Raw genomic sequence first — 128,155 nt, forward strand, 5'->3', positions numbered from 1 at the left:
AGGTTGTAACATTAGCTATCGCGTGCAGCAAGCGTTAGGTGACAGATCAAAAACCTTTCTGTCTACCTTCCGCTGCGCGTCGCATGCATCAGGGCATAAAATAGCCCAGGAGTGGGATTCTTCTAAGAGTGCTCCCTTCAGAGTTGCATAAAGGGTGAAGAATCATGAAAAAAATATATTAGCCAGAATCATGAAAAAAATATATTACTTTGACTACACCAATCACTTAAATAATCTGAATCCTTAATGGTAGCTTGGCACAAGCAGTCAGGCTTATCTCAGAGGCAATGGGTAAAATATTTGTACAAACACACACAGTGAAAACAAAGCACTCAACACCAGTTTAGAACAATAGCCAATATTTATCTGAGTAAAACAAGACCAAACTGACAAAAATCCAACACACATAAGCGAAGATACAATTTTTCAAAGATGAAACTTCAATATAGCACTTAGAAACACAATAGCTCCAACATGGGCTATTGCGACGGTGCTGACTGAGTCGTTCCCAACTATCTGATGCCACTCGCAAAGAGGGCGGTGCCGATCACAGAGTCCCATGGACTCCCAGGTACAGTACCTTTGGTAAAAGAGGAAACAAGCTGGTGCACAGAGTCAGGGAGGTGAGGTGTCGCTGGATCTGGTGCGGCATCGGTTCCTTACTGCGGAGCAGGGAAGGTGATGTGGCGTCAATGTGAGGTGTCGGTTCCTGACAATCCGTGAGGGTCAATGAATCCGCCGGGTCAAGACACGTTGGGCAACCTCACGGGGTCATGGTCATGCCACGGGCTACAGGCACCGCGGCAGAGTCGGGTGTCATGGACATCGGTCAGTCTAAGCCCTTGGAGAAACTTCACAAGCAGGATTTCAGAAAGCAAAGTCCAGTTCTTTCCATCTTAAGGCAGAATCACCAGCAGCAGGCCAGCACAGCAAAGCAACAGGCAGTGTGGCAGGTCCTCCTCATGAATCAAGCTCTTCTCCTTGGCAGAGGTTACTCTTGATCCAAAAGTAATCAGAAAATCTGGGGCTTTGGGTCCACTACTTATTCTCATTTCTGCCTTTGAAGTAAGCGAACTTCAAAGGAAAGTCTCTGTTGTTCACAAGATCTTGCCTTGCGCGGGCCTGATCCCAGACACAATCCAGGGTGTTGGAGTCTGCATTGTGTGAAGGCAGGCACAGCCATTTTTAGGTGAAAATGTGAACTCCACCCTCTGCCCCACTCTAGCTCAGGAGCCTCATCAGGACATGCAGGACACTCCTCTGCTCCCTTTGTGTCACTGTCTAGAGGGAATTCACAAACAGCCCAACTGTCAGTCTGACCCAGACATGGATTCCACAGACAGGAAGAGGCACAGAATGGTTAAGCAGGAAAATGCCCACTTTCTAAAAGTGGCATTTTCAAGCAGACAATCTAAAAACCAACTCCACCAAAGGATGTATTTTTAAATTGTGAGTTCAGAGACCCCAAACTCCACATCTCCATCTGCTCCCAACGGGAAACTGCACTTAAAAGATATTTAAAGGCCGTCCCTGTGTTAACCTATAGGAGAGATAGGCCTTGCAATAATGAAAAACACATTTAGCAGTATTTCACTATCAGGACATGTAAAACACATTAGTAAATGTCCTACCTTTTAAATACACTGCACCCTGCCAATGGGGCTACCTAGGGACCACTTTAGGGGTGACTTACATGTAGTAAAATGGAAGGTTTGGCCTGGCAAGTGGGTACACTTGCCAGGCCGAATTGGCAGGGCAATTCTGCACACGCACTGTGGCAGGTCTGAGACATGTTTATAGGGCTACTCATGTGGGTGGCACAATCAGTGATGCAGGGCCACTAGAATCATTTGATTTTCAGGCCCTGGGTACACACAGTGCACTTTGCTAGGTACTTATCAATAAATCAAATGTGCTCATTATGAAAACCCAATTACCAATATCTTTTAGGCAGAGAGCACTTGCACTTTAGCACTGGTTAGCAGCGGTAAAGTGCCCAGAGTATCAAAACCATCAAAAACAAATTACAGCACAGAATCCAAAATTAGGGGGTCAGAAGCAAAAAAGAATCCAGGGAAACCACGCCAAGAGCTGCCAGGTCTAACAATTCCATTATAACTTCACAGGTCATTTTGTGCAACAAGTCATCAGATTTTTTTGTTTGTTGGGGGAGAGGACTGTAAGTAGCATTACATTGTGAGTTTTCATCTCATTCTGATCTCTAAACTAAGCCCTTAGTCTCTAACATAAATATCATAAATATATCAGATATGTATGTATATGCAGTAGCCACCTGGATGAAGGACAGCTGCATCAAGCTTAACTCAGATGAGACCAAAGTCTGCATCCTAGGCTTCATCCCTCTGCCTGGGACGACTCCTAGTGACCTGCAGTGCTCAGAACCGCCAACCCCACACCCACAGACCAAGCATGAAACCTCTGCATCATCCTGGACTCCTCGCTCTCAATGAACCGGCAAATCAATGCCATTTCGTCCTTCTGCTTCCTCACGCTCTGCCTACTTTGTAACATCTTCAAGTGAATCCCGACCGAATCCAGGAAAATGGTCACCCATGCACTCGTCAGCAGCAGACTCGACTACAGCAACGCACCCTATGCCAGCACCACCCAGAAACTCCTGAAGAAACTGCAGAACAGTCAGAACGCCTCCGCTAGACTCATCCTGAAAATACCATGCCGCAGCCACATTACCGGCCACCTGAGAGACCTTCACTGGCTATCTGTCTACAAAAGAATTATCTTCAAGCTCCTCATGTACAGCTACAAAGCCCTCCACAACGCCGAACCTGCATACCTCAACCACTGCCTCTCCTTCTACACTCCCACCAGACATCTCTGCTTTGCCCTGGCCACCATCCCACAGATCTGCAAGACCACGGCTGGAGAAAGACCCTTCTCCTTCCTCGCCGCGAAGACCTGGAACTCCCTAGTTTCCCAACCTGGAGCCAGTGGAGAGTCCTCAGGTGTTGGGAGATATGTTCTTGGCGTGGGAGGTCCAGGATGAGTCTGGCAGTGGCGTTCTGGATGAATTGTAGTTTTTTGATGTTTCTAGTCGAGATGCCGGTGTAGAGGGAGATGCCATAGTCGAGCATGCTTGAGACTAAGGCGTGGGTGACTGTCATGCAACAGTGTGCTGGTATCCATCTGAAGATCTTCCGAAGTTTGCGGAGCGTGTGCCAGAAGGAGGAGGCAACTGCGTTTACCTGGGGGGTCATGGATGAGGAGGAGTCGAGGATGATGCCTAGGTTGAAGGTGTGCTCAGTCGGTGCGGGGGGGCACTGAGGGATGTGGGCCACCAGGAGTGGCATTTCCGAAGATGATGAGCACAATCTTGTTGGAGCTCAGCTTGAGGCAGCTTTCTCTCATCCAGGTGGCAATGGCTTCCATTCCTGAGTGGAAGTTCCTTTTGGCCGTGTCCGGGATTTTAGAGAGGGAAATGAGTTATGTGTCATCAGCATATGACACGATGTTCATACCGTGGCTTCTGATGATGGCTGTGAGAGGGGCCATGTATATGTTGAACAGTGTGGGACTCAGTGAGGATGTTTGGGGGACTCCGCACTTGACTCCTGTGGGTCTGGATGTGTAGGGCGGGAGTCTGACCCTCTGCGTCCTCTCAGAGAGGAAGGAGTGGATCCATTCCAGGGCTCTTCTGCGGATTCGTACGCCGTGGAGTCTGGTGAGTAGAGTGGGAAGTTTTGGGGAAAGTTCTTGGAAATTTACTGTCTGGAAATGACAGTGCGCTACCACACCATGCTCTAGTAATATACTTATTAAAAGTGAGTGTTTAAACATAAACTGACAAACACCCTTACCCTGGTGGCAAAGCTATTAGTAAACTTAGAGGCAAGTCATGGATCGTGTGTACCCTATATATGGGCTAGATTCTTATTATACATGGAGCAAACGTTTAGTCTATTTAATCAAATAAAATAGTTATTTACAGCAGAAATGCTGAACTCATATATTTGAAGGTGCACTCATGTGAGAATTAAGAAAAAGGAGATTCTAAAATAAAATATTTGCCTAGGATCACACAATTTGAGACCTGTTTACGGGTCAAGTACATTACAGTTAGGTCGAGTAGATTATTCAAGTTACTCGACCTGGGCTTGTGTGAGGTAGACTGAGTGGGGTAGACTATGGTAGGGTGAAGTGGGGTAGACTGGAGTGCAGTAGGGTGGGGTAGAGAGGGTTGGATTGGGGTGAGGTAGATAGTAGGGGAGTGGGGTAGATTGAGTGAGATATATTGGATTAGATTGGAGTGGGGTAGATTGGGGTGGAGTTGAGTGGGGAGATTAGGGTAGAGTGCAGTGGGGTAGAGTGGGGTTGATTGGGGTGAGGTAAATTGGGGTAGAGTGAAATGGGTTAGAGTGGGGTATATTGTGGGAGAGTGGGAGTTAGATTGAGGTAGAGTAGAGTGGGGACATTTGGGGTTGATTGTAGCTGAGTGGGGTACATTAGTGTGGGGTAGATTGGGATGGGGTAGATGGGTTAGAGTGGAGTGGGGTGGATTGGGGTGGGGTTGAGTGAGTTAGAGTGGGTTAGTTTGGGATAAGGTAGATAGAAGAGGAGTGGGGTATTTTAGAGTGGCATGGATTGGAGTCTGTAGATTGGGCTAGAGTTGTGTAGGGTAGAGTTGAGTGGGGCAGATTAGAGTAGAGTGGTGTGGGGTAGAATTGGGGTAGAATGGAATGGAGTGGGATTCACTGGGTATTTGTAGATTGGGTTACAGTGGAGTGATGTAGATTGGGGTGAGGTAGAGTGGTGTAGATTGGAGTGGGGTAGATTGTAGTAGGGTAGATAGGGGTAGCCTGAGATAGAGTGAAGTAGATTGAGGTAAAGTGGGATAGATTGGGGTGGGGTGGAATGGGGGTAGAGTGAGGTGTGGTAGTGTAGAGTGGGTGGGGTTGATTTGGGTAGAGTGAAGTGGGGTAGATTAGAGTGTGGTAAATTGGGGTACAGTGGAGTGAGGTGGACTGGTGTGGGCTGGAAAGGGGTACAGTGGGATAGATTGGGGTGGGGTGGAATGGCGTAGAGTGGGGTGCAGTGGGGTAAAGTGAGGTAGATTGTAGTGGAGTGGGGTAGATTGGAGTGGGTATATTTGGGCGGACTGGTATAGATTAGAACGGGATACATCAGGGTAGAGTATAATGGAGAGGATATGAGTGGTGTAGATTACAAAGCAGCAGCGGTCACCATGGAACATGCAAATGGGCCGCATTTGATAACACTTTTACTAAATTAAATAAGCAAGTCACTTAGATGCAGTTGGTGTGCCAACAGGGTTCCTTCCAGCGACCCTGTTGTTTTTCAGCCATTGCACTGCAATCTCAATGTTGGGATTTGTAATGGGAAAAATAAATAAACACAGGTAGAGTGTTTACTGTTGCTGAATGAAAACAGCACTGGCTGAAGCCCACCCACAGTGGTACATTAACGGCTCAACAAATGCAACAATGGGGGTCTGCAGCATTACTCAACATCCTGTGATTCTGGGAAAATCACTTAATGTCCCAGCATTAAAAAAAGAATGTGAACTTGTGAATGTAACTGGCAGTCATGCAAAGTGCCCAATACTTTCTGTTGAGGTCACGTTTGCGCTACATACAAATGCAAAACAAAGATATATATATATAATACTTCAATTTACAGCTTCAGCAGCGAACGGACACTAATTACATTAAATCAATCTATACTTCGTCGAGGCTCCACACAACAATGCCACGCAGTAAGTGATGCCTTAAAAGTGCTGCTAAACTAGAAGGCAGCAGACCGTGATAAGGATGTCAACAAATGGAAATTAGTGGGTGGGTTTAAAGCCCCTTTATAGAGTTTTTACCTGTTTAGAGAGGTTTTTTTTTTTTAGATACAATAGGTCGCTGCCAAGTGATACTGCATGTGTGCTGCCTGCAGTCTCAACCTAAAAATGTATCCTATAACCATACCTGCCAACCTTGAGAAAAAACTTCATGTGTAAGGAGGAGGGGCATGACCTTGGAGGGGGCGGGCCTTGTCCCCAGAATTACCTAGGAGACACTTCTGCACCTTCCCCCACTAAACCACTTCCTCCTAAAAAAAGCCTACTGACGCTGGTGCCGATCCCCTGGGGTGTTTTCAAACCCCATCAAGGGACATCAGCTTTTAAAAGCCTCAAAAACAAAAAAAAGCGGGAAATTCACTCCTTGCAGTGGTTTACAGCTCGCTTTTCCTGCCACCGTGTGTTATCAGCGCCTCACAAGGTGACCATGTGCATGGAGCTGATTTCGTGTGACATACGGTGTCACCGTGTGACCTGGCATGTCTGTTAACCATACTCCTGATCTCCAAAATTGGAGCAAAGTGGTACCCAACATGAAACTATAGTTGTTTTTTAGATCCTCATCCACTCTACTAGTAACATGCTTCTTCAGTGGGTTTCAACCTTGTTCTTAAACCACTGGCTCAACTATATTCTAGGGAGCACTTTTGGTTTAAAGTGACTAGAATGAGAACCGATGATACAGCCTGCCACTAATAGAATAACGTGCACATACCGCAGACATCCCTAAGGCCCACCTCTGCCTTCAGCCTGACCGGGAAAGACCAACTTTCCAATACTAAGGCTCACTAGGCTCTACCAACCCCTGAGCCTACCTCCATTTAAGCATGATAAGGAGATGCCCACTTTCAGTCCCCGACGGTGACACGCTCAGTCAGAGATCAGTGCAGGCCCGTCCTCCGCTACGCTGTACTAAGCTTTCTCATAGGTCTATGTCACGGACCATAGTGCGGATCCTAGCCAAAAGAGGCTACCCTGATAGCATGACACACTCATCGCAGACAGTGTTGCCAAATTTTTAGAGCATTCTGTAGACCAAAGCCAACGAAAAAGTAGCCCAAAGTAGCCCAATTTTGCTACTTTAACCCGTTCTGTGCCGGGGATGTAATGGTTACGTCCGCCAGCACAGTGCTCATGTGCTGAGGATGTAACAATTACGTCCTGGCACATCAGCTCGGAGGGAGGGGCTTCCCTCCCACCCCCCCAGAGCAGGGATGGAAGGGGAAGCCCTTCCCCTTCAACGCCGACCCACCCACACCCCTCTCTAATATCATCAGCACGCGATTGCGAGCTGACATCATTAGAGGGTGCCGGTCACTCTGGCAGCCATTTGCTTTCAGCGCGTCTTTGGAGAAACAGGTAAGTTTCTTCTCCGGCAGGGTGGGAAGAGGGCGGATTTCACACAAAGAGGCATCAGGGGAAAGGAAAGGGCTTTCCTTTCCCCCGATGTCTCTTTTAGCATTCCTGCTGCCCGATCGCATCACGATCGGGCAGCAGGAATGCCCACTAGACACCAGGGATTTTATTTGTTTGTTTTATATGTATTTTGTGTGTGTCAGGGAGCGGTCACTTAGGCAAGGGTCGCTCCCCTTTGGGGGGTATATATTTTATGGACATTTCTGCCCCCCTTGGGGGCAGATCGTCCTATTATTTTTAGGCTGATCTGCCCCCAGGGGGGCAGAAACCACTGGAACTCCAGTGATTTTTTTTATTTGTTTATGTCTGTGGGAGGGCGTCCCCTTGGGCAAGGATTGCCCCCCAAGGGGGGAAGAAGCCACTTAGGCACCAGGGATAGTGTATATGTTTGTGTTTATTGGATGGGGGGACGGCCCACTGGCCAAGGGTCGCTCCCCTTAGGGGGGTATATTATCTTTGACCATTTCTGCCCCCCTTAGGGGCAGATCTGCCTATTTATTTAGGCCCATTGCCCCCAAGGGGGGCAGAAGCCACTTAGGCACAAGGGATAGAGAGTGTGTGTGTGTTTAGTAGGCCCATCTGCCCCTATGAGGGGAAGAATCCACCAATTTCTAAATGCTTGATGGTGGGGTATTTGTCAACTGGCGAAGTATTCGCATTTGTGATTGTAACAGTTTTTTTCTCCTTTTTGTTCTAGTTCAAAGCTTTTACTTCCTTGTGGTTTTGGCAGTGGTTGACCTGCGGTTTGCATAGTTGCATGTTTTAGGTAAGTAAAAACAATGTACTCCAAAGGAGTATTGTTGCCACGCATGAATGACATGTTTGTAGGTGGTGTACTAAATGCAGGATTGTGTGTGAAATTGTATTTAGATTTGTGCACAATGATATCTGTGTTGTCTTATTTCTAATTTGCTTTTCTTTCTTTCTGTTTAGTGGGATATCATTGGTGATTGCTGTATCTGTGCAGAGTAGTTGCTGGTGAGTAGGTTTTTCCGGCAAGTGAGCGGTAGAGTTTTTCAGTACATAACTCTTTGTGATAAAGCCACACTTTGTTTATTACTTATCTTACACAGTGTTGGTTGTTGGTGGTGCATTTGTCCAGTTACTTTTCGTAGGAAGGATCATGGCTAGCCGCAGGATGACCGCTCAGCAGGTTGTTGGTATGCTTTTTGAGTCATTGTCTGATCATGATTATGAGACTGACTCTGCATCTGAGGCAGAGGAAGAAGTGAGAGATTCTGGCAGTGAAGTTTCTGTCGGAGAGGAATCTTCTGATGAGGAAGCCACTCTCAGTGCAGATGAAGGGCCTGTTTTAGAGGAGGACACTGATGTGCCAAAAGTGCAGCAACCTGGGGTGGAAAGGTTTCCCGTTGGAAGACCTCAACTCTGGGTTCCCCAAACATGGAGCAGCCAGAGTTGCCTGCCTTTAGTGGTCTCCCGGGGTGTAGAGTCAATACAGATAACTTTTTGCCTGTCAATTTCTTTGAGTTATTTATGGATGATGTGTTTTTAAGAAGAAATTGTTGAGCAGACTAATTTGTATGCGGAGCAGTATTTGAGGGAGAACGCTGCCAGACTTAGGCCACACTCTAGAGCTATGCGGTGGATTCCCACAAATTTGGAAGAGATGAGAAGGTTTTTGGGTTTGACTCTTTTGATGGGGTCGATAAGGAAGCCATCACTGGCGTCTTATTGGTCTATTAGTCCCTTGATGGCAACTGCTATATTTCCTGCAACCATGAGTCGTAATCAGTATTTGCTTCTTCTTAGGATGCTGCACTTTGTTGAGAATGCTTTAGCCTTGCCACGAGATCACCCTGATTCTGACTGTCTTTTTAAGATTAGGCCTGTCCTTGATCATTTTGTAGATTGTTTTTCAGAGGTCTATGTTCCAGGCAAAGAAATAGCTGTGGACGAGTCTTTGGTCCTCTTCAAGGGTCGTTTGTTTTTTAGGCAGTACATTTGTAGCAAGAGTGCACGATATGGAATTAAATTGTATATGCTGTCTGGAAGTAGTACAGGATATGTGTATACTTTCTGGGTCTATACTGGTAGGGATTCCAGTATTGACCCCGTCTGGTTGTTCTCCCACTTTTGGAGTTACTAAGAAAATCGTGTGGGAACTTGGTAGACGACTGTTTAACAGAGGTCACCATTTGTATGTAGATTACTTCTACACTGGAGTGCAGTTGTTCAAGGAATTGTTTAGAGTGGACACTGTTGCTTGTGGCACAATTCGTTGTACCCGGAAAGGCTATCCAAGGGAGCTTATCTGTAAAAGTACTTGAGAGGGGAGAGTGCAGTGCCTTGCGTAATGATGAGCTGCTAGCTCTGAAATTTACAGACAGGAGGGATGTCTACATGCTAAATACCATCCATGATGAGAGTACTTCCCCCATGACTGTTTGGGGCCAGGTTGCTGAAGTGCACAAACCTGTGTGTATTTTAGATTATAGTAAGCACATGGGAGGTATAGATAGAGTTGATCAGAGGTTGGAACCTTATACTTCTATTTGTAAGTCTTACGTTTGGATTACAAATTTAGCAATTCACCTGTTCCACTTGGCAACTTTTAATGCTTTTATTGTGTTCAAGGATAGGTCTCCAGAGTCAAAGATGACATTTGTGAAATATCAGGAGTCAGTGATAGAGAGCCTTATTGTGGTGGAACAGGCAAGAATTCATAGAGAAGCAGTGGTGGAGGATATGGCTAGATTGAAAGATCAACACTTTGCTGAGCACATTCCTCCCATGCCCAAAAAAGACTTTCCAGCTCTAAGAAATGTAGAGTCTTTGCTCGAAGAGGTATCCGGAGGGAGACTCGAATGTACTGCCTAGATTGTCCTTCAAAGCTTGGCCTGTGTGTGGGTGGCTGTTTCAGGAATTACCACACCCAGAAGAATTACTGTGAACTACCATGAGTGTAAACTGCTTGTTTTATATTTTCATGTGTTCAGTTTCATGGTTGGCATTTCTGTCATGTATTTAGTTAGAGCTTTTGTGTTTGTAGTTTTGTACTTATTTCTAATTAGTTAGTGGTTTCTTTGTTTGAAAAACAAAAAGGGATGGCATTGTGTGTGGAGTGGCGCTTAGCTGGTGGTGTAAATATTGACTTGCTGTTGGCTACTGCAACACACTGCCAGCCAAACGCCAGTCCACACACTCCCATCAGCTGGTGTGATTGCTGTATCAGGCATGTGGGCATATGTAAGTGATGGGCCCTTGAGTGGGGCTGTCTGTTGATGCGAGTGTTGTAATGTGCAGAGCCCGCGGCTGGCGGTGTGAATAGTCTTGTGCATGTCATGTATGAAAGGTGTGTAAATGTACTGTAAAGGGGTTGGTGCCTTGTCATGGCTTTACAGCTGTGAGTCATTGGTTCCATTTTTTGGCCTTTCAGTTATTAACAGTGCATTTCAGTTTTTTTAAATTTCTTGTTAATAAAATTTGATCTACTGAACCATCATTTACCCTTGTGCCAATTCCAACCAGTATGTGTAGTAAAAATGACAAAGCCTGCTCCGCTGTAATCAGGCATCGCAGCACACCCGTGACATGCTAGGTGTCTCGGGTGGGACCCCGATGATGAAGCATGCCACCAACTTGGTATGGTGGGTGAGGGGTCCTTCTAACATAACCTAAGTGTGTTTCTTTTCACACTTTTAGTGTTTGGAACATCACATAAGTACGTGGACACATCAAAATAATCTATTGCAAAACTACCTCTGTTTGGGGGGTGGAGGTGGGGAGGCACCTATGTTTTTGGTCCCGGGTACTGCCTTCATCAGGGGAAACCTACCAAACCTAGATATATTTTAAAAATAGGCACCCCAAGAAGTCCAAGGAGGTGTGGCTTGCCTGGATCCCCCAACATTTTCTTACCCAGACTCCTCTGCAAACCTCAAATTTTGCTTAAAAAAGCATATTTTCCTCACTTTTCATTGTACGATCACCGCTCTGGCACAAATTTCCTACCACCCAGCGTTCCCCTCAGTCTCCAAAGTAAAATGATACCTCACTTGTGTGGGTCCCCAAAGCTGAGTCAGCCTAAAAGATGTATAAAAGAAAAATATGTGCTTATCAACTCGCTGTGCTATCCCCACAATCTCTACAGATTTTTGCCATTTTTCTGTTGCAGGCACCTGGGTCACCCACACAAGTGAGGTATCATTTTTATCGGGAGACTTGGGGGAATGCTGGCTAAAAGGAAATGTGTGGCTCCTCTCAGATTCTAGAACTTTCTATCACCGAAATGTGAGGAAAAAGTGTTTTTTTAGCCAAATTTTGAGGTTTGCAAAGGATTCTGCTAGGAAAACACTGGGGGATCCACGCAAGTCACACCTCCCTGGACTCCCTTGGGTGTCTAGTTTTCCAAAATGTTTGGGTTTGGTAGGTTTGCCTATATGGCTGCTGAGCCCAGGACCAAAAATGAAGGTGCTTCCACTGTCGTAGTTTGGACTCTTGCTCTAGGCAAGACTGCTGGTTAAAGGATGACAGCACTTTTGTTTGTAGGCGACTATGCCTATCCTACAACAAGTCGCAACTGTTGTCCCAACCTTACCCGCTCACTAGCAGCACCTCACCAGAAACACAATAGTAAAAGTTTAGTTGTGGCAGCCTTTACGCGTGGACTCAAGAATAAGACATCTCAGGGAGTGTCGTGGTTAAACGGAGATTACCCCTTTCTCACAGATATATCATGTCTCATACAAACACAGGCAATGACAAAGATGTAGTAAAGTTTCAATAGTTTTTATTTAACATAACTGCAATTTGCGATAAGTTGCATGGGCTGCAATGATTAGGATAATGAATAATGCAAGGAACAGAATTGTGAAGACGAGAGTCATTATTACAAAGACTCCCACCATCTTGCAATGCATAAGAAAGACATACGAGATGTAATATGCCCTAATACCCTAATGTGAGAGGCCTAACCTCCTACCTAAAGGAGAGCTGGGTTTTCTAAACCTAATCTGCCAATGCCATGTCCATGAGAGGAGCCCCCAACCCTCGTTACCTTGGAAAGAGGTCTCTATCTCAGACTCAGCAGGGACACGAAGTCTGGGTCAGCGTCAAGACGACGTGCAGCATCGATATCAGTGATGGTGGCGATGCCCTCTGGTCGGAATCCCTCTGATGAGCTGTCTAAAGTGCGATGTATTTATACAGATCTACAAGGACAATAGATAACAGACATGCTTGGGACGTCAATTAATATAAACAATCCCTCGAAAGTATAGAGAGGGAAAAAATCCCTAAGTGTGAACACCTACTGTTTGTTTGTCTTTGTTGCTTGATCTTGACGCCTTAGCGCAGTGACACTGATAATGCAAAGCATAACAAGTGGCCTAACTATAAACAAGGCAGCCATCTTAGAAGAATTAAATAATTAAATGAGCTAAGACAGAGCAAACTAAGTAGGTTAAACGTCACTCAGTGACGGGGCACAAGTCTGCAAGCCAGAGGCTAAGCTAACTCCTGTTATCCCATTAAAATGAACTAGGATTCACTACACCCTCCCCATTGCCGTAACAGGTATGACGAAGGTACAGGAACCCAAACGCTAAAATTGCTCTGAACCAAAAGCTAAAAGCATAAAAAACAGCTAAAAAAAATCTTTAAAAATGTGTTAAAAGAGTAATAAAAACAGTTGCGCTAAAATGCATACAGAGATGTTAATGTCAACCATGACAAGCACAGCGTGCCAAAGCAAGTTAATCTAAATGCATAACTTTAATCGGGAATGGCAAGCCAATTCATCAAATCATTTGCTGTACGCATGATCTTGAAGAGTGTCATCGAAGTCACCAACCAAGGACCTCAAAAATGAGTCAACATCATCTGATGTTAAATTGAGTGCTGGGCAGACAAACGGATCCACAGAGCAGTAATGAGCAGTACTTTCTGGTGTAACGTCATTCGTTGTAGTGCCCTCGTCCATGGTAGATCTCAAAACAGAAGGCTCATAGGTGGCCTCGCGGAGCAACCTCAGTCTCAAGGGGCATGACCGTGTATGAACCCTCAGCGGGGACATCAGCAGTTCGTGGTCCACAGAAGATGTTGGTGCAACAGCAAGACAGACCAGAGGCAGATATTCAAAGAGACACCATATACAGCGGAAGACTGGTTGTACGCACCAGAGAAGGGGCTGAAATGACAATGACCAGTCATGCTCCAGTTCCACCAGCAAGGGTGCACCGAAGATCCGAACCATGCGTTCACGGCACAGTGGAGTTGGTGGTAGTGGCTCCATTGCTCTGTGTAGCTGGAAAAAAACAACCACTGTGAATCAGAAGAAATAGCAGTAGTAGTCCGCCAATCAAGGCCAAAATATTTGGAAAGCCACCAAACACACTTGAAGAGAGCGAATGGATGGCCGACGGGATGACTCTGAAGACAGCCTGGAAGATGGACACAAAACCAGACCCGACAGCCTTAAAGAATTGAACAATCCCAGTGGTGCTTGAAGCATTGAATATTCTGGATACCAGTTCTCCAAAGTGCTTGGGGAAGTTGGTATTTAATAGGGATTGTATCTCGGCTGATGATCTCGCAATCTGGAGAGCATACGTCTCTTTTGCGGATGCCAAGGTGACCTGTTTTTGAAACAATAGCGCCTTTAGCCTGCCCAGCTTGTCATAGTTCACATTAATAGTATCTATGTGGGGCCACATTTCAGATACTTTTATCTCTTGTGTGGTGGGGAACAAAACATGTCCACAACACGTAACGACCTTCGAGACCGAGATTGCGTAGGCAATTCCTGGTCGCATGCCGCAACAACTTTGATCGTTCAGTACCACATAACTTCCATTGGAAAGTTCATGAAATATCGAATCAAAGGGACGGGAGTACCCTTCAGAAAACAGGCCAAATTTGCAACTCCCGCATTGCAAAGACCGTGAAGGGACACCTGCTTGCATATCATCGAATGACTAACAGCAGTCTCACATTCACTACCGCTAAGAAAGACCTCTGTTTTGCCGTTCAGACATTTGTAATCAAAGGGCAACTCCCACTCTTCCTTAATATAGCTATCTCATAGTTGCTCGTACCTCCCTACTGCAAGATGTTTCAGGCAGCTTGAGAAACAAAAGGTCGAAATGGGTAAATTAATTATGCCATGTAAGAGCCAGATAGTTGAAGGACTCTCTGCTACCGTGAAGGGCAACTTATCTAATTTTTCTACGTGAAGCATGGTGAAACTAGCCTCCCTTTTAGCCACTGTCTGTTGTTCTCTGGAAAAATTAAAAGCAGTGAAGAACTCACTCCCTTTAATATACTCCCATGGAATGCGGCCATTTTTCAGTGTCTGTAAAGTCCAACCCAGCTGCATGATGGAACGTAGCTGTGTGTGCCCATGATATAACCGGGACAAGTCTGTCTGAGTGATATCAATAGCAGACAACACTATATTTGATAGTGAATAAATCCTGTAAAGCCTTTTCTAAATTTTCCTTATCTTATTGCCTTAAACGCGCAGCAGGCTCAATCTGTGAAAGTTTCCAAATTTAATTGTACATAGCATATAGAAACCTTTTCGAGCGCTGTTTTCTAGGACCCAGCAGAAAATCCTGCAAGTCTACATCTTCAGAAAGAGTGTTGAGATGTTTCTTAACTGTGGCTAACGTGTTGGTCTGTACCCATTGCTGGCACAGCTTACCCACACTATATGTCGTAACTATACCTGTATGTTGACCCGCTATAAAGCGAGGGTCTGGCCTGTTAATTGAAAAAACCCCTGAAGAGTTAAAAAAACGTGCTTGACACTCATTAGTGTCAGTGGGCCATATTACCCAACCGCCGGGACTGGAAAGTGAAGAATTATAGGTACCAGCCTTAACCATTACATCTAGCCTGTCCTCTGTGATATTAAGGAAGTATTGCCAATCTTTAAACCTTGCCGGAGTGGGGATACTGGGCATATTCAAGTCCTTAATTTTTGCTAACCCCAGACAGGATGTCTGCTGAATAGTGTCATTCAAGAAAATCAGTTGCACAGGAATCAGGCATGCTCGAAATAGAACCTCCCTACCCTGTATCTGCCAATCTTGTGTTCCCCATACACTTTTCAAGTCAATAGTGCTCTTCCAGTATTCGTAACCTTCAACTGCGAGCCGGGAAACAAAGGGATCTAAATAAATCATTTTTGTGTCAGTTAGCAATATTTTCCTAATTTGTCCTGGAGGTATTTTAAAATAATACGACTCTGCTTTTTTTTTGTCATGCCCAGAAAAGTATGTAAATTTATCACTATAGTATTTTGGGCTCCCCACCGGTGGTGTAGAACAGTGTTCCCACTGTGTGTAGTTTAATACTGTCCGGTATCTAGTGGCATGGTGTAGGTAGTAATGTCCCCAATTGTTATAGCAGAACATTTTCCCATAATTCATTGTATGTTCATATACATCATCACTTTCAAAAGCGGAATAGTCCTTCATTTCAGTTAGCATGGAATCAACTGTTTGGACATCCCAATCATCAGATACAACATCAGGTGTAATTACATCTGTCATAGAAATTTTGAACACGTATGGTATTTGAATAATTTCTGTAGGCCCGTATATATCAAATGGAACTTTGTCCCACACAATCCCATCAGAAATCGGTATTGCTGTAACATTTACAGGGGACAAGTCTCTTCGGACCTTATGTGAGGAATGATATTGAGTTAAAACTTTATCAACAGGCTCCACAGAGGAGCGATCATGAATATAGTGACCATTTATGAGCAAAAAGAAAACAGTCACAAAACCAATCCATAAAAATAATGCTAATAATGTCAAAAAGAACCATAAATAGTTCCATGGGTATATCAAATAGTTATTTTTAAGCCATTGATACAGCTTACTTCTTTTTGAAACATTGTCAATCACAGTAGTGGATGAGTCTGAAGAAAAATCATCAATGTCAATGAAATAGCCATAGGCAGTCTCTGCAAACACGGGAGCCGGTGCATTACTCGTAATTTGGTCCACTACGCGTGGAGGCTCTTGATAGACGGTGTCATTAGTCTGTGATGTGTTTGTGTAAAAAACAACCAAATCTTGGGACAGGAGTGGTCATCTAAGTGGTGACTGGAACTAGCAAAAGTTAATTTTCGGCCCTCCCCATGGTGGAGGATGTGTCTGGAACAGCATTGGACATTGTTGCATAGTACGTAGTAGTGTTGTACATCCTACTATGTAGAAGTGTGTACTGTAGGGTAGTGAGAGGGAATCGGGAACCACCCAAGGGACCTCTTGGTCTACTGTGAAGGATCGTCCCTATGGTGTAGTTTGATGTCATCAATGGAGATAAATCTGTTTGTTCTAGAGCTGGACAGCGGTGTAAGATGACAGTCCTGGTACCTTGGATTCCCAAGACCGGTACAGGAGCTCTGTATGATGGACCGAATTCCTTCTTCACAGCGATCTTCTCACGAACCAGATCCCCAATTTTAGGAATCCAGCCAGTCGAAGTTTTCGCTAAATCCCTTATTCCTAAAGTGGCAGCACTTGCAGATGATTTATCATCACAAAATTGCTGAAGCTCCTGTAAAACAGTGAGACGTTCATTTATGTTAAACGGTGTTTCTGCTGCCACCATACCAGGGCATCAAGATCTGGGACATACATAGGTATCCCAAAGAGAACCTCATATGGAGTGTGTCCCCCCAAGGACCGTCTTGGCAGATTATTAGGTGCTCTCTGGACCCGATCTAGGTGATGTAACCAGCTGCGGCCTGTACCTAATACTCGAGCTGTTTAGGACTGCTTTAGATCACAATTCCGCCTCTCCACGACCGAATTTGGCTCGGGGTGGTATGGGGAGAAGTAATGGAGTTCAACACCCATCATCCCCATGGTGTCCCTGAATGCCTTAGAAGCAAATGCAGGGCCCTGGTCCGAATGGAATGCTGCAACCGCATATGTACCGATAAAGATCAGCAAGTCTTTTATAACAGTCCGAGCGTCAGCCAACCGCTGTGGCCATACCCACAGGAATCTAGAACAGGAATCTACAGTGACTAGAATGTATTTGCATGCACCATCAGGCTGTAAGGGGCCACAATGGTCCAGGTACACACACTATAGTGGCCTGTTGGACACTAAGAGGGATGTCTGCGGTGGGCGTTTGATATTAGAGCCCTTTATCTGCTGGCAAATGTCACAGCAAAGGAAATACTTTTTTGTTCGTCTGCATAGACCAGGCCACCAGAAGCGGTTCTGTAAGAGTGTTATTGTGGCCGATATACCAGTATGTGCAGAAGCGACACCCTCATGTGCTGCTTTAATTAGATCTAATCTCTGAGCTTTGTTGGGGATCACTCGATCTCCAACCCCAGGAATTCTTGTGTAGGCAACGTTCTGCTCACTGATATGGTAAGTATAGTTTGTAGGGTATCCTTTCAGAAGGGTCTTGCCTGCAGCCGAATCTTTAACGGCAGTCAATATTTCACTATTCAATCTTGTCTGTGAATGAGTCACTGCAGCCACAGAAGCCGTAGCTACTGCTGCCTTGGCCGCTTCATCAGCCAATGTATTACCGGTAACGTGTACTCCTACACGTTGGTGGCCCAATGTATGTACTACATGGACACACAATAGCTTATCCTTAAGATCAGCCACCCTCCCCCACAATATTTTGTGTTTAATGGTGTTCCCTTTAGAATCTCTAAACCCGTTCAGCTTCCAATGATTAAGATAATCGTTGTATGACTGAACACAGTAGTATGAGGCACAGACTATTAAAGTCAGGCTTGCTGGCTCGGTATTTTCGAGCGCTAGTATTAGAGCTTTAAGTTCAGCCAACTGGGCTGTGCAGTCCCCTAAGGACTGCGTGTAGGTATTGTGTGGGTGGAAGATTCCATCTTCCATCACTCCGCTCACGGCTGCGCAAGCTGCGGTGTATTGATGTTTAGTACCTACAGCCGGTTGTGCTGAACCGTCAGTGTATATGACAGTATGGTATCTGTCCAGTGGCAAGATATTTAGAGGAGCGGGTTACTCTTGTTCGTACTGGAGAAACTCTTGTGTCTGAAGTTTTGGATCAAAAATATAATCGACATCAGTGGCAGTCAGAGACTTTGCCCATTGAATCCAACTTGGGTGTAATGCTTTAGCGTTAGGAACGCTTACTTTGGTGACAGCCTCTAAGGCCGGCACCGGGGAGACAACAATAATGTTTCCCCTGGGCAAATGGCCTCTCTTTTATGACACCCACCTGAACTGCCGTCAAAAACTTTTCTGTAGGTGCAAAACGCTGTTCTGCTTTGGAGTATAAATGTGATTTATATCCTATAAGTACTGTGTCACCCTCATTGAAGGTGACATAAGTAAATCCAATGGCACCAGCAATTATTCTGATGACCAAATTTGTTTTATTATCACGTGTGTGCAAGTTTTTAGCTTCTAGTATGTCCTGTTGCATTTCCCTAAGGATGCATGTGTGTTCAATTGTCCAGTGTCTGCTAGAAAAATTGGGCTGAGCCAAGTCATAAAGTGGCTTGATACGTTGTGCATAATCTGGAATGTATGTTCTGCCAAAGTTAAAGAAACCTAGTAGTGATTGTAATTTCTTAAGTGTGTTAGAAGGGTGCAGTTGAGCACATTTTTCTAGAAAGTGTGGGCCAGGCTCTTATCCTCGTTTGATAGTTCATATCCCAGGAATAACACGCTGAGAAAGGTGATCTTGCTTTTCTTAAAGTTGATTTTGCAACCGAGGGCTGCCAATCCCAAAATGATCCCATCGACCCTTGCAAGATGAATGTCGAGGTCATCGACTGTGAGATATATGTCATCTACGTAGGATAACGCCTCGGAATCAATATCATGTAATATTGATGTTACACGGGCTGAAAATAGCCTCGGGCTATTCTTATAGCCTTTAGGTAAAAGACAAAAGCGTTTCTGAGAGCCAAATAAGAATGCACTCAGGTCCCGACTTTCATGTGCTAAGTTCTGGCAGAAAAAGCCATTAGATATATCTAATGTTGTTTTATATTTTTTAAGCACTATGGACCTGATTACAACTTTGGAGGAGGTGTTAATCCGTCCCAAATGTGACGGATATACCACCAGCAGTATTACGAGTTCCATAGGATATAATGGACTCATAATACAGCTGGTGTTATATCCGTCACATTTGGGACAGATTAACACCTTCCTCCAAAGTTGTAATCAGGCCCAAAATTGTTTATTAGTGCTGTGCTATGTGAATTTTGTATAGCATATGTGCGTGTATGACTATTTAGATGACTATAATCATTGACTATTCTATATGAATGGTCTGGCTTTGCAACGGGGAATAACGGATTATTCATTGCAGATGTACAGGGCTCAATTATTCCCTGGTACTCAAGTTGGGTGAGGATCTCCCTCACTGGAGCTTTTGCTTCATGTTTGACAGGATATTGTGGCTGCGGTTGGAGTGTAGACCTAACGGGAATGACATGACAAGGAGACTCCTATCCCAACCTACATGATTGCGATTTAACACAGGTGCCTGTGCTAAAGCCCAATCAGCAGCATAGGCTTCTTTTTCTGCTTCCGGAACAAGTTCGGAGAAAGAAGGCAAAATGACATCTTCCCTATACGGGAGCTTACGGACCTGTTCAGGTGGCCAGTCTCTTTCGGCCAGTAGGATATCACTAGTAAGTTCATCCCAAAATATCACACTTATAATGCGCTTCACGTCTTCCTCTATGTGAATTTTTAAATCATAGACCCTGTCGGGGGGAGAATGCGGCCGTCCGCTGTTTCAACTGCGATAGAATCGCTAGTTGCTGTCGCATCCAGATGATCTTTCAGACTCTGGCGACATATCGTGACCTCTGCTGCGCTGTCTAACAGAGTCACTGCCCACGTCTTCTTCCTCAACAGTGTTCTCAAGTATACTGGCATTTTTAGCTGTCAGTGCTGCCACCTTTTTCTTTCTAAACTGTGGCTTTTGCAGAGGAGTCTTTTCTTCTTTTTTAATGGTAGACTGCGGCGAGTATTTCTTTTCTTTCACGTATTCAGGACATCGATCAGGACGGCCCCCTCTCTCACTACGTCTATCCAGTGCGTCCTGAAAGGAATGAGGGGGACGTGAATCAGTATATCTGTCTGGAGTTTTAATGTTCTCCCTATTTTTGAGATTGTATCTCCTTTCGGAGTTTTCCAGATGTGGAGAATCAGCTCTCTTATTTCTTCTATCTTTGAAATCCTTTTGTTTGTCCCAGCGCTTCTTAGGGCCCTCTTGTGTCTGCTTTATACCTTCCTTATGGGTGTTACCTTGTAACTCCAATTTCTTTTGTTTGGCTCCCAAACTATCCCGCCCTATACTAGTATAAGTATCGGAAATAATTTTCAGTAGCTGTCTCTTTTGTTCCTGGTGTGGAGTTTCCCGGAGATGCTGGCGTACTGCCAGTGCTACCGCTTCCTCTTTAATGTTACTGAGTATTATTGAGGAAACCATGTCAAAGTTACGCATTAATTTCATCCCCAAATCCAAGGCTGGTGCAGCCCCATGCTCATTTTGTATTTGTTTTAACACTTCTGGTAAATTGGCAAGTGTTGGGGTACCATGTGTGGTAGTATATATGGTAGCGAAGACTGTACCCCATGTGGCACAGTCATCCACCGAGGGAACCATCCCAAAGGGCAAGCACATAGTGAGCAGTTGATGTTTTTCCTGTGGTCCCGTATGGGGAAACACAGCTTCCAGGTGATTAGTTTTCTGGGCAATCCAGAACGGTATTTTTCCCCGTTCTGCGGGTACTTTACCCATAATAGTATGCACTATTAATGCACAGATTAATCCCAGTAGCCAATTGGTAACCACCAGGTGCTGGCGGTGCTAGACGCGCTGGTGTTGTGTTCAATGTTCGCATAACGAACTGAACTAATCGTCTATATAATGTCACCAATTCATTATGTAAATCTCGCAGATCTGCTATTGGCATATTTTGTATGCCTGGGTGAGGTGTATATGTGGCAAACATAGGCCATGTAGGTCCGTCATTACTTAAGGGACCTAGCCTCACTCTTTGTAATACATGTGGTAGGGCGCCTTCAAACCAGTTCTGGTGCTCTTGGTATGTGAGTGATATTTCATGATACTGGTATGCTCGGTACCGTAAAGGTACGTTTGCAATTTCATATGTGTGGAATGTATGTGTTCTTTGGTCTACCTCAGGAAAGGTAACCCAACAGTAAAATGTTTCTGTTTGGTATGCTTCATTAGCTTCTATTATAAGAGTAACATCCCCGCCCTCATCTGTAAGGCCATGCGTTAATAAATGTTGTGTTAGTGCATGTGCATGTCTAGCATTTTCAGTCTATGGCAGCAGCCATTTTTGTTTAGAAAAAACGGAACACCAAAATGGGCAGTATAAGTCCTTTTATCAGTTCGAGCTCGAACAACCAGCAGCTTAATCAGGTGTTACCTTTTCAGCTGAGGAGGATTTTCCCAAAGACCACGGACGTCTCTGTATAATGGTAGTTAGGGTACCTGCTGTCTGTGAGACAGTGATAGTCGGGTATCTGTAAATTAGTGCCTAAACACCATTGTTTGTGGCGCCATGTCGTAGTTTGGACTCTTGCTCTAGGCAAGACTGCTGGTTAAAGGATGACAGTACTTTTGTTTGTAGGCAACTATGCCTATCCTACAAGTCACAACTGTTGTCCCAACCTTACCGGCTCACTAGCAGCACCTCACCAGAAACACAATAGTAAAAGGTGATTTGTGGCAGCCTTTATCATCAAATCAAATCATTAATATTTATAAAGCGCGCTACTCACCCGTGCGGGTCTCAAGGCGCTAGGGGAAAAAAAAGGGGGGGGTTACTGCTGCTCGAAGAGCCAGGTTTTTAGGAGTCTCCGGAATGCGGAGTGGTCCTGGGTGGTCCTGAGGCTGGTGGGGAGGGAGTTCCAGGTCTTGGCTGCCAGGATGGAGAAGGACCTCCCACCCGCCGTGGAGCGGCGGATGCGAGGGACGGCAGCGAGCGCGAGGCCCGAGGAACGGAGGAGACGGGTGGGGGCGTAGAAGCTGAGGCGACGGTTGAGGTAATCCGGTCCCTTGTTGTGGAGGGCTTTGTGTGCGTGGGTGAGAAGTCGGAAGGTGATCCTTTTGCTGACTGGGAGCCAATGCAGGTGTCTCAGGTGTGCGGAGATGTGGCTGTTGCGGGGTATGGACTCAAGAATAAGACATCACAGGGAGTGTTGTGGTTAAACTGAGTTTACCCCTTTCTCACAGATATATCATGTCTCATACAAACACAGGCAATGACAAAGATGCAGTAAAGTTTCAATAGTTTTTATTTAACATAACTGCAATTTGCGATAAGTTGCATGGGCTGCAATGATTAGGATAAGGAATAATGCAAGAAACAGAATTGTGAAGACGAGAGTCATTATTACAAAGACCCCCACCATCTTGCAATGCATAAGAAAGACATACGAGATGTAATATGCCCTAATACCCTAATGTGAGAGGCCTAACCTCCTACCTAAAGGAGATCTGGGTTTTCTAAACCTAATCTGCCAATGCCATGTCCATGAGAGGAGCCCCCAATCCTCGTTACCTTGGAATGAGGTCTCTATCTCAGACACCGCAGGGATACGAAGACTGCATCGATATCAGCGATGGTGGCGATGCCCTCTGGTCGGAATCCCTCTGATTATCTGTCTAAAGTGCGATGTATTTATACAGATCTACAAGGACCCCTGACGTAGGTGTGTTCACAAACAATAGATAACAGACATGCTTGGGACGGCAATTAATATAAACAATCCCTCGAAAGTATAGAGAAGGAAAAAATCCCTAAGTGTGAACACTTACTGTTTGTTTGTCTTTGTTGCTTGATCTTGACGCCTTAGCGCAGTGACACTGATAATGCAAAGCATAACAAGTGGCCTAACTATAAACAAGGCAGTCGTCTTAGAAGAATTAAATGAGCTAAGACAGAGCAAGCTAAGTCGGTTAAAAGTCACTAGGTGATGGGGGCACGACTCTGCAAGCCAGAGGCTAAGCTAACTCCTGTTATCCCATTAAAACAAACTAGGATTCACCGCACCACCCCCCTGCTGCAAAAACAGTTAATTTTGTAATTCATAATTTTTATGTGTCCACATAGTGTTTTGGGGCATTTCCTTTCGCAGGCACTAGGCCTACCCACACAAGTGAGGTACCATTTTTATCAGGATACTTGGGGCAATGCTGGGTGGAAGGAAATTTGTGGCTCCTCTCAGATTCTAGACCTTTCTGTCACCAAAATGTGAGGAAAGTGTTTTTTTAGCCAAATGTTGAGGTTTGCAAAGAATTCTGGGTAACAGAACCTGGTCAGAGCCCCACACATTACCCCATGTTGGATTCCCCTAGGTGTCTAGTTTTCAAAAATGCGCAGGCCTGCTAGATTTCCCTAGGTGCTGACTGAGCTAGAGGCCAAAATCCACAGCTAGGCACTTTACAAAAAACAGCTCTGTTTTCTTTGGAAAAATGTGATGTGTCCACGTTGTGTTTTGGGGCATTTCCTGTTGCGGGCGCTAGGCCTACCGACACAAGTGAGGTAACCATTTTTATCAGGAGACCTGGGGGAATGCTGGGTGGCAGGAAATGTGTTGCTCCTCTCAGATTCCAGAACTTTCTGACAGCGAAATGAGAGGAAAAAGGTTTTTGGGCAAAATGTTGAGGTTTGCAAAGGATTCTGGGTAACAGAACCTGGTCAGAGCCCCACAAGTCACCCCATCTTGGATTCCCCTAGGTCTCTAGTTTTCAAAAATGTGCAGTTTTGCTACGTTTCCTAGGTGCTGGCTGAGCTAGAGGCCAAAATCCACAGCTAGGCACTTTGCAAAAAAAAGCTTTGTTTTCTTTGGGAAAATGTGATGTGTCCATTTTGTGTTTTGGGGCATCTCCTGTTGCGGGCGCTAGGTCTACCCACACAAGTGAGGTACCATTTTTATCGGGAGACTTGGGGGAACGCTGGGTGGAAGGAAATTTGTGGCTCCTCTCAGATTCCAGAACTTTCTGTCCCCGAAATGAGGAAAAAGTGTTTTTTGGCCAAATGTTGAGGTTTGCAAAGGATTCTGGGTAACAGAACCTGGTCAGAGCCCCACAAGTCACCCCATCTTGGATTCCCGTAGGTGTCTAGTTTTCAAAAATGCGCAGGTTTGCTAGGTTTCCCTAGGTGCCGGCTGAGCTAGAGGCCAAAAATCTACAGCTAAGCACTTTGCAAAAAACACGTCAGATTTCAATGTAAAAATGTGATGTGTCCATGTTGTTTTTCCTGTTGCGAACGTTAGGGCTACCCACACAAGTGCGGTACTATTTTTATTGGGAGACTAGGGGGAACACAGAATAGCAAAACAAGTGTTATTGCCCCTTGTCTTTCCCTAAATTTGTTCCTTCCAACTGTAAGACAGTGTGTAGAAAAAGATGTCTATTTGAGAAATGCCATGTAATTCATATGCTAGTATGGATACCCCAGGATTCAGAAATGTGCAAATTACCACTGCTTCTCAATACCTTATCTTGTACCTATTTTGGAAATACAAAGGTTTTCTGGATACCTATTTTTCACTTTTTATATTTCGGCAAATTAATTGCTGTATACCCAGAATAGAATAAAAACCCATTGCAAGGTGCAGCTCATTTATTGGCTCTGGGTAACTACGGTTCTTGATAAACCTATAAACCCTATATATCCCTGCAACCAGAAGAGTCCAGCAGACGTAACGGTATATTGCTTTAAAAAATCTGACATCGTAGGTAAACATAGAGTAAACATTGGAGAAAAATTACTGTTTTTTTTACCTCAATTTCAATGTTTCTTTTATTTCAGCTGTTATTGTCTGTAGGAAACACTTGTAGGATCTACACAGATTACCCCTTCCTAAATTCAGAATTTTGTCTACTTTGCAGAAATGTTTAGCTTTCTGGGATCCAGCATTTGTTTCACACCTATTTTTGTCACTAACTGGAAGAAGGCTGAAAGCACAAAAAAATAGTAAAAATGGGGTATGTCCCAGTAAAATGCCAAAATTGTGTTTAAAAATTGGGTTTTCTGATTAAAGTCTGCCTGTTCCTGAAAGCTGGGAAGATGGAGATTTTAGCACCGCAAACCCTTTGTTGATGCCATTTTCAGGGGAAAAAACACAAGCCTTCTTCTGCAGCCCTTTTGTTCCATTCTTTTTGAAAAAAAATGAAATTTTCGTTGAATTTTGTGTAATTTCTTGGTCTCCTTCAGGGGAACCCACAAAATCTGGGTACCTCTAGAACCCCTAGGATGTTGGGAAAAAGGACTCAAATTTGGCGTGGGTAGCTTACTTGGACAAAAAGTTGTGAGGGCCTAAGCGTAAAATAACCCAAATCGCCAAAAAAATGGCTCCGCACAGGAGGGGAAAAGGTCTGGCAGCGAAGGGATTACCGAAGATGGGACAGTGGCAGGCAGTAGATGGATATTTGTGGCTGGACAGTCTTACAGAAGTGGTAAACGCAGAATTTCTCCTGTTTCGAACTGTATACCTTCTCTCATTCTTGCACGGTGCAACCCAACCCACACAAACCTATTTTTCCCGCACAATTGGAAAAAAATATAGCCCAATTGTGCGTGAACTAGCCCAATCTGGCAACACTGATCGCAGAGAGCCTATGCTATCGGCTCGCGTGCGGCTGGGCCATAGCTTCCGGGGTAGCTTGGCCATCTCTTCCGGAGACGCGGGCGGTCTCATCCCAAGAAGAGGGCCTGCCTTTTCCACTGAAGCCGAGGACAGTTTCTTTGAGTTGATTTAGGAGGCGGGGTACTTTTTTTTCTAAAAGCATAAGGGGAAGTACAGCCTCCTAGTACCGCCCATAGGCTGTCAAACGGTTTAAAGAACAAGATCGCTGCCGTGCGATACTTTTAGTGTATTGTATTAAGCCGGAAGCGCAGGAAAAGCTCAGGATGTCTGACATCAACCGACAACCGGGAGGTAAGAATATCTTGCTTGATTGCGAACGGTTGAGGTGCACGGTGTGTCCTGGGACCGTGGGTCATGTCCTTGGTAAGGTTACCGGATAACTTAATACTTCAAAAGGTTGGAGATTGTACTCCTGGGCTTTAAGTAAAGGAATGTATGGTAGCTGTAGTTTTGATTTGAATAGAGAACGGGAATACATTTCTGAGAGGGAAGGTACACAGCTGAAACGGTGTGTGTGTTGTAGACATTAAAGAACACAGTGAAGCACATCATCTACTAATAAATATGAGATAAAAAAGAGCAGCATTCATTCACTTCTGAAAATTCCACCTCCTCTTTTGTCTCTGTTGATTGATGCGTGTGCAGTTACCCCTGCCCTTTTTCATGGCCTCCCTAAAGTATTCCGTAGTATTTATATACAAAACCTATTAAGATAGGAGTACAGTCCTTTGTATGACACGCCTCTGTTAACATGTCCAGAAATTAATTTTAATTTTTGGAAAGTTTGAGTTCTATTTTACTGTGGCTCTAACGTTCAGAAGGTTGGTTTTTATTGAAAAGGTTTAGTGAAGAATTCAGAGGAGCACGTGTGCATTACGCAGACTGTCAAACCGAGGGCCGAAGCAGCGCTAACCTGCGGAAGCGAGTTGCAGAGGTTACGGGCCTGCCAAGTCGAGTCAGAGGAGCTAGCTACGGTCGGGGGAGAGTGGGGGCGATGATGGAGCTCTGACGGGGTGTGCGGCTTCCCGTGTGTTCTGCCGGCCTCCCGCTGATCTTAAGCGCTACACACAGCGAGTGAGCGAGTTCGCTCTGCCCTCCGCTTGCTGTCCACTTGCGCTCCCATTTCCCCCAGCATCTGCTGGTGAAGGGGAATTGCGCAGGTGCCAGTGCACGTCTGTTCTCAACCTCTTATTTTTATGCTCAGGCACTCTTGGCAGCCCCAGCACGCAGCAACAGTCCTGGCCAGACAGCAGCCCTAGCAGTTAACCGTAAACACCGGTCAACATCGCCTAACAGCGTGGCAAGGCTCTTGAGCCGTGACCTTCATTGGGCAGGTGTAGAGACCGTCAGCTGGGCAATCTTAAGGAAGGAGGCGGCGCAGCAAAGGGCCAGGCACACAGCCAACTGACAAGATATGGCCTAAGGCCTCCCACGTCCCTGAAACCTTTATCGTAGTGCCACAGTCAGGATGGGGAGCGACGCAGCGAAGACACCAGGCCCAAAGATTAAGGCTTCCAACTGCGTGATCATGCCCCTCCACAGCAGGGCAATAACCGGGAGGAGAGGTGACACAGACCAGCATCTAGATTAAACTCTCCAATAGTAGATTAAGGTCCCAACTCGTGTCCCTCCACAGTACAGTAAAAAAAAAAAAAAATAGTAGATGTGGTGATGCTGACAAGTAACTGGGCCAAGCATGCAGCATCATACAGAACCGTACAGAAGGGCATCCAAGCAGAACAATGCAGAAACTGAAATACCCCACTAGCAGAAGTGGGCTGGTGGATAGTTTGACACCACAGCCCACTTATTGGGGGGTTGGCATGCTCTCCTCTAGCCCTGGAAGCCCTTGAGGCCATGGACCAGAAGGAGACATCCTGAAGACGCGGTCCCCCATCGCCTCAGGAATCTCCCCTAGCAAAAACCCAATAAGGCGGCTCCTTCAAAAAGCCACGAAATAGGTCACTGAAAGTTTGCAAGAAGGACCTCATGAAGTGGGGGGTCTCAGAAAGACGACCCATATGTCTGGTTAGTAGCTCTCAACAATATGCAGCTCTCAACACCTGAAGTTGAAATTACATGGGAATTTAGATCATCGTAGATTAACAGATAAGTCATTCAGCTGAGTAAACCAGAGAGTCAGTAACACTACCGTGCATGCCAATTCCAGTTTCCATTAACTGTCACAACAGCATAACCACAGATAAAACTAGCACGCACCCCTTACCATTCTCTGCTATCATGCCCACATTGGGGCCCGAACCAAACACAAATCTGCTGACAATCGCCACCCAAGTCTTCAGAGAACTAGAGTGATTCCCAGAGTGGGTATATTGGCACCTAAAATACAGCAAACAATCAATCAATCATAGTATTTGTAAAGCGCGGCTTATCACCCAGGGAGGTTTCCATGTGGTCAAGGTAGTCGCAGTGTTCCCGAGCTACTCCTTAAAGAGCCAAGTCTTGAATTGTTTTCTGAAGTCAAGGAGGATTTATGAGGTGGGGAGCGGGGGGGGGGGGGGTAAGGGTTGTTACAGTCGTTGGCCGCTAGATAGGAGAAGAAGCGCCCTCTGCAGCAGCTGCGTTGGATTTTTGGGACATGGGCAAGGGTTGTCGAGTGGAGCTCACTGGCTGTCTGGTGTAAGGAGTCTGCAGTTGATTGGGTCCGATGTTGTAGAGGGCTTTGTAGGCAATGGTGAGAAGTTTGAAGTTGCACCTCTTGTGTACCGGCAGCCAGTGTAGACCTCTGAGGTGGGGGTTGATGTGGATTCTTCTGGGAAGGTCTAGGATGAGTCTTTCTGCTATGGTCTGGAGGCAGTGGAGGACCTTTGTGGGGAGTCCGACGTAGAGGCCCTTTCCGTAGTCTAGTCTGCTGGTAATGATGGCTTGGGTGACTGTTTTTCTGGTTTCGATAGGGGTACGTACGGAGATCTTCCATAGCATGCAGAGGGTGTGGAAGCTGGAGGATGTCACTGGGTTTTATCTGTTGGTTGAAGGTATGTTTGATGTCGATGATAATGCTGAGGTTGGGGGCCTGGTCAGTTGGTGACTGGGGTTGTCCAAGTTTGGAGGGCCACCATGAGTCATCCCAAGGAGAGGGATTGCTTCCGAAGATGATCACTTCCTTCTTGTCTGTGTTCAGTTGGATTTCATCCAGCTGGTGACCTGTGTCATAGTGTTGCTGAAGTTGTCTCTGTGGGTGGCGTGAACTTTGACAAGGGAGAGTATAAGTTGGCCATCGTCTGCATAAGAGGTGATTTTGAGTCCATGGGAGAGAACAATCTCTGTCAGTGGCGTTACGTAGACGTTAGAGGGTGGGACTGAGAAAGGATGCCTGGGGGACGCCACATATGTTGCTCTTAAGTTCTGAGGTGAAAGGCGGGAGATGAACCCTCTGAGTGCAACCTGTGATGGAGTGGATCCATTTGAGGGCGTTGCCACGGATCCCAATGTGGTGGAGTCTGGTGGTGAGGATGAAGTGGGAAGATGGTGTCTAACATGGCGGGGAGGGCTAGAAGGATCAGGGCGTTTTCTGTCTGTGGTCGAGAAGGAACCTGATGTTGTCTGTTGCGGCGATAAGGGCAGTCAGGGTGCTGTGCAAAGCAAACTAATGGCTCTGCACCAGATTCAAATACTTTTTTTTTATCAATCCATGAAGGGTGAGTTTTATAGATCAGGAACTGGGGTTTCTGTCAGACCGTTTCCTTAACAGTATAGAAGCACAGATTGACTAAAACACAGAGTCAAATCCTTTCAGTGGGGAGAGAAACTGGAAGAAAAGGAGCTGGTCCAGCACCCAGGAGATCGCCTACATCTGACTCATAAGAGTTGGCGCCAATCAGAGCCTCTCAGGACACTATTGCAAGGGCTCTCCTCTGGCAGTCAAACATAATGGAGCTACAACTGGACCTGATAGTCACTGGCCACCCATTTAGTTGAACGTGGGTCTAAGCGAAACCTTCCGGAGGCCCAGTTAAAAGCAACTGAGAAGGTCAAACTGTGCCTGTGCTCCCCAGTCATTGAAAAGATAAGCTTCCTACCAGAGATGTTGGGAGCTCTAGTTGGAACAGTAAAGGCATCTAGAAAGAGAGCAGAGCCTCAGACAGTGATAGCCATCACCCCTTCCCTCGAGGCCCATAGCCCAGTCATCAGAGGCACGGATTATTCAGTAGACAGCCTTCCATCTAGACCCAGAGCCATATCGCACCAGGTATGGATTATTTAGCAGATGCCCTCCCCCAAGCAGCAACCACAGAACCATGCTATACAGGGTGATTGCAGTCAGTCAGTCAGTCATAACAGTGAGAGAAAGCAAGGGTGTCCTCACGGGAAGAAGGCCTCAATTACACTCTAAAGAACCACCAGAAATAGATGGAGCAAATGCGGACCCTGGCAGTATTTCACCTAAGCCTTCCCAAGTATCAACAACTAGCCTGTCAAGAAGGGCTAAAAAGAGGCTAAAGAAACAAACCAAGAAGCAGACAAACCCCAACAAAGAATAAAAGTACTAAACCTTCAGAAGAGCAGAAGGGCACCAACCCAGTCAAGCTATTTCCGATCTTCCTGCCTCTACAGATGCTCAGTACTCCGTCCCAAGACCTGAATGCCATATCATCTTCTGCTTTCTTGACAGGGACAGCAATTGGTCAAACCCCGTTACCTGGTATAATCACCGGGGAACTAACAACCACAATTGGGTGCCTCAGACCTCCGAGTACTTCTAGACCAAGGAACACAATGTGACTGGAATGCCCCTGGAAGTGAAGCTAGCTGACTGCCAGTCGAAACCGGCAAAAGTCCCTCCAAGTGGCAGGAGCACAATGGAACATTCAAGTCCATGTAGCAAGAGAGTAACACAGCCTACAGAGATTCCAGGGCTGCAACCTGCCACTAGCAGCAGAGAGATGCCTAACAGTCCTACAAAGTGGCTAGAGTGTAGTGGTCCATTGGGTCTGATGACCTAGCACACTTTGGGCTACTCAGCAGAGGTCCCCTTACCACACAACAGGTGGCCCTGCAACTCCTCAGGCAGTCACCAAGCGTGGAGGTCATGCAGACACGCACCAAACTAATCTTCATCCCCTGATACACACCAAAAGGCCCAATGGAAACTCTAAATAGTGCTGGGACATGACTCAAACGCTGCAGAAGATTCCCTCTAAGGCACATAACCTCACTGAATATGGACTAAGTAAGGGTTGAGTGGCCTCTCCTAAACTCAGCTGGGGAGGTTACTAAATCAATTTCGAAGAGAAAGGCACAGAGACGCAGTATGAGCAGAAAGAGCAGCCTTTTCAGAGTGGGGCATTACCTATATATACCTCCGCCAGTAAAATACCCATATGTCCTTTTAGCCTCAACCACCAGGGAAACCCCCATAAGTTTGTTGAAGGGAACAAGCGGGGGCAATAGAGGCTGGGCTTCAAGCCCAGAGGGTTTGTACGCTTTGACTGTTGTTTGCAAGCACAACCACAGAGAGGTGTACTCGGACATGCAAAAAGTTATACACAGCATGTGGGGGGAGCCGGTGTCGTTGCATCAGAAGAACAGAGGTATAGGTCCTAGCTTGGCGGGAGGCCCCACTCACCAGTCCTTGAGAGCAATCAAATCATTATCAATACTCTTGTGGAATGTGGCAGATCTCAGGAGTATTAGAATGTGTAGGTAAGCCCTGGCCTACTTAGACACAAATTACATTCTCTGCTTCCAGGAAACCTGGGAGCTTGCTCCCTCGCTGTTGCCAGGTTTATACAAGATTTTCACCCCAGCAGTATGTTAAATCGTTTTCTACTGTCAGTCCAAGGGTCTATCAATTTTTATCAAACATTCAGCTAACTTGGAGGCCTCCAGAGTTCCTATTGACAGCAGTGTGGCCCAAGCAGTTTCTATTAGAGACCTGAAACGTAATTCTAAAAAAAATGCATCTGATACTGGTTAACTGCTACGTAAATGCTGGAAAAAAAAAATCAAAGTTAGCTACGATCCAGGGCTTGCTGGACAGTCTAGAATCGCTCATTCTCGATCACACCAGCTATGAAATCATAATGGTGGGTGATTTTTAACATCAGTTGCCTAGGTGGACCACTGGATTTTGTCTCCCAGGAAATAGGGTGGCAAATCATTCAGGACTTCTTGACATCTTAAAAATTGGTATCAGCACAATGGGAGACGCTGGTAAAAGAGAAGGATTGTTTATTTTACCCCACCTTTAAAGGTGGCTCACCCATCGACTATGTGTTTCTTTCTGAGCGCCAGGCCAGATGGCTGGTGTACTTCGAAACCACAGAGAGGCTGGAAAGCGATCACAACCCCTTAAAATGCATCATGGATACTTCAACAGGTGTAGAGAAAGTACACTTAGCCACAAGAATAAAAATGGAGGCCATAATATTCAGCATGTGTAGCAGCTTGGCTAAATAATCAGGCCCTCGTAATAAACTCAAGGCTGCAGGACCCAATCCTCAAGCGTTGGGAGAAATTTGCCGAGGGCCTCACCTCCCTCTTAAAAGGAGGTGCTTCGAGGCCCTTCCCGACAAAACCTGGGGTATCAGAATGGCAATACCACAACATGACATAACCATCATCAGAGCAAGAAGGCCCCTTTGTAGAGCGCAGTGAACACATAAACAAAAACCTACAATCAACGCTGCTGCAGAGATGAAACATTAAAAAAAAATACTTTCAAGAAAATAACTTGGTAAAACAAGGTGGCAAGGGAACAAAAGGAATGTGAAATCCTATTTCAGTTGTTGAAAGAGCCAAAACACTAATTTCTGGGAGCATGTGAACACACTAAAGAGCCTCAATGAATCAAGGGAGAATGACATCTCAGAGGCAGCTTGGGTCAGCCATGTTACAAATTTATACACTGATAATCATGCATCACCAATGTTAAAAATGGGGTTGCTAGTTGGCAGTGGTTTGCATTCTGTCCAAGTAAGGACCCTCACACAATTCAGGGTAAGGGAGTCGCACAGCTAAGATAACCAGTGCTCACCCCCTCAGTAGCTTGGCATGAGCAGTCGGGCTTATGTCAGAGGCAATATGTAAAATATTTGTACACACAGTGACACATTGAAAACGCCACAAAAGTACTTCACACCAGTTTAGAAAAATAGCCGATATTTATCTGAGTAAACCAAGACCAAAACAACCAAAATCATACACAAGTAAATATACAAATTTTCAAAGATTAAATCTTATTATAGTGCTTAGAAACACAATAGCTCCAGTTCGGGTTATAACGATGTCTAGATGGAGTTGTTCCTAACAGTCCGACGCCACTCCCAACTGAGTGCAGGCCGGTCCCAGAGTTGCACGGACCCCAGGTACAGTACCTTGGAAAATGAGGACACAAAGACATTGCACGGAGTCAGGGAGGTGAAGTGAGGTGTCGCTGGAGCCAGTGCTGCGTTGGTTCCCTACTGCTACCGGAAGGTGAGGCGTCTGTTCCTTACTTCTAGTTAGGGGAGGTGAGGTGTCGGTGCTTTACGACTGCAGGGGAGGTGATGCAACGTCAGTGGTAAGGCATTGTTTCCTTATGGCAGGGAGAGGTAGATTAATCCAGCAGGTCAAGGCGTGAGGCATTGCTTTTACGGTGTCGCGTTCACACCATGGGGCCATTGGTTCTGCAGCGGAGTTGGAGTCTGGTATCACAGCACTTGGGACTCCTGCTGTGGCAGGACTTCGGAGGCGCTGCAGCAGCGTCTTGTCTGAGGCGTCGGTTCGTTGCACTCAGTGGGGACCATGGCTCCGGTGCAGGCAGCGGCACGGAGTTGGACAGCAGCGCTGGTTCCGAAGTTGCTCTGGAGTCAATATGCTTGTTTCTTCTTAGTTACATTAGAACTCACTCCCAATGGCCCAGCAGCTAGATTTGGCACCACTTGGCAAGTTAAGATTCTCAGCTAGAGAGCCCAGGTACTGGCAGATTAAGTCTTTGATGTCCTTGAGACTTCTTAACAGGAGGCAAGCTTAGTCCAAGTCCTTGGAGAACTTTTGGAAGCAGGATGTAGAAAGCAATGCCCAGTCCTTTCACTCTCAGGACAGAAGCAGCAGGCTACCACAGCAAAGCAGCAGGCAGGGTGGCAGTCTCTCCTATAGCATCCAGCTCTTCTTCCTGGCAGAATCTCCTCAGTCCAGAAGGATTCTAACTTTGTGGGGTTAAAGGTCCAGTACTTAGATCCATTTCCGTCTTTGAAGTAGGCAAACTTCAAAGAGAAATCTTTGTAGTGCATAAGACCCTGTGTTTCTTGCCCTGACCGCAGGCACACTCCAGGGGGTTGGAGACTTATTTGGGTAAGGACATGCACAACCCTATTCAGGCACAGGTATCGGCTTCTCTCGCCACTCTAGCTCCGAAAGATCCATCAGGATATGCAGAGAATACCTTAGCTCCCTTTGTGTGACTGTCTGGAGTGAATTCACAAACGGCCCAACTGTCATCCTGACCCAGACATGTATTCCACAGACAGGAAGAGGCACAGAATGGTTAACCAAGAAAATGGCAACTTTCTAAAAGTGGCATTTTCAAACTTAGTTTAAAATCCAACTTCACCAAAATATGTATTTTTAAATTGTGCGTTCAGAGATCCCAAACTCTATATCTCTATCTGCTCCCAATGGGAAATTACACCTAAAATATATTTCAAGGCAATCCCCACATTACCCAATACGAGAGAGAGGCTTTGAAGTAGTAAAAAAACAAAAACGAATTTAGCAGTATTTCACTACCAGGGCATGTAAAACACACCAGTACATGTCTTACCTATCAAATACAGTGCACTCTACCCGAGAGGCTGCCTTGGGTCTACCTTAGGGGTGACGTACATGTATTATAAGGGAAAGTGTGAGCCTGGCAAGTGGGTGTACTTGCCAAGTCGAAATGGCAGTTTAAAACTGTACACACACACCCACTCACACTCACACTCTCTGCAGTGGCAGGTCTGAGACATGTTTACAGGGCTAGTCGTGTAGGTGGCACAATCCGTTCTGCAGGCCCACTAGTAGTATTTGATTTACAGGCACTGACCACACATGGTGAACTATACTAGGGACTTACTAGTAAATCAAATATGCCAATCATGGATAAACTAGTCACTAATACAGTTTAGAGGGAGCACTTGAAAATTAGCTCTGGTCAGCAGTGGTAAAGTGCCCAGAGTCCTAAAGCCAGCAAAAACGAAATGCAGCACACAGTCAAAAATAGGTCAGAGGCAAAATGTATGGGGATAACCCTTCAAAAAGGACCATTTCCAACAACCGGCGATGACCAGTCAGTGGAGTGAGATGGCGGCTAACCATACTCTCCCCACTTAAGTGCCTGTTGAACAGTCAGGACGGACAAAGAACAGAGCAATTTCTGGGTTTGAGGTGCCTGAGGAAACGGGACATGTAGGCCCTGAACATATAAGCTTCAGGAAGGTAAACAAAATCATCAAACTCATAAGGAAGGATGGGGCTCCAGGCCTTAATGGACTGCCAGTGTCCTGGTTTAAATGAGCCCCGGCATTCTGGGCAGAGACGTTGACCCCACTTTATAATAGTGCATTTCAAACAGTGACAGTGCTGGACCTGTGGAGAGGCTCAATCCTCTGCCCCATTTACAAAAAGGGTAATCGATCAGTCCTCTCAAACTATTGTTTAATAGCACTTTTAGATGTTGAGGCCAAAATATATGCTGGCATCTTACTGGAGCTGTAGGAGGCATGGGTTCACGAGCAACATATCCTATTGTTCTTTCAATCCGGCTTTATAGCTGGGGCATCTACAGGAGACAACATCTTAGCACTGTCGTTTTTGAGGAAGCAAGCCACCAAACACAATAGTCTCCCGCTATTCTGTTGCTTTGTTGACTACAGTGCAGAATTCAACATGGTAAACAGAGCTGTCCTATGAAGGAACCTGGGTGCACGCTGCACACATGGAAAGCTCCTAAGTGTCATAATCTCACTGTATTCATAAACATAGGTCCTAGTGACAACAGGCCCTTGCTCGACTACCCGGAGAATTAAAACTAATCGGTGTGTTCTGGACCCTTTACTGTTCACCTTTATACAGCCGACTTAGGGGAAACGCCTGGAGTTCAGTGGTCTGGCCTTGGTTCTTCCAAGTTTTGAATAATTCAATACGCTGAGGAAATAGTGATCATGGACTGTACAAAAGCTGTTTTACAGTGGGCACTGAACACACTGCCACCGAGCTCCAAGTGAATCAGGAAAAAACAAAGGTCCTTATATTCGGAAGGTGTAAGAACAAATAGATCATCTTCTGGCGTCTTGGCAGCCAGTGCACCACTACAGCTAGGAAGTACAACTATCCTGGCGTATGGGTCAACAAAAATAGCTCAGCAGGGGCACAGGTAAGTGTAGCCAAAAAAATAAAAAGGGCGCTGCAGTCACAAATGAGGCTGGTCAACTGAATCGCCAACTAAGGAGTGCATCAGCTGTCCGAATACTAATGCAGCGACTTTCTTCCCCACCGTGCAAAATGGCCACTTTGCATATCCAGAAACCTTAAATGCAGCTTTGGAACAATCCCATTGTAGGACTTACAAAGACATTTTTCAACAACCACTCTTCATCCATCATTCCAGGCTAAGGCTGCAGCTAGGCTGGTGTTGGACTCTAGACTGGTAAGCTGTTATCCTGAAGTATTATATCAGGGTTAGGATGGCAGACACACAATCATTAAAAAGCCACTTCAAATTTATCTTTGAAACCCCAGGCAACTCTTGGCACTCACAAGTAAATAATGCATTGAAGATTTTCTATATGGAAGACTACCCGCCTGGTAGGAAGTGTCCCATACACCACTTGGAAAAAAAAAAGATTAATAGACAACTAAAGGTAATCTCGAGAGAACAAGACCTATCCACCCTTAATAACTCGCTAGTGGCACAGGCCTTAAACGCCTCCTTCCTTGTTTGGACCCCACAGCCATTCTTACTGGAAGCCATAAATGCAGAAAGCTGTCAGCAGATTTTATGTATGATGGCTAGCTCTGCCAATCAAATATTTTAACCCTTTCTGGGCTATTCACAGAGACAAAAGAGTTTGCTGGCTTTGCTCTTTTCAAAACGAACCATGGTTACAGTTTTTCTGTTGCTGCCCGACTTTAGAACACCAGAGGAGACAACTTATTAAACTAGTTGCCTTGGCCCTGGTGGTGCAATCCTGCCTGGAAGCTTCCAATGTGTGCTCTTCACACTCGGCTGCATAGACTTTGGCAAGATGCACAAAAGTTGTTAACTTACTCAGACAGCTCCTATCATCGACCAGCGTGACGGACAGTATAGAGGGTCAACATTGTATAAACCAGATAACGGACCTAGCATCGCCTGAGCGGTGGCAAGGAACAGCCAGAAAGCACTGATTGTCCATATAATCTTCAATCTACACGCTTTTTTAACAAATCTTTTTGAACTAATGACCTTCAGACTCATTTGCCGCACATGTATCCTGTAACATATTGATTGATTGATTACAAACTTTCCCAATTGCATATTCTTTTATACAGGAGATTTTAGTATTAGATTACTGTGTTTCTATTGCTGATTTAATCCATTTTAATGATTTCAATTTAGTAAACAATAAAGTTTACAGAAACAACATTTAACGGGTTCTGGTCTTTATTAGCCAGAAGCCTTGAGAGACCTGTTGTGATGGAATTATGTAATATTGTAATTCAGTACTGTAGTATGGCTCAGATAAGTTTATTGCTACAACCTTGGACCGAAGATCCTATGGTAAGAGTCTAGGAGGGAAACTACCCCAATTGAAATCTTACCGAACATAAAGGACAAGTTAGAACATAACATAATAACAATAACTGTCAGCACATTACCAACCAACATTATAGTGCATTACCTGCCAAAATTACACAACTTCTCTCCTTTACAACCTCCTACAAAAAAAACCCAAACAAGATACTAAAAGAAAAGAGAACAACACAAAATCGAAGGCAAGGGAAACAAGACAAGTTGCAGTAGAAGGGGAAATAAAACACACAATGCCTTAACTAGAGACAAAGTCATAATTTGTTTTAACTTGATACGCTGTCAAACGTTCTAAAAGGACCCAGCAAGCTCTGATCTTGCTTTGCCCTCGTAATTTCTGGTCAACTGTTCATTCTTGCTAGCAATGTCCTTACAGACTATAGAAGGTGCAGGAGGGATTGTAGGAATATTGTTATGGTTTTGTAGCTTGCACACTTGAGTTCCGACATAGAAAATAAATTCAACCCTATAATCACTTCCTTCAGAAAAACATTCCTTTGGTAAACATGCGTTCTCAACTGAGCGGGAACCATTCATATGGCTTCGACCATCATTGCTGTATTCTTTACATTTCAACATCCTACTGAAATGTCAAACTACCATCACCCAGTCTATCAGAATTGTTTGGGGCCTATGCAATTTGCAAAGGCTTATAACATCTGGCAAGACCTTTAGGGTTTGTGTGGCATCTTGATCCCCACTCGCGTACCTGGGTACCTGGATCTGACTACACTGCACCTACCTTGTGTCTGCTACCTTAGTAATCCTTTTGCACAGCTTCGACCTGCTGAATGTTTTCCTGGCTCTGATTGTCAGCGTGTCACTGAATCTGTAATGAAGGTCACACACGTTTTTTCTGCATAAAAGGTAAGTTTGTTATATCCCTGGACAGCACCTCCTTAGTTAAGAGGCAAAGAGGAAAACTGCAGCAATTGGAATGTTACAGAACATAAAGGTCAGGTTAGATCATAACAGTTAATGTCAACACATTATCAGGCAACATTACAGTACATTTTCTGGCAACATCACACACATTTTGACTCCTTTAAGTAGACCACGAGGCAGGTGGGGGCTACTGGGCCACAACCGTGGGAGTTGAGCCTTTTCTCACTACTGACCTGGAGCCTCCCTTACTGTGGCTCAACATACCGAGCCAAGTGCCATCCTATTTGTACGTGACAAGCAGTCCCAGGCTCCCCAGGGAGGTTAGAGTAGGGGTTATTCAGGCTCAAGAATCAGTACCACCTTTACAAGCCCATTAAGATAAATGTCCAAGTCAGCGTTTCTCTTTGTATAAAACCCAAGTACTGTATTGCATAGAATTCTACTACACACTCAGTAATGTTTTCAAGGGCATGTACTGACTAGGACCCCATCTGTCATTAGCAGGGTCAACCCTTCACTGGGTTTAACCTTGCAGGTTCAGGGTTAAAGGTTGGAATATGTGTGCAGCTCATGCTTCCCTTACCTCCTCACTGTGCCTGGTTTGGATAAGCACTCATTCCCTTGGGCCGAGACCCATTCAGTCACTCACCAAGTTAGTAGCAGCTGCTCTGGGCTACGTCCGGATCTCCTATGGCAGCAGGATCACACAGGCAGAAGGAAGCCTTCAGATGGCAGGCAGCAGTCTTCTCAGGGATTGCGTGAGAGCTGGCCATGAAGTGCACCGCTTAATAGGTTGCAGCAGGAATGGAGGCTTTTGTTGGGTGCCCTCTTCTGGGCAGTGGGCTATTGATTGTGGCTCACTCCTGCATTCTGGTGGGCGCTTGATTTGCAGCGCAGCTCACTGTGTTTCTACGGTGAGTACCTGTCACTTTTTCTTTAAAGTGGCAGCCACATGCCTGCAGATGACAATTCTTCAGTGCGGCGGGAGCCTGGCACTATCTTTGGTGCACAGTGCCTTGAGATGATAACATCAGTTCTTCACGAAGGGCTGCGAGGGCACCTCGCAGGCCAGGAAATCTTCATTACTGGCTCCAACACAACAACACACTTAGCAGTCTCACGATCACAAAGGCCACTTTTGTAAAAAAAAAAAAAACAGGCTAATGGCAGGTGCATATCCCTGCATCACTTGCAGACCAATGTCTGGTGGCTACAACGGACATAAATGACAGAGTTTGCACTGCACAATCCGGCAGTACTTTGTCATTTGCTGCATTTGCTTTGTGAGTCTGTCAGATGGATCCTAAGCCAGGGTCAATTGCAGTAGTCCCTTCCATGATCTGCTCCTCTTGAAGGATTGACACTTCTTCCTTCACTCAGAGCAGGATATCTTGGCACCCAGGGCAGTCTAGTAATTTCTCCTTCAGATCAGATTCCAGGTGTTCTTCCCTCAGTTCTGGGGAATTGGTTGCCAGTGCAACAAAACCCTTGGTTGCGTAGTAGCCCCTGAGCACTCTGCAGGGTACACCCTCCTCGGTAAAAGAGATAACATAATCCATTTTTAAACCTATTTTGCAGACAGGGGATGTGTATTCCAAATCTGCTTCTGTGGAACTAGTTTGGATCTGTTCCCCTCTAATGTCTCCTGGCCAGACCACCTTCCTGGCCTATCCTCTGTTTGCGGACAATCTCCAGGCAGAGTGTCTGCCACAGAAGTACAAGGAGTTGGGAGTAGGCTGCACCCAGTTATTTACCTAGGTATTTACAATCCCTCTTCACAGAGGTCTGGAAGAGGGACAAGAATCAGTGCCCCTTCAAAGGACTCCCTTCCCTAACAACAGATTCAGAAGGCCTCATCCTGTGCCCCCTGGCATCTACCCAATTGTAGGTGTAGTCAGTCATTTACAGCCCAATGTATCCGGAAGGGCCCTGATACTTGTAGGTAAAGCCTGACTCATCTTTCTTCACTATAGTGTCTGGTGCCACCCCCTCCCATCTAGGAGGTACCAGCAATACACATATGCTGTCCGGAGAAAGCAGCCTCTCCTCCATTTTGTACTCTGTTCCAGGTGTGTGCTTCCAGAATGGAACCTGCAGACCTGTATCACTTGTGTACAGCAAACTATCATGTAGAGCCCACACGCTTTTGTAGAAAGCACAGGATACTGTGTTCAAAGTTCCAGGTTTATCATGACACCAGAACTTTAGATGAATCAGCCTGTAAAAGTGTGTATTCATGTTTCTCAGGTAAGAAGTCTGTCACTAGAATTCTCTTAATACTGCATGCTGCAGGGCCGAATTTAGTGTTGGTGGCACCTAATGTGACCTTCTTTGTTGGCACCCCTTAGGCTCCGATGACATCTTTCTCCAGATTCCCTCACTCGGACCCCTCAGTTATGCCCCTCCTCTCTTCTTAGCCCCTTTTTTAATTTTAATTTTAATTTTTTACATTTATTCAATTTGTAATAAAGCGCTACTGATACCAAGGTAGGATGTCAGAGTACTTTACATTACACGCACACTATGCAGAGGCAATAAATGAATGTGCAAATCAATGTATATGGAATGTTACATAAGACAGTAAGCAGCACAAGGCCTAGTAGTCACATGTCACACGAACTGGTAGGCATTAGATGTTAATGTTAAGAGTTGTTCATCTGGAGAAACGAAGGTGCAGAGTTAATTCTCTATAAAGCTGGCTTGAATCTAAAATATGTTCATCCCTCTCTCGTTAACAGAGAGGGATGCCCATATTTTTCTGTATTCAGCAGTCCCACTCCAGGAACAGATGCACATTTTCAATATATCTGTGTATTCTGTTCAAGAAGTAAATACTTTATTTTTTATATCTGTATTCTATTACAGTGAGAAATGTCTATTTGTTACTTAGATATTCTTTCATAGAGATACGTGCATATGTTTTACATGTCTGTATTAACTTGCATTTCTACCCCCTGCTAAAATTGCTCACGTTGCTTAATGACCCATATAGGTACCCGTATGCATCAGTGGATGTTTAGGATGTTGGAAATGGCAGACACTTCAAGTCCTGGAGTCTCAGGATTGCCAGTAAATCTTCCATTAAGCAAGATATCTGATATAAAGACACTTCAATCAAATTCCTTTTACTTCAGTCTTTATTCTTTCATCTCTACTGCCTCAGCAACAGTTCTCCACACAGCTGCTCTTCTAGCTCCTCAACGTTCTACTGTCAACTCCAGCCCAATAACTGTCAGACTCTACCATTCTAAGGGGAAGGGGAGGTGGAACATACTACTTCTATCGGTGTAAATATTAAACTCCTATTAGGATAAACTTATGTTCGATGGCATCTGTCACTGTAGATACGCATGTTCTGCAGTAGCTCGCCATCTGGTGTTGGGCCGGAGTGTTACAAGTTGTTTTTCTTCGAAGAAGTCTTTCGAGTCACGGGACCGAGTGACTCCTCCTTTTGTCTCCATTGCGCATGGGCGTCGACTCTATCCTCGATTGTTTTTTTTCCGCCATCGGGTTCGGACGTGTTCCTGTCGCTCCGAGTTTCGGAACGGACAATTAGCTAATTTTGGAAGATTTTCGTCGGTATTGTTGCGTTCGGGATCGGCGTACTTACATTCAACACCGAATCGAAGATCGAAGAGCTCCGGTGCCCTTCGGGGTAGTTTTTTCGATCCTCCGTCTGGGCCTAGTCGGCCCGACAGCGTGCTGAAGAACGCCGATGGAACGGACCCCGTTTCGTTTCTGCCCCAAATGCCACAATAAATACCCCTACACAGACCAACACTTGGTCTGCAACCTGTGCCTGTCACCTGAGCACAGCGAAGACACCTGCGAGGCCTGTCGTGCGTTCCGGTCCCGAAAAACACTCCGAGACCGTCGAGCCAGAAGACTTCAGATGGCGTCCGCACCGACAGCCCAACGGGAGTTCGAGGAACAGGAAGAGGAAGGTACCTTCTCGATCCAAGACTCCGACTCCGAAGGATTCGACGATACACAAACCGTGAGTAAGACGTCGAAAGCCACACAGAGAAACATTTACAAGGCCCAGGGGACGCCACTGCCACCAGGCCATGGCTCGACCCATAAATTCGGTGACCGACCATCGGCACCGAAAAAGGCCCAAACAGTGCCGAGATCGTCCGACTCCGGTCGAGACACCGGCACGCAGCCTTCTCGGGACCGAGAAAGTGCTGGAGACAAGCCTCGACACCGTGATGCCGGTGTGGACACGGCTCGACGCCGAGACAGCGGCACAGAAACAGATCGACGCCGAGAGGTTTCGGCCCCGAAAAGGAAAAAAGTCACCTCGGAGCCGAAAAAACACGCAGACAAAGTTTCGATGCCGAAACACACTGCAAGCGACCCAGCTTCAGGCTCTTATACAGAAGAGCACTCGCTAACCTCCCAAATGCAGAAGCATAGGTTTGAGGAAGAGCTACAAGCAACTGATGTGGACCATACGCAAAAGCGTATCTTCATTCAGCAGGGGACAGGAAAAATAAGCACCCTTCCCCCCATTAGGAGAAAGAGAAGGTTGGAGTTCCAGACGGAACAAACACCACAACCAAAAGTGGTGAAAAGAGTTACACCACCACCCTCTCCTCCGCCCGTGATTAACGTTTCACCAGCACAAACTCCATCACACTCCCCAGCTCACACCACCATGAGCCAGGGTGACCAAGATCAGGACGCATGGGACCTATACGACGCCCCAGTGTCAGATAACAGTCCGGAGACATACCCTACAAAGCCATCTCCACCAGAAGACAGCACCGCGTACTCTCAAGTGGTGGCTAGAGCAGCACAATTTCACCACGTAAGCCTCCACTCAGAACAGGTCGAGGATGATTTCTTATTCAACACACTCTCCTCCACCCACAGCTCATACCAAAGCCTGCCTATGCTCCCTGGTATGCTCCGGCACGCAAAAGACATCTTTAAGGAGCCGGTTAAAAGTAGGGCAATCACACCAAGGGTAGAAAAAAAGTATAAGCCGCCTCCTACGGACCCGGTTTTCATCACTACACAGCTGCCACCAGACTCTGTCGTTGTAGGAGCAGCTAGGAAAAGGGCCAACTCTCACACATCTGGAGATGCACCACCCCCAGATAAAGAAAGCCGCAAGTTCGATGCAGCTGGTAAAAGAGTCGCAGCACAAGCTGCAAACCAGTGGCGCATCGCGAACTCCCAGGCACTACTTGCGCGCTATGACAGAGCCCACTGGGACGAGATGCAACATCTCATTGAACATCTGCCCAAGGACTTACAAAATAGGGCAAAACAAGTGGTTGAGGAGGGACAGGCCATCTCCAACAACCAGATCCGCTCCTCCATGGACGCTGCAGATACAGCTGCACGGACAATTAATACATCTGTAACTATCAGAAGGCATGCATGGCTCCGAACGTCTGGATTTAAACCAGAGATTCAACAAGCAGTTCTCAATATGCCTTTTAATGAAAAAGAACTGTTCGGTCCAGAAGTGGACACAGCGATTGAGAAACTCAAAAAAGATACGGACACTGCCAAAGCCATGGGCGCACTCTACTCCCCGCAGAGCAGAGGGAATTACAGCACATTCCGTAAAACGCCCTTTCGAGGGGGGTTTCGGGGTCAAAGCACCTCACAAGCCACACCGTCCAGTTACCAGGGACAGTATAAAGGAGGTTTTCGGGGACAATATAGAGGAGGGCAATTCCCTAGAAATAGAGGAAGATTTCAAAGCCCAAAAACCCCTACTACTAAACAGTGACTCACATGTCACTCACCCCCTCCACACAACACCAGTGGGGGGGAAGAATAGGTCATTATTACAAAGCATGGGAGAAAATCACTACAGACACTTGGGTTCTAGCAATTATCCAACATGGTTATTGCATAGAATTTCTACAATTCCCTCCAAACATACCACCAAAAGCACAAAATTTAACAACACACCATTCCAATCTCCTGGAGATAGAAGTGCAGGCACTATTGCAAAAGAATGCAATCGAATTAGTGCCAAACACACAAATAAACACAGGAGTTTACTCACTGTACTTTCTGATACCAAAGAAGGACAAAACACTGAGACCAATACTAGACCTCAGAGTAGTGAACACTTTAATCAAATCAGACCACTTCCACATGGTCACACTACAAGAAGTATTGCCATTGCTAAAGCTGCACCACTACATGGCAACTTTAGACCTCAAGGATGCTTATTTCCATATACCAATACACCCATCGCACAGGAAATACCTACGGTTTGTATTCAAAGGAATACATTACCAATTCAAGGTACTGCCTTTCGGATTAACAACCGCACCAAGAGTCTTTACCAAATGTCTAGCGGTAGTCGCAGCACACATAAGAAGGCAGCAGATACATGTGTTCCCATATCTAGACGACTGGCTAATCAAGGCCCATTCGTTAATAGAGTGCTCAAATCACACAAATCATATCATACAAACCCTCTTCAAACTAGGGTTCACCGTCAATTTCACAAAATCCAAAATTCTGCCACGCAAGGTACAACAATACCTGGGAGCCATAATAGACACATCAAAAGGAGTAGCCACTCCAAGTCCCCAAAGAATTCAAAATTTCAACACCATCATACAACGCATGTATCCAACACAAAAGATACAAGCAAAGATGGTATTACAACTCCTAGGCATGATGTCATCATGCATAGCCATTGTCCCAAACGCAAGACTGCACATGAGGCCCTTACAACAATGCCTAGCATCACAGTGGTCTCAAGCACAGGGTCACCTTCTAGATCTGGTGTTAATAGACCGCCAAACTTACCTCTCGCTTCTGTGGTGGAACAACATAAATTTAAACAAGGGGCGGCCTTTCCAAGACCCAGTGCCACAATACGTAATAACAACAGATGCTTCCATGACAGGGTGGGGAGCACACCTCGATCAACACAGCATACAAGGACAATGGAACGTACATCAAACAAAACTGCATATCAATCACCTAGAACTTCTAGCAGTTTTTCAAGCACTAAAAGCTTTCCAACCAATAATAGTTCACAAATACATTCTCGTCAAAACAGACAACATGACAACAATGTATTATCTAAACAAGCAGGGGGGGACGCACTCCACGCAGTTAAGCCTGCTAGCACAAAAAATTTGGCATTGGGCAATTCACAACCAAATTCGCCTAATTGCACAGTTTATACCAGGGATACAAAATCAACTCGCAGACAATCTCTCTCGAGATCACCAACAGGTCCACGAATGGGAAATTCACCCCCAAATTCTGAACACTTATTTCAAACTCTGGGGAACACCTCAGATAGACTTGTTTGCGACAAGGGAGAACGCAAAATGCCAAAACTTCGCATCCAGATACCCACACAAACAATCCCAAGGCAATGCCCTATGGATGAACTGGTCAGGGATATTTGCTTACGCTTTTCCTCCTCTCCCTCTCCTTCCTTACCTGGTAAGCAAACTCAGTCAAAGCAAACTCAAACTCATATTGATAGCACCAACTTGGGCAAGGCAACCCTGGTACACAACGCTGCTAGACCTATCAGTGGTACCCTGCATCAAATTGCCCAACAGGCCACATCTGTTGACACAGCACAACCAAAAGATCAGACACCCAGATCCAGCATCGCTGAATCTAGCAATCTGGCTCCTGAAATCCTAGAATTCGGGCACTTACAACTTACCCAAGAATGTATGGAAGTCATAAAACAAGCCAGAAGGCCATCCACCAGGCACTGCTATGCAAGTAAATGGAAGAGGTTTGTTTGCTACTGCCATATTAATCAAATACAACCATTACACACAACTCCAGAACAGGTAGTGGGTTACTTGCTTCACTTACAAAAATCTAACCTAGCTTTCTCTTCCATTAAGATTCACCTTGCAGCAATATCTGCATTCCTGCAAACTACCTATTCAACTTCGCTATATAGGATACCAGTCATTAAAGCATTCATGGAGGGCCTTAGGAGAATTATACCACCAAGAACACCACCTGTTCCTTCATGGAACCTAAATGTTGTCCTAACTAGACTTATGGGTCCACCTTTTGAACCCATGCACTCCTGCGACATACAGTTCCTAACCTGGAAGGTGGCATTTCTCATCGCCATAACTTCCCTAAGAAGAGTAAGCGAGATTCAGGCGTTTACAATACAGGAACCTTTTATACAACTACACAAAAATAAAGTCGTCCTAAGGACCAATCCTAAATTTTTGCCAAAGGTTATTTCACCGTTCCATCTAAATCAAACAGTGGAACTTCCAGTGTTCTTTCCACAGCCAGATACCGTAGCTGAAAGGGCACTACATACATTAGATGTCAAAAGGGCATTAATGTATTACATTGACAGAACAAAAAGCATCAGAAAGACTAAACAACTCTTTGTTGCATTTCAAAAACCTCACGCAGGAAACCCAATTTCAAAACAAGGTATAGCCAGATGGATAGTTAAATGCATCCAAATCTGCTACCTTAAAGCTAAACGACAGCTGCCCATTACACCAAGGGCACACTCAACCAGAAAAAAAGGTGCTACCATGGCCTTTCTAGGAAACATCCCAATGCAAGAAATATGTAAGGCAGCCACATGGTCTACGCCTCACACATTCACCAAGCACTACTGTGTAGACGTGTTATCCGCACAACAAGCCACAGTAGGTCAAGCCGTATTAAGGACATTATTTCAGACTACTTCCACTCCTACAGGCTGATCCACCGCTTTTGGGGAAATAACTGCTTACTAGTCTATGCAGAACATGCGTATCTACAGCGACAGATGCCATCGAACTGAAAATGTCACTTACCCAGTGTACATCTGTTCGTGGCATCAGTCGCAGTAGATTCGCATGTGCCCACCCGCCTCCCCGGGAGCCTGTAGCAGTTTGGAAGTTACCTTCAATTATTTATATATGTATCATCTCAACCTTAAATAGGTGCATACTTAGTCACTCCATTGCATGGGCACTATTACTACAATTCAACTCCTACCTCACCCTCTGCGGGGAAAAACAATCGAGGATAGAGTCGACGCCCATGCGCAATGGAGACAAAAGGAGGAGTCACTCGGTCCCGTGACTCGAAAGACTTCTTCGAAGAAAAACAACTTGTAACACTCCGGCCCAACACCAGATGGCGAGCTATTGCAGAACATGCGAATCTACTGCGACTGATGCCACGAACAGATGTACACTGGGTAAGTGACATTTTCATTATATAGAACAATATATATATATAGCTTATTTAATTAAAACTGCGATACAACACATCTTCCCTTCTAACAAAACTAGAAATAGTACAGTCATCTGCTATCATTAATTACAGTTCATTATACTCAAGTAGTAATCTCGTAATCTTTATGCCAAACAGGAGGTTTAATTCGTCACCTATATGTTCTTTTCTCATAACCTCCTTCATTGCGATTCTGTGGAACTTCCTGACTTCCTTCCGCTTCCTCAGGATTGCTTTCAGTCTTTTCTACACCCGGTGGCTGTTTGACGATCCTATCCATGCTCCAACACTGTCCATTCTCTAATACAACTACATTTCTTTTTACTTTGGCAATATTGAATGGGCCCATAAACTTGGTGTCTCTCACATTTGACCTCTAGGAAATTGTGTATTTAGGAATGATAAAATAATACCTCCTGCAAGTTTAAGACACAAAATCATTAGGCTGGCTCATGAGGGCCATCTGGGCAGAAGCCTAACAAAATCACATATTAGGGAACGGTACTGGTTCCCTAATATGGACTCCATGACTGAAACAGAAGTCAAAGATTGCACCATATGTGCACGCAGTGATAAAACGAAATTGATTCGCAAAACCCCAATTTCTCCTGTGTCCATACCTGACAAACCTTGGTCCAAACTGGCATTAGATATCATTGGGCCAATCAACATGACAGGAGTAGTCAAACGCTTTGCCTTAGTATTATCTTTTCAAATGCATAATCATGACATTCCCTCCATTTATAAGGTATGTGACTCTTAAGTAACTCTCTGAGATCATATGATGTATCTGAGAAGTTTTTGACATATTTGGCCATATATTCAGTGAGACCCAGAAATGACTTGAGTTCATCCTTATTTTTGGGCGCCTTTGCTTTTTTAACTGCCTCTACCAGGGAAGTTTTAGGTTTAAAACCATCTCTCGATATTGTATACCCTAGATAATCTACAGAACTTGCACCAATCTGGCATTTTTCCTTCTTTAACGTTAAGCCTGCTGTTTTCAGTATATTCAGAACCCTCCTCAGGTTTGTGTTGTGTTCCTCAACTGTCGCCCCATAAATTAAAATGTCGTCCTGGAAACACAAAGTTTTAGGAGTGTCTCCTAAAATATGCTGCATGATTTTCTGAAACACTGCAGCAGCCGACGCCAGCCCGAATGGCATCCTATTGAACATAAAGGAACCCATAGGGGTGGTAAATGCCGTAAGCCACTTAGAATCTGGGTGAAGTTCTACTTGATGATATGCACTGGAAAGATCCAGCACCGAGAAACATACTGCATCTCCCATGGTACTTAAAATCTCATGGATTATAGGAAGAGGGTGTCTTTCTACCCAAATATTCCTATTCAGGTCTCTTAAATCAATACATACCCTGATGTCTTTTGAATTACTTTTCCTAGCAATCACAATGGGGGATAACCATTCAGAGCTGTCAATAGGTTGAATTATGCCTTGAGATTGCATTCTGTCAAGTTCCTCCTTGAGCGCCTGTTTCAGTAAATGGGGTATCGGTCTGGTTTTGTGTACGGTAGGCTTTGATTGGGGTTTCAACTTGATTTTGTGCTGAAATCCTGCTAATAAACCCAATTTTCCACTAAAAACTTCTGGGAATTCCTGAAAAATTTGTTCTTTTGAGTTGGGTTTGTCAATGATCAAAACTTGTTCTGGATTGTTTGGATCCAACTTAATCCCCAACTCCTTCTGATGCTGCCAGCCCAAAAGACTAGATCCCTCCTTTACAACATAAACCTTCCCCACAGTGGATCGACCCTTGAATTAAATAAGTGCTCTGAACATTCCTTTAAGAGGAATAGGGTCCTGGTTGTAACCTTTGGGGTTAATATCTGGTTCCGTTAAGCTGGTCACAATTCCATCATCAATTTTGTCAAGGTTCACAGCATTAATAATCGTAAAAGGGGAACATGAGTCAGCAAAGACCTTAACCGGGTTGCCATCAATGAAAATTTCACATTCTGGATACTGAAAAGGAATTACTTCTTTATCATTCACCTGTAATATAATTTTTTTAACTTCTTGATGATTTCCTTCTACATTCTTGCCATCATATGGTCTTTCTGGTCTTGACATATCCCTACACACTCTAGCAAAATGCCCTTTTTTGTTACATTTCCTACAAATGGCTGTTCTTGCTTGGCAACCAGTTGAATTCGCTAAATGGTTGCTGCTTCCGCAACGAAAACATTTTAGATTAGGATTTACAATCTTGTTTTTTTTAGGTATTTTATCTACGCCTCTAATTTTGAGAATGTTGTCTTCTTCTATGTTACCTTTGATTTCTGTGACCTGATCTGGAGCAGATGGACATCTAATTTCCTGTAAGCATATAGCAGTATGCTCAATGGATTTAGCAATTTCAATTGCTTCATGTAAGTCAGGTTGCTTTTGTAATAGCTTCTCTTGAATTTTTATATTACTGGTGCAACGAACTAATTGATCTCGAATGAGTGAATCATTAAGCTCCCCAAAATTGCATAAAGTACTTAATCCTCTCAAAGCAGCAATATAGTTGGTTATACTTTCTTGCTTACTTTGATTGCGAGAAAAAAATTTATGACGTTCTAAAACAACATTTATTCTGTCTCCATTTATCCTCGTCGCCAGTGATATAAAGACACTTCAATCAAATTCCTTTTACTTCAGTCTTTATTCTTTCATCTCTACTGCCTCAGCAACAGTTCTCCACACAGCTGCTCTTCTAGCTCCTCAACGTTCTACTGTCAACTCCAGCCCAATAACTGTCAGACTCTACCATTCTAAGGGGAAGGGGAGGTGGAACATACTACTTCTATCGGTGTAAATATTAAACTCCTATTAGGATAAACTTATTTATATAGAACAATATATATATATATAGCTTATTTAATTAAAACTGCGATACAACACAATCCTTCTTGTGAATAGAGAGCCCAGCCTGCTTTGTTCAAGCTACAACCTGTACAGATTGGTGACTCAAATTGCCTTCATGTTCCATTTGGATGATGTTCTTTGCTATTTCAGGAATACACAAAAGCCTGTGTTTATGTGTAACCGGGACTGGCAAACAGTCATTAAACTGGTAACATGGGCACAGCCAGTGGGTTTATGTTTACAGGCGGACTTGTTTTAACAATCTGGCATTCTGCTATTGGCCTGCGGATTTGAGCTTGTTGACAGCAGGTGCCTGAGGATGATATGTAGTCTTGTGTGTTTTCAATGTAGGAAGTTGGCTCTGTATGTGATATTTCAAAGTAAGGAATAGCATGCACAGAGTCCAAGGGTTCCCCTTAGAGGTAAAATAGTGGTAAAAAGAGATAATACTAATGCTCTATTTTGTGGTAGTGTGGTCGAGCAGTAGGCTTATCCAAGGAGTAGTGTTAAGCATTTGTTGTACATACACATAGACAATAAATGAGGTACACACACTCCGAGACAAATCCAGCCAATAGGTTTTTGTATAGAAAAATATCTTTTCTTAGTTTATTTTAAGAACCACAGGTTCAAATTCTACATGTAATATCTCATTCGAAAGGTATTGCAGGTAAGTACTTTAGGAACTTCAAATCATCAAAATTGCATGTATACTTTTCAAGTTATTCACAAATAGCTGTTTTAAAAGTGGACACAGTGCAATTTTCACAGTTCCTAGGGGAGGTAAGTATTTGTTAGGTTAACCAGGTAAGTAAGACACTTACAGGGCTTAGTTCTTGGTCCAAGGTAGCCCACCGTTGGGGGTTCAGAGCAACCCCAAAGTCACCACACCAGCAGCTCAGGGCCGGTCAGGTGCAGAGTTCAAAGTGGTGCCCAAAACACATAGGCTAGAATGGAGAGAAGGGGGTGCCCCGGTTCCGGTCTGCTTGCAGGTAAGTACCCGCGTCTTCGGAGGGCAGACCAGGGGGGTTTTGTAGGGCACCGGGGGGGACACAAGTCCACACAGAAATTTCACCCTCAGCAGCGCGGGGGCGGCCGGGTGCAGTGTAGAAACAAGCGTCGGGTTTGTAATGGAAGTCAATGGGAGATCTCGGGATCTCTTCAGCGCTGCAGGCAGGCAAGGGGGGGGTTCCTCGGGGAAACCTCCACTTGGTCAAGGGAGAGGGACTCCTGGGGGTCACTCCTCCAGTGAAAGTCCGGTCCTTCAGGTCCTGGGGGCTGCGGGTGCAGGGTCTCTCCCAGGTGTCGGGACTTAGGATTCAAAGAGTCGCGGTCAGGGGAAGCCTCGGGATTCCCTCTGCAGGCGGCGCTGTGGGGGCTCAGGGGGGACAGGTTTTTGTACTCAGTCTTAGAGTAGTCCTGGGGTCCCTCCTGAGGTGTTGGATCGCCACCAGCCGAGTCGGGGTCGCCGGGTGCAGTGTTGTAAGTCTCACGCTTCTTGCGGGGAGCTTGCAGGGTTCTTTAAAGCTGCTGGAAACAAAGTTGCAGCTTTTCTTGGAGCAGGTCCGCTGTCCTCGGGAGTTTCTTGTCTTTTCGAAGCAGGGGCAGTCCTCAGAGGATGTCGAGGTCGCTGGTCCCTTCGGAAGGTGTCGCTGGAGCAGGATCTTTGGAAGGCAGGAGACAGGCCGGTGAGTTTCTGGAGCCAAGGCAGTTGTCGTCTTCTGGTCTTCCTCTGCAGGGGTTTTTCAGCTAGGCAGTCCTTCTTCTTGTAGTTGCAGGAATCTAATTTTCTAGGGTTCAGGGTAGCCCTTAAATACTAAATTTAAGGGCGTGTTTAGGTCTGGGGGGTTAGTAGCCAATGGCTACTAGCCCTGAGGGTGGGTACACCCTCTTTGTGCCTCCTCCCAAGGGGAGGGGGTCACAATCCTAACCCTATTGGGGGAATCCTCCATCTGCAAGATGGAGGATTTCTAAAAGTCAGAGTCACCTCAGCTCAGGACACCTTAGGGGCTGTCCTGACTGGCCAGTGACTCCTCCTTGTTGCTTTCTTTGTTCCCTCCAGCCTTGCCGCCAAAAGTGGGGGCCGTGGCCGGAGGGGGCGGGCAACTCCACTAAGCTGGAGTGCCCTGCTGGGCTGTGACAAAGGGGTGAGCCTTTGAGGCTCACCGCCAGGTGTCACAGCTCCTGCCTGGGGGAGGTGTTAGCATCTCCACCCAGTGCAGGCTTTGTTACTGGCCTCAGAGTGACAAAGGCACTCTCCCCATGGGGCCAGCAACATGTCTCTGGTGTGGCAGGCTGCTGGAACTAGTCAGCCTACACAGACAGTCGGTTAAGTTTCAGGGGGCACCTCTAAGGTGCCCTCTGTGGTGTATTTTACAATAAAATGTACACTGGCATCAGTGTGCATTTATTGTGCTGAGAAGTTTGATACCAAACTTCCCAGTTTTCAGTGTAGCCATTATGGTGCTGTGGAGTTCGTGTTTGACAGACTCCCAGACCATATACTCTTATGGCTACCCTGCACTTACAATGTCTAAGGTTTTGTTTAGACACTGTAGGGGTACCATGCTCATGCACTGGTACCCTCACCTATGGTATAGTGCACCCTGCCTTAGGGCTGTAAGGCCTGCTAGAGGGGTGTCTTACCTATACTGCATAGGCAGTGAGAGGCTGGCATGGCACCCTGAGGGGAGTGCCATGTCGACTTAATCGTTTTGTCCTCACTAGCACACACAAGCTGGCAAGCAGTGTGTCTGTGCTGAGTGAGAGGTCTCCAGGGTGGCATAAGACATGCTGCAGCCCTTAGAGACCTTCCTTGGCATCAGGGCCCTTGGTACTAGAAGTACCAGTTACAAGGGACTTATCTGGATGCCAGGGTCTGCCAATTGTGGATACAAAAGTACAGGTTAGGGAAAGAACACTGGTGCTGGGGCCTGGTTAGCAGGCCTCAGCACACTTTCAATTGTAAACATAGCATCAGCAAAGGCAAAAAGTCAGGGGGCAACCATGCCAAGGAGGCATTTCCTTACACAACCCCCCCCCCAAACGAAAGAGGATGAGACTAACCTTTCCCAAGAGAGTCTTCATTTTCTAAGTGGAAGAACCTGGAAAGGCCATCTGCATTGGCATGGGCAGTCCCAGGTCTGTGTTCCACTATAAAGTCCATTCCCTGTAGGGAGATGGACCACCTCAACAGTTTAGGATTTTCACCTTTCATTTGCATCAGCCATTTGAGAGGTCTGTGGTCAGTTTGAACTAGGAAGTGAGTCCCAAAGAGGTATGGTCTCAGGGACCAAACCACAGCAAAGGCCTCCCTCTCAATGGCACTCCAACGCTGCTCCCTGGGGAGTAACCTCCTGCTAATGAAAGCAACAGGCTGGTCAAGGCCATCATCATTTGTTTGGGACAAAACTGCCCCTATCCCATGTTCAGAGGCATCAGTCTGCACAATGAACTGCTTAGAATAATCTGGAGCTTTTAGAACTGGTGCTGAGCACATTGCTTGTTTCAGGGTGTCAAAGGCCTGTTGGCATTCCACAGTCCAGTTCACTTTCTTGGGCATTTTCTTGGAGGTGAGTTCAGTGAGGGCTGTCACAATGGATCCATATCCCTTCACAAACCTCCTGTAATACCCAGTCAAGCCAAGGAATGCCCTGACTTGAGTCTGGGTTTTTGGAGCTACCCAGTCCAGAATAGTCTGGATCTTGGGTTGGAGTGGCTGAACTTGGCCTCCACCTACAAGGTGGCCCAAGTAAACCACAGTTCCCTGCCCTATCTGGCATTTGGATGCCTTGATAGAGAGGCCTGCAGATTGCAGAGCCTTCAAAACCTTCTTCAGGTGGACCAGGTGATCCTGCCAGGTGGAGCTAAAGACAGCAATATCATCAAGATAAGCTGTGCTAAAGGACTCCAAGCCAGCAAGGACTTGATTCACCAACCTTTGGAAGGTGGCAGGGGCATTCTTTAAACCAAAGGGCATAACAGTAAACTGATAATGCCCATCAGGTGTGGAGAATGCTGTTTTCTCTTTTGCTCCAGGTGCCATTTTTATTTGCCAGTACCCTGCTGTCAAGTCAAAGGTACTTAAGAATTTGGCAGCACCTAATTTATCTATGAGCTCATCAGCTCTTGGAATTGGATGAGCATCTGTCTTGGTGACAGAATTGAGCCCTCTGTAGTCCACACAAAACCTCATCTCTTTCTTTCCATCTTTGGTGTGAGGTTTGGGGACTAAGACCACTGGGCTAGCCCAGGGGCTGTCAGAGCGCTCAATTACTCCCAATTCCAGCATCTTGTGGACTTCCACCTTGATGCTTTCCTTAACATGGTCAGATTGTCTAAAGATTTTGTTCTTGACAGGCATGCTGTCTCCTGTGTCCACATCATGGGTACACAGGTGTGTCTGACCAGGGGTTAAGGAGAAGAGTTCAGGAAACTGTTGTAGGACTCTCCTACAATCAGCTTGCTGTTGGCCAGAGAGGGTGTCTGAGTAGATCACTCCATCTACTGTGCCATCTTTTGGGTCTGATGACAGAAGATCAGGGAGAGGTTCACTCTCTGCCTCCTGATCCTCATCTGTTACCATCAACAGATTCACATCAGCCCTGTCATGGAAGAGCTTAAGGCGGTTCACATGGATCACCCTCTTGGGGCTCCTGCTTGTGCCCAGGTCCACCAAGTAGGTGACCTGACTCTTCCTTTCTAGTACTGGGTAAGGGCCACTCCATTTGTCCTGGAGTGCCCTGGGAGCCACAGGCTCCAGAACCCAGACTTTCTGCCCTGGTTGGAACTCAACCAGTGCAGCCTTTTGGTCATACCAAAACTTCTGGAGCTGTTGGCTGGCCTCAAGGTTTTTGGTTGCCTTTTCCATGTACTCTGCCATTCTAGAGCGAAGGCCAAGTACATAGTCCACTATGTCTTGTTTTGGCTCATGGAGAGGTCTCTCCCAGCCTTCTTTAACAAGAGCAAGTGGTCCCCTTACAGGATGACCAAACAGAAGTTCAAAGGGTGAGAATCCTACTCCCTTCTGTGGCACCTCTCTGTAAGCGAAAAGCAGACATGGCAAGAGGACATCCCATCTCCTTTTGAGCTTTTCTGGGAGCCCCATGATCATGCCTTTTAATGTCTTGTTGAATCTCTCAACCAAGCCATTAGTTTGTGGATGGTATGGTGTAGTGAATTTATAAGTCACTCCACACTCATTCCACATGTGCTTTAGGTATGCTGACATGAAGTTGGCACCTCTGTCAGACACCACCTCCTTAGGGAAACCCACTCTGGTAAAGATACCAATGAGGGCCTTGGCTACTGCAGGGGCAGTAGTCGACCTAAGGGGAATAGCTTCAGGATACCTGGTAGCATGATCCACTACTACCAGGATATACATATTTCCTGAGGCTGTGGGAGGTTCTAGTGGACCAACTATGTCCACACCCACTCTTTCAAAGGGAACCCCCACCACTGGAAGTGGAATGAGGGGGGCCTTTGGATGCCCACCTGTCTTACCACTGGCTTGACAGGTGGGGCAGGAGAGGCAAAACTCCTTAACCTTGTGGGACATATTGGGCCAGTAGAAGTGGTTGACTAACCTCTCCCACGTCTTGGTTTGTCCCAAATGCCCAGCAAGGGGAATATCATGGGCTAAGGTCAGAATAAACTCTCTGAACGACTGAGGCACTACCACTCTCCTAGTGGCACCAGGTTTGGGGTCTCTGGCCTCAGTGTACAGGAGTCCATCTTCCCAATAGACCCTATGTGTTCCATTTTTCTTGCCCTTGGACTCTTCAGCAGCTTGCTGCCTAAGGCCCTCAAGAGAGGGACAGGTTTCTTGTCCCTTACACAGCTCCTCCCTTGAGGGTCCCCCTGGGCCTAAGAGCTCAACCTGATAAGGTTCAAGCTCCAAAGGCTCAGTTCCCTCAGAGGGCAGAACTTCTTCCTGAGAAGAGAGGTTCCCTTTCTTTTGCTGTGTTGCAGTTGGTTTCCCAACTGACTTTCCTTTCCTCTTGGTAGGCTGGGCCATTCTTCCAGACTCCAGCTCTACTTGTTCACCCTGTGCCTTGCATTGTGCTCTGGTTTTCACACACACCAGTTCAGGGATACCCAGCATTGCTGCATGGGTTTTTAGTTCTACCTCAGCCCATGCTGAGGACTCCAGGTCATTTCCAAGCAGACAGTCCACTGGGATATTTGAGGAGACCACCACCTGTTTCAGGCCGTTGACCCCTCCCCATTCTAAAGTAACCATTGCCATGGGATGTACTTTTCTCTGATTGTCAGCGTTGGTGACTGTGTAAGTTTTTCCAGTCAGGTATTGGCCAGGGGAAACCAGTTTCTCTGTCACCATGGTGACACTGGCACCTGTATCCCTCAGGCCCTCTATTCTAGTTCCATTAATTAAGAGTTGCTGTCTGTATTTTTGCATGTTAGGCGGCCAGACAGCTAGTGTGGCTAAATCCACCCCACCCTCAGAAACTAGAGTAGCTTCAGTGTGGACCCTGATTTGCTCTGGGCACACTGTTGATCCCACTTGGAGACTAGCCATACCAGTGTTACCTGGATGGGAGTTTGGAGTGGAACCTTTCTTGGGACAGGCCTTGTCTCCAGTTTGGTGTCCATGCTGTTTACAGCTATGACACCAGGCCTTTTTGGGATCAAAGTTTTTACCCTTGTACCCATTGTTTTGTGAAGAGGCTCTGGGCCCACCCTCCTGTGCAGGTTTTTGGGGGCCTGTAGAAGACTCTTTACTATTTTTAGTTTTGGTTGTCTCATCACCCTTCCCCTGGGGAGTCTTTGTGACCCCTTTCTTTTGGTCACCCCCTGTTGAAGTCTTGGACACCCTTGTCTTGACCCAATGGTCCGCCTTCTTTCCCAATTCTTGGGGAGAAATTGGTCCTAGGTCTACCAGATGCTGATGCAGTTTATCATTGAAACAATTACTTAACAGGTGTTCTTTCACAAATAAATTGTACAGCCCATCATAATTACTTACACCACTGCCTTGAATCCAACCATCTAGTGTTTTCACTGAGTAGTCAACAAAGTCAACCCAGGTCTGGCTCGAGGATTTTTGAGCCCCCCTGAACCTAATCCTGTACTCCTCAGTGGAGAATCCAAAGCCCTCAATCAGGGTACCCTTCATGAGGTCATAAGATTCTGCATCTTTTCCAGAGAGTGTGAGGAGTCTATCCCTACACTTTCCTGTGAACATTTCCCAAAGGAGAGCACCCCAGTGAGATCTGTTCACTTTTCTGGTTACACAAGCCCTCTCAAAAGCTGTGAACCACTTGGTGATGTCATCACCATCTTCAAATTTTGTCACAATCCCTTTGGGGATTTTTAACATGTCAGGAGAATCTCTGACCCTATTTATATTGCTGCCACCATTGATGGGTCCTAGGCCCATCTCTTGTCTTTCCCTCTCTATGGCTAGGATCTGTCTTTCCAAAGCCAATCTTTTGGCCATCCTGGCTAACTGGATGTCCTCTTCACTGGGGCTATCCTCAGTGATTTCAGAGGTGTTGGTCTCTCCTGTGAGGGAACCAGCATCTCTGACTATTATTTTAGGAGTCAGGGTTTGAGGGACCCTGTTCTCCCTAGATAGGATTGGTAGGGGGGAATTGTCCTCCAAGTCACTATCCTCTTCCTCTGAGTTGCCACCCTCAGAGGGGTTGGCCTTTTCAAACTCTGCCAAACGCTCCTGGAGCTGTATTTTGGTAGGTTTGGGGCCCATTGTTATTTTCTTTAGTTTACAGAGTGACCTTAGCTCCCTCATCTTAAGATGGAGGTAAGGTGTGGTGTCGAGTTCCACCACAGTCACATCTGTGCTAGACATTTTGCTTCTAAAAGTTGGAATACTTTTTAAGAATCTACAACTGGTTCTAGAATCTAATTCAAACTTTTACAAACTTTTAAACTCTAAAAGAAATGCTAAACAGGATCTAACACAAGGCCCTAGCAGGTCTTTTAAGAATTTAGAAAACTTTTCAAATTGCAAAAATCAATTTCTAATGACAATTTTGGAATTTGTCGTGTGATCAGGTATGGGCTGAGTAGTCCAGCAAATGCAAAGTCTTGTACCCCACCGCTGATCCACCAATGTAGGAAGTTGGCTCTGTATGTGATATTTCAAAGTAAGGAATAGCATGCACAGAGTCCAAGGGTTCCCCTTAGAGGTAAAATAGTGGTAAAAAGAGATAATACTAATGCTCTATTTTGTGGTAGTGTGGTCGAGCGGTAGGCTTATCCAAGGAGTAGTGTTAAGCATTTGTTGTACATACACATAGACAATAAATGAGGTACACACACTCAGAGACAAATCCAGCCAATAGGTTTTTGTATAGAAAAATATCTTTTCTTAGTTTATTTTAAGAACCACAGGTTCAAATTCTACATGTAATATCTCATTCGAAAGGTATTGCAGGTAAGTACTTTAGGAACTTCAAATCATCAAAATTGCATGTATACTTTTCAAGTTATTCACAAATAGCTGTTTTAAAAGTGGACACTTAGTGCAATTTTCACAGTTCCTAGGGGAGGTAAGTATTTGTTAGGTTAACCAGGTAAGTAAGACACTTACAGGGCTTAGTTCTTGGTCCAAGGTAGCCCACCGTTGGGGGTTCAGAGCAACCCCAAAGTCACCACACCAGCAGCTCAGGGCCGGTCAGGTGCAGAGTTCAAAGTGGTGCCCAAAACACATAGGCTAGAATGGAGAGAAGGGGGTGCCCCGGTTCCGGTCTGCTTGCAGGTAAGTACCCGCGTCTTCGGAGGGCAGACCAGGGGGGTTTTGTAGGGCACCGGGGGGGACACAAGTCCACACAGAAATTTCACCCTCAGCAGCGCGGGGGCGGCCGGGTGCAGTGTAGAAACAAGCGTCGGGTTTGTAATGGAAGTCAATGGGAGATCTCGGGATCTCTTCAGCGCTGCAGGCAGGCAAGGGGGGGGTTCCTCGGGGAAACCTCCACTTGGTCAAGGGAGAGGGACTCCTGGGGGTCACTCCTCCAGTGAAAGTCCGGTCCTTCAGGTCCTGGGGGCTGCGGGTGCAGGGTCTCTCCCAGGTGTCGGGACTTAGGATTCAAAGAGTCGCGGTCAGGGGAAGCCTCGTTATTCCCTCTGCAGGCGGCGCTGTGGGGGCTCAGGGGAGACAGGTTTTTGTACTCACAGTCTTAGAGTAGTCCTGGGGTCCCTCCTGAGGTGTTGGATCGCCACCAGCCGAGTCGGGGTCGCCGGGTGCAGTGTTGTAAGTCTCACGCTTCTTGCGGGGAGCTTGCAGGGTTCTTTAAAGCCGCTGGAAACAAAGTTGCAGCTTTTCTTGGAGCAGGTCCGCTGTCCTCGGGAGTTTCTTGTCTTTTCGAAGCAGGGGCAGTCCTCAGAGGATGTCGAGGTCGCTGGTCCCTTCGGAAGGCGTCGCTGGAGCAGGATCTTTGGAAGGCAGGAGACAGGCCGGTGAGTTTCTGGAGCCAAGGCAGTTGTCGTCTTCTGGTCTTCCTCTGCAGGGGTTTTTCAGCTAGGCAGTCCTTCTTCTTGTAGTTGCAGGAATCTAATTTTCTAGGGTTCAGGGTAGCCCTTAAATACTAAATTTAAGGGCGTGTTTAGGTCTGGGGGGTTAGTAGCCAATGGCTACTAGCCCTGAGGGTGGGTACACCCTCTTTGTGCCTCCTCCCAAGGGGAGGGGGTCACAATCCTAACCCTATTGGGGGAATCCTCCATCTGCAAGATGGAGGATTTCTAAAAGTCAGAGTCACCTCAGCTCAGGACACCTTAGGGGCTGTCCTGACTGGCCAGTGACTCCTCCTTGTTGCTTTCTTTGTTCCCTCCAGCCTTGCCGCCAAAAGTGGGGGCCGTGGCCGGAGGGGGCGGGCAACTCCACTAAGCTGGAGTGCCCTGCTGGGCTGTGACAAAGGGGTGAGCCTTTGAGGCTCACCGCCAGGTGTCACAGCTCCTGCCTGGGGGAGGTGTTAGCATCTCCACCCAGTGCAGGCTTTGTTACTGGCCTCAGAGTGACAAAGGCACTCTCCCCATGGGGCCAGCAACATGTCTCTGGTGTGGCAGGCTGCTGGAACTAGTCAGCCTACACAGACAGTCGGTTAAGTTTCAGGGGGCACCTCTAAGGTGCCCTCTGTGGTGTATTTTACAATAAAATGTACACTGGCATCAGTGTGCATTTATTGTGCTGAGAAGTTTGATACCAAACTTCCCAGTTTTCAGTGTAGCCATTATGGTGCTGTGGAGTTCGTGTTTGACAGACTCCCAGACCATATACTCTTATGGCTACCCTGCACTTACAATGTCTAAGGTTTTGTTTAGACACTGTAGGGGTACCATGCTCATGCACTGGTACCCTCACCTATGGTATAGTGCACCCTGCCTTAGGGCTGTAAGGCCTGCTAGAGGGGTGTCTTACCTATACTGCATAGGCAGTGAGAGGCTGGCATGGCACCCTGAGGGGAGTGCCATGTCGACTTACTCGTTTTGTCCTCACTAGCACACACAAGCTGGCAAGCAGTGTGTCTGTGCTGAGTGAGAGGTCTCCAGGGTGGCATAAGACATGCTGCAGCCCTTAGAGACCTTCCTTGGCATCAGGGCCCTTGGTACTAGAAGTACCAGTTACAAGGGACTTATCTGGATGCCAGGGTCTGCCAATTGTGGATACAAAAGTACAGGTTAGGGAAAGAACACTGGTGCTGGGGCCTGGTTAGCAGGCCTCAGCACACTTTCAATTGTAAACATAGCATCAGCAAAGGCAAAAAGTCAGGGGGCAACCATGCCAAGGAGGCATTTCCTTACAAAATTGCCTTCATGTTCCATTTGGATGATGTTCTTTGCTATTTCAGGAATATACAAAAGCCTGTGTTTATGTGTAACCGGGACTGGCAAACAGTCATTAAACTGGTAACATGGGCACAGCCAGTGGGTTTATGTTTACAGGCGGACTTGTTTTAACAATCTGGCATTCTGCTATTGGCCTGCGGATTTGAGCTTGTTGACAGCAGGTGCCTGAGGATGATATGTAGTCTTGTGTGTTTTCACAGTATTCCCCCTCTCCTGTGCCGTCCAGAACTATGCCTGGGGGAAGATTGGACTTGACAGTGAGGTGGCCAAACTCTTGGCCAGCAGTGACCCTCTGGTGCAGATTAACACCGAGTTACCCTATGCAGAAGTAAGTGGCTGTTCTTTCCTCTCTTGAAGATTTTGAAGGAGGGGGGTTTATAGGCTGGCATGATATTGTACTTCACAACTTTATTTCACACTAGCATGCATGGGCGGTGTGTGACTTCTTCTTCATCTTGCCTCTCATTTCTTCAAATTTAGATTATATCCAATCATTACTTCCTTTGGGAGTTTCACTACGTTTCAAATATGCCTCGTTGTATTTCTCACGCCATACATGCCTGTGAAATCTGATTCTGCAACCCCTATTTGCCTGCTTCGCAAATGAAAAAGAAAGTGACCACAAGAAAACTGGAATTTTATGGGTATTCTGTTAAAGTAAAAGATGCCTCTTTGTAAAGATAGCCAAAGGTTTTCAAAATTTGTCATTGCGAATTGTGGGGAAACAACTTGAAAAACGTGCACATTCCGTTCCTTAGTGTAACATCTGTCTCTCCAGCCTCTCTGTGGCTATCTGTGGAAGATTTTCATGGTGATGTAGAAAATCACTTCTCAGAGTGTGGTGCTTAAGCGAGATGAGAGGTTATCCTGTTTCATAATCTGATCTCGAGCCATGATAACACACTAGAAGCAAGTTTAAATGTATGAGGAGTTTGATTAATAGCTCACTACATTGATTTACCATGGTGCGCAAGAAGGTAGGAGTTTACTGGGGTTCAAGTAAAAAGGCATCTACCCCATCACTATGATTATCTGCCATAAACTGGTGGTGTGTCTTAACCTGGTTATGGGGGCAGTAGCCACACATGTTAAGACATATAGCTTTTGGTGAACCTCAGTGGCCGATAGTTTAGCACTTGAGCAAGGTACCTAAATTTTTGTCTTCTTCAAATGTTAACCTGGGGCAGTACGTTCCCCATCCGCTGACTCATCACTTCACCTCCATCTAATTATTGTGTAGCTTAGTTTCTTCAGCTAAAAATGATGCCTCCTAGTAGGGTAACTTTTGACCGGGTGGCCAAACTACCTCTCTTTCCCCTGTGATTTGATTTAGTGTACTCAATTGACTCAAATGGAAGTGTTGTGACAAAATACCAATAGACATTGCTGTACAGCAGCTATACAAACTGCTTTAGAATTACATGGTAGGCACAACATTCAAAAGTACTTTATATGTGCTATGTCCAATGTGTATGCATTCTGCTGCGCTTACAATGTGCTGGTATGCCCATGAAAGCATTAGGGTGCGGTAGCTTGCCTCAAACAGGAGATGGATGCCCGGACTTTGAGCAACTGACAGGTAGGTCTTCTACTTGCTTTAGGCTCAAATGGGTTCAGCAGTGTTGATGAATTGTTGGTGTGTGACAAATGTCTGTTCACCCTACTGCTTACTCCTAAATTACATTTTATGTGATGTGGTATATGACTGCATTTAATCCCTTGACTTTAGTGCCAGAGATGGCATCAACATCCACTCAGTGTAGAATGTCCTACCATTTATGCCTACAATATCAGTAGGCTTCTTTGATTTGATAAATTCTAGCTTACTCATTATTTTGGGGCATCCCTTAATATTAAGTGTTTCCACTTATTTTGTGGTTTGTCATTCTTAGTCTAGTGTGTTTATTCTGTTTTTGTATGCTAGAATAGTGGGATGGGTATTTCTATTGTGTATTTTATTTCGATCACTGCCTGAACACAAGTGGGTTCCTTTTTGTAACCCCATGGTTCCACTTTGAAACTCCAGCTTTTCAATGCCTTTGCCAGAAAGTGCTGTTTCCTCTTCACCTGTTCAAATTCTTATGTCTCCTGATCTCTTCCAATCTTCAGCTCTGGATGGGAACCCACCCGAAAGGTGATGCCATCATTGTTGACAATAGGATCACCCAGAAGACACTGGGGCAGTGGATTGATGATCACCCAGAATGCCTAGGGTCAAAGGTCAAGGACACATTCAATGGCCAGCTGCCATTCCTCTTCAAAGTATTGTCGGTCAACATTGCACTGTCCATTCAAGCTCATCCCAACAAGGTAAGGTATGGTCCACTTAGACAGGAGGTGGAGGGGGGATGAAAGGACTCCCCATGAAATGCGTTAAAATCCTGTTCCTTTCCTAAGCAAAAATATTCTGAAATAGCGCACACTTCTTTGTTTTTCTTCTACAAACGCTGCCATATTATTTGTATGTTTAGGAGCCCCGGAGTTAAAGCTTCAGCCCTCTAACTAGGATGTTCCTGATGGAGCTAATACAGTTTCATTATAGAGTTAAAATAACTGCTCACTTAGGTACATTGATACAAGAATTCTATATTATTTTGCACACTTCTCACCATTTGTAATTTCTCCTAGTAGCATGCATTTATGCTCACAAGACAAGTAATGTTCAGTACATTGAAGAGTTCACATTTTGACCTTTTGATTAGTCACTCTAGTAACTGTGCATGGTTAACTGAAAACTGGACCTGGTTGTGCTCACTGAAGACCTAATGACCACTGGAAGGGAACTTATCACTGGGCTACAGTAACTGTCTCATTGATTAACCCCATTTCTCTTGTTAGGGACTCAGTCAGATAGCCGGAAGTGTTCCCCCCCCTCTTATGAATCTGTGGGGCTCCACACCGAGATCCCATCAAAGATGTCGAGGAGCACCTCCTCACTTACCCTCTTGTTCCTGAACAAGAACCTGTATTATGGTAACAGAAGATAATTCCCACTGACTCATCTGTAAACTCCAAAAGAATGAGGGTGAACTGAAACACTTTCTTCTTGCTCACTGACCAGCCTTCCCACAATGAACTCCCCTCTTAATAGGGCCTATCTACCCATCAGAAAGGAAAGTCTACCAAGATCCTTACTGGTAAACCTTACAGCTCGCTATTGTGCCTGTTCACATACTAACAAAGAAAATAACTCTTGGGCTAAGGTATCCTTTGCAGAAAATGATTTTAACTTTGTCTTAATTACTTGTTCTTTTGTAGCCTGGTACCTCACCAGTTTTGAAAGAGAAACACACTTCTCACCTGTAGTAACAATTTGCATATTCTCTATTTAAGTCAGCTTCATCATGCAGTGCAAGCTCCTCAACTTCCATCACGCATAAACCAGAAATCATGAATATCTAGAAATAGAGATACATACAGATAGAAATTGGATTTGCTGGGCCCTATGAACAGGTCGTGTTACCATCCAAAGCCATTCCTGGTCAGTGGGCCCCTCATTCTTTCCCAGAAGTTAAGTCATTTCCCAACAGGCATTCTTTGACCATTGTTCTTATAAAACAGAAAAATATGTGACTTGATGACTCAGTAGGAGGGCGTATCTTAAACAGTGATTTAATCACTCGTGAGGGTATCCAGGCCCTGTGTAGCAGGTGTGTGAGGCTTGCCATAGGGGCATGCTCAAAAAGCCAGATCTTCAGCTTCTTGCAAAAGAGAGGAGGAAACCCTGATGTGTTGTGGGAGGTTGTTCCAAGCTTTAGGGCCCAGGTACAAGAAGGCTTGGCTCCCTGCTCTGCTTTTATTTATTTGTGGGGGTGTGTGCTAGTGGGAGACCAGTAGAGTGGAGGTGTCTGGAAGGTTGGTGGAAGTGGATGTGGCTATTCAGGTAGGCAGGGCCTGTGTTATAGATAATTGCTGTCTTGCTCTCAGTCACATCACAGCCACAAAGCATAAGCCTCATGAAAAATTAAATTAGTCTGAACGAGCACCTACATATACTGAAATGCTTAACATTTTATACAAAGTAAAAAAAATATATACTGTATATAAACTTACAGAACAGTGGGGTTACTAGACAAAGAGAATGAGGGCAATAACAAGTGATAATATCATACCTTTTATCTAGGTAACAGCATCCAGTGTTAAAATATAGTGACGGGATAGAGATGGGAATATAGATGTTCAGGCCATGGTTTCAAGCTGTTGCGGCTCTTCCTCCAAACGCTTTGGTGTGGAATATTGGTGACAATTGGACCAGAGGAATTTAGCAATTCTTCTAGCCTCAATTTTAACAAACTGTTCTTATCCCTTCTAAGACACTTGTTGGGAAAAATAAATTCCAGCTCCAATTTGTTAGTAGTGAGGTATTTCTGAATGTCAGCACCTCAACAAACAAGCGTTGTATTGGTTCAAAAGGAGTGATATGACTTCTGTAAGCCTCACATGAACCGCCTTCAGTGGGTGCCATGTAATGCAAAACAAAAAATGAACATGAAACCATTAATAAAAAGACTGTTTATGATACTAAACATGATTGACATCAGCACAATTTAGCCCTGTTGAGGTAAGTACAGAAAAGGAAACCATGCATCAGAGTCTTAGGTGAGCAGAATCAATATCCCATGGTTGTCCAACACCTGCATCTTTGCACTCGTGATGTATGCCTGTGGCTGTTTGGTCCTGAAAATACAGTAGCACCTTTCTCACTTGTTGGGAATTGCCGGGACTGAAGATGAGAATGATATAGCATTGTACATGAAGACCCTATTGCAAAAGTGATTTGCTCATGTCCTTATGGAAATCCATGAAACATGCCCCATGGTTTTTGTTTGGGAGGAGAATGGGAATGGAGAGCTCTATGACAATTGATAAGCCATTAGATGGTGGCATACTATTGGCTTTCATCTGAAGGTACATTATAAGCATTGGGAGAGCTGGGCTTTCAGATTTAAAGAAGGAAAGTAGTTATAAAGGAATGGATGATGGACATTACTCGGAAGGGAATATCAAACCATAGTCTTCTTGCACATCTACATGTATTTTTCACTATAGAGCTAGATGATGGAGTACTCAATAGTTATAGTAGCTGTAAAAAAGAAGCTGTACAGTGGAAAGAAAGGAATCTGGGATCCTCCCTGTAACCCCCTGGCTTTCCCTTTACTTTGCAGGACTTGGCCAGCAGACTTCATGTCCTCTTCCCAGAGCACTATCCAGACACTAACCACAAACCTGAGATGGCCATCGCCCTGACATCCTTCGAGGGCATGTGTGGCTTCCGCCCAGTTGAGGAGATTGTTGCATTCCTTAAAAGTAAGAGTTTGAGGGAGAGGGAGGTGATAGGATAATAATGGAGAAACCTTGAATGGTGAAATGGAAGGGGTAGCAAGGGGTCAACGGGATTGTTGGAAGAGACTTTGGACAATAGGAGCTTTAAGGCTAAGCAAAATGGGAGGAAGGGCATAGCTGGGGACGATGGAAGAGAATACAGAGGAGGGAATGAATGAATGGATGGAGGCAGGATTTGAGGAAGTTGGAGACCAAGCAAAGGAATAGATGGGGCATGAGAGAGAAGAGATTGGACAGCGAGTGGGAATGACCATGCAAGACAGCGGCATCACACAAGCTAGAGAAGAGATATGGCCAATGGAATACAAGAGAAGTGGACTATGATAGTGAGGGAAGAGAATAGACTAGATACCATTGAAAAGGCTTAAATGATGTGAAGGAGAAGATGGCGCTAATACAAAAATACAGGGATAATCGGAGTAAAAAAATACGTAAGGAAAGTGAGGAGACAGTAGGACAATAGGGACTTTGAAGATGGGAGGGAATAGCAAGGTATGATGAGGCGATATTTAAATATGAGAAGAAATAACACAGTGGTAGGGAAGAGACGAAGTGAGGGCTAGAAGAGAAGGTTATAAGGAAAGAAAAGGCTGGGGTAATTGGACGAAAGATACATTCGGATGGAAGAATGGTGGATGTGGAAGTGAAGCAGCATAGACAATGTATATGATGAGAAAAGAATACAATTTAAGTGATTTAAGACAGCTGACTGGAAAGAAGATACAGAGTGGACTGCAGGAGAGATAATCTTCCAGTACCTGCTGGGTAGCGTTAAATACCTAGGTGGCTTCTCTATTAAGCACCTAGCATTGCAAAATTTAGAGGAAGCAACTTTAGTATCTTCTGGGCAGGATGCACTGCTGCACCTTCTAACACAGTCAAAGTATTCACCAAGCTGGAATAACTAAGTGGCCTCTTCGCAGATGTGTTAAGTGGGTGTGGTCAGAGAATGGTGTTCACTAGTAAATACAGACTACAATCATGAAATCCATTGCCACGATCATTATCAGTTGAGATGTGAAACCAACCAAATCACTGAGCCTTGATTGTGAGGTGTTCCTGCCTCTGGGCATTCACAGTACACTGTTGCACACTGATTTGCCCCACTACCCAGCTTTATTTGTGTGCTGTTCAATCTTGTCATCATCCCTCTACTTAGTTTTTATTATGTTCCTTGTACTACATGCTCTGAGAAACAGTCACTCTGGTCCCACATGCTACCACACTCTGACTGCCAGTCCTTCCATGGCTTAGTTGTGCCCTGCACTTGGGTCCCATACCTTACTGCGACTTGGTAGATTCTCCTCATGGCCTTCGCTATTGTTTGCATCGCTTTTTAGCTCCCTGATCACCTCATCACAGTTGCATCTTCCTATGCAGAAGGTCACCATAAAAACCAAAGTAGCATGGTACATGTTTGCCCTCTTGAAAAAAGTGAAACCTCTCTTTTTTGATGTTGGAACAGTGCAAGCCCTGCTCCTCCCTCACCTGGTTGAAGGCAATTCTCTACAGTGGCCTCCCTGACCCTGCGCTTGTATCATTCAAAGATATCCTACCTGCTGCAGCTTCTCTTATTAATGGCTTGAAGTATGACTATATCACTCGATGCTGGAGGATTGCATTGGCTCCACTTACAGACCCTTATCTACAGGCATTACCTACAGAGCCATCAGATATTCCCCCTACCCCACGCTGTGGCTCTGTGAATGTGTGTGTGAGTGGTTGTATTGGTGTGTGTGGTTGTGTGGGTGCACGAGTGGATGTGTGAGTGGCTGTGTGGGTCTGAGTGGGTGTGAGTGGTTTTGTGGGTCTGTGATTGGCTGTATGGGTGTGTGAGTGGTGTGTAGGTGCGTGGGTCTGTGACTGATGTTGTAGTGGGTTTTTGACTGGGTGTGTGAGAGTGGGCCTGCGAGTGGGTGTATTTTTCTTTAATTTCAAGTGGTGTCTGGATCCAAGGATCTGTTAGATTCACATGAAGGTGCTTGCTGGTCACTGCGGAGGATCCAGAAAAACATTTCTGGGTAATTTCTTGCCCACGAAGGGTCCCTCACAGACCTCTTCCTCAGTTCAATGAGGTCAGGCTACCTCTACCCTGACCCCTTCTATCAGTGTTACATTTTGTTCTCCCGCACACCCAAGACTGAGTGTTGATACACAAAATGGCCGCCGCATCTTTCCTCACAAGGTGCAGCCAACCAATCACAGTATTGCTGGTGGTGCATGGATCCACATCTCTAGATATACATAAATCTTTTTTTCGTTAATAACTCCAAAACTACTAAACCAAATTACAAAAAGATATGTATGTTTCTGGACCAAGTCCGAACTTTCTTTCAAATTTGGTGTAATTCTAGCCAGCGGTTCAGGCTGTAGTTGTGTCTAAAATCCCTATGGGAATTTGCATGGGGAAATCATGTTTTGAAACCCCTCCTTTTCTTGGTCCCCTGCTTGACGAATCACCCCAAAACTTTCTAGACAGCAGCTGAAGTGGGTGGCAAATTATTTTTGAAAAGTTTGTGAGCATTTGTCAAACGACACCAAGCTTCTGATTATAACTACCTACTTGCACCTGATATATATATATACAAACATCAGCTAGGAAGGTGAGCTGACCGTTGTACATGTTCTTCATTGGCAGATGTTCCTGAGTTCCGGACTCTGATTGGTAACTCAGCAGCTGAACAGTTGGAACGTAGTCTGGGTGATGACCCACGAGGTGCGACAATGGCATTGCGTGCCTGCTTCACAAGCATGATGAAGAGCGAGAAGAAAGTCTTTGTGGACCAGCTGAACATGCTTGTTAAGAGAATCTCTGAGCAAGGTATGTGTGGATAGACAGAAAAGGAGATAAAGTAGGTTTACAGTGAAGCTGTAGCTTCATTCAACCCTCTCTGTACCTAGTCTCTACCTCTCAACATTTTTCTCTAGCACCTCCCTTTTCTTCTCTTTCCCCTTCTGTGTCCTTCAAAAGCTTTCACTTAGGTCTCTCTCTGTTGCCCTTTCCACTGCTCCCAGAGTGTCTCCAACTCGCCCTAGCCTTAGCCCACTTGGTCAAGTAAGGCATTAAGTGGTGACTGATCAAGATTCCTAGAGTGCTGTGTGCCTCAAAAACCTCAGTCACTTAAAGAACTCGGAGCCTCTCTCTGCCTTTTTGTTTTTTTCCCAGTCTGGCTCTGAGATACATGTAGCTCGAGCATCTCTATGTATACCATTTGCTTCAGGCCTGAGACCCACACACAGCTCATGCAGACATAATATTCTTTATCCATATTTATATGCTCCCTTTCTGTCTAGCCTCCCCCATTCACCTCTTTTGACTCCTTTCAGATCTCACAATATTTTTTGTCTTTTCTCACCTACCTTGCACCCTTCTATGCTGTGCCTTCATCTCTACCCTGTTTACCCTCATAACTTCCCTGCCTGCTCCATTCCTTTATCTCACTGTCTATTATCTCCCGTTTGCTTTTTGCCTTTGTATCTCACAAGCAGCCTTAATCCTGTACATTATTGTTCTCTTCTTAACAGTTGCAACTGGGAAAGATACCTCAGACAGTAATGGGGAACTTCTGCTGCGGCTTCACTCTCAGTTTCCAGGTGACATTGGCTGCTTTGCAATTTATTTCCTGAACTTGGTGAAGCTGAAGCCGGGACAGGCCATGTTCTTGGGAGCCAATGAGCCACATGCATACCTGTGTGGAGGTGAGTATTATAATTATAGGAAAAAAAGGATTTTGTATCCTGGCTTTTGAGTCCTACGTTGGTCATTCTCTGTTAGAAATGGGGTTTCTGGTTGGGTAGGATATGCATCTAAGCCATGCAGAAACCACCACTCTAGTCAAGGTGCGTAAGTAACACACCAAAGATAACCTGTGCTCACCCCTGGTAGCTAGACACAGAGCAGTCAGGCTTATCCTCAGAGGTCATATGTAAAGCGTTTGCACACTCACACCAGTGATACAATAATTGCAACTCAATAGACTCCTCACAGGGTTAAGTATAAAAATACGCTTATTATATTGTGTGTGTTTGTGTATATGTGTGTGTGTGTGTGTGTGTGTGTGTGTGTGTGTGTGTATATATATATATATATATATATATATATATATATATATATATATATGTACACCTTAGACCCAACAATGCATAAATCTTGAGCGTTCTGTATCTGATGTAATACTCATTATCCTGACATTGCAGGTATTCAGAACAACATGGAACAAATCATCCTGCTAGGGAATGCAGGTGTTAGATTAGAAGACACACATCAACGACTGGTCACAATCACAGGTCCATAAATTACTCCATATCCTCACTAGTGTACCAAGAATAATGAGACCACATACAATCAGGGATACTTGCCCTCCTATTAGCAGGGATATGGTACTTCTGAGAGGGAACCTGGTGTAGGTAGGGCACCCAAACTTCAGGGTGCCCACTACCTAGAATACGGTAATTTGGTTTGCAAATATATGAAGGGCTTTCCCCTAAAGGCGGCTCCACACTGCCCTCGGGGATCCTCATCCGATGTTTTACCCTTCCAATGGCGGAGCCGATGAGTGCCTACTCCTTGATGTAGGTCCTCCGGGAGGGGGAGGTGTGAGAGCACCCGGATGCAGATGCATGGGCAGATCTTGTCCCCCCACTCATAAACTCTGTTGCCCGCGATCACACGGTGCAGCCACAGGGCTTTAGTATTCTCCCTCAGCCAAAGCCGCTCCTTTATGAGCGCAGGCTGGGGGGTGGGGGGGAAGTGCTAGGATCGGGTGAGGCGCGCCCATCCCGTGGCTCCTGGGATCTCAGAGCCAGCTTCCTGCAGTGATCGCTTTCGCGCAGCACAGTCCCGTCTCTCCCTTTAGTCTGGCCGCCAGGAAAGTGCGACCACAGCCCTCTCTTCTGTCAGCTCTTGGCAGCCTCACTCAGTTGAGGCACTCTCCCTGTGGCGAGGTCAGCAGCCCCGTACACAGGCCCACATTGCTGGGAACAGGAGCCACAGGGGACATGGCTCAGAGGCAGGTGAAGTTGGTGCACGCACGCCACCCTAGACCTCCCGTGGTGCCTGGGAACTCTGTTCCGGCCGTCATGCTTCCCCATTCGGTGTGAGGAATAGCTGGGCCATGCTGGGGAGATCACGTTGTCTCCAAGACATAAAGTGGATCCAGGGGCATGCTCTATTCGAGGAGCATGTTGCGTTGAGTCCACACACACTGTTTAAAAGCAGGGCAATATAGTCCAGGGCAAAATGAAGCACTCAAGGGCATAGCAAAAGGACAATATCAAGCGCTCACCCTGCACTTTTTTTGCAGAGACACAGGGCAGTCCACCAAGCCCTGGGAGAACACGTAGCTGGGGCATTACACAGAGGAGCAGTAGGCCAGCTCACCAAAGCCAATAGTGGCGGTTTCTCCTGGCAGTCTGTAGTAAATCCTCAGTGATCAGATTACTTAATTCCTTCTTTATTTGTACAGGATATATAGACAGAGCTGTAACTGCCTTTTTGCACCTCTAGAAGAATGAATCATAACATTCTCCTCCACCCTTCTCATCCCCCACATCACTACACTCTAGATTCCACACTGCTACTACATTCTACTACATGCTAGTCACTACACATCCCCTTTTCTACCATTAAAAAATAAATATATACATCTATCTATATATATATATATATCTATATATATATATATATATATATATATATATATATATATATATATATAAACATTAATACTAACAATACACTATTACCATTACTTCAACAACCCCCCCTTCCCCCCATCGTAACAACTAAGAAGGAACAAAAAAATAATAATAATAAAAAGCATTAACCTTTCATTCACACAGAAAGTTTTCCAGCCTTTTTGTTTTTTTCAACATTCTTCCAAATTTGCTCTTTTGTCACCCATCGTTTTTACATTGTCATTCTTCTTATTACTGCTTGCATCACAAGTATCACCAAAATTATCAGACGTTTCTTCCACATTTTGTGACACAACTTCTTCTACATCTGTTCTATAGTTCTCTTCATTTTCCTGATCAAAATTAATCCGCCTATATTTGTCATATTAGAATCTTTGTATATCCTTTCTTTGTACACTATCCTCCACACGCTCAATATTTTCACATGCCATCCTAGCCAATGCAATACGACTCATGTGACATATATTCCCATCTTCCAGTTCTACTGTATTTTTCCTGACTGCTTTGAACCTTTTAGGTTCACTGAATCTGCTCTCACCCTTAGCCTCTTTCCTGACAGATTTTACTCTCACCCATTGTCCAGCTTTTAGATGCACCTCTTTAACACCATGTCTGCTGTCGTAATAGACCTTATTCTTTTCCTGAGACTTCAAAATATTTTTCCTTACCTCCTCTGTGTTCCTAATCAATTGCTTGTTCCTGCACATCCATCCTGGATTTAATTTGGAAAAAGGTACCTAACCCCTCATTAAGCCAAAAGGACTTTCCCCAACAGTCTCATGAGGTGTTAATCTATATGACCATAGGATTTTCTTCAGTTCATATTCCCAATTCTTATTTCCTTTGTTAGCTATTTGCACAATACCTTTAATAACTCTATTTACTCTTTCCACCCCAGCATTACCTCTAGAATGATAGTGGTGCTGTGAATGGTTGCTCTACGCCAGCCAACTTCACAGAATTGCTCATCTCTTCTTACTTAAACTGTACACCATTGTCTGTTAATATGGTACCTGGAAACCCTTCTCTTATGAATACTTCTAAGAACTCAATAACATTAGTGTTGATCCTTTGAACTACTTCCATTTCTATCCATCTAGAAAACATATCAACAAGAACTATTATGTATTTGCTTGTACCATCCTTCCATGTAATGGGACCCATTATATCCAAAGCAACTTCCTTCCACGGTACATCTGGACACCCTAATGACGATACAGGTAGATTTAATGTTTTATGAGTCTTGTCACTGGTCTCACAATCCACACAGTTATGTACAAATCTTTCAACATGTAAATCAACTTTAGGCCACCAATACAATTCCTTTATACTTTTCTTTGTACGAGTTATTCCTGAATGTCCTTCATGGCCAATATCTATCAAACCTTGCCTAACTGTGGAGGAATAACTTTCCCACGCCTACATACAAAAGTTTCCTCAACACCCAGTTCATCCCTTACTTCCCAATATGCCTTCAATTCCTCTTTTATTTTTGCTTCTCCACATTCTTACCATCCATTCACAATCTTCTTTTTTACTTCTTTCAACACTACACCTTTCTCATACTCTTCCATCCATCCTTTTCTATACTTGTTCCAACCCCATCTGTGAAAATTCCAGCTACAAAACACTCATTCTAGGGATCCTGATCTAGTTCTTTCAAAGGTAACAACATTCTGCTAAGAAAATCTGCAGTCACATTTTTTTTTCCTGGTACATATTGTACTTCATAAAGGAAATCTTTCAATCTCATCAACAACCTTGAAATTCTTGCAGACGCTCTAGACAGACCCTCTATCGTCAAAAGTTTAGTAAGCGGTTTATGATCATATCCTACAATGCATTTCCTACCCCAAACAAACTTGCGAAACTGTTCCAGCGCCCACACAACTGCCAATGTTTCTCTTTCTATAACAGAATACTTCTTCTCACTCGGTGATAGTGACCAAAAAGCGAATGCAACAACGCACTCCTCTCCATTCTTGTTCATTTGCGTTAAAACTCCACTCAGTCCCTTACTGCTTGCATCAGTGGTGACGATTGCTTGTGCCTCCAGGTTAAAACCCTGCAAAAGTGAAGCCTTTACAATTGCCTCTTTTATACCTTCAAAACTTTTTTGACAATTATCATTCCATATGAACTTTGCTTTGTACTTCAATAATAACCTAATTTCATGTGTTTTGTGAGAAAAATGTTCTACAAACTTTGACTAAAATTCTGATAAACCTAAAAAGGATCTTAAATCATCCATCAATCTTGGAGAGGGTGAATTTACAATGGCTTCAATTAATTTCTTTTTAGGTTGAATTCGTCCTTGGTTAATTTCATGACCTAAATACGTAACACTCTTCTGAGAAAACTTATACTTACTACTTTCTGCTGTTAAACCTTTTCCTTTCAAAATGGATAAAAATGTCCTTAAAATGTCATCATATTGTTTTCTGTGTTTTCCCATTACTAAGATGTCATCCTGAAAGAAAGTTACTTCAGGTATATGCCCAAATAGTTGTGTCATCAGTCTCTGAAATACTGCTGACGCTAAACCAAACAGCACGTGCTTGAATTGGAAACATCCAAATGGTGTACAAAAAGTTGTAAGATATTTACTGCAATGCTGTAGAACTACTTGGTGGTAAGCCGCGGACAAGTCTAATGTGGAGAACCACTTAGCTTGCCTAGTTAACGATAACATCTCATCAATATTAGGTAATGGAAATTGATCCGCAATTAAGTTATTGTTTAACCACTTCAAATCCACAGATAATCGAACCTTTCCATTCGATTTTCAAGCTACCACTATGGGTGAAACCCATTTGGACGCTTCCACAGGTTCAATTATATAAAGTTTAAGCAACTTCTCTAATTCGTTTTTTACGTCCTCTCTTAATATTAAAGGAATATTCCTAGCTTTATTAATTTTTGGTGTGACTCCTTCCTTCAGCCGAATGTTATGAGTGAAACCTTTGAGTCTCCCAATACCTTCTATAAAAACTCTAGGAAACTCATGGAAAACCCACACTTCACTATCTTCTTCATCACATGCAACTAAGACTTGTTCTGTGCTATTGGGGTCCAAAATTATATTCAACCATTTTTGATCCTTCCAACCTAAAACAGAAGGTCCATCTTTGGCCACATACAGTTTACCTACTGCCTCCCTGTCCTTAAATTTAAAACTAGTTCTCTGAACCCTACTATATTCTATCCCCAGTGTAACATTCTGGGGAAATATCTGGGGATTCTAGATGCTCTCCTAACTTGTTAATGAACAAATTATGCCATATATTCTCTGATATAATGGAGAACCTGAATCAGCAACAACTTGTAAAGATACTCCTCCAAATGATACCCAACACAATGGCTTAGTACCTTTTCCTACAGCTATATTCAACACTACTACTTCTTTTGTATTTGACCCTTTCATCAGCTTCCGCACTCTTGACTGATGACTCATCTTCATCACTTTCTTTCACACATGCAACCTTCTTGTCACCACTCTTCTTGAACTTCTGTTTGCAAACTCTGGCAAAATGTCCAACTATGACACACTCGATTCAATTTTCGCAGGGCATTTTTCAAATCTCGCCGAAGGAAACGTGCTACATCTATAACGACTTCCATTAAAGGTTTTACAACTTTTAACTTGATTATGTTGTCTCGCTTTTTTCCCCTTTTTTATCATCATCACGTCCTCCAGTAGGCTTATACTTTTGTCCTCCTGCTGAAACCTTATTTACCATTTCTACATTACTTTTTTCTTGTGCTAAAATGGCTTTAGAGCAACGATCTGATAATTCTGCTTTTTACCATTGCAATAATGACATTAAGATTTGCTTTCCCTTCTACCCATAACCTTTCTTGCATAAAATAACTTTGTTTTTAGTGTACATAACTATCTGGTCTCGTACTAATTCATCATGCACATTTCCAAATCTACATGATCTGTGTCACTGTATATATTCCTGTACTCACTTGAGGTGCTCACAATCCAATAAAAATAACTTTTTTATTTACAGTAAAAACAAACACCCATATTGTAAAGGCAGTATTTACTTCCACATACAAGCGTGAGTGCTTCAAGATGTCCGCCGCAAAAAACAACAACTTGTTTTCATAGGTGGTGGGGCTTGTTTGAAACGTGCTGAGCGTCTACATACGCTTAAAACGTGCCTTTGTGTCTACAACGCTTACATCCAAAGAAACGCGCTCCACGGCAAACACACCAGCACCCAGCAACCGCAGCCGTTAAAGAAACGTCACAGCACGCGAGTAAAGCTGCAATGACAGCGAGCGCGCACTGACCATTTTAAAGATGCAGTCCAAGTAAGTCCTCTGGTTTTCAGACTTCAGTTCATGTATTCAGTATTCGATGTCAGGATTAACACCCAAGACCGTAGGCAAAACAGAAAATAAAACTCAGTCTGGTCCACGAAATTCTTCAGGGTCCTCGTTTTTTTTGGTGCAATATAAATGAAATTCAACACCTGCTGATATTCCCCACAAAGTTCATAGTCCTCGCTCCTCGCCAAAATGGTATAGTAAATCCTCACAGTGATCAGATTACTTACTTAATTCCTTCTTTATTTGTACAGAATATATATATACAGAGCTGTAACTGCCTTTATGCACCTCTAGAAGAATGAATCATAACATTCTCCTCCACCCTTCATAACCCCCACATCACTACATTCTAGATTCCACAATGCTATTACATTCCATTACATGCCAGTCACTACACAGTCCAACAGTGCTAGTGAAATCCAAGTGAGGGAGCAGCTGGCAGCAGGTCAACACACAGAAAAGCAACCCAGACAAGTCCTTTGTGCCACCTAGCAGACACCACGCAGCAGGGCAACAAGCAGAAAAGCAGTCCAGATGAGTTCTTTTGCAGCTCAGCCGTCCTTCTGGCAGAGGTTCAATCCCAGTTTCAAAAGTGCTCTTCCATCATTAGGCAAGAGCCCTTGTACTTATACTCAAAAATGCCTCTGTTCAAGGGGTAACTTCAAAAGGACCCTTTCAAATGAAGCACAACACCCTTTGAACCCAGCCCTGTCTCCAGGCATCACTAGGGAGCAATCAGTCCATTATGTGAGGGCACGACACTGCCTACTGACATGTAAGGTGTGAATAACCCTCCCTCTCCCCAGCACAGGATGACTATTAGTATGCAGATGCTTCCTCTGTCACACCCAGCCCTTCCTGTGTTATGGCTGTCTGGAAAATATGCACAAAGTGGAGCTGTCACTCTGCCATAGGTGTGGATTGGAGTCAGGCTGCAAAGCACCTGAGTTATAAGCACAGAGGAATGCCCACTTTCTAAAAGTGGCATTACTAAACTGGTAATGAAAAATCCACCAACACCAGTAAGCATGAATTTTTTCACTACCACTCCAAAAATATCAAATATGCCCACGCTACTCCTCTTAGTTTGGAAATTACCACTTAGACATATATAAGGGATTCCTAATGCCAACTTGTGAGAGGGGCATTCTGGAAATAGGGGAGGAGAGGGAAATGGACTGTTTGTCAAAACCAGGACATGCCACACAATGAAGGCACATGTCTTACCTTTTACATACACAGCACCCTGTCCATGGGCTATCTGGGGCCTACTTAAGGGGTGACTTTGGTGTATTAAAAAGGTAGGTTAGGCCATTGCAAGTAGTTTGACTGGCCAAGTTAATGTGGCTGTAAACTGGGCACTCATGCGCTGCAGTGGCCGGCCTGAGACAAGTTTGAAAGGCCATTTCTGTGGGTGGCACAATCTGCGCTCCAGGCACACTAGTAGCATTTACTTTACAGGCCCTGGGTATATGGTATACCACTTTACAAGAGACTTACAGGTAAATGAAATAAGCCAAACAGGTGTTAGCCAAATATACCAAGTTTTAGGGGTGAGAGCACATGCACTTTATCAGTGATTAGCAATGGGAAAGTGCCCAGAGTCCTAAAGCAACACAAAGAGGGTCAGAAAAATATAAGGAGAAAGGCAAAAAGTTTGGGGATAATCCTACAGAAAGGGCCACTTCCAACAGTCTCAAACAGCATAAATGGTTACAGAGGGTCAGAATGATGTGGCTCTCTGGTTATTAAAATTGCACTATTTCAGTCTCTTTGTGACATTTTTCTGATACTTAAACTGTCCCAATTGACGTGAGAATACAATCAAAGCCCAACCCTTAGTTTTTCATCATTAGTGTAGCCCTTCATTTATTTTAAATCATGAATTTCATTGACTAGGCCAGCTTAATTGCTCTTTTCAATCTGCCTCTCAAAACTCATTTGGATGATCTAATGGGATGTTTTATTTTTCTTTATCTGGTTGTGAATCTTTAGAAATTATGTTCTTTTGGAATCTGAGCTCTTGGTTAAATACATGGTCCCTGATTAAAACTATGGGCTAATTCGATTTTGTGACCACCTGTTTTCACCAGGAATGGGATTCCAGGTAATGGTGGGGAGGGGGGGAGAGGGGAAGGGTGGTGGATGGACAAGGCGCAGGATGGCATAGATTGGGGGGAGATCTGGGGGAGACTACAGATGTATTGGACACATGCTTTTTACCCAAATGTAGATTGTGTTCTCCACACTATTTGTCCACAAGTTTATGACTAGTAAAACCTGGTATAGATCTTGTGGGAAAACAGTGTTAGATTTAGATTTGTGCACCATGGAAAGGGTGTTAGGGTGCAAGAGTCCAGTTCTGAGGTCTAGGAAGCAGAAAGTCTGAGTTGTTGTTCCTGTAGTTTAGCCTTGTGACCCACAGCTAACACTAGATGGTAGAAGCCATTGAACAGTCCAAGAACAGTATTGACTTGAGTAAATGCTTATTATAGGCTATTTAGTAGCTTTCACAGCTCAATGTGAAAAAACAACTTTGCACTTTAGTGTTTAAAGTACTGTGCTACAAGTTTTGGCAGACTTTGAATCTATGTAATTAACATAAATTAAGTTTCAGAGCTAGCAAATGTATTTGCTGCCATTCCTTCTGTGTTAATAATTTCCAGTTCTATTCACTGTATATGCATGCTCTACACTGGAAAACATTGAGGTACTGTGCCTAGAACTAAAGACTGCTGCATAGACCAATTCTGTTGCAAAACCAAACTTTGTCTGAGTTTATAGCATGATTCAGATACTGCTACCAGTTGAGAAAACAAATTGTGAGCAATAGTAATCTGTTAAAAAGCGCTTTTAAAATAATGCAGATCAAAAGTGTTCATTCATAGCAAAATAGAGTAAATGGCCCAGTCCTTGGAGCAGTGATATAGTACCGGGGAATGGCATTTGCTGATGACCATGTAAAGACAATATCAAAGAGTAGTAAGTACTGATCCTTGCCAGAAGTACGGTGGTAGATCACTGAGGAGCATGTCACAGAGCAGCAGAAGAGAGGGAGTTAAGGCCGCCGGACCCGAAGGCTGAAGACTTGTTGCAGCCGAAAACAAGAAGGAAACGTAATGGTCCGTCAGAAGATCCCGTGTTATGTATTTTATTTGTAGTTCATGTCATTTATTTGCAGAGCGATTCTATGCAGATACTCCTTATAGCTCAAGGAGAATGCCAACTTAAAACCGGAGGGTGACTGAGAAAAAGGCCGTAAAGTAATTACTATAAGCCCAGTTTTTTGCTGGCGACTTAAACAGAGTGGATTTATTTCTGCCCGCAGACTGAAAGGGAAAGTTCCACAGTTTGTTCCACTGCTGTCAATAAAGCACAATTTACATAACAGATAGTTCTGGTCCCAGTGATGGCAAGTGAAAATTGGTTTGATGATCTGAGGGAGAAAGCAGCATTTGATGGAAGGAAATTTTATACGCCAAAAACTAGGGTTATTTGAGGTGGAGGGCTTTTTGCACAATTTTTACGCCCTTAATGGCCAAGATGGACTGAGTAGCCAGTGGTGATCTTGCAGTACTGTTCACAAAAGCCATCTTCTGCCAGTTTTGTAAGTAGTCATGCCGCAGCATTCTGAGCAATTTGCACTTGATGTAAGATTTAGGATGGAAATTTAAAGTATATTGAATAAGCGTGCTGAAAATGTGGTTGAATGCTAGCATTACTGAGATTGAGGAGATAGATTGGAAGCCTGCTGACCCCCGTGAGAGAAACCTGAATATTCCTTTGGGGTGCCAAACACTGTCCTGAAAACCTGGAACTACATTAGCCTATTGGGTGACTGGATGCTCTGAATAGAGACATGAAGTGAAGAGGAGAAATGAACTGCAAAAGATTAACAAATATCCCTTCCGATGCTGCAGCATCTTCATATAAGGGAAGAATAACTATGATCATGGAAATGACTAAAGTTGGATGCTTCAGGCAGGTTGGAAATGTTTTATTATGAGCCTCTTACTGTCGAGATCTGTGAAATCAAATGTTTTTATTTGGCCCAATTTTGCAAATATATTGGCTCAAAAGCTGCATGCTTTACAGAACATTCTGAAGAGAAACCTCATGGACTATCACAGTAACCTGCAAAATTATTTCTCTGTATAAGCAAAGTATGTCCGTAGGAAAATGTTGTGCTTCTCCTGCTGGGCTAACTTCAGACTTGAGTGGTCTGATCATCCATCAGGTTCTTGTGTATGTTAATACAGTGCCACCTATTGCCTAGGTCACCTAGTGCTGTATTTTCTGACGGGGGTTCACTAATGCCCTCAGCATGTGCTTTGTAGTTCATGAGAATCTGCAGCAGCGTCGACTCTGTGTTCGACAGCTGTCTTTTACTAGGAGGAAAAGGGTGGGTGAAGGACCGAATCTATTTGGATAGAAGTACCACTTTACATAGAGGAAAAACTGCACTGTCGACAGACCTATATTGCAGCAAATTGAAGGTTGCAGTTAGGCCTTCAGGTCATTGTTCTGCTTATTGTATTGTAATCGTATTTATATAGCGCTTGCTACCCCTGACGAGGCGTCGAATCGCTTTTCGATGAGTAGCACGCTACTCCGGAACCCAACAAGAATTAGTGATGGATTAGTATTGTTTACTAATGAGTACAGTTTTAGTATTATTATGAGTTAATTTGAGCTGAAGATATGAGAGTTTGTTAGTTAGTTTGACTGGAGTAATGGAGGGGTGGAGGAGGAAAGAAATCCAGAAGTGTTAATTGGGAGTATATCCTTCATTTACTCAACCTAAAGGCTTGGGATGAATAAAGGGGGGTGGAGGGGGAAGAGTATGTGGAAGGGTTAGGGAGAGCATAGTAGCAGGGTGAGATGAATGCAGGAGAATTTAGTAGGGTTGTGTGGGAGGACACAGAGGTAGAGTGAGGTTTGGTGAGTTAGATGTGGAGGTGGAGGGAAGAGCTTAGGCAGAGATATTTAGGAGATGAAAGTGGTAGAAGGGATTTGGGATGAGTCAGAGTGAGAATGGAGGATAGTTTGATAGAGACATGACATAAGAGTGATGAATAGATAAGTGTGATAAGATGAGAGCAGGAATTCATAGATATCTAGTATAACAACCGGAGCCATGCAATGATCCACGAACATGCCAAGCACAGAAACAACATATATATATATATATATGTTCGATGGCATGTGTAGCTGCAGATACACATGCTGTGCACAGTCCGCCGTCTGGTGTTGGGCTCGGAGTGTTACAAGTTGTTTTTCTTCGAAGAAGTCTTTTCGAGTCACAAGACTGAGGGACTCCTCCCACTTTGATTCCATTGCGCATGGGCGTCGACTCCATCTTAGATTGTTTTTTTTCCGCCATCGGGTTTGGACGTGTTCCTTTTCGCTCCGTGTTTCGGGTCGGAAAGTTAGTTAGAATCTCGGAAAAAAACGTCGGTATTGTTGCGTTCGGTATCGGGTTAGTTAGAACAAATCAACACCGAATTTTGAAGAGCCCCGGTGGCCCTTCGGGGTAATTTCGATCCCCCGTCGGGGCCTGGTCGGCCCGACCGCGTGCGACTTCAAGACTGATGGAACGGACCCCGTTCCGCTTCTGTCCAAAATGCCATAACAAATATCCGTATATGGATCAGCATCTGGTCTGTAACTTGTGCTTGTCCCCCGAGCACAAGGAGGATACGTGTGAAGCCTGTCGAGCGTTTCGGTCGAGGAAGACGCTGAGAGACCGAAGAGCCAGGAGATTACAAATGGCATCCACGCCGACAGGTCAACAACGGTTCGAGGAGGAAGAAGAAGCTTTCTCCATCCACGAGTCGGATTCAGAACAACTCGACGCCGAAGAAACAACAACCGTGAGTAAGACGTCGAAAATAAGGACTCACGAAAAGTCCACAAAAGCCCAGGGGACGCCACCGCCAACAGGCCATGGCTTAACCCAAAAAATAGGTGACCGACCCAAGGCACCAAAAAAGGGCATGCTGGTGTCGAAGTCATCCGACTCCGGTCGTGATACCGCCACACAGCAACCTCGGAGCCGAGACAGCGGCTCAGAGAAACTTCGGCACAGAGACAGCGGCACTGAAGAGATTCGGCACTGAGACACCGCGCCGAAACCAAAGAAAATTTCTTCGGAGACGAAAAAGACTTCCGAAAAGGTTTCGGTCCCGAAACATCCAGCCTCGGAGCCGAAAACTAGTTCCTATACAGAGGAACAAAGGTTAACCACCCAATTACATAGATTTGGAGAGGAGCTTCAAGCTGTAGAGCCTCCCTACACGCAGAGAAGGCTTCATATTCATGAAGACACAGGGAAGATAACCACTCTTCCCCCAATCAAGATTAAAAGGAAACTTGCCTTTCAACAAGGGGACAAGCAACCACAGGCAAAGGTGGCAAAGAAAACAACCCCACCACCTTCTCCACCACCATCAACACATGCATCACCAGCGACAACTCCACCACTAATGCACTCACCAGCTCATACCACAATGAGTCAGGATGATCCCGATGCATGGGACCTCTACGATGCTCCAGTGTCTGACAATAGCCCAGACTCTTATCCTACAAAACCGTCACCACCTGAGGACAGTACATCCTATACACAGGTGGTCGCAAGGGCAGCCGAGTTTCACAATGTCTCCTTACATTCGGAACCAATTGAGGATGACTTTCTCTTTAACACCCTATCCTCCACCCATAGCCAGTATCAAAGCCTTCCCATGCTCCCAGGAATGCTAAGACATTCAAAACAAATATTTCAGGATCCAGTTAAAGGCAGAGCCATAACTCCAAGGGTGGAGAAAAAATATAAGCCACCGCCCACAGATCCAATATATATTACAACACAACTAACACCAGACTCAGTAGTTGTGGGGGCAGCTCGTAAGAGAGCCAACTCTCATACCTCAGGCGATGCACCACCTCCAGACAAGGAGAGCCGCAAATTTGATGCTGCGGGAAAAAGGGTTGCAGCACAAGCAGCAAATCAGTGGCGTATTGCCAATTCACAAGCACTTTTGGCAAGATACGATAGGGCTCATTGGGATGAAATGCAACATTTCATCGAACACTTACCCAAGGAGTTCCAAAAAAGAGCGCAACAGGTGGTGGAAGAGGGACAAAGTATCTCAAATAATCAGATACGGTCTTCGATGGATGCAGCAGATACAGCTGCAAGGACAATAAACACTGCAGTCACAATACGAAGGCACGCATGGCTGTGCACTTCTGGGTTCAAACCGGAAATCCAGCAGGCTGTGCTCAATATGCCGTTTAATGAACAGCAATTGTTTGGGCCGGAGGTAGACACTGCCATCGAAAAACTCAAGAAGGACACCGATACAGCCAAAGCCATGGGCGCACTCTACTCCCCGCAGAGCAGAGGCACATTTCGGAAAACACCTTTTAGGGGAGGGTTTCGAGGTCAACCCACAGAAACCACAACCTCACAAACAAGGCCTACCTACCAGGGTCAATATCAGAGGGGAGGTTTTCGGGGGCAATTTAGAGGGGGCCAATTCCCAAAAAATCTAGGAAAATTCCAAGGCCCCAAAACCCCTCAAAATAAGCCGTGACTCACAAGTCACACACCCCCATCACATAACACCTGTGGGGGGAAGACTAAGCCAATTTTACAAACTTTGGGAGGAAATAACAACAGACACTTGGGTCTTAGCAATTATCCAGCATGGTTATTGCATAGAATTTCGCCAATTCCCTCCAAACGTCCCACCGAAAACACACAATATGTCAAAACAACATATAGATCTTCTAGGACTAGAAGTTCAAGCATTGCTACAAAAGGACGCAATAGAATTAGTACCAATTCAACAAAAAAACACAGGAGTTTACTCACTGTACTTTCTAATACCCAAAAAGGACAAAACTCTGAGACCAATACTAGATCTCAGAACACTAAATACCTACATAAAATCAGACCACTTTCACATGGTCACGTTACAAGACGTAATCCCACTGCTCAAACAGCAAGACTACATGACAACATTAGATCTAAAAGATGCGTATTTCCATATACCAATACATCCTTCACACAGGAAATACCTAAGGTTCGTATTCCAAGGAATACATTACCAATTCAAAGTGTTGCCATTCGGAATAACAACTGCGCCAAGAGTTTTTACAAAATGCCTGGCAGTAGTAGCTGCACATATCAGAAGGCAGCAAATACATGTGTTCCCGTACTTAGACGACTGGTTAATTAAAACCAACACACTAAAACAGTGTTCACAGCATACAAAATATGTCATACAAACCCTTCACAGGCTAGGTTTCTCCATCAACTACGCGAAGTCACACCTTTTGCCGTGTCAAACGCAGCAATACTTAGGAGCGACAATCAACACAGCAAAAGGGATTGCCACTCCAAGTCCACAACGGGTTCAAACATTTCACAAAGTAATACAGGCCATGTATCCAACACAAAAGATACAAGTCAGAATGGTAATGAAACTACTACGCATGATGTCTTCATGCATAGCCATTGTCCCAAACGCAAGATTGCACATGCGGCCCTTACAACAGTGCCTAGCATCACAATGGTCACAAGCACAGGGTCAACTTCTAGATCTGGTGTTGATAGACCGCCAAACATGCATCTCGCTTCTGTGGTGGAACAGTACAAATTTAAACCGAGGGCGGCCTTTCCAAGACCCAGTGCCACAATACGTCATAACAACAGATGCTTCCATGACAGGGTGGGGAGCACACCTCAATCAACACAGCATCCAAGGACAATGGGACATAAATCAGAGACCGTTTCACATAAATCACTTGGAAATGTTAGCAGTATTTCTAGCGCTGAAAGCATTTCAACCCATAATAACCCAAAAATACATTCTTGTCAAAACAGACAACATGACAACAATGTATTATCTAAACAAACAAGGAGGGACACACTCGACACAGTTGTGCCTCCTAGCACAGAAAATATGGCATTGGGCGATTCACAACCACATTAGCCTAATAGCACAATTTATTCCAGGGATTCAGAACCAGTTGGCAGACAACCTCTCTCGAGATCACCAACAAACCCACGAATGGGAAATTCACCCCCAAATACTAAACAATTACTTTCAAATTTGGGGAACACCTCAAATAGATCTATTTGCAACAAAGGAAAACTCAAAATGCCAAAACTTCGCATCCAAGTACCCACAAGATCAATCCCAAGGCAATGCTCTATGGATGAACTGGTCAGGGATCTTTGCATACGCTTTTCCCCCTCTCCCTCTCCTTCCATTTGTAGTAAACAGGTTGAGTCAAAACAAACTCAGACTCCTACTAATAGCACCAACATGGGCAAGGCAACCTTGGTACACGACACTACTGGACCTGTCAGTAGTACCTCATGTCAAACTACCCAACAAACCAGATCTGTTAACACAACACAAACAACAGATCAGACATCCAAATCCAGCATCTTTGAATCTAGCAATTTGGCTCCTGAAATCCTAGAATTCGGACACTTGCACCTCACACAAGAATGTATGGAGGTCATAAAACAAGCTAGGACACCTACCACTAGACACTGCTACGCAAACAAGTGGAAAAGATTTGTGTATTACTGCCAGAATAATCAAATTCAGCCATTACACGCATCTCCAAAAGATATAGTAGGATATTTACTACATTTGCAAAAATCAAATCTAGCTTTCTCTTCCATAAAAATACATCTCACCGCAATATCAGCTTACCTACAAATTACTCATTCAACTTCACTATTTAGAATACCAGTCATTAAAGCGTTTATGGAAGGCTTAAAGAGAATCATACCACCAAGAACACCAACTGTTCCTTCATGGAACCTCAACATTGTCTTAACAAGACTCATGGGTCCACCTTTCGAGCCCATGCATTCTTGTGAAATGCAATACTTAACGTGGAAAGTTGCATTTTTGATTGCCATCACATCTCTAAGAAGAGTGAGCGAGATTCAAGCATTTACCATACAAGAACCATTTATTCAGATACATAAAAATAAAGTAGTTCTAAGAACAAATCCTAAATTTTTACCAAAGGTTATCTCACCGTTCCACTTAAATCAAACAGTAGAATTACCAGTGTTCTTCCCACAACCAGATTCTGTAGCGGAAAGAGCACTACATACATTAGACATCAAAAGAGCACTAATGTACTACATTGACAGAACAAAACTAATTAGAAAAACAAAACAACTATTTATTGCCTTTCAAAAACCTCATACAGGAAATCCAATTTCAAAACAAGGCATTGCTAGGTGGATAGTTAAGTGTATTCAAACCTGCTATCTTAAAGCAAAGAGAGAGCTGCCTATTACACCAAAGGCACACTCAACCAGAAAGAAAGGGGCTACCATGGCCTTTCTAGGAAATATTCCAATGAACGAAATATGTAAGGCAGCAACATGGTCTACGCCTCATACATTTACCAAGCACTACTGTGTAGATGTGTTAACTGCACAACAAGCCACAGTAGGTCAGGCTGTACTAAGAACATTATTTCAAACTACTTCAAATCCTATAGGCTGAACCACCGCTTTTGGGGAGATAACTGCTTACTAGTCTATGCACAGCATGTGTATCTGCAGCTACACATGCCATCAAACGGAAAATGTCACTTACCCAGTGTACATCTGTTCGTGGCATGAGTCGCTGCAGATTCACATGCGCCCACCCGCCTCCCCGGAAGCCTGTAGCCGTTTAGAAGTAGATCTTGAACATTTGTACATTTGTAAATATATTACTTTAACCTTTATTATGTACATACATATTCATTCCATTGCATGGGCACTATTACTAACATACATAAACTCCTACCTCACCCTCTGCGGGGAAAACAATCTAAGATGGAGTCGACGCCCATGCGCAATGGAATCGAAGTGGGAGGAGTCCCTCGGTCTCGTGACTCGAAAAGACTTCTTCGAAGAAAAACAACTTGTAACACTCCGAGCCCAACACCAGACGGCGGACTGTGCACAGCATGTGAATCTGCAGCGACTCATGCCACGAACAGATGTACACTGGGTAAGTGACATTTTCCATATATATATATATATATATATATATATATATATATATATATATATATATATTTATACGCACACATATGCACATACAATACATAATTAGAATCATGGGTAAAAAATACTTAGCCAGACAGGTTTAAAGAGTGTGTGTGTATTTTATTGTTATGACAGTAGCAATACATATTTTCCAAAGAAACCTATAAATAAATAGAAATATACATATAATCTGAAAAAAATATTTATCCACATAGGCATATGCAGTTCATAGTTGTTTGAAAAAGGTGGTTATGAAGGAAAGAGTCAACTCTTGAGTAGTTTTCTGAAGACAAGAAAGTTATCTGTGGCTCTTATAGTTGGGGGTAATGAATTCCATAGTTTGGCTGCTTGGACAGAGAAGGATGTACCACCTATAGTCTTTTTCTTGTATGGTGGTGTTCTAAGGCGGGGTGCCAGTCTTGAGCGGAGGGATCTTTGTTTGATGTATTTGGTAATTTTCTTTCTGATAAAAAGCAGTCCCGTTCCATGTATAGCTTTGTGGGTGATACAAAGCAGCTTGAAAGTGCACCTTCTGGCAACGTGTAACCAGTGTAGTGCTCTCAAGGCAGGGGAGATGTGGGCATGCAGCTTTATATGTAGTAGTAGCCTGGCTGCGGAATTCTGGATACTTTGTAGTTTTTTCATAACAGATAGAGATGATCCATGGTAGAGGCAATTGGCATAATCCATTTTGGATAGTACAAGCGAGATAGTAGCTTGCACCTTGTGTGGAAATCCGAGGTGGGGGAAGATGCGTTGTAAAGTCTTTAAGGTGATGAAGCTTGTGCGTGCTAATTTGTCTACTTGGGCATTCATAGTTAGCTTGGAATCCATGGTGATTCCTAGGTTTTTAACTTCCTTGGATAATTGAGGCGGTGGTCCGAGATCGTCAGGCCAGACGCACAGAGGGTCATAATATTTCCATTCACCACATATGAGTATTTCTGTTTTGGAGGTATTTAGTTTGAGATGGCTCCAGGTCATCCACTGATCAACGGCTCTGAGGCAACTGAAGATTTGTGAGTTTTCAATGTTTTTGGGGTCTTCTAATTTAAGTAGTATTTGTGTGTCATCTGCATAGTTGTAGCATGTGAGATGGAAATCATTGATCAGTTCTGGTAAAGATATCATGTAGATGTTGAAAAGCAAAGGTGAGATGATTGACCCTTGGGGGACCCCTGCTTTTGTGAGGTAGGGTTCGGACGAGAAGGGGGGCAAGTGGATGATATTCGCTCTTTTTTGGAGATAGGAAGTAATCCAGTCGAGAGCAATCCCTTGTATGCCGGCTTCGTGGAGTTTTGAGTTAGGGTGTCCTGGTCAACCGTATCAAAGGCAGCTGAGAGGTCCAAGAGAAGTAGTGCAGCAACTCCATTTCGGTCGACTGTGTTTTTAAGATCGTCCCAGATTGCCATGAGTGCTGATTCAGTGCTTCTTCCTGGGCGGAATCCAGTTTGGAAGTCTGAAAGTATAGAATTGTCTTCAATGAATTGTGACATCTGGGCGAATGCTGCTCTTTCTATCAATTTGCCCATGAAAGGTCCATTTGTGATTGGTCTGTAGTTGTTGAGGTCTTGCGGGTCTAGGTTTGTTTTCTTTAATAATGGTTGTATGTATGTGTTTTTCAGGTCTGCAGGAAAAGTTCCTGAAGTTAAAGGGTTGTTGATGATTCTTCTTACAGGTGTGGCAGCAGAAGTATATAGCAGGATGTTCTTGAAGATTTGAGGTGGGCAAGGGTCAGAAGGGCAACCAGAAGGTCTGCTTGCTTTGACCAAATCCATAAATTCATCCTGTGATATTTGTTTGAAGGACTGTAGAGGTTGGGATGGTTTATTCTTAAAGGGTATTTTAGTAAAGGGGTTGGTACTGATGGTTTTCTTCTGTTTTAAATAGGAGTCCAATGTGTCTGGCTTGGTTGTGTAGCGAGTTGCCAATTTGTGAAATCTTGAGTGGTCGGATGACTTCCTTCCATGCATGTAGGTTTTCGATATTCATTGAGAATTTTATAAAATTCCTTGGTTGTAGATTGAGCATTTAGAAGTCTGTCTGAGTAGTATCTTTTTTTAGCTTTTTTGATTGATGATTTGTATATCCTGTTAAGTTTGTGTAGCTGCAGTTTGTCTTGACTGTTGTTTGTTTTGAGCCAGGCCCGCTGCAACTTTCTGATTTGTTGCTTTATCTTTTTAAGTTCTGTGTTTCTCCAAGGTGTTGTTTTTCTTTTGTCGTGTTTAGTTTTTCTGAGTGGTATTAGGACATCAAAAGCTTCCTGTAGCCACTCATAAAGTTTTGGTACAGAATTAATTGTATCTAGATCTGTGTTTGCTGTTAGTTGTGTTTCTAAGTGATCCAAATTGAGTTTGCTCCATGGTCGATAGGTGTATGTAAGTAGTTGTGGGGTGTGTTGATTTGTGGAGTTGTTTGTCGGAAAGTTATCATATGGTGGTCGGACCAGGTGGTTGGTGTGATGCTATGAATAGTAACGAGTTCAGGCTTAGCAAAAATGACATCTAGGATGTGACCAGCGATGTGTGTGGGATTGTGTACAATCTGATGTAGGTTCAATGCGAGTAGGCCAGTGGTGATAGCTTTTGGATGGGGCATATTGGGTTTGTCAAACCAAATGTTTAGATTGTCGATCTTTGCATTCGGAATAAAATGTTCAGGGGATAAAATAAAAGTTTTGCTAAACTGAAATTTAAGTACCATTGCTTTAAAGCATCATTCAGTAAAATGTGTTGATGCATTGTAGTATTTCTTTAAAAAAAATTGTAATGAAAAAAAATGCGTGTAAACAGTTCCCACGAGATTCACAATAGCATACAGAAGTATACCAGGAAATCGTACTCCTAGGAAATTTGCAAATTGTATTTTAAACACAAGCAAATATGCATGTGTGGATTTGCTCAGCATTTGCAAATTCACTTTCCCTCCATCCACTGAAGGAACTTTTACTCCTGCCCTTGTCAGGAGTAAATTTCCAACCTCTCTGCAGGAAAAGATGAGATAATAGCTGGTGAAAACTCCTAAATCCTACAATTTAGTATGTTTTTCGCAGACTCAAAAGGCCATTACAACCATAGAACTATTGCTTACTCCCATCAACAGCCTCAGGATTTAAATCTGCTGATACGCATTTAAAAAGTATTCATCTCAAACTAATTTTTCAGAACCTACCTTTTGTTTGGAAGCTGGTGTGGACGGTTTTGAAAATTTACCATTCTGTCTCGACTGCTGTGCTTTGGAAACTGGTACAGCTTTTTTCACTGGAGAGGAATACGTGGGCTTCAGCTGCTTTTTCACAAAGGGACTGAAGTGTGTGTGTGTGTGTGTGTTAGTGTGTGTTAGTGTGTGTTAGTATTATCATTTCCAAGGTTGATATTTCAACAAGCACATGTTCCTCTTTCATTATGATTCACCACATCCCTTTCTCTTCACAGACTGCATCGAGTGTATGGCCTGCTCGGACAACACAGTTAGGGCTGGACTTACACCAAAGTACATTGATGTGAACACTCTGTGCCAAATGCTGAACTACACTCCTGCTCCCGCCCGCACCAAGTTGTTTCCTTCTGTGCTCAGTTCCTCTGATCCATGTGCCTCTCTCTACAACCCCCCTGTTCCCGATTTCACTGTCATAAGGATAGAGGTGAGTACTTGGTCACCCCAGGGTACGTCCTTTCTCCCTCATTTAGGAAGCTTTGAGGTTTTTGTTATTTAGTACACTAGCCTAATTGTTATTTGGTGTACCTGCTAATAGTTAAACACAAACGTCAAACCAGAGAGGCAGATAACATACCATGCAGCGTGGAAACATTGGGGATTGTTGTACAGGACATACAGATGTTGCATCTCATTTTAAGGGCAGAGAGGAAGATTATGCACCTCACTTCACCTAGTGATGGTGGTGGGGGTGAGCTGAGGATAATGCTTAGTTCCGAGTCTTCTGATTCTTTCAGCTATCCTCTTGGTCTGGCACCTTTTTTCTTCATCACACTGTGTATGTAGTCAGTCCTCCTACAAGTTCATTCTGAAGTACAAACCCTTTAAGACTCCTCATTTCTCAAATCCTTATGTTTCTTGGCTTGATTTTATCCTTGAGCCAGACCAAGATTTTACTGTGGAAAGCTTCTCATGGTACATAGCAGTCCCATTTAGGGACATTGATTATGACTTTAGGCCTGATTTTGGACCACTAACTGGTGTCTTTCTATGTACAAAACCCATTTTGTGATTCTGCAATTAGTTACAGCCAGATGGTTTTTGAAATGCATAAATAATAACTGTTTGGAAGGGTCATATTTAGGGTGTCCCTTTCAAAATGGATTTTGCAATCTAGTGGTTTGTGACTGCATTTTCGGTTGCAAACCGTTGAAGAGTTACATTTCTTAAAGAAGGTGGGAACACATTCACAAACTGAGGAATTAATGAGGTCTCGCTCCTTCACTGCACTATTCACGTATGAGTTTTCCTTCTTCATTTCCCTCAGGAGATTGTTTTCTTTTCTTCAATTGCAGTCTCTTTCTTTGAGCCTCCTTACCCTACCAAAATGTAGGATAGACCACGGATGGTGTATGGGAGTCCTGGTTAACTTTAAATTTCTGCTTGTAAACTGTTAGTTCCATTGGGTAGATTCACAAATGGCATTCTTCTGCTGGATAGCATTTTGGATATTTTCATTTGGCTTCATTTCTTGCGACAAGGGTCTAAGCTACATGTACTAATATCTGAAATAGCGATTTCCTAATTGCAATTAGGAAATCACAATTTAAAATGTATGAAATTCTTTTGAATTTTATTTGCGATTCCAAGTGGGTCGCAAATAGACGGACCTCATGAGTACTAATTAGGTAGTTTTTGCTTTGCGACCTAATGGGAATTGCAAAAAATTACCGGAATGGTGGCCTGCTGTGGTCAGCAGACCACCATGTTTTTGCGTTTAAAAATAAAAAATAAACTTTTATGTTGTTATTTTTAAGAGTAGGCAGTGGTCTGTGGGAAAATATTTTCCCAACCTTTCTCAAACGGAAAAGGGTTCAATTTGCAAATGGGTTACCCTCCATTTGACAGTGGCGGTAAATTGTGAATATTGTGCGATTGCATTTCGATGGCAAAACGCTCATACATACCTTTCTGACTTGGTATTAGGAAGGGACGCCCTCAACACGACCCTTCCTCATACCGAATCGCAAAGCCCAAATTGCGATTTGGTAGCAAGTTACTGAATTGTAATTTGGGCTTGGTACATCCCATATAGCATTTTGCCAGTTGCAAACAGGCTGTTTCGCAGTGATAGAAAACATCATATAAGAAATATTATGGATGAAGCCCAGTGTGTTTGGAACAATTTCTTATTGGTTGAGATTATTTTAAGTTTAGGGGGTGGAGGATTGTAGTAATAAGCAAGGATAAACTGATGAAATTATTAAGGACTTTATATGCAGTGCTGTCATGAATGCTAGGGCTACCAGTCAAGCAAAGATTTAGGTGCTCTCAATGTGAAGTCTGTCCGTTCTATTTGTAAGGCAGCCTCTAGGACTAACTCACCTTCCTCTAGAAAGAAATGGTACATGCCAGTGTTCAGACTTTAGATAATGCTCATGCAAGTTAACTTCAAGGTAGCTTGGATATTCCCGAGGATACTTGGCCTCTTAAATACTAACACCACATATATGCCATTTAAAAGCTTTTAGAAAGTGTTGTGGTTGACCAATCCCAAGAACATTCTGTTAGACAAGTGGTTCCTCAAACTAAAAATAGTCTCCTAACAAAGATGCTCTTCAGATTACAGATTAGTAGCTAGTTACCTGAAGTTTGTAGGGACACCCTTAGGTTGTTGAATGGTTTTGCGCATAAAATCTCTTTAAAAGCAAATGCTATACCATCGGTGCACAAGGTGAGGAAGGTTCCAAATTTAATGCTGTGTCCTCTGCAGGAGGAGCTCAAGAAACTTTTGGATGCCAATGTGAGTGAAGAAATTGAGTCTTCGGAGAGGCTTGCTCTGGTCATTTTGGCACCTAAGGATGGTAGGAGGAACATTTGAATGGGCATAGACTTTTTTTATTTTTTTATTTTTTATTTATTGTTTTATTCATTTAAACACAAACCAAGAAAAAAACATACATTAATACAGCAGATCTCTCGACGAGAGGGTAAGGGTATATGAGAGCCATTCCAAATCATATAACTACTGTGGTATCCCATTTCGCAGACGTGTCTCTGCCAATATCTCTCTCTATATACTGCTATCAAGGGATCCGTTCCCCCCCAAAAAAAAGACACCTCTACTTCGGAGGAGCGCAAAAGTCCGCCACCCCAGAGTAGGGCAAGGACAGGCACACCCGATGGTATTTAATCCAACATCGTCGAGCAGGGAGAACTGCAAAAAATAACAGTTGCAAAAAACCTCTAAAAACAGGCAGGTGGAGCAAACAGTCACAGGATTATCATACAACAAGGTAATTCGCATGATCCGGGGGGGTATGAAACGCGCAGATGGGAGACATCAGTCACACAGCACCCTCAGTCTGCGTCGCCAGATATTCATTTAGAGGGGCCCAGATATCTTTGGGGCGGGATCCCTCTGGCATAAGTTCCCAGAATACTAACAGCTGATCATGACAAAAAGCAGCATCTCGCAACCAATCAGACCTACGGGGGGCTCTCCCCCGGCCCCAGCACATTGCGACTCTACGCTTAGCCAGCAGCATGAGGAGGCCCACCAAGCGTCTATGCGGGCCCTGAACCTCGTCCATATATCCCAACAGCGCTATCTTAGGGGAGAGGGGGACCTCCACCTCTGTCATTTCAACAATCGACCGTCTTATCTCCTCCCAAAACTTATACACTTCCGCGCACTCCCATGCCAGGTGAAAGAAGCCTGCGTCCCGAACCCCGCAGCGAGCTCAGCATGTATCCGCCAGCAGCCCCATGGAATGTAGTTTCTTGGGCGTATAATATAGTCGGTGCAGAAACTTGAAATGCAGCAAGCACAGTCTATAATTCGGGGACAGTGTCCTCATATGAGCACAACAGCTGCGCCACATTGCCTCCGGGATAGGCTCCCCCACATCTCTCTCCCATGCAGTCCTAGAGGGCACCCCAATACTACTCCCCTGCTCCTGCACAGCATTATACAGCTTAGTTATCAACTTGGAGGGGGATCTCGCGCTACAAAGTGCCTCCAGAGCACGAAACTCCGAGGGAGCATCCGGCTCTTCAAAAAAACGATCTCGCAGCAAGGCGCGAACCCGGAGAGCACAAAAACGCTGCAACGGGGTGCCATCGCAGTCCGAGAGTGCATCATGAATATCCAACAGCCGGCCGTCCACCACCCAGTCTCCCAGCACCGTCAAGCCAGCGTCTCGTAGAAACCCGCGCACCCCTCCATCACGAAACATCTGGGCATCAGCCACTGCCATAACAGGCAGCGATGGAGCAAAGGGTGCAGGCATCCCAGCCCGCTGCATCAACGCTCTCCATGCTCCCGCCGTGCAGGAGACCGTGTCAACTCCTCCAGAACGGGGGGGAACCCGCCCGCCGAGCACACATACCAAGCCGTCAGGCCAGACAGAATCACTCTCCGGTGCAAGGTGTGGCATATAACGGGTCGGATTCAGCCAATAGTACGCAAAATGCGCCTGTGCACAGTGATAATATAGCTCCAGGTCTGGGGCTGCCAATCCGCCCGCTCAAAAGGCAGCGTCAATTTCTCCCAAGCGATGCGGGACTGTCGCCCCGCCCACGCCAGCCGAACAAGGGCAGATCTCAGGCGCCGGAAATAGGCCTTAGTGAGTGGAAGAGGAAGATTCACGAATAAATACAAAAATTTAGGGAGTACCACCATCTTGGCAATAGCAATGCGACCAGTCAACAAAAGGGGCAAGGCTTTCCATACCTCCACCTTTTCCTCTAGCCATGTCAGCGCCGTCCCATAATTAGCAAGTCGAAGTGATTCCGCGTCGCAGCACAGATGTATGCCCAGATAACGCACCGGCCCATCTGCCCAAACCAAAGGGTATCGCGAGTCAAATCTCTCCACGCTAGGAGTTAGCGGCAGGATCATTGATTTCGACCAATTAATAGTGACCCCCGAAAAGTTCCTGAAGCGAACAATTTCATCTAATAAGATGTCTAATTTCTGCCCGGGGTTTCGCACGTATATCGCGATATCATCTGCATATAGAGATATCAAGACAGGGCGTTGCCGGAACTGTAAGCCGCTATTACTATATTTCTGTCGCAGTCCCGCCGCCAGAGGCTCCATTGCAGCCGCGAAGAGAAGCGGAGAAAGCGGGCATCCCTGTCATGTACCCCGCGACACCGGGAATGGGGCTGATACACCTCCGTTAAGGCGCAACCTGGCAGTGGGCAGGGTATACACCAACCTGATCCAGTTCACAAAGCGCGCACTGAGACCCACTCGGTTCAGAAGAGCAAACATATATTCCCAAGCCAGGGAATCAAAGGCCTTAGCTGCATCGAGAAACACTGCAGCTACATCATCGTCTGTCTCTAATGATCCCAGCACCGCAAAGAAGGTGCGCAGATTATGGCTCGTGGATCTCCCAGGAATAAAGCCTGATTGATCCGGAAGCACCATTCTAGAGAGTAGTGGTTGTAGTCGAGTCGCTATCATTTTTGCAAGTATCTTGTTATCAATGTTTATCATGGAAAGTGGGCGATACGAATCGCATCGCATCGTGTCGGGTCCTTCCCAGGTTTCAACACAGTTATTATTAAAGCCTCCCAGAGGGAGGTCGGAAGTGACCCAGTCGCCAGAGACTCCTCATACACCTCCAGCAAATAGGGAGCAAGGATGTCCACATATTCTTTATAAAAAGCAGGGGTTAGACCGTCCGTGCCCGGAGACTTATCTCCGGGTAGGCTTTGAATCGCCGCCGCCACCTCCTCTACTGAGAACGGCACATCCAGATACATCCTGTGTGCCTCCTCAAACCATACTAGCGCAATATTCTCAAAATACTCCTTCATATCTGCCTCCCTAAGACCCACCGGAGGCGCGTATAGCTGCGAGAAATATTTTGCAAATACCTGCATCACGCCTCCTGATCCGGACACCCTACCACCCTCAGTATCTATCACCTCCGTAACGTAATTACTGGCCCGGGGGCTACGCAATAATCCAGCTAGTGTCCTCCCGGCTCTCTCTCCCTCGCCATACCTGCGAGCCTGTGCATGACACCTAAGGAAGCAAACCTCTAGTAGAGAGGCGTCCTCATATAGGGACACCCCACGCCTGATTTCGGCAAGTACCTCGCTTGACCATGTCGCCTCTAAGCGCCGTTCCAGATCACCAAGCCTCCTTTCGATATCAGCCATCTCCCGCCTTAAAGCTTTCACTATCCCATGCTGTTTTGCAAGACACACCCCACGGATAACCACTTTAAATGCCTCCCATACAGTGCCGGGGGAGTCCACCGAACCTCGATTCTCCTAAAAAAATAACCGAACAGCCTCCCGTACCTCCTCTCGGAAGATGTCGTCCCGGAGAGCACCGCTGGGCAGCCGCCACATCACCATCGGTTGTAGCTCACTAGGTATCGCCAGATCTAATAACACCGGTGAGTGGTCTGACAGCGTACGGCGAAGATGGTCTATTGTTCTAATCCAAGCCTCCACATCTCTAGTGCCCAGCCATCGATCAATACGGGACCAACTGCTATGGAAGTAATTCAAGCAGGTGCCCTCACGCACTCCTATATGTCTCTGCCTCCATAGATCTACCAGCGCACCGCTATCCATTACTGCTGTCAGAGATCTCGCTGAAGAAGCATGTTGCATCCTAGCCGCACTCTCTCGGTCCAGCCAAGCATCCAGGACTACATTAAAATCACCGCCCCAGATCACGGCTCCAGCTCCCAGCGACTCCACTAGGCGCCATACCTCCAGGAAAAACCCCGGGTCATCCACATTCGGCCCATACACAGCCACTAACCGGCAAGCCCTGTCCAACAACACTCCACTCAGAATTACGTATCTGCCATTGGGGTCAGAAATAATTTCACGCGTGCGACACTGCAGCCCCTTACGGATAATGATTGCAACCCCACGAGCATAACTAGAGTATGTAGAATACTGAGCCTCCCCGACCCAGCCAGCTTTCAGCCTGCTAACTGTCGATGCCATCAAATGCGTTTCTTGTATCATACAGATGTCAATACCATGACACTTAACATAAGCCATCACCAGCCGGGCCTTTCGGTTATCATTAAGTCCCCGCACATTCCATGTCAAGCATCTCACAGCAGAGGTAGCATCATCCCCCATCCAGAACTGCAGACATACAACACTGCACATGGACACAGCTCTCCACCTGCCGAGAACTTCACAAAAATGGAACCTGAAACATTCCCAAATTAGCCCCATCCTCCCACCACCCACCCAGGCCCCCCAATCGGACCCTCGTAGTGACCCACCCAACCAACCCTAAAACCCACCCTGCAACCATAAAACAGGTTGTGACCGGACTCATCCGTGGGGGCAGAAGCCTGCCAATCGACTCTCCACCCAGAAATTCTAGGGGAGAGGGACCAAGGGCAAGCAACATCTACACATCAGGGGCCAGATCACGGAGCGGACCCACACGCCCCCACAGCTTCAGACTTAATGGAGTCCCGCACATGACACTTAATCATTGTCACTGAGAGAGGCGTTCTCATCGCCCACCCCTCCCGGGTCCCCCCGCCCCCGACTGCTTGGGTAATCGTCTAGCGAACTTAGTTGCCTGCTTTGGATCCGAGAAGTACAGCACTTTGCCTTCATGCCGCACCCTCAGCTTAGCTGGGTATAACAGGGCAAACCCAACTCCAGCCTGGCTGAGCAGGCGCTTTGTCGGCAGGAAAGCCCGCCTCTGGGCCTGTACACCTGGGGTATAATTGGGGAAAAAAGTTAATTTCGGAGTTCTTATATACTAGAGGTCTTTTCTCCCTAGCTAACCAGAGCACAGTATCTCGGTCCCTGTAATTCAATAGTCGTGCAATAATTGGATGTGGAGGAGTGCCAGGAGGGGGACGAGGGCCCAAGGAGCGATGTGCCCTCTCAATCACCAACAGCCAAGAGAGCTCGCCAGCAAACAACTCTTGTAACATATTCTCGACGAAGTCCTCCATGCGGCCCATGTCGGTTGCCTCCGGCAGCCCCACGATACGGATGTTGTTACGTCTGGACCGGGCCTCCAGGTCCTCATTTTTGTTTCGTATCACCTCCAGGAGACGCTCCATCTGCGCAATCTGTTCTCTATCACCACTGCGCGCATCCTCTATTTCAGATGTGCGAGTCTCCAGAGTTTCAAACCTGGCATCGTGGTCATCCACCCGGGCTCTGATGCGGTCAAGCCGCTCCGATACATGGTCCAGCTTAGCGTCTATACCTGCCAAGCTGGTCTTAAGTTCCATGAACATGGATCTCACAGACATCTCTGGGGACTCTCCTTCGGCGTCTGCCTCTCCAGGCTGGGAGGTGGGAGGGGCCCCGCGTTTTTCTCCTCCGGAGAAGGAGAGTTTAGCCTGTCGCTTATCTGCCTTGCCCATCTTGCAATATTTCACGGATAGTGCAACTAGCGCCAGTCCAAATGCACCTAGCCAAGGCTGCGGGTCTCTGTCGCCGAAGATTTACCTGGCCGGCTACTTCGTTCTCCTCACCAGGCCACCGGTCGGCCCCCAGGCGTACCTAACCGTCTCTTCATCTCCCAGGTCAAATCCGTTTCCAATAAATGGGTTCAACAAGTCCCACCAGCAGCAGGGAGTTTCACACAGCACAGGGGGAAAGGGAAAGGGGGAGGGGGGGGCCAGCCGGGCACCAGACTTCAAAACCAGGATGTTTAAGCCCCACGAACCAGGGGAGAACTCAGGAGCACGGTGCCGTACTAGCCAGGGCCTCCGTCCCCCGTCTCACTCCCCCAATCGCCCCCTACCTGGTTCTGTGCTGTCAATGTAGTGCAGGGCTCCCGGAGCAGTCCGCAGGGCTCCAGCGATGTTTGTATGTAGGCGACCGGGGGCCAAACCGAGGTCCCCCCAGGCCATCCCTCCACCAGGCCCTGAATTCAGGTCCTCACCTTCACCCGTCTCAGCACGCTCGTAAAGCGCCGGTTATCGACCGGGCCCCACTCGCACCTGTCGGGGGCCCGGGAATCGGAAAGCCCGAGGGGACTCTCCGGTCGAGGGGTGGGAAAGGCCCAGGGGGCCGGCGTCCCCAGCCGCCGCACACACCAGGAGCCCACAGTGAAAGAAAGGGGGGGGGGGGAGCCGCGGTCCGAAGCGGCCGCCGATCAGGCTCCCCGGGTCTCCCGGAACTCCCATCCTCTCTCCACCCGACCGGGAGCAGCCGCAGCGTCTCTCCTCTCCGCGACACCGCAGGAGTCTGCGCGCGCGGGAGACCGCCGGTGCCAGGCCTCTCAGCAAGAATCTAGCTCCCGGGCGCCCACAGCAGCCAAACCCGGCTCGCGCAGTATCGTTGGGGTCCCCAGGAGGAAGTCTCAGGGGTCCGCTCCCTTCACCGCCGCCTGCAGGATAAGTTATATCGCATAAATTGCCCGGCCCCGGCAGAGCCTCACAATGTGACGGCCATCTTCCTGGTGGCCAAGCCACGCCCCCCTAATGTGCATAGACTTAAGAGACGTGACTCGACATATAAAGGTAGAATGTCAGCCCCTCCCTAACATTTCAGAGTCCCTTGCTACGCTGGAGTGGCTAAAGTTTTTAGTGTGATGGACTTATCTTCGGTCTACCATCAAATTCTTTTGCACCTTGACTCAAGACAGCGGACATCTTTTGTCACCCCATAGGGTGCTTCTCTTTTCCTCCATATGCCATTTGGGTTGGTGTCGGCTTCAGCTTGCTTTCAACGGGTGATGTTAAAAGTCTTAAAAGGCACAGCAAGGGTACTGGTGTTCCAAGATGATACACTACTATCAGTGAAAGACATGTTAGAACATGATCGCATCTTGAGATTGGTTTTGGTAGGATGCAGGATTGTTGCCTTACTTTGAGCAAAGAAAAATGCTATTTCAGAGCATCATCGGTCACATATCTTATCACACAATTTCTAGGGAAGGTTTGAGTCCCACATTTAAACTAGCAAAGAGTGTTGTGAAAGCAACATCTCCTGTCAATAAAGGTCAGGTCTTTTTTAGGGCTAGCGAAATTCTGTGGTAAGTTCATCCTTGGGGCAGTTAATGTATGTCGCAGGACTTTATTATCCATTGATGCAAGTTTGAGTGGGCTTGCCTTGTAGATGGCGAGGAAAGAGTCATTGCATTTGTCTCACGTTCAGTCAAATGTCCTGAGGAAATGTATTCAGTGATTGAGCATGATGCATTAGCTGTGTCATGGGTGATTCGTCACTTTAAGTTTTTTTTTGTGAGGGATACCCTTCACGGTGAGGACTGATCATCGTCCTTTAGTTCAGATTTTCTCATGCAGGAAAATGCACACTTAACTCCCAGGATAAAAAGGTGGGGTGAAGGACTAACCGAGTTTAATTTTCATGTAGAATATGTGGCGGGTGTCTTGAACAAAGCAGCAGATTGCTTATTGAGGTTACCAGTGAGAGAGGAAATCTCCACAACCTTGCCTACAGAAGAGGAGGAGCCTTGTGGGATAGTATGGGTATAGGAGTGTGCCATCGGTAAGGAGGAAGGGGACAAATCATGTGAGGAGGATGTTATCATCAAAGCGGCTTCACAATGTGTGATTAATGGGTGGCCTGAATATAAGGATGGACCAGAAAGATTGAAAGGGTTCTGGAATTTTGGGGAAAAGCTGAATTTGATGGATGGCAAGATTTTCAGAGGTTCCAAAATTGATCTGCCATTAACTTTGCATGGGAAGATAATTAATCTGGCTAATGAAAGGCATTTGGGTAGGAGTTTGACAGTGCAATTTGTGCCAGTGGTATTGGTGGCCAGGTGTTGGTCATCAAGTGGAAGAAGTGGAGAAGGACTGTATGTTGTGTGGAAAAAGTGAGAAGAATAAAATCACAAGATCTTCCTCACTCGCTCCAGTGGAGATTCTGAAGGAACCATGGACTAAGTTAGGTTTGGATGTTGCAGGTCCATTGAGTACTCTTATCACTTCAGGAGTGGTTTGTTCTTTTGATGGTGGATTAATCATGGAAGTGGGTAGATACCAACAGTGGTGGCTCAGCATCACCCAGTCCGCCAGCAGCAGAAGCTGCAAACCTTTCGACACAATAGGAAAACCTTTTGTGGTGAAAGGGGCGGGCAGCGCCCTGGCCAGTCCTATGGCTGCTTTGAGCAGCATCAGGATTGGCCGCAGGACAGGCTGGGAGGCTCTGCCTGCCTGCTGAGGAAACGACAGAGGATCGGTGGCGCGGCACGGAGGTAAGCTTTTTTTTTTTTTTTTTTCATTTTCCTAACCTCCCGCCTGTGTAACTCCCGCAAGTGGTTACCAAGTGTGTAAGCTCAGTGAACACAAAAGTGGTGATTGAATTCTTGAAGGAAGAGTTTGCAAGGGAATTAGTGCCTCAATTCTTGGTTACATATAATGGTGCCCAGTGTTCTAGAGAAATGTGTGAATTTCTTAAAGGGTTGTCCATTGTGTATTTAAAAACTACTCTCTACTCACCACAGACCAATGATCTTGTGGAAAGAATGAACAGGGTGGCCAAATATTGTGTAAGCTTAGCTGTGGGAACAAAAGTTTCTTTGATTGACATCCTTAGGGAAACATGGTGGGCCGATAGAACCACACCAAACTGTTATGTTCCACTCTTCTTTTCCCTTGCCCAGTGGTAGATTACCTGGGTCGAAGATCATCCCTCCTTGGTTAAAATCAGGATTAGAAATGGGAAATAAGGAAAAATGTCCTGAAGGAGATATAAGCGGAAGACAAAAAGATTTTTAAAGAAAGTACAATGCCAGATTTGATGAGAAAAATTGTGCAAAAGCTGGGGTCTGGGATGATGTTTTGGTGAAAAAAATAAAATAAACTGAATTTGTTAAGAAGGATATATCCAAATTCATGAGTCCATTTATCATTTGAAAGGTTAAGAAAAATGTGGTTATTCGGGACTCAGGAGATGTCTGGAATTTTTCCAGATTGGTAAGAATGAAACTAGTGAATTGAGGGCTCCAGAACAGAAAATCTAGTTTAGTTATGAGGTGTTTCCTGTAATATTGTATATATATCCTATCTTGACATGGTATCTTGTTATATTTGTGTAAATGCTGTTATGTTTTGTTGTTCTTGGTTCCTGTATTTCCTGTAAGTTTTATTTTGTTCATTTCTCTGTTTGATTTTTCCTGGGGGAAAGATGTCGTGTTTGCTAATTGCTTATGGTTGCCATGGTATGGAACCATTATAGGTCACACCCTGTGGAACCTTGTATGTGGGATCTGATGGGAATGCTGAGGGAAGCAGTCGACTGAAGAACGGGGTTTGCTTAAGATTGGTCCTTCTTGTATTCCTGATCTCAAATAATAAATCTTCACTTTAATCTACAACTAGAGTCTGTCTACTTTGGGAGGAGTACATGTTAACAGATGTGTTTCCTCTGCTTAAATATCGCAGCTCATTCGCTCTATGCAAACTACCATTGTTTCAATAAATGTATTGAAAACTTCTCATATCTCTTGTGTTTTATCTGGGCCTGCATGAGTAATACAACAAAAGAGTACGTTCTGTTTCCACGACCTTCTTGTGAATCATAGTGTCATCATGTTTAGGTTGCCATAATCACCTTTCAGCTTGGTGAGGTTAGGGGTTTGGGTGAGGCACTGTGAGCTTGCCAGGAATTGGGATGGCAGCTTCCGAAGGTGTGGACGGACTCGATCCTCACATTCTGAAGTTCTGTTGTCCTATTACCTTAGTAGGAACCGTATGACATGCCTTTCCATTGATAACACTCCTGCCCCAATTTCTCAAGAAGATCAGGAACGACCGGTCCAAAGTCATGCTAGTGGTTTCATATTGGGCATGGAGGTTGTGGTATCCATGAGTCCTGGGCTTGAGCATGTGTCCTCCAATCAGGCTGCCCTCTGGAAGGACCTGCTGTTGCAGCAACAGGGCAGGATTCTGCACCAGATTTTATGATAGTATTACTTCATTATTTTGTCTTTTTTTATTTTTTATTTGTTAACATTGTCTGGGCATTAGTTGCACCTTATTAGTACCAATTGAACCCCTAAATACAACAATAAGCTACCAAATGTTGACCAGTCAACCTTTGCAAAGGGCCTTTCCCTGAGCAGCAACATGTGTCGCTGCATTTTTACTAACTTTTGAACTGCTTGAGCTAGAAACATATTTAAAAAAATCTGAAGATTATGCATCAGATTATGGATTATGTGGTAAATGCAACAAATCTGCAACTATGCAAAAATTAGAGCAGCTGGATAATCGCATAATTCCAGTGGCCCTGGTTGTGATGTATTTGACAAAGTATGTTTTCCTGTTCTTCATTTGTGATGCCCCAATGAGACCTTAATCTGGTCCTGATGTTTCTGATGTGCACCCAGTTCGAGCTGCTTCAGAGCTGTCCCTCCCGGCTTCTTATTATTAAGACTATGTTCCTCGTCACAGTGAGTAGGTGAGCTTCAAGCTTTGTGTCATTCCTTCACATACTACCTTCTTCCTAGACAAACTGGTTCTTCGGAGTCGGACATCTTTCCTGCAGAAAGTTGTGATTCTGCTCCAGGTCTGTCAAACCATTACCCTACAGGAGTTTCATTCTCTGCCTCACCCGTCTGAGGAAGATGAGGGAAACCATCATTTGGACCACAGAAAAATCCTGAGCTTCTACATAGATCACACCAAATTACACTGGGTGGAGTATGAGCCTTTTATGAGGCTCTCTGGAGTGGAAAATTGGCAAGCAGAAGATAAACATCTCCTTCTGGACTGGGTGCTCATTCTACTGCAGAATTGCTGTCCTAGACATCTCCCATGCAGATGCATTTGTCCCTCCATACATTCACAAAGCACTATTGTCTCGACATTCAAGTTCACTGTGAGGGGCATTTGGCCTGCTCAGTCCTGCAGGACTTTCGGATTTGAGTCCTTTCAGATCCGCCTCCAAATAGGTATTGGTTTGGTATCTGTTCAAATGGGGAATCTGCAGCAAGAAGTTTTTAATGCTGTTTGTGGTAGAGCAGTGGTTCGCAGCCTGTGGTCCACGGACTCTGGTCTGTGGTTTCCAGGTAACTGTTTTATAGGAAATAGCATTTGCATTGGAGTATGTTTATTGAACCTTTATAGGGAATGCTTCAAAAAGTACTAATCAATTGTTGCGCGTAAAGAACAAAAAAACATTGCTGAACAAAACGCATGCTACTTTTGAAATAATCATGTTACAAAGCTTATGTTAACATGACAGTAAATGGATTCTAGTCTCATTAGATGAGCACACATAGGGCCTGATTCTGACCCTGGCGGTGCTACATGGGCAATTCTGACCGCGGCGGTACAGCCGCGGTCAGATACGGGAAACCGGCAGTGTACCGCCAGTTTCCCGCTGCCCAAGGGAATCCTCCATGGCGGCGCTGCAAGCAGCGCCGCCATGGGGATTCGGACCCCCTTACCGCCAGCCTGGTTCTGGCGGTTTTGACCGCCAGAACCTGGCTGGCGGTAACGGGTGTCGTGGGGCCCCTGGGGGCCCCTGCAGTGCCCATGCCAATGGCATGGGCACTGCAGGGGCCCCCTAACAGGGCCCCACCAAGATTTTCAGTGTCTGCCACGCAGACACTGAAAATCGCGACGGGTGCAACTGCACCCGTCGCACCCCTTCCACTCCGCCGGCTCCATTCGGAGCCGGCATCCTCATGGAAGGGTGTTTCCCGCTGGGCGGGCGGGCGGCCTTCTGGCGGTCGCCCGCCCGCCCAGCGGGAAACTCAGAATACCCGCGGCGGTCTTTTGACCGCGCAGCGGTATTCTGGAGGTTCCAGCCAGGCCGGCGGCTTCCGCCGCCGGCTGGGGTCAGAATGACCCCCAAAATCTCTAATGTTCTGAGTTTTGGTACACTTTCTCCTGGTTTCCCATTTATGTGCATACAGGTGACTAAAGGTCTTGTTTAGTTTCTTCTACCTAAAGAAAACTAATCCCATTTATTATCATATTTCCTTTTTCCAGGTCCCTGCTTCCATGAAGAAATACAGTGTTGCCTCCATCGACTCTGCCAGCATCCTCTTGGTAATCCAAGGAGAAGCTACAGCTGCTTCTGAGTCTGCCTTGTCCGACATCAGCCTACGTCGCGGATCCGTTCTCTTCATCTCTGCCAACGAGAGTGTCTCACTTGACCTGTGCTCGCAGAGTGGCATGCTTCTCTTTCGGGCCTGCTGTCTCCTCTAAGGAGCTCCCTTCTGTGGTCACAGTAGATTGATCACATCAGAGGAGCGGCCGGAAAGAGCGAGATAGATGTCCAGCCTCTTCGAAGAGAATCTTAAGTGTGACGCGCAGAGTATGTGGTCTGGTAGAGCAGATACAAAACGGGGGTATGTTGATTGATTAGAAAGGGACTGCCTGTAGAACTGTTCCCTAAATAGTTGTGGAGGAAGAAGCGTCTTCTTAAGATCCTTTGTTCAATGCTATGGTCTGTTGTGAGCATGTGGAATGGGAATAAGCCTGGAGAAATGTGATGGCTTGCGCCATCATTCTGAACAGATTATATCTGAAGTACGTTATCATGTAGCATGCATTTGTATCAGAAAAATATTTTAAAATATTTAATGTAAACCTGATGCATGGAAGTATGAATGAATAAATGTCAAAAGCAGGTACAGTGAATCAGTGGCTCTGCCATTCACGGTGTGAAAGCTCCTAGTGCCAGTAGGAAATGTGCTTGTTTGGGGGAAGAGGGGGGAGAGGGAGGAGGGGGAGGGGGCAGGGTGCGCAGTTCCCTTTTTTCCAGGGCATCAGATGGTCACTGTAGGTGGCATGTTATACAAGGCCCGAGCCTCTTTGCCACTTATGGGTTAATTACTTTAACACAGGCAGGGAGTTTGTTTTTTCTACAACATAATTTTACTGTGGGTGTGATCAAGCCTCCCCCCAACTACTTAATATTTTATTAAATGTTTCGTGTACTAAGATATACACATTCAAAATGTACTAGAAATGCTTTGATTCATATGACAAAATTTAGAGGTCCGAGATTCCTTTAGGTGTGAAACAAAGGTTTCAGATTTACTTAATTTTAATGCAGTGCAGAACATCAAGGAGTAGAGAGCATGGCAGTGCCTGGCCTGCCTATGCTAAGACATAGTTTAAAAATTGTCAAACATTGTATGTGTGCTGCACAGTGCAGTACACGTGCAAAGTTTGGTGCAATAAAATAATTTCTCAAATATAACGCCAACCTTAAACAGTTGATGTTTTTGTCTCAAGGCCCTGTGTACAAATGATAGTAGATAGGGTTTTGGGTTAAAAAACTAAGTGGCTGCATGGAAACGTGCTGGAAAGTAAACCCCAATTCTACACTTTGTAGCAGGTTTGCATCACACAAAGTGACCCAAATCATCACAAGGTTTTAGTAAATCTGCCCATAGTATTTATGGGATCTGTTCTAACACCGCTCCAGTAGACTTGCTTCCATCTTCCTGCATCTTGGGTCTGCATCTCTGTGAAACACTAGTTGACAAATCTTTTAATTCCTAGACTAATTTCTCTCCCCTCATCCCTTCCCCAGTAGCTGTCTGGTGTATCTTCCTGCCTAAAAAGCCTCGCCTATACCCAGTGGTGCCTTTTGCCACGTATGGAAATGTCCTCCAGACTTGCATTTTACTCTCCTACCTGTTTAGTTTCATGTGAATTATTCTTTTGCAAAGTTCTAAAATAATAGGGGGCACCCTATTTTGGAGGTTATGAATTATAAGAACATCTTGACTGTTAGAGGTTGTGCAGTATTTTTACTCAAGTTGATGGAAAAAGGGAACTTCAGTGACACAAATTTCTCATGGACCATGATGATGCCCCCCTCATTCACACTAGCAAAACACTTACAACTTAGTCTATGGTTTTCAGTCATAAAGGATTTGTAAACATTTATATTTTAATAACTGAAGGTGTAAGTGAGAAGTCCATCCAGTGCTGTTGGGTATATGCCTCTGTTTTTTTGCACTAATTTGTACACAGTATTTTGAGAGGAAGTGATAAGAGATTACAGCTCATAATGGTTACAGTAAAATTTCTATGAGCACTTTAGCATTAGGATGATAGCTGTGCAGACCTCTCAGATGCACGGACAGCCAGAAAATAAAGCTGCATCTATGTATTCTGGTACAGAAGTGAGGCCTTTCTATTTGTGTATGGCTTATTTATCTAGACCAGGATTTCTTAAATTTGCGGTTTGTGTCCTCAGTGTGGACAGAAGGTAGGGCACGGGTGACCTGACCCAGTCACTTCTAAATTCTAAACAACTTAGCTTTGAAATGGAGTTCATTGGATGTTGGAGATTGCAAAACCTTATTCAGTAGCATCCACAACATGTTCCCAAACGTTCAGTTGTCGCCACAGTATTGAACACACATAATACAATTAAGAAGCCAAGGAAACATGCATTATAATCAGTTTGAATGAGAACTCTTCCAGTGTTTGGATCACAGTAGTCTCACCTGCATAGAGAAGTTAATTTGAGCTGTATGTTGCCTGTGGTGGGCTTGGTCTGCAGTTTGTTACAAAGCAGCGTATCTAGGTGGCCGGGTATAGGGTGAACTAAACAGCTTTTGTTTTCAAATGGTATATTTATAGAGCCCTAACATGGGTTGTATAACCAATTCCTGATAGACTGGAATGCACTGATGTACCATGACAGCAGGAAGGCGTGTCAATAAAGACTCCAGGATTAACCTTCTACCTTGGTGTGTGTTCTTTTCTGATGTCTTGTGACTTGCTATACCAGGACCACCACAGTGCTCCTCATGGGTTTAGAAGATAATCAGTGTGCGGGTTTACTTAACACCCTTACGGTGAATCAGTGATGCAGGTTAGACTCTTCCAGAGGGAATACTAATAAAACGTTAATTTAATATAATAATATTAAAATAACGCCTCAAGATTCATATTTTTACTACTTAATTACAGTTTGTATTGGGTCCAGAGCAAAAAGTTTCTTTTGTGATACCTGTAAAGTAAGTGGCATGTTAATTTAGGGGTGTAGATTATCGACTGCTGCAGAAAATGGCCTTCCTCACTACATTAAACCATCCACAGCATTTCAAGAACTCTGAGCCAACCTACTTAAGGTCTTGGATAAGGTGTATAACACTCAAGCTAAAACTGAATCTGACTGCTTCATGCTTTCAAATTCCAGGTGCCATCTTGTCCAATAACAAAACATTGCCTTGCCCCTTCAAGGCCTCCCCAATCTCTAAAACAGAGCATCTCATTATTAAATTCCTGCGCTCATGTCTTATGAGACATTGTCTCTACAACACTGTCTCAAATGTGTGCAGACGTCCTGTCCTTTGCACCTGCCAAATTCTGCCATTTTTATGCCTTGGTGGTCAAAGAGGATGCCTTATCTCTAATAATCCTCCTATGGCCTCTGTAGGTCATCTACTTCCACAGCAGTGGGTACCTCGGTTTCAACTGGTTTACCTCATTCCTTCCCACAAAGGGACAACATGAGGGGAGTGTAGTTCCTCTCTGTGGTGTTTCACAAGGATCCCCACCAACCTCCTACGTTTACTCTTTGGAATACTGCTCCTATTGTGACTGCTGTGGGGAAACATTATTTCCTCTCTCATGTAGACACACATCTATTTTTGCTAGATCTAGATTTTCTATGCCTGAATTATTTCACACCCACATCTCCCCATGGCCACTCAGAGCCTGGGTCCCTCGAATCGATAGCAGGATGAGAGGAAGGGACTACAGCCAGTGAAACTCTGCACCGAAAAGGAAAGCACATCATTCCTGGATCCCAGTCATATGCTTTGTTAATGGACATCCTTGCTGTCCACACAAATCCCTTCTGGACACTTTCCACATCTACAATTTTATAAACCGAAGTGTCCACCTGAAGATCACTGATGTCCCAGGTCACCTGAATCACCAAAAGTGAAGTATTTTGCTTCGTTAACTCGAGCACTGCCTTGCTTATGTTCCAAATGCCACATTATTTGTTATTGGCTTCTTAGTCCTGAAATACGAAGACTCCCTTCTTTGTTGGCCTGCTGAAATACCAACTCGACTTCATTCAGACTTTGCACAGGTTACCTGCTTTAACTAGGATTACAATCCATTCCTTGGTCTCGACCGTCATACGCCTGAATTATTTCACACCCACATATCTCTAGCGGACAAGTCTGAGACCTCTACCGCTTATGATTTGACACCTCGATTTCCAAGAAGATGACCTTGTCTGTCTTCTGCAGTGTCTCCGGTACTGGAGTCTGCAGTCACATTGGAGGATTCACAGTTTAGTTTGGAGAATAAGTAGACTCGAAGGTGTCTTGAGGAAGGACGTTGAGTAAAGAAGTCTGTAGCACTCCAGGTGAATAACAAAGTTAACCCTTTGGGTGCCAGACTCAGTCTAGCAGTCGTCTTATTTATAGGAGGTGGTATGGGTTTGAAACTCATACACTAGCACACTGCAAATAACTGAATTCGAGCCATTACCTAAAAAAACGAAGAAATTAGGTAAAACAAATTGGCAGTTAAAATATGATACATGGAGATAACAAGAACGTGCCAGCACCTTGTGTGGATGAGATGTAGCTCAAAACAGTTCTTTGTAGAGTCTGCATGCTAGGTTTTTAGTTTGAATAGGTTTTTATTTACATTTTTATGTCGACTAGTGGTACAACTTAAAAAAAAAAAAAAAAAAAATGCCCACGGCAATTCTTCTTTCTATTTTCAAAACTCCCTCTCCTCCCTGAGGTCTCTCCCTTCTTTGTCTACCTCCAGCACCCATTCCTGGGTGCTTCTGGCTGATCAGAACGGGTCTTGTATATTAGATTAGTCAGAATCTTGTTCCTGAATCTTTTTGTAATATAAATCCAATTTGGATACCTCTAGTATGTTTCACGATCTGAGTCTCCTGGGGCATAATCATTTTTTAAAGAGTCTTTCAAAATATTCAGAGTGGACGCCATTTTGGTTTGGAATCCCTTTCTTTACCCTGGGCAGTTTGGGACAGTTTTTCTATCCGCAACAACTATCACAACTTACCCAGCCATCTGTTTTCTGTGGGATCTGTCAGTTGGCTCTATAGAATGATGCACTTCACTGCAGGAAGTGTGAAATGATTTGCTCTTTCCTCGCCTGAAGGAGATATAATTCTGGTCAGTCTAGCAGCTGAAACATAATTTCTGGACACTCCACTAATCCAGAGCCAATGCTCTCCAACTGCTTGTTTCGCTTCCAAAAACGTTGTACCTTGGGGGCATGACCAGGTAAGTGTTAAGGTCCTGATATCCCCACATACCCATCAACATCCCAACCCCTTCTAGAAATCCATTGTTGTCAGCCTTGTGGATCTGTAGTACCATTTATATAGTATTTTTAACACTGCCCCCCCCACCCCCCACCCCCACTGTGTGCCAAAGTCATTAGTTCAAATGCAGATGTCTTTCCATTGCTTTTCATCTAGCGATAACTGCTATCCTTTCTCCCAAGCTCACAGGAACCGAATCTTCTCTGCTTCATTTTGTTGAGTAGAGAATACATAGATCGAGAGAGAGAGAAAGCATGCTTATTATCACTTAGCAATAGGTATTTCTCAAAAGGAGCAAGATCTCTAATATTCCCTCGTTTGATTTGGGGCTCGTACCCAAGTTGTGTATATCAGAACTGCTCTGTTTCCCCCTAATCAACTTATCAAATGTTTTCCCGTTTCAACCATATGCCACTGATAAAAGGTCGACTTGTGTAAATTCACTATTTCCCCATAGCAGTGTAAACGGCAAAGGGAGTGACGACGGCCCCTTTTTGACTTCCAGACTTGTAGGATGGACCTTGTTACTGGGTGACATTTGGGATATCTCTTTTTGATTTGCATGGGACATCCCAAAGTGGCCCCTGCTCAATGTATGATTCATCATATACCATCCCCTTTCTTTTGCTCGCCTGGTCCAATGCACCAAGATGCAAGTGAGCAGTGCAATAATAAGTGGAAACCAAGGTGAAGGGTTTGGAGGCTCTTCCCTCTTGTGCACTTTTCAGGTTCACTCCAGTGTTACCAGACAATGGAATACAATAGATTGCTATGATATGCCTGGCTATCTTGCAGTTAAACAATGCACAATGAACAACTTGAAATATGGAAAACATCTATTCAGTCCCAAAACCCACCAGACAATGGTCTCAGTTTTCTTGGCTCTGAGTTGCCACAGGCCTGAGGAACTCATGTTAAAGGTTCAGATTGATGGAACCAGAGAACAAGTGTTGTAAAGTGACAGCCAGCAATAGAGAAATGTAGGGGCTAATTTACAAGCCCCTTGCGCTGCAGTAGCATCATTTTTTCTGAACAGTCCCCCACCCTGCATTTCCAAATTAGCACAATGGGACCATTGCGCCACATTGTACATGCGCCAGGTATAATGTGTGCCTGGGAGGCATCCCCCCGTAAGGAGGCCCTCAGAAATGGCACAGTGAAATGTAAAATATTTCACTGCGTCATTCTAGCGTCATTGTCTGAGCAGGCGTTAAAGTGACGCTGTGCTTTGTTCTATGGGCCTCCATGAGCTTTGCTGGACTAGCGTCAACATTTTTTTATTTTTTTACACTAATCCAGCAACGCACCACAACTGCGTCAGATATTCTGACAAAGCTGTGCTAACTAGCGCCATGGTGCCCTGTATTTTAAATACAGCACTACCATGGTGTCATTAGGGGGTGAGGTTACAGGGCGGCACAAGCAGACTGATCATCATGAGTAATGCACAAGCTTCTTGTAAATGAGGCCTGGAGTATCACTGAGCAGGGTAAACCAATACCAGACAACGGAAGGAGTGTGACACTGCCCAAATCCACCATAAAAATTTGGGATCCTGCCGAACTGCACCAGGACACTAGCTCCTGAGAGCTGGAGCTAAGCATTAGCGGCACAGAAGCAGTCATGTTCACTATAGGCCAAATATTAGGTAGCAAATAAAGCCACCACATTGTGCAAATGAATGGACACCTCCCACCCAGGTAGACTAAAGTGAACAAACTCTTACAGCATACGGTCTATTATCCAACAACATGGACTTGCAGAACGTTGAGGCCGCTGGAAGAAAGCATAGGGTTAGCCAGAAAAACAATAATCCGTAGAAGGTGTAACAGCTTTAGGAAGCCATGCAGAAGGCATCTGTCCGAACAGTAGTGAAGGAAACAGTCTCAGGTTGAAGGGGGAGTAGACAGGGATAAATTAGGGTGCAAATGAAAGAGGGAGGGCTTGTCTTATCCCTTCCTGGTCTTGGAACTCTCCAGAGGCAAGTTTAAATGTAAGTTTTGTCTTCTCATATTCTGCCAACCGTATTAAAATCTTAGATCAAATCCTGTTGATCCACAAAGAAACAGAGGCAAGATGTGGTGTTACGGATACAAGAGAACCAGAGGGAAGAACATCAAGACGTGGGGTGAAGTATGCCGGGGTTTGGTACTAAGGCGGCACGTTTTTTACATTATTGAAGCTTGAATGTAAGGGTAGGGTGACCAGATTTTGAGGAGCAAAAAACAGGACAGACATAAAAGAAGGACTAACTACTTTACACTCACTTGTATATCTGGCCTGTCCCTTTTTTTTTGCTTAGCTTTGTGAATGTGTGCCTATACATGTGTGTGTTTACTCACATATATATATATATATATATATGTGTGTGTGTGTGTGTGTTCGATGGCATGTGTAGCTGCAGATACACATGCTTTGCACATCCCGCCATCTAGTGTTGGGCTCGGAGTGTAACAAGTTGTTTTTCTTCGAAGAAGTATTTCGAGTCACGAGATCGAGGGACTCCTCCCCTTTCGGCTCCATTGCGCATGGGCGTCGACTCCATCTTAGATTGGTTTTTTTCCGCCATCGGGTTCGGACGTGTTCCTTTTCGCTCCGTGTTTCGGTTCGGAAAGTTACCTAGAATCTCGGAAAAATCGACGGTATTGTTTGCGTTCGGTATCTGGTTAGTTACTACGGATCGACACTGACTTTTGAAGAGCTCCGGTGGCCCTTCGGGGTTTTTTCGATCCCCCGTCGGTGCCTGGTCGGCCCGGCCACGTGTCTCTTCAAGGCTGATGGAACGGACCCCATTCCGCTTCTGCCCAAAATGTCACAACAAGTATCCATATACAGATCAGCACCTGGTCTGTAACTTGTGTTTGTCTCCAGAACACAAAGAAGATACTTGTGAAGCCTGTCAAGCGTTTCGGTCGAGGAAGACATTAAGAGACCGAAGAGCGAGAAGACTGCAAATGGCGTCGGCGCCAACAGGACAAAGTCATTTGGAGGAGGAAGAGGAAAAGGAAAGCTTCTCCATCCAGGAGTCTGACTCTGACGAGCTCGATCCCGAAGAAACGCCGAAAACCGTGAGTAAGACGTCGAAACATAAAACTCACGAGAGGACCACAAAAGCCCAGGGGACGCCACCGCCAACAGGCCATGGCTTAACCCGAAAAATAGGTGACCGTTCATCGGCCCCGAAAAAGGGCACGCTTGTGTCGAAGTCATCCGACTCCGGTCGCGATACCGGCACACAGCAATCTCGAGCCCGAGACAGCTGCTCCGAGCAAGTTTGGTACCGAGACAGCAGCACTGATAATGGGTCAGCACCGAGAGATCGCGACGCCGAAAATAAAGAAAGTGTTGTCAGAGCTGAAAAAGGCTACCGAAAAGGTTTCCATTCTGAAACATCCAGCCTCGGAACCGAAATCAGGTTCCTACACAGAGGAACAGGGATTGTCCTCCCAAATGCAAGGACATAAGTTCGGACAAGAACTAGAATCAATGGAGCCAGACTACACTCAAAGGAGGCTCCACATTCAAAAGGACACAGGGAAGATAAGCACTCTTCCCCCAATTAAAATGAAAAGAAGACTTGCCTTTCAAGATAAGGACAAGCAGCCACAGGCAAAGGTGGCAAGACAGACAACTCTGCCACCATCTCCACCACCATCAATACACACATCACCGGTAGTCACTCCACCACAGATGCAATCGCCAACGCATACTGCAATGAGTCAGGACAATCCCGACGCATGGGACCTTTATGATGCGCCAGTATCGGATAACAGCCCAGACTGTTACCCAGCAAGACCGTCACCACCTGAGGACAGTACATCTTACACGCAGGTGGTTTCAAGGGCAGCAGCTTTTCATAATGTCACCTTGCATGCAGAACCGATTGAGGATGACTTTTTGTTTAATACAGTATCCTCCACTCACAGCCAATATCAGAGCTTACCTATGCTACCTGGAATGCTAAAACACTCCAAACAGGTGTTTCAGGAGCCTGTGAAGGGCAGGACCATAACTCCAAGGGTGGAGAAAAAGTACAAGCCACCGCCTACAGACCCTGTGTATATCACGCAGCAATTAACACCAGACTCTGTGGTAGTAGGGGTAGCTCGCAAGAGAGCAAACTCTCACACCTCGGGAGACGCACCACCTACAGACAAGGAGAGTCGCAAATTTGACGCTGCAGGGAAAAGGGTTGCAGCACAAGCAGCAAACCAATGGCGTATTGCCAACTCACAAGCACTTCTGGCAAGATATGATAGGGCTCATTGGGACGAAATGCAGCATTTCATAGAACACTTACCCAAAGAGTTCCAAAAAAGGGCACAACAAGTGGTGGAGGAAGGACAAAGTATCTCAAATAATCAGATACGGTCAGCAATGGATGCAGCAGATACAGCTGCGAGGACAGTAAATACTGCAGCAACAATAAGGAGACACGCATGGTTGCGTACATCAGGATTCAAGCCAGAAATACAACAAGCCGTGCTGAATATGCCTTTTAATGGACAGCAGTTGTTTGAGCCGGAGGTGGACACTGCTATAGAAAAACTTTAAAAAGACACTGATACGGCCAAAGCCATGGGCGCACTCTACTCCCCACAGAGCAGAGGCACATTTTGCAAAACACAGTTTAGAGGGGGGTTTCGAGGACAAGCTACAGAACCCACAACCTCACAAACAAGGCCCACTTATCAAAGTCAATATCAGCGGGGAGGTTTTTGGGGACAATATAGAGGGGGTCAATTCCGAAAGAATAGAGGGAAGTTCCAGAGTCCTAAAGCTCCTCAAAACAAGCAGTGACTTCCAAGTCACAAATCCCCAACACATAACACCTGTGGGGGGGAGACTAAGCTAATTTTACAAACATTGGGAGGAGTTAACAACAGACACTTGGGTACTGGCAATTATCCAGCATGGTTATTGCATAGAATTTCTCAGATTCCCTCCAAACGTTCCACCGAAAACACACAATGTCAAAACAACACATGGATCTTCTAGGACTAGAGATCCAGGCATTACTACAAAAAGGAGCAATAGAATTAGTACCAATTCAACAGAAAGGAACAGGAGTTTACTCTCTGTACTTTCTCATACCCAAAAAGGACAAAACACTGAGACCGATATTGGATCTCAGAACATTAAATACCTACATCAAATCAGACCACTTTCACATGGTGACATTACAAGACGTAATCCCACTGCTCAAGCAACAGGACTACATGACAACACTAGACCTAAAAGATGCATATTTCCATATACCAATACATCCATCACACAGAAAGTACCTAAGATTTGTATTCCAAGGGGTACATTACCAATTCAAGGTGTTGCCATTCGGAATAACAACTGCGCCAAGAGTTTTTACAAAATGCCTGGCAGTAGTAGCTGCGCATATCAGAAGGCAGCAAATACATGTGTTCCTGTACCTAGACGATTGGTTAATCAAAACCAACACACTAGAACAGTGTTTACAACACACAAAGTACGTCATAGAAACCCTACACAAACTAGGTTTTTCAGTCAACTACACAAAGTCACACCTTCAGCCGTGTCAAACACAGCAATACTTAGGGGCAACAATCGACACAGCAAAAGCGATTGCCACTCCAAGTCCACAAAGAGTACAAGCATTTCACAATGTAATACAGGCCATGTATCCAAACCAAAGAATACACGTCAAAATAGTAATGAAACTCCTAGGCATGATGTCTTCATGCATAGCCATTGTCCCAAACGCAAGATTGCACATGCAGCCCTTACAACAGTGCCTAGCATCACAATGGGCACAAGCACAGGGTCAACTTCTAGATCTAGTGTTGATAGACCGCCAAACATACACCTCGCTTCAATGGTGGAACAATATAAATTTAAACCAAGGGCGGCCTTTTCAAGACCCAGTGCCTCAATACGTAATAACTACAGATGCCTCCATGATAGGGTGGGGAGCACACCTCAATCAACACAGCATTCAGGGACAATGGGACTCTCTGCAAAAACAGTTTCACATAAATCACTTAGAACTATTGGCAGTATTTCTAGCGTTAAAAGCATTTCAACCAATAAAAAGCCACAAACACATTCTTGTCAAAACAGACAACATAACAACAATGTATTACCTAAACAAACCGGGAGGAACACACTCAACACAGTTGTGTCTGACACAAAAAATATGGCATTGGGCGATACACAACCACATTCGCCTAATAGCACAGTTCATTCCAGGGATACAGAATCAATTAGCAGACAATCTCTCTTGGGATCACCAACAGATCCACGAATGGGAGATTCACCCCCAAGTACTACACACTTACTTCCAAAATTGGGGAACACCACAAATAGACCTGTTTGCAACAAAAGAAAACGCAAAATGCCAAAACTTTGCATCCAGGTACCCACAGGATCAGTCTCTGGGCAATGCGTTATGGATGAGTTGGTCAGGGATATTTGCATACGCTTTTCCCCCTCTCCCACTCCTTCCATATCTAGTAAACAAGTTGAGTCAAAACAAACTCAAACTCATAGCACCAACTTGGGCAAGACAGCCTTGGTACACAACACTACTAGACCTCTCAGTAGTGCCTCATATCAAACTACCAAACAGACCGGAACTGTCAACTCAACACATTCAGCAGATCAGACACCCCAATCCAGCATCGCTGAATCTAGCAATTTGGCTCCTGAAGTCTTAGAGTTCGGACACTTAAACCTTACACAAGAATGTATGGAAGTCATAAAACAAGCTATAAAACCAACCACTAGACATTGCTATGCAAATAAGTGGAAAAGGTTTGTTTATTATTGCCATAATAATCAAATTCAACCCTTACACGCATCTGCTAAAGATATCGTAAGCTACTTGCTACATTTGCAAAAGTCAAAACTAGGCTTTTCATCCATTAAGATACATCTTACAGCAATTTCAGCTTACCTGCAAATTACCCACTCATCTTCACTATTTAGGATACCAGTCATAAAAGCCTTTATGGAAAGCCTAAAAAGAATTATACCACCAAGGACACCACCAGTTCCTCCATGGAACCTCGACATTGTCTTAACATGACTCATGGGACCACCTTTTGAGCCCATGCACTCATGTGAAATGCAATATTTAACATGGAAAGTTGCATTTCTAATTGCCATCACATCTCTAAGAAGAGTCAGGAAATCCAAGCATTTACCATACAAGAACCATTTATTCAAATACACAAGCATAAAGTAGTTCTACTGACAAATCCAAAATTTTTACCAAAAGTCATATCACCGTTCCACTTGAATCAAACAGTAGAACTACCAGTGTTCTTCCCACAGCCAGATTCTGTAGCTGAGAGAGCACTACATACATTAGACATCAAAAGAGCGTTAATGTACTACATTCACAGAACAAAACAAATTCGGAAAACAAAACAATTATTTGTTGCTTTCCAAAAACCTCATACAGGAAATCCAATTTCCAAACAAGGCATTGCTAGATGGATAGTTAAATGCATTCAAACCTGTTATCTCAAAGCAAAAAGAGAACTGCCTATTACACTGAGGGCACACTCAACTAGAAAGAAAGGTGCTACAATGGCCTTCTTAGGAAATATACCAATGGCTGAAATATGTAAGGCAGCTACTTGGTCAACACCACATACATTTACTAAACACTATTGTGTAAATGTTTTAGCACCACAGCAAGCCACAGTAGGTCAAGCTGTACTAAGAACATTATTTCAAACAACTTCAACTACTACAGGTGTGGAATGTACTTTAGGAGCAACTAAGAGTTGTCTTTTTAGCGTTAAGGTAACATGTTTGGATGCAGCTTACTAAACCTTGTTGTGACATGGGGTTACCAGTAGGAGGTTTTTGAAATGCTACAAATAGCTGTTTAGTTTTCCTGAATGGTTTTGTTCTATCTATGTAGTACATTAGAGCTCTTTTAATGTCTAATGTATGTAGAGCTCTTTCTGCCACAGACTCTGGCTGTGGGAAGAAGACTGGTAGTGCCACTGTTTGATTGATATGAAAAGGTGATTACTACTTTAGGAAGAAATGTAGGGTTAGTTCGTAGTACGACCTTATGTTTGTGTACTTGTATAAACGGTTCTTCAACAGTGAAAGCTTGAATTTCACTAACTCTTTGCAATGATGTAATTGCGACTAGGAAGGCAACCTTCCATGTTAAGAATTGTATTTGACATGAGTGCATAGGTTCAGATGGTGGGCCCATAAGTCGCGTAAGCACTATGTTTAAATTCCACGAAGGAACTGGAGGTGTTCTGGGTGGAATGATGCGTTTTGAGCCTTCCATGAAGGCTTTGATAACAGGTACTCTAATTAAAGAGCTGTGCTGTATATTTTGCAAATATGCGGAAGTTGCAGTGAGATGTATTTTTATGGAAGAGAATGCTAAATTAGATTTTTGTAAATGAAGTAAATAGCATACAATATCTTGTATTGATGCTGAAAGAGGGGCAATTTGTTCAGATTGACAGTAATATACAAATCCTTTCCATTTGTTCGCATAGCACTGTCTAGTAGTGGGTTTTCTTGCTTGCTTAATTACTTCCATACATTCAGTTGGTAGTTGTAAATACCGAAATTCTATGACCTCAGGAGCCAAATCGCTAAATTGAGTGTGTTGGGATTTGGGTGCCTGATCTGTCCTTTGTTTTGTATTAACAGGTCTGGTCTGTTTGGGAGTTTGGAGTGTGGTACTACTGACATGTCTAATGTGTATCACGGCTGACGTGCCCACGTTGGCACTACGAGTATCAGATTGTGTGTTTTGACGCAATTTGTGGACTAGAAATGGAATGAGTGGGAGAGGGGGAAAAGCGTAAGCAAATATCCCTGACCAATAGATCCATAGAGCATTGCCCTTGGATAGGGGATATGGGTATCTAGATGCAAAGTTTTGGCATTTTGCGTTTTCGCTGGTGGCGAACAGATCTATGTCTGGTGTTCCCCATTGTTGAAAGTATTTTTTGAAGTACTTGAGGGTGAATCTCCCACTCGTGTGTCTGTTGATGATTTATGCTGAGAACATCGGCTAATTGGTTGTGTATCCCTGGAATGTATTGTGCTACCAGGTGAATTTGGTTGTGTATTGCCCATTTCCAAATGTTTTGAGTTAGGAGGGAGAGTTGTGACGAATGTATCCCTCCTTGTTTGTTTAGGTAATACATGGAGTTCATGGTGTTCATGTTGTCTGTTTTGATCAGGACATTCTTGTGAATGAGGAGAGGCTGAAAAGCTATGAGTGCTAGGAAGACCGCTATAAGTGATTTATGTGTACCTGTTTGTGTTGGGCATCCCTTTGTCCTTGAATGTTGTGATTGTTGAAGTGAGTTCCCCAGCCAATCATTGATGCATCTGTTGTAATTATGGTCTGAGGCACAGGGTCTTGAAATGGCCGCCCTTTGTTTAGATTTGTGGAATTCCACCACTGAAGGGACATGTATGTTTGGCGGTCTGTCAACACTAGATCTTGAAGTTGACCCTGTGCTTGTGACCATTGTTGTGCAAGGCACTGTTGCAAGGGCCACAGGTTTAGTCTTGCATGTGGAACGACTGCAATACATGATGGCTATATACCTAATATTTTCATGGCAAATTTGACAGTGTACTGTTGACCTGTCTGTATTTGTGCCATTATATTCTGGAATGCTTGTATTCTCTGCATATTTGGACTTGCAAGCCCTTTTTGAGTATTTAGTATTGCCCCTAAATACTGTTATATTTGCGAAGGCTGTAGTTGTGAGTTTTGGTAATTTATTGAGAACCCTAGCATGTGCAGGGTTTGTATTTCATAGTGCGCATGGTTTTGACACTGCGTATGACTGTTTGATTTTATTAGCCAATCGTCTATATATATATATATATATATATATATATATATATATATATATATATATATATATAGAAAGACATGTATGTGTTGTCTTCTTAGGTAGGCTGCAACTACCGCTAGGCACTTTGTAAATACCCTTGGAGCTGTTGTTATTCCAAAGGGCAACACCTTGAACTGATAGGGCTTTCCTTGAATGACAAACCTGAGATATTTTCTGTGTGCAGGATGGGTGGGAATATGAAAATACGCATCTTCGAGGTATAATGTTGCCATGAAATCGTATTGCTGAAGTAGTGGGATTACATCCTGTAGGGTTACCATATGAAAGTGTTCTGACAGGATGTAACGATTGAGGGTTCTGAGAGCTAATATTGGCCTTAGGGTGCCATCCTTTTTGGGAATGAGGAAATACAGTGAGTAAACTCCCCTCCCTACTTGATTTTGTGGCATGGCTTCTATTGCGTGTTTGAGTAATAGAGATTTGACTTCTCCCTGTAACAGAGTGATATGGTCTGTGGATAGCGTGTGTGGTTTTGGTGGAATGTTTGGTGGAGTTTGTATCAATTCTAGGCATTAGCCATTGCGGATAAATGATAATACCCAGTTGTCTGTGGTAATGTTTAGCCAATTGTTATGGAACTTTTGCAGTCTTCCTCCCACAGGGGAGGTGTGGATTGGAAAGGAATGGCACAAGTCACTGTTTACTTTGTTGTGAGGCTTGTTTTGGTGTTTGATATTTTCCCCTGCCTCTGGGGTACTGGCCTCTATGATTGCTTTTGAAACCACCTCGTTGGTATTGAGGTTGGTAGGCCGGCTTTGGCTGTGATGCGGATGCTTCTGCAGTTTGGACTCTAAAGCCACTTCTAAACTGGGGTTTGCAAAAGGATCCACTGTATTGTGTGGTGTATAGTGCACCCATGGCCTTTGCGGTGTCTGAATCCTTCTGCATTTTTTCTATAGCAGTGTCGACCACTGGGCCGAAAAGCGGTTTCTTGTTGAATGGCATATTCAACACTGCCTGTTGGATTTCAGGTTTGAATCCTGAGGACCTTAGCCATGCATGCCTCCTTATGGTTACAGCAGTGTTGATGCTTCTGGCCGCTCTATCTGCGGAGTCTAGGGCAGACCTAATCTGATTGTTAGTGATGGCTTGCCCTTCCTCCACTATCTGCTGTGCCCTCTTTTGCTGTTCTTTGGGGGAGATGCTGGATTATATCTTTTATCTTGTCCTAATGGGCCCTGTCATATCTAGCCAACAACACCTGTGAGTTGGCTATTCTCCATTGGTTGGCTGCCTGAGATGCCACCCTCTTCCCTGCAACATCAAACTTCCTACTCTCTTTGTCTGGTGGGGGTGCATCACCTGACGACTACGAGTTTGCCCTTTTCCTGGCAGCGCTTACCACTACTGAGTCTGGAGGTAGTTGCTGAGTAATATAGACAGGATCAGAAGGAGGTGGCTTATATTTCTTCTCTACTGTAGGAGTAATTATTCTTGCCTTTATAGGCTCGCTAAATATTTGGTCAGCATGTTTTAGCATGCCGGGGAGCGACTGATATGTTGCATGCGTGGAGGAGAGTGTATTAAATAAGAAATCATCCTCTAATGGCTCAGTGTGCATGGTGACATTATGATATACTGCTGCCCTAGCTATCACTTGAGTGCAGCCTGTACTATCTGGTGGTGAAGGCTTAGAGGGATAGCAATCTGGGTTATTGTCCGGAATGGGGTCTGGATCATAAAGATCCCATGGATCCACATTGTCCTGCTGCGAATCAAATGAGTGTGATGGTGACTGCATAGGGGTAGGACTGGTAGGAGGAGAGAGATATGTAGATGTGGAGAGTGAGGAGGAGACTGAAGAGGAGAAAACTGAGGAGGTGGAGGTCTCTCTTTTGTTTTTGGCACTTTAGCTAGCGGCTGTGTAATGTCCAATTTATCCTGAAAGGCTCATTTCCTCTTTGGTTTTGGAGGAGGTGCAGTTAAAATTCTGCCAGTTTCTTTATGGATATGAATCCTGGCTTGCCTTTCATCCATTTCCATGATTGGTTGCATTTGTGAGTCCTCTTCAGTAGATTTATGGCTTTCTCTAAGTGTTTTTGAAAGGCCATGCTCTTCAGTATAACTAGGCCTTTTCGGCTCCGAAGCTGGCTTCTTCGGTATCAAATAAGATGGGGTTGAGGATGGTCTCTGCTCCGAAAATGATATTTGAGATTTGGACTCGGAAGAGCGGTGTTTGCTCGGTTTGGATACGGAGCTTCTGCTCAAGTCCGATGGCTTCGGAGGGGTGGCCTTTTTTTGGTGCCCAACTGGTGGGCTGGTCACAGAGCGTCTTCTTTCGGGTCGAGCCATTGCGTTCCAGCAGTGGCGTCCCCAAGGCCTTATGTTTGGGCTTAGATGGTACAGGGGCAGGCGTGCTGTACTGCCGTGACCGGTCTGTCCTCAGAATCAGAATCCTGGTCGGAGTCGGATCCTCGAACTGCATGATTTCTTCCTCTTCGATGTCGAGCTGTTCTGAGCTTTTTGACGCCATCTTGAGTCTTCGTGCTCTTCTGTCCCGGAGTGTCTTTTTTGACCGGAAGGATCTGCAAGCCTCGCAATTTTCTTTCTGATGGTCGGGGGAAAGGCAGAAAATACAGATGAGGTGTTGGTCTGTATAAGGGAATTTGGAGTGGCAGGAGGACAGAATCGGAATGGAGTCCGATCTATGAGGCTTCCACGCAGTCGGCCCGACCAGACCCGAGTTGGGCGTGTGCAAGCCCCGAAGGGCGAGTAGAGATGTTTGTTCTGACAGTACCGAAGTATTGATCAAAGGTGTAACGCGATCGAAACAATACTGAGAAATGAAGCGTTTTCAAGGTTTTCCAAATCTAACTATCGGAGCGAAACGAAACACGTCCGAACCCAATGGCGTAAAGAAAACAATCTAACATGGAGTCGATGCCCATGCAAAGAGGAGGAGTCACTCGATCCCGTGACTCGAAAACACTTCTCTGAAGAAAAACAACTTGTAACACTCCCAGCCCAACAGTAGATGGCAGACGTATGCATAGCATGTGTATTTGCAGCTACACATGCCCTTGAATATATATATATATATATATATATATATATACACACACACACACACACACACACTCTCTCACATTTACAAGACTACACATATAAAATTAGCTATGGCTTGACCTCCCACCCTGCACCCGGCCCCACCCACCTGTCTCTGCTCCCCAGTCCCTCTCTCTGCTGGGAGTAGACAGGGGACTGTGTTGCTTGACAATAAAAGATAAATTACTTTAACTATTGCATACTTTGTAGGCGTCTGTTAAAGGAGAGCATACCTTGAATTTATGCTTCCCTAGATAATCTGACCTTTGTCCCAAAAACCGTGACATTTGTTTAAAATTAAGAGAAGCTTTGGGACACTGGGACTGTCTGGGGAAATCCGGGACATCTGGTCACCCTATGTAAGGGGCATTTAGTGGCGTGGAGGCAGGGAGGGCACGCCCCAGCCGTTGTGTGAGAGCAGTTTGCATGGGATAAATGTTATGGTGTGGGGATGTAATCCTGCAGAATTGATGCTGTGGCCACAGTAGAAACCCAACGATGAGATGAGCGAGAGAAGAAATAACCTGCATGGGGCGGGTAGCTCTGCAACTGAGAGCTGTACTGCACAGTGCATGCTCCTGTTCAGTGTCCAGTCAGAGTTGGTGCTAAATACAGTGTGGGAAGCTGTGTACTGGACCCTGCACACCTTCTGCAAACCTTGTGCTAATAGAGTGCACAGGTTCTAGGGCTCAGTTTCCAGCCTCTACATCAACCTTTCATGTCTTGACACAGTATGAGATGGAGTCAGTGAGTCTTGTTGTCCCCCTCACAACCCGTGATGAATTGTGAAAGGAGGTTTGGGGGAGGCCATGGCTCCACACCAGGTCACAAGTCGCGGGTACACATGACCAGACGGAATATACCCTGCCATGAGGTTGGGCCCCACAGAAACATGCTAAACTTGTCCCAGTGTAATTTTCAAGCACCTGCATGTTGCCTGCTTTCATTTCAAGCTGCAAGGTGCTATATATAAGAGATATGCATGCTCTATAAGAATACCAGGTGTGTTGGCCTGATCCAGTATTTACACAAATAATTTAAATACCACTATTTTGTTTGTATTTCTTTTATCGCGCTACTCATCCCAATTCAGGGTGTCAGAGCACTTTACATCACACTTACTCACTGACAATAAATCATATGTCTGTAAATCATTGTGAAGAGTGTGTTGCACAAGACTATGAGGGTCACAAGATGTATAGCCACATTTCCTTCACAGCTCACTTGGCTATGTTAGAAGGATTACAAGTTATGAAATGCAAATAACAAAAGGATCTTTGTGTTAGTAGCAGTAATCCATTTACATAAAATAAAAATCTGTCATCTGTATGTTACATAATGTGCTTTGCAGGAGATGTATTAAGTTTGATTCACAACTGGGATTAGACAAAACACAGATCTCTCCACCTAACACATTAACTTCCAGAGTTATCTTTCCATAATTATTATTCCCTGTGATATACTGGGCACAACAATATCTCTGCAACAGGTGCCTTAACCCGATTATTTTAAAATATCTAAAGACTTTGCAACCAGTTAAGCAGAAGATATTTAGTGCCACATTTCTCCTTGTTGCCAGTTTCTTTGTGGCAGGGTTTAAAAAAATTAATGTATAAGCTGAGACCCAGATTTTGCGCCAGAGTTGCATCTTTTTTTTTTTTTTTTTTTTTTTACACAACCCCAACACAATCTCATTTGTTAAATACTGTAATGTGCTCAAATGTACTAATGACAGACCTGCTAAACATATGTGGGAGGTCTTAAGATCTAATGTCATTTCCTGTGAGATCATGGGTTGTGATTCCACTTACGATGTCATGCAAGATGTCGTGATGCTACTTGCATACTGCCTAACTTGGTTAGTTCCCCCACTTTTTTTTTTTTTTAAAGACTTGTGCCCTACTCCGCACCCTGATGAACATGTAAACCCTGGCACCACAGAGCTTCAGCCTGAAGCAACCAGGGCTAAATTTACCACCAGGTTATCAGGCAGTGGAGTACAGTGCAAAATGTTATAGTTTTGCTGGGCTGATGACCTCGCATACTTTGGTGCTGTGAGATACTCAGCCCAGCAAATGCTGATGGAGGCCAGCCGCACCTGGGCATGATCAGAGAGCCCCCGGAAAAGTAGTGATATAGTTTATTCTCAGGTTTTGTGTCATTCTTATGTACAAGGATGGACAGGGTAGGATGGAGAGAGACAGCGAGTTTTATTGGCATTTTATTTTTTACACCAACTTCATAAAGGGAGCAAGTAAAGAGGGTGCAGCTCTGGGATTCTCATTAAGGAGCCATCACAGCCTCTCTGTGAAGCATTTCCAGGTCAACAGTGATGACTACTAAGTAGCAGCAGTTATGTTATAATAACTGCACCTTGGTTGTAACAATGCTTCGTGGCATGATGGATGAGGAAGTGTGAAACAGACTCATTTTTAGGGTCGAGCCTGCGTCGCATGCGTTTCGCTAAGCGAGACGCTTTAGTAATTAAAAAGGGCTTGGAGCCCTGTCCACGTCACGTCAGTGTCTGTCATTGGCTTGTGGACTTGCCTGTTAGAATCTGCTTGATTTCATTAGTGGAAGGCATGCACGTCATGCCTTTTCCGGTGGCTAGCCCTCCTAGAGCGCATCAACCAAGTACAGAAAACATGCGAGACTCACTGTTTTCTGTCCGGCTCGTGGACTACAATTTTCTCTATTTTCCCAGCGCGATCTCTCTTGGCAGAAGTCGAGCGCTTTACACAGTTAATTGCACTTTTTCGGTTTACGTACATAAATGCACTTTTGCCGATAGGTGAAAAGTCGGGTTAGGAGTTTACAACTCCATCAGCTCTAACACGAGCAAACGCGAGACCCGTTGCATTGCAAATGCTTGTTATAGTTTGTGGTATGCAGACAGCTCTGAAGGTCCCTTTAGTGTGGAGGTAGCTTAGGTCTTGTGTTAGCCAAAATGTTTTCATTTTACTAAAAAATATTTACATGAAGAATATACTTACCCACACAGGCCTTCAGCTGTCCCTGCTCGTCCATTGATCTGTTATTGTATCTTTCATGTTTTTCTTCCATTCAATATAGCATAAAGCAGGGGGCAGTGGGTCAGCCCCCCCTCAGCCATTGGATAACTTAACTGTGAATAATGGAATTGTTCTCTTTCACAAAGAGAACACTCATACAAAAAGTAGTTCCATTAAAGTCCAAGGTCTACTATCACAAGGAGTGTTTGTTCTTAAAAAAAAAAAAAAAAAAGTGTTTTTTTTTGCATATAGCCAATTGTTTGGAATTAGCCTTTTCTGCATGGTCATCCTTGATTTTTCATCTTTCGCCGGGCCCTGTATTTTTGCTGACTTTAGAACTCGGTGCACATTACCTCTGCTAACCAGTAGTAAAGTCCTGTGCTCTCCCTTCCATCATTGTTGAAAAGGCATATTTCTAATTGGTATATTTAACTTAAATATAATTTAATAGAGTATGGGACAACATTTAGCCAGGGTCTAAGTTCAATATCAGTTGCGGGTTGCTGCGCAGCACCTATTGTTCCATCCACTACAGTGGCAGTGCCAAACATGGCTTTAGAAATATAATTGTGGCGTGACTGTGGCAGTTCAAAACACTGCAATTCAGCCTGTCAAAATGAACCCTTTTGACAGATCACCCTATTTAGGCCTTGTTGCCCATAAGGCAGGCTACACTGTATAGGACATGTAGAAATGTAATGTTAACATGTCCTTACCAGGACTAGCACTCATTTTTCCACTATGGCAGGCCTTGCTGTCCTATGTAGAAAACCAGAGTACAGATTAAAATCCTAATAATATATCTCAAGTATGGGACTAGAAAAAATATTGACTTTTTTTTTTCTTCTCTTCAAATAATG

At 44.8% G+C, this 128,155-nt stretch overlaps 1 protein-coding gene across 1 annotated transcript; it reads left to right on the forward strand.

Moving 5' to 3' along the window:
* Positions 1 to 25,931: 25,931 nt before the first annotated feature.
* On the forward strand, positions 25,932 to 108,757 carry MPI (mannose phosphate isomerase). The gene is made up of 8 exons (XM_069222146.1): positions 25,932 to 26,190; positions 61,677 to 61,804; positions 63,586 to 63,786; positions 66,642 to 66,783; positions 69,458 to 69,640; positions 70,345 to 70,518; positions 91,372 to 91,580; positions 106,039 to 108,757. Exons 1-8 carry the CDS (start codon positions 26,163 to 26,165, stop codon positions 106,255 to 106,257), a joined length of 1,284 nt encoding a protein of 427 aa, XP_069078247.1. The 5' UTR covers positions 25,932 to 26,162; the 3' UTR covers positions 106,258 to 108,757.
* Positions 108,758 to 128,155: the final 19,398 nt, after the last annotated feature.

This window comes from Pleurodeles waltl, chromosome 3_1, assembly GCF_031143425.1.
Source record: "Pleurodeles waltl isolate 20211129_DDA chromosome 3_1, aPleWal1.hap1.20221129, whole genome shotgun sequence".
NCBI lineage: Eukaryota > Metazoa > Chordata > Amphibia > Caudata > Salamandridae > Pleurodeles > Pleurodeles waltl.

Excerpts from the sequence above, each read along its gene's own strand:
- MPI (XM_069222146.1), top strand. The coding sequence starts at position 26,163 with ATGTCTGACATCAACCGACAACCGGGAG. Across the intron at positions 26,191-61,676 it reads CATCAACCGACAACCGGGAG|TATTCCCCCTCTCCTGTGCC; the intron begins GTAAGAATATCT and ends GTGTTTTCACAG. Across the intron at positions 91,581-106,038 it reads TCACTGTCATAAGGATAGAG|GTCCCTGCTTCCATGAAGAA; the intron begins GTGAGTACTTGG and ends TCCTTTTTCCAG.